Source organism: Hyalella azteca, unplaced genomic scaffold (genome assembly GCF_000764305.2).
Source record: "Hyalella azteca isolate HAZT.00-mixed unplaced genomic scaffold, Hazt_2.0.2 contig6945, whole genome shotgun sequence".
In the NCBI taxonomy this organism is placed as follows: Eukaryota; Metazoa; Arthropoda; class Malacostraca; order Amphipoda; family Hyalellidae; genus Hyalella; species Hyalella azteca.
Window position 1 is genome coordinate 1 of NW_025937084.1, and position 136,327 is coordinate 136,327.

The window sequence follows — 136,327 nt, forward strand, 5'->3', positions numbered from 1 at the left end:
TTTTAGTGATAATATCATATTAAAATTGTTCCATGTCTATCGACTCGAAATCTGGTGCTCGTCCAAAAAACTTCCTTGATACAAATCCGGATTACTTTATTGTCAATCTTCAATATTTTTTAACAAGTTTTTTTCGTTAAACAAAAAAAGATCTTATTGATTTTTTATCTAAGTCATGTGTGAGTTTATATCACATTGTTTTTGATGAGGGTATCAATTTGATAAGTTACTAAAATTCTCAGGACTGGCACGAAGTTGATTCTTCGGAGACAGTAAATACACCGATTAAAAATGCACGAAGAAGTGCAGATTCTGTTCATAAAATTAGGAAAAGTGGCTCCAAGGTCGGCCTCCACAGCGCCGAAGTGCAAAGCGTTGTCAGAGATCAGTCCAACCCTCAGCATTTGCGTAATCAGAAAACTCCGACCTCTTCTTCCCTCCCTGGTCATGGAAGGAACTTGAAGCAAAGTGTCATCAACTATGATACCAAGCCTCGGCACATTACCAGGACTAAGCATCCTCTTCCTGCTCCTAATCCTCTTGATAAATCCTATACCGACCGCAGAAGTCGATCTCAAGGCAGGAAGAAACCTAGCAAGGGCAACTCCTCGGGCGGGTCGCGGTCCGTTGCTGATCTAACTAGTCTCAAAGACGACAACGTGCAGCAGTCAAGCGCTGGTTATCATAAGAAAAGTATGTTATCCACTGTCCGATTGCATCATATTGAACAAATTCCCTATAACAAAACTCAAGATTTGCGAAAACGTCACGAGACTCGCCAAGTACAAGCGAGTAAGTCTGCTCAAACGCCGACTCGTGACAGAAATGTGCACGAGTTGAAAAAGCCACAGAGCGCGGGAAATCGACTGGGTGTGGAAGCTCCAGAAGCTCTTCCAAGTACACGAAGCAAATTATCTGCAGAGAAATCAGCGGTGTTCCGCTTTGGTGACTACCACGATCCTGTTAATGGTGCGGCTGGCAAAGGAGTCTCTAAATGATATTTATCCGTAAAAATATTTTCGGTGCTGTAATGGTTTGTTATTTTTATAAATCGTCACTGAAATGATCCTTGTAAATTGTTCACCAGGACAGACACGTGTGAATTTATTTTTAATCAGCGTGAAAGTGTGATAAATAAGTATAAGCTTGAGGTGCTCGTACTTCATTAAAGTGATGATTTTAATTTACACGGTAAAAGTTGTTGGTTATAATTTGAGAAATTTTTAGTCCCACGTCGTCTAAATATTGCAGACAATGGATAATGTGTGAATCGTAGTAAGCACCGTGTGTCTCAAGTGTATTTCGCAGTGTGTGAAAATTACAAGTCAATATTAAAATTGAGCTTGAAATTTTTTTTTTTCAAGTACCTGTAATTATTTTATTTGTCACTCAATATCCGTTCCCCAGGCTCTTTGGGTTTTTCATCATTTTCTTTATTCATTGGCTTTGCTAACTGTTTCTTTTTACTTCACTTCTAATTTTTCTGTGATATTTGATGTGACTGTCATGTAGACTTTTTGACCTATCCACGTTATGATATATATTTGAATATTGAATTCACGTATTTTCACTTGAATGGAATTATTTGCATAAAAATTAGTCGTGTACAATTTCAAGCAAAATAAGTAATTAGGTTACATAACATATCCGAACTACGAATAAAACAAAAATATTGATTATTTGGGTAGACAATTTCAATATTTACGTATCTTATAGCGACTTCTTATTTTCCAGAAGACGCTGCCAACACTAAGATGAACTGAAAGAAGATTTTGGCTTGTTGCTGTAGAATGTAGATCCTTGCGCCGACCCGGAACCTTATGGCCCGTCATGATGTAAGAAGATGCATCCGTGGCAGACATTCGTACGATGATATCGCAACGTGCGCAAAGACGCTTACTTTAACAGCGTCTTAATGCTAGACTCTCCGCATCGCGGAGGGTTCAGTTACAAATTCCTTCAAGTTACACATTCCTTCAAGATACACTTTCCTTCAAGATACACTTCCCTTCAAGATACACTTTCCTTCAAGATACACTTCCCTTCAAGATACACTTTCCTTCAAGATACACTTTCCTTCAAGATACACATTCCTTCAAGATACACATTCCTTCAAATTACACAGTCCTTCGAAGACGTCCTATTGATGAGCTTGATCTGGGCCGTCACGATGAAGCACCTACTACATTGTGATCTCCTGTAGGATGTTTACAGTGTGGTAGATTTGTATTCTTAATTTATAGTTTTTCATTTACTACTTACAATTTTTATTTTATACTAATTTTCAGGTTTTTGAGATTTATATTCGAATAGAAACATCTAGTACTATTATAACTTAAACTTTAGTCGGGATCTTAATATTACTTAACCTATATTTTGCGTGGTGCTGTAACCCTGTTTAGTAATACGTTTGCACAGAAGATGGGATTACCTTGTTTTGTTATATTTTATGGTGGGTTACGTAAAATTAATTGAAAACGTCAGTAATATTTTTTCCTATGAACGCCGCTTATTAGTATGTCTTGAAAATTTGAATTGCCTAACACACCAGCTTTGGAGATAAGCTTGCACTCTTATTATTTTACCTCGCACGCCACTGTTGAATTAATGCAAAGAGCAACGGCTTGTATACCGTGTGTTCAAACAGTGAAAATCGTGAGCTCAGCCTCATTGCTCCTGTAATGTATTCATGACCTCGTAGAGTCACTGAAGAAACGTCGAGTTTTTGTCCTTTGTTCACGATGTTTTCGTCAGACGCTCCTCACTGGTGGAAACTAACTTCAATTTGGTGCAGTATTAGTTTGTTAAAATTTGTCTATTGTTCAATTTATTACCTAATTTGATTCTGATTTCTATTTCCAAACTCAGTTATGTATTATAAGTACCTACGCTTGGTGACATAATTTTTGTTATTTATAGTTTTCAGTTCGATAGGAGCTTTTTATCTCGTCGATTATTATTGCCCCTATAAGCTGCTGTTGATTATTTTGTGGATAATTGAAATTAGTTATAATATTTCTGTACGTTTAATTTCTATTGCTAGTCATTATACTTTCAATGACCATCCCACCTCTGACTTTATATCGGCATATATGTACAGTTGGCCAGTAACTTTACGTTGTGTGGGCTAACTCTTTGTTGTGTGGGCTAACTCACGACGGATTTCAAATGTGTAGAATAGCATTGTGTTCTGCTGTGCTTGTCGGCTAAATCATGTGGCTTTCTTATGTGGTTTGTTCAGTAGTCATGAATAACCTAAGCATTAGAGGGACCAATGATACCTGATAATTTCTAGTCTTCGTGTGAACTGCGTTCTGCACATTGTAGCCTTGTAATGTTGCATTCTATTAGGTCTTCTAATGCAGATGTAGCATGTAATACTAAGGTTTGGCATCTGCATTCTCCTGTCATGTGACATTACGTGTTTAAAATTCAAGTGGAATACAATAAGTAGAGGCAAGCGCAGCTTGTACTTCAGTGTGTGTTTCTGTGATGATCTTTCTAGTCCGTCCATTGTAGTACCTTATTTATTAGTTCAAAATGAATTTGTAGCCAGTCTGTAGAGTTAAAATTCTAGTGATCTTATAGAATAAATAATTATTAAGTTCAAAGATTTTCTAGAGAACTCTGTGTTACTGAAATTATTCTATTTACTGTGAACTTTATGACTTGATTGCTCTGATCTCTATTGATTCTAGTGTTGGTGGACTACTCGAAGTCGAGTTAACACTATTAAGTCGTTTGTTATGAAATGTGTTTGATTGATCCTCTGGCCATGTTTTGGACACAACAGGCAGTTGACTTGAGATTACAAGACTCTCCGTGATTTTTTTTTAGAATAACTTATACCAATTTTATTACAACACATCTCTTTAACCTCACTTCTTGTTTGTCTGTCTGTCTGTCTGTCTGCTACAAATCTTATAGTCGAAATTTAACACACTCCTACTTATCCTATCGATCTGAAATTTTGCACACTTGCGCAAAGTTGGAGACAATGCATGAATCAAATGACAAAATAAATCATTTTAAAAATAATTTGTTTAATATTAAAAAACTGAAGAAATAATTTTGCCTGCTACAAGTCTTATTATCAATATTTAACACACTTCTAGCTGTCAAATCTAACTGAAATTTTGCGGACTTGCGTAAAGTCGGAGACAATGCATGAATCAATTGACAGAATAAATAATTTTGAAAATTTAATTTCTTTTATGTATTCAAATAATTAAAAAATTAATTTTTTTAATATTCGAAATTAAAATGAGAAATTAATTGTACATGTTTAACATTGGTGACACTGGATTTTTTAGAAGTGTTGTTTTTAAAAATTAATTTGTAAACGTATATTTTAATGGCTCATATTTTATCAGTTTATTATTCTAAACCGAAAATAGCAAGTAAAATGTCACCAGTATCAAATTTGCTTTGCTAAAATCGCTAATTTGAAACCCTCAATATCTTTATAAAATTCTTCCTCGGTGGACTACAAGAGGAGCGCTATAGTTAGGCAGATCCGCTCCATCGCGCCACTAACGCTGTAACATCGTCGATTGCTGGTTGTTTACGTCGTAATAAGTCTTTAATGACGCTGAGTCGACGTCTAATGATAGCTGGGACTCAATTTTAATGAATAATGATTGGCAATGTCGTCCGAAAAAGTACATTTTAACAGCGGCAAAATCAGAAGAACGGAAATACTTCTGCTATAATTTTCCCTTAAAAACTTCACGCTAACATATAATAGGCAGTCAATGGTGATGTTAGTCACTGTTTTTCTGCGTGATTTTATTCCATGAACACTTGACACGTCGATAGTAGATTATTGTCTAACACTATGATTAAAAATATTTGGCTATTTTCTTGTTTCTAACAAATTTTGATACCCACGAATTCCTTCTGCTGGATGTGCACTTCCACGCTTTATATATCGCATAACATGGAAATGGTAAGCTTAAAATATTGACGTCGTTAAAAATTATAAAAAAAAATCATCGATTTTGTGGTGGGAAGTGAGGTGCTATAGACATTTAATTAAATGTAAAATGAGAGTTCAATTCAAATTAATGCCCTTTCAGGGCATTAATTGAAGTTATCGTGACCCAAAATGAAATCAGTGCAAATAAGTCACCCTTTCAGAAATAAAAACAATTTTCAGATTTTTTCAGACCCGTGTAATCAAAGTTAAACTTGTAAGAAAATTAGACTGGGTTACCAGATTTTCCCGGTGCATTTTGCGGCCATTCCAGAGTGACGGATAAATGATCGTTATACGTGTGAGTTTGTATGTGGCGATTGATTGGCGAATAGTTGACTAATAATTTATCGATTGCGGCGAATAATTGATCGTTTGCAGGAGGCGAATAGTCGTATATGGCGAATAACTAATCATGTGCACGTGACGATTAAATGATCACTCGAACATGGCGAATAATTGATCGTATGTGTATAGCGAATCGCTCACACGTGGCGAATAAGTGATCGCTTGCCCATGACGAATAATTAATTGTCTGCGTGTGGCGAACAAGTTATCAGTCGCATGTGGCGAATAAGTGATCGTTTTCTTGTGACGAAAAAATTACCTGTTTGATTGATTTAGCCTGCATGTGACTGATCGTTTGCATCTGGTGAATGTCGTATGTATGTCGTGTATGTGAGGCTTCGCTAATTTTGTTTATAGAGACCCAATCTACATGCGGTGGACGACGTCTGAGTTGCCCATCCTTTGGTATGGAATTAAGATTCGAAGTCACCATCAAAATGAGGGTACCATCACATGAGGGCAAAAAGTGATCTTTTCCTTACATGAATTAAGAACACATTTTAAAAATCAGTATAGCATATCCATCCAATGAGAGTTATACTTGTACGTTTGTATATGGCGAATAATTGATTGATTGGCGAATAATTGATCGATTGCGGCGAATGATTGACCGTTTGCAGGAGGCGAATAGTCGATCGTATATATGTGGCGAATAACTGATCATGTGCAGTTGGCGAATAAACGATCATTCGCACGTGGCGAATAATTGATCGTATATGTATGGCGAATAATTAATCGTGCGCATATGGCGAATAGTTGATCGCTCACACGTGGCGGATAAGTGATCGCTTGCCCGTGGCGAACAATTAATCGCATGTGATGGCGAATAATTAATCGTGTGCATGTGGCGAATAAGTGATCGGTTGCATATGGCGAACAAGTGATCGGTCGCGTGTGGCGAATAAGTGATCGTTTGCATCTGGTGAATGTCGTATGTATGTCGTGTATGTTAGGCTCCGCTAATTTTGTTTATAGAGACCCAATCTACATGCGTGCATATATATTATATTATTATATATATAATATTAATAGACATTTAATATAATATATATTATAATTACAATGTTGTAACACAATAATCTGAAAGACAATAATTTGTCCAGCAATGGCGTGTTCTTTCATCGATGCTCTGCACTAATTACCTTCACGCCTCCAGGGAAGACTGATAATTTCTGTGATGATGTTTATTTGATGTCACTAATGAAGCTCTACAGCGAAAACGTTTTTTCTTAATGTATCTCCCAGGGAAAAAAACTAAGCACATTAGACTTGACAATCAAAACTGTCGTGCAAGTTTGTTAAACTATAAATTAACATTTGACGTTGTCCGTTAACGCTTACATTATGGCTCACACTGTCAAACATATTTCGTTTTGTTGCCTTGAATTACCCGAAGAAATATTTTATTAGATGATTCAGTAATATCTGTTTCAATCAACAACTGTATATGATCGCTTAAAAAAGTGGCAGGTTTCTTAATTGAGGACGTGGTACCATGTTAATCAATTTATTTAATTTTATTCCCAACAGTGATTGAACTTTAATTTTGAAAAGTTAAAAATGTTACATTAAGAAGAGAATGAGACAGAAATATTGCAGAAACGGTCCATCAGTTTACTAGAATTGAATTCCATTTAATTCTTTACAGTACACCCGTTCGTCGGTCGCATTTATATATTTTTGACCTCAACGTTGTTGTACTCGAACGAAATTCATTAAAATTAAAATGTCAAATTATTTTTAACGTAGTTCAAGTGATTAGTTAATTTCTTCTTCAAGATGTCAAAGTGTGCAATATCCAAGAGGTGTCTCTTCTTTGCGAATATTGCGATGGCTCTGCAACACAGTTCCCGAATTTTAACTGGTAAGAACGATCTAAAGAATTGTGTTTAATACTTTTGTATTAAGCGATTAGAGCAGTAGAAGAGCATGAGAAAGAGGGGGAAAATTATTGAACTAAATAAGAAATTTTATTCTTCACAAGATTAAAATAAAGTAAATTTATGGATCTAACACAATGGAAATTTACAATGCACCTAAATAAATAAAGATGTCAATGCTGGAGACGGTATAATAAGGTTGTAGGAATCGACATGCCATTCGTTGTGTAAATTTGATGACCAACTAAAGCGAGAGCGCTAAGATATTGTAATAGTCTTTGAAAGGGTGTAAGAACTGGACTTGTTTATTCGTTATTCTACTTGATAATTAAATGTTTATGCAATGAGAAGAAATAATTATTGTGTTATTTATTTGAATATATAAATACTTTAAAACCATTTAAGGCATGGACAGTGAAGGAATAAATTACTCTCGACTGAATATAAAAGTAAATGAACAGAGCACTACAGTATTAACAAATATTTACAATAAATTATAACATCCTAGAGAAATGGAAAAAAAATTTCGCTAGAAAATCTCACTCGTAAGGACAGTTACAGCAGATGTGATGTTCACGATTCGTAGGTTAAATAAATTGCAGTCAACTTAGTATTCTCGAGCTTCTGAAGGAGCCATTGAAGCAAAATTCAGGTCTTTCTCGAAAGCTTTTAACGTATTCTCATGCAATCTTCATAGTTATGGTGACACTCTGAACGGAAAGTAATTTACCAAAAACATCGTAATACTTATTGGATTTTTTCAGTATTCTTCACAGCTTCATTTTCCCAAGAAAAAACATACAAATTAGTTAGTAGCTCAATGTTTATGGATACGATATCGATGCAGAACTTGAAACCCATTGCATGCGACACCGTAGTCTTTACACCATGCTCACTACTTATCCACATATAAGTTTTAGAGTGCTATTCTATATTATACCGCATACACGAGCAAGTTATTGTCGGTGTGGTCGAACTTTGTGGCATAATTGATGCCGCCGATGCCCTGTTTCAAACACGATAAAATTTTTAAGAGCATCTTTAGCAATAAAACCAGAAATTATAGCCAAGTCTGTTGAGTATAACAGTATAGTGTTATTTTATTTATGGTATAACAGTTTAGTATTATACTGTTATATCAACAGTATAGTATTAAGTGCCAATATGAGGCAGTGGCGATTCTATAAACCTAAACCTTTAATTTTATTTCTTTTATATAACGTGGCCCGTATCATTGTCATCAAGTACTAAGCATTTCAGATCAATAAAAAACTGATACGTCGACAGGTCTATCTTTTATCTCCATCCACCACCAAAAATTAAACTTCAATTTGACCATAAAACTTCTTTCCTTATGTGACCCTTAACACTGAACACACGAGAATCTACTGAAGTTTTCTTCGTACTTTCTATAACTGTGGAGTATGGAATCATTCGATACCATTTACTTACTCATTGACTGTTAATCTAGCATGTTTAGTTGGAGTTTTACACTAACAATAATTTAATTTCTCATTAAAAGCTATCCTTTTTACTTCGAAGCATACGCTATACAACAAATGATATGCAAATCTTAATATAATCTCATCAAACTAAACTTAGCTCTCCTTGTCGCTTCATGGAAAAGAAATCCAGACAATAAAAGGAGAGTGATATAGGAACAATAATTGCGTGAATAACTTAATTTTTAAGAGCCTTTAACCAAAAGCGCACAGAGATATATTTCATACCGATTCTGATAGTAATCTAATCGAAGAATTAAGTAAATAGATTCATGCCCTGATATCTCTATTAATGACGCTAATTTGCTTGACACAAAAAAGCACAAATGAAAATAAAGCGTTTCAAGGAATGTGGTGTATCCCAAATTTGAAATCGTTACTAACAAATAACAATAATTTTAATGGTTGAAGAATTTGCCCTCCCACGAAATGAAGTATTTCACATCTGTAACCATTAACCACGAACACCAATAGACGCGATTCAATAGTACGAACATTTAGCTATCATAACTTCAACAAACACGCGTTAACCCTAATTTTTCTATCCTTGAACGGCGAGATTTTAACAAGAAAACGCTGAAAACGCGTCACAAGGCTTCAATCATCACTTCGAAGCAACATGAACGACATCAACAACAACCGTAACATTTTTCAAAAGAGCTTCATGCACGGCCTTAGCCTTCCATAGGAAAGCCTCAGCAACAACAATAGACAGAAAGACGTAAGATTTAACAGACAATATCATAGGATTCAACTGGAGTTATAATAAACTCTTGCTGTTATTCGTTAAAAAAAAGGTAAGCTCACGGCGGTAACAGTTATGGCTTAGCTATGGTAATTGACCTTAATGTTTGAATACTGTATTCACTTGAATGTTTTCAAGATGCGAATAACCAGATGTTAGCTAATATACCACATGAAGAAAATAATCAGTTAAGGAAACTAATAGGACTGTCTCCAGTCCGGTAAACCTACTTTGAATACAGTAGCACGGTAACTGAATTGTTCGCAGAAATTCTTGTTACATGAAACTCATGGACGGCGCGTATTAACCACTCGCTCTAACGTTACACAAAAAATAATGGAATAATTGGGTTTATTTTGTCCGTGATTAGTTCGTACAACATCTAGCAAACGATCACGAAGATACGAAAACTGTTTTTTATTTCTCTGAAATAAAGGAGTTCGCGAACATTTAAAAATTACATTTGAAAAGATTTTTTTTACTGAATAGCATTTTTAAAATAAGAAAAATGAAATCTTTTTTCCTGATGCTACCCATTATCAGCCAGTTAAATACATATTTTTTTGTATTTACACTTAATTGCATTTAAGATGGAAGATGCCTTGTCTGCAACTATCGTCTACGTTCGGAAAATAAAATAGAAGTATATTATATAACTCACAGCACTGGTAAAGGTATCAACAAACTGACTTGTTCCAAAAAGATATCGACAACATTACTACAACAACGCTACTCAACTATCCAGGGAACAGTCTAAATTTAAATGCAATCGTAACCATCTAAGGGGATAAAATACAGAAGCATGACCAAGGCATATTATGTAATACGGGAGTTCTCCCCGCTAGTCTCAGGCAACGGTTGCCTCATTCAATGTTCATGAACAATATTACCCCTCCACTGAGAGTTGCACGATTATTGATAAGGCTCAATTACTGCTGTCAGAAAGTCTCAATAAGAAGTATGCAATGTCGGAAATATCGATGGGGCGCTGTGCTCAAACATGATTGCTGCTTCAGACGAGTGGCTTTCTGAAGGTTGGAAAATATTCTGTTGAGTTAATACGACTACACTTGGAAGTAAAATAACGATAAAAAATGTTGATAAACATAAGAAAATATTTTCCTGGGATAATTCACTGTAACAAGAATAATTACATACTATACGTTACATAATAGATTAGACCTGAAAGTATTCAGGAAAAGGCACCATGAATCATAAAAATGCATGCAGCGCCCTAAAAGTAACTATTTATCATGGAGGGATCATCTGCAACATAACAATAAACATAAATGTTGTGATATTAAAATACCTACCATAAATATACCTGGGAGAAGTAAATAACATATACAATGTCAAGGAGATCTTAAAACGAAAATTTCAGAAACATGAGGGGCCAGTAGAATCGTGCTTCAATGACCCAAAAATTGTGATTTTATTAGCTGATCTTTACTCTCAAATCCTCATATTAACGTGGAGATGATAAGCTTGAAAGCTAAAGTACATAAATATGATCACCATAATCAGTAGGAACTCAACAGATCACTTGTAGACATAATTTCGGGACCAATTAACCCGTTGTGTACTGACGGGCCATCTCGTTCCCAAGCCATTAGGTACGAATAGCATAGACGGCGTTGAATGCATCCCAAGGTAAAGGGTTAATGTCCGAGTTCTCCTCTCTGATCTTGGGAATTTACGACACAATATCCATGGAGTCTGGCGACAGCGATTCGTGGAGTGAAGACGGGGAGTCGTACGGAGTGGATGGCACTTGAGGGGAAGAGAACAAGGGGTCGCAGCTGTACACTCCTGATACCGGGTCGTCTTCCATCAGGTCCAGTTCGAATGGATGCGCATTGAGGTCTTGCAGCAACTCCTGGTAAAGATAAGTCTTATTAGACCACAACAACTGTAACAGTCTGGAATAAAACATATCGACTTTATGAAACAATTATGTGTACATAGGCAGCAAGCAAAATTAATAAACGACACTTTTAAAATGCTTTGAAAATAAAATCTCCGAATAGAATTGAAAAACTAATTAATATTTACTGCCGGCAATACAGCAAGAATTGTTGGGCATTAACCATTTTAACAGTTTATATCAATTAACAGACATGTTCGCTGTGTTACGCGAGTTTCATTATGCATGACGAGAGGAAAATTTGTATTCGACATTGAGATAGTATACGGAATGCTCGTTTAGTAGAAATTCAACGTTAAATTTTGATATCCAACATATACTGCCGATAATAAGCTCATTAACCAATACATTCTTATCATTGAAAAATCTCACAAAATAAACAGGGTTTGTTTTAACTACAGGCAATCATCCCATAAATATACGAGGAAAACTTATCTTATGAAAAGTGATTAGAGTAAACATATTTTTTTCCTTATGCAATCCCGGAATGCAATCCACTGTTGTAGACTGACATATTACTACACCAAATTAGTTTATTTCAAAACAAATAAAAACCCAGGCCCCCAGAATGATTCTATTATAACTTCTCCAGATGATTGTTTTTGAACCATATTGAGGAAATACCGTTAGTAATACTATCAATGTTTCCAGAAAGATAAATAAATTCATCACAATGGCAGATGCACTCACCACCTGAACTACAGAGAATTCTTAACCATGTGCGCTTCCTCCCTATACCGAAATTTATCAACATTACAAGTTAAGAGAACAATAAATTGGTGCTCAACTGTTTTCCGTACTGAACTTAGTACTACCAGGCTTAGAGGGATGAAGTTACCAGAGGGTCGTATATTTTAGAATGAATTATTTGTCTCATGTTAATAAGGGCAACATTGAAAGCTTCCTGAACGTTGCAGACGAAGGGATGTCGAAATTAACCTGAAAGCACCTGAACACATGCTTGCAGTATATACTTTATGCTGTCAACGAAATGTCAAGACTTAATGATACAATAGAAGAATGGCTCATAATAAAAATAATTGACAGAATTAGTTAAATAATTTTGTACTTAAACCCGACAACTAAGAAACGATCAAATTATCATGCTGACGATCAACGAAAAACTTCATTACACCCTCGTCCAATAAATTAACTACAGTTCCACAGAATATCAGAACAAGAGGGAAATGTGTAATACCGCTGTATTCGGAGTGGATATAAAATAATAAAATGGAATGATACTACATTAAGGAAAGTTTTCGAAAATTGTCGAAAAATCTGAAGTTTAGCACACGCTTTCGTGTAAAATAAGAAATACGTGAAGATGTTACTTCTTAGGCTCACGATCTGCAGGGAGAATATCGCTACCCGAAGCGTAAAGGCAGCCACAGACGCCATAAGCAATAAAGAGTCTGGGCACGGAATTCGTGCAGCCTTACATGCGTTCTAAGTCACGTTGCATGTCTTTCATCGAATAAATATGCCTACTCATAATAAAATCGATCAAATTTTGGGTGATTGGATCTATTCACACGATTAGGATTAGATTTCTCAACCTCATTGTGATTTTTGGCCAAGAACCTGCACTCTATTCAATATTCCGTTGACAAGCTTCGAAACGGATGTCCGTAACTTAAAAATTGTAATCAATAAGAATAATGAGTTGTGAAATGACTGGATCATGAGGTAAAAAGTCACGTAATTATGTAATTATTTACCCGAGGCACCAGGGAATTCAGCGGCAACGGAGATCCATTAACTATGGACGAGAACAAAAATAAACCAAAGCAAAACCCACAAAAATTAAAATACAGTTAACGAAAAAAATAAAAGAATAAACTGAGGGAACAAAACAAACGGGTAAAAATAAAACGTACATTGATAAGACTCATGTCGTCATCGCACTCGGATTCGTAGAGGCAATGGAAAGGTCTCACCTTCCGATTGTCATTGTGAAGACTATCGGAGGATCGATCATTGCACGTATTATCCTCATAGTGACAGGAGGTGTCGTCATAGTGACACGTTGTGTCCTCATAATGAGACTTGGACGAGGCATCGTTGCATTGCGCTCCGAGAAGGTGGTCAGACGCGGGGAACAACGGCGTCAAGTCATCAGGTGTTAAGTCGTCCGAAGAAAGCGCGTCGCGTGTGAGAGCTTCTCTTGTTATGTCGTCGGGTGTAAGAGTTCTTGTGAGCAAATCCGATGAAGGCATTAAGAGATTATGATCAACAATGGTGCTCGAGAACTGATCATCGTGCATGTTAGGACTGTAGTTACTCGTGGGGGTGTTGTGTCCTGAGCACCCTAGGTCCAGGTTGTCCGGGCTATGATCAGGTACCGCGGAATAGTGATCGGGACTTAAGAAATCTCTTCCTATGGGACTGAGATTCGAGGAACTTACTCGAGGACTGCATACTGACGAAGTATGCATTGAGTTTTCTAAGCTAGGATTGAACGTCAGTCCGCTGTTACATAATCCATCCATTGCATCTAAATTAATCGTACTAAAATCTGAATCAGGATCAGAATTATAATTGCAATCATTCTCTTTAGAGGTAACCGAGTTATTACAAGTCGAAAGCCCTGCTGTGCTATCGGATTCGAAGGGAAAATTATTACTCTGACTCGTGGAACAGTTATTGTCCATTTGAGTAATATTGCTATTATTATCATTAAACATGCAGGAATTTTGTTTTGGACTACTGGCGCTACTAATATTAACGTTAAAATGGCAAGAAAACATAGTGTTAGAGGTGTCGTTTGAGTTAAAGTTTTGATTGCTCAAGGTGTTCGCACAGCTCACATTAAGAGCGTTGTTATTGGTTGAAGCATTGTTGGTGCAGAGGTTACTTCTGGGAGTAATGCTATTTTTGACATTCTCGGTTTTTAGCATCTGTTGAGACTGCGGCTGACAGTCTGCACTGATAAGAGAAGGTATCAGACTTGGACACAGGGTTGTTTCTTCAACATTGATGCCGCTTTGACGGAGTCGGGCCTCCAGTTCCTGAGGGGAAAATTTCATGTTATACTGCTCAGTCCATCGGTTTCTAATATTATAGGGGAAATATACAGCTTGAAATTAAATAATAAACAAATCGAGAACATTTTCAGGACAGTAACGTTTGCATTTGCTCAAATCGTTCATCAAAATTCCTAATTAATCAAGATGATTGAGATTCAAATCAGTTTCTCGTCGGAAAAATACATTCAAGTAGGTTGGGGTGTACTAAATGAAGACAAACTATAGAGCTTGATTCCTCCACAGGCAAATTAAACGAATTTTCAAAAATATTAACGCGATATTAATACAGAAGTTAACATACTTTTTTCCGTGATGAAAAATTATAAATAAAAATTGCCTGAATTTATTGTGCAACCATATGACTCACGGTAAATGAATATATGCTCACTACAGAATAAATTATACCCACTGACCTGTATTTTGAGGTGCAATTGTCTATTTTGTTGCTCCAAGGCACGACGCTTGGCATCCGATTCTTTGCTGGCGTCCAGGTCAGACTTCATGCGGCGGATGTAGTCTACGGACGCTTTCAATATCTCGCCTTTGTTGTGTCTCAGGTCCCGTACAAGGTCAAAATATCTGTAAAATAACGTTCATTTGATTACCCTAGTTTTGCTCATCCAACGCTAAAAAAAGCTACGAAAAGGCTTTAAAACAGAATCGAATAAAGTTAACTTTGTTTCGCAGTTATGTTTAGATATTTTCCAAGTTGGACAGTCTTTGCAAATTCTCAAATCGACTAAATAAACAGAGCTTATTACAGGTTCAATACAATTAAATATGAACATAGCGTTATTATTTAATGAGAATTGAACAGGAAACTTCAAAATTAACTCGTTTAAAATTATTTCACTATAAAAATTTCATGGAGTCTCAACTAATCAGTGCCAAGGTGGCTTTTCCTAGGGACGGTGAGGCGGCTTGTCCTACGGACAGCTCGTTGAGCTTGTCAAGAAACGCAACGTTTAACCTAGCAGATTTTGGCGTAAAAAGCCATGTTGTAATTCTGAAAATGATGCTAATACTAGTCCATGAATGAGTAGAAAGGAGCCAACTCATGGGGTAATCGTGTGTTATCTCTGGAGACATCGAGAGGCATTTTTATCTACCAAGTATATCGGAGGCATGTAATGACTACGGTGATATGCGCGATTGTCACGTCATTTCGAAATTGTCTAATTACGAATTACACTCAGTGCAGTGTGAAGGCTGCTGTCACCGTGCTTTGCCATAATGAATTACCTGACATAAAGTAATAGCGACATTATTCTTTCTTCAAATAAATTCACACTTCATAGTTCTTCTATAGGCATCTGGTGGAAAAAATAATCGGGTATATCTTGACGAATGAAAAGGCTGGTGACAACAATTACGCTTGGATCTATTACGTACTTTTGAAAGTTTACTTATGGCATGTGTGTTTGCGTGTTTGAAGCCAGGCAGTGTGAGTGTTTAGAATATTAGAGTGTTCACCCACTATAGCAGTCAGGCTATATTGGGTGCACGGATATGAATTTCGCTTATAATGCTGGACTCACGAAACTACGCAAAAAATATGGGGAAAGTTTGGATAAAGATAAAAATGAAATTTAATTTAACTTGATTTACAGATATAAAAATTGCAGGAAGTTCAAATTCTTCCCATTTGAGAAAAGAAGAAAAATCAAACGTATATTTTAAGTGTGTTTGGACTGGTTTCATTTGAATTAAAACTAATTAAAAAATTATTATTCACTGGATTTGGGATTTTATAAGCTTGTGAATTATCAATCCCAGGAAACCTTATGCTGCAACAAGTATAGGTAGTACGAGATTAATGAAAGAAAAATTGTTAAGAAAAATGTTTGTAATTAATTTGAGAAACGTTAATGATCCGAGCATGAATGACTGTGTTGTGCGAGAGAACCTGAAAATCCGGAGTATATGGACGGACAAAAGAAATGAAATAGACCCGGAACTGAACATGCATTTAATTATGTTATTGCGTCAGGCAATAACAACAACTAACATCAGCTTGCTGACCAGAGAAAACAAATCAAGGCCACGCTGGAGTAGGGCGACAAGCAAGAGAAACTCTCATGAGGATAACACGCAAGTAATGCTGCAGCGTCACTCGATCAGTAAGAATTACACAATCGTGTATTTCAGGATGACACAAGTCGTCATCCAATGTATCTGTGATTGAACCTGTCCGATTTTAACGATAGTTACACCTATAGAATAAGCAACCAAGTCAATTAAACCTTCATAATTAATTAAGATATAGTTATAATCTTGAAGTTGTTCACTAATAACAGCTGTACGATTTTGAAGCTAAGAGTTAACACTAAATTTACCCAGTTAATAAAAACTTTGCAATTTTCAAGTTTGAAGTTACGACCTTTAAGCTACTCAGTTTATCAAACCTGAAGATTTTTGAAGTTTCAACTTACAAACTTAGAATTATGCCAGTTAAGTAAGCTTTCAAAATTTTGAACTACAACGTGACTTAGTAAATTATAACCTATGTATTTCAAATAAACTAGCCGAAAGTAAATCAATAAGGTAGCAAGCTGAATCACAAAGAAACCTTGTCAGCCACGGAAAATTCCGCACGTTAAATGATAACAATGACAGAATCTTAATTCAAAGTTACAGCAAAATCCAAAACTAAATCTAAAATTTGAATTTCAGGATAAAATAATGTATTGTCTGTGGAGATGGAAACTTAACACACGTACAGATCGGAGCTGATTGCGGAAACAAGTGCCGTGCAAATCAACAGCGATGGCTCAACAGCCTTGAAAATACCAAAGCAAGGCGGATGACCAAAGCCTTGCGAATCACAATTAAATTCACGTTTAGTTGATACCACAAGGAAAACATGCGTGATGATCAAGGTTGTCTTTTAATCCTGACATTGGCCTTTTATACTAACGATTTAATAACACTAATCATTTGAAAAAGTTTCGTGAAAACTTAGCCCAAAAATAGCATTCAATTGTTTACGACTTTCTCGACCCGTCCGATTGTCAAGAAAATAATATTCAACGTCGAGAAAATTATGTTCAACGAAGAACTAATTCATGCTGCAAAAACAATGTACCCCTTAACTCGTCGGCGTCAAAAAATAATCGTAGCCACGACTTGCCACTTGAAAACATCGGTACACAGTTCAATTTGAGACATAGAAATAAATTTTCTTTCCTAAAATCAAAGCGTGTCTTGACTGTCACGCAATTAAACCAATCTTAAAATTAATTAATTAAGCAAATCCTAAACTTTGATTAAGATTTAATTAAATTAAAACTACTTGCAGAAGGTTTACTCAAGTTATTGCCGGTGTCATTTCATCACTATAACTGCACAATGGTGTGTATACGAGGGTACGTTATGCAATACCGCCTGAAATTTCTGAACGACGGCTAAGAATTGGCTTCAAACTGAGTTGTGTTCTTTAGGCATGCTCAATAATTAGAACTCTCGATTTTCCAACGGATTCTTTCTACGTGATAAACTCCTCAGCAATTAGTGATGGCGAATTTCCTTGAACCAGAAGACAAGTTCAATTCACCCAGCAATTAGATGTATGGTCATGCAATAAATATTCATTGAATACATGGTCCGGGGATACATGGTCATGTAATACATGGTCATGTAATATATGGTTATGAAAGGTTGTGAAATATAAAGCTAGTGGCAGTGGCGCCATTCGTTTTCGAGGAAGTATCTGAAGCGAGCTAAAGACACGAGAATCGTAGTGAAGCGCTAGCGACAATTTTTCCAAAATTCAGGATTTCGGTCGAATGATTAGGAAACGAACGTGTTCTCATTACTTTAGCACTCAGTCCAATTGTTGCTTGGTGTTCCACCAAGAGATATTCTCCCTGTGATTGATAAGTAAACTTTCCACGTGCAATAATACGATAAGATGAAAAAGAACTGATCAAATCAATTATGGATCTTTAAAAATGAATTGTGAGGTAATTGAAACGGCTTTGAGCTGTTTTGAAGTAAGTCATATTGACCTTGAAAAGCTACGCAAAATATGAAGGGTTAAATCGCACAGTTTTAGTTGATATAATCTCGTTTTTGAGGGCTTTTCAGAACTATCTGCTTACACCACAGAAATTTTCTTGAAACTATTTAAACAAAGCGTAAACAAAATCCACATGTTTCGTTTTTCCTACTATTTTTTATAGCATCCCGAGAGGGTATCGTGAAGCTATAAAGACATTTTACACTGTGCCAAACTATTGCATGAGGGACTAAGACTATAATCTTCACCTTTTTAAGATAAGCTACCTTTTCAAAACTGGTACAGCCCGATAAATTAATAGCTTCATGATTATGTAATGCACATCACTTTATTGTAAAAAAGTACAAAAAAGGTTAAGAAATCCACTCGCAATAAATAATGTAGGATAGAACTTTGGCACAGCTCCAGATCAGCATTCGAGAAGAGCCCTCAGAATGCTAAGGCATATGGAGCAATATAGTTACATCATTTCAAATTACGATCATCAATGAAGTTTCAAATATCTAAAAACTTGAAAATTTCGGGCATGATGATCAACCGAAAATTGAGTTAGGTACGAACTAGAAAATAATATTAATGATGTATATAGCAATGACTTTGATGCCCAACTTATTATCTTATTTGCGAATCGTGCAACTAGATCACCATTATTCCTTTCGAATACCGCGCAAGATCGAAAATAAAGCAACTATCTGTAAAAACTTCAAGCTAAACTTTTGCTAAGACGTACCCGAAGATTAATTGTTAGTTGATTTCACAATAGAAATATACTGGAGAATGGTTTAAAGCGGCCGATGAAGAAATGTGTCTTGAATAGCGATGCGTCAAGAATTGCCAGGTCACAGGTAATGTCAAATTAATAGCACGATCATGAGCAAAAAAAATCGTTATGCTCTGCAGTATGTACAAGTAACACTGCAATCAAGTGTAAAGGAGTACGTGGTGACGTAACAGCTGCTATTTGAAGTCCAGCACTGTGCACAATTAAATATATACGGTACGGAGACAAATTACAGTACCTATAGCGTGTAGTAAACTTTCAACATGGATCATACTTCATCAAATAGTATTCAGAGCATTGATGAAAAATAATTTTTAAATTACAAGGCAGTATATGCTACTGCCGAGCTATATCAACTGCAGAAACAATTTACGTTTTTTAACACCAAATATTCAAGAATTTAATATTAAAAATGCAAGTATTTTTGGACAAAAATACCGAGTCAAGAACTTAATAACAAAAATACTGACTGCCAAATGAATTATATGCTGTTCAAACAAAAACTAGGGCAAAATGCCGTACCTATCCCAAGTGTGGACACAATTTCAGTTTACTGAGGTACAGCAAATATCATACAAGGTCAGAACTCGCCCCTCATTCCTCGAGTCATCTTCACGCGACTTTATCTCAATATCTGAATTATCTTCGCAAGATAATAGCTCTACCGATAAACAAACATAATCGGCAATAGAACCAGACTTCGGTGCTAGAGATACGAAATGACACAGGTGGCTTCCTACTCGGATTTGAGTGAAGCACACTTCTGAAACTCGTCAAATTTTCTCGATGCTTTCATTTTATACAAAATACTTGAAGTAACAAGTGAAGAAAAATCACTTGTTTGAGTTATCGCGCACTGACTGAGTATAGGAAAAAACTTTGATTTACTTCGATCATATATGCGAAGCAAACAACTTTTGATTAATAACGCATCATTAATTAAGGAACTTCATTTACATAAAAAAAATTGCTTTATATTTGGCGTTAAAGCTTAGGCAGTAGCATCTAAACTTTGTAATTCCAGAGGAGAATTATTTCCGTAATTTATATGAAACGTAATACTTTCTATCTTACTTATACTCCTCTATAATGACGAAAGTCAAACAATTCATTCTTTTTTTAAAGGCAAAGATTGAGAATGACAAGTGCAGAATTAATTATGTAAGTATTTATTCCACTCTAAGTCAATAATATTGTCTACGGTAAGAAATTGTGCAAAATTAAAACAGTTGCAGATATAAACAGACGAGAACTCAAGACAAAACTAAAATTATGGCTTTCAAGTTTCGTCTAAAAATCAAAATAAAATTGACATAAGTTTTAATGATTACAGTCAACAAGAAATTCAGGAAACAAGAATGTTTTCTAAGAAGAAAAAGAACCTTGGCAGCGATACTCACGGCTCGTGTGTTTTAGGCAAGAGGGTCGCGAGTTCCTTGATGCGGTCGTTGATGTTGAACCGACGGCGTCGCTCAACTGCAACGAATCAATCCTTACATTGAAGATAAGAAAAAAGAAACAGATAATATTATTGTCAGTAGAAGTAATTAGATTAAATAGCTTAGCATAATCGACTACAAAAAAAGCAGCTTGGGATCCTCGAATACCTAAAAAGTAGCAAATTTTGTAATTATTGCTATATAGAAATGCCAAATTTCATTTGTTTGAAAAGTCGATAAGAAAGTCGAGTTTTAATTGCTCTAACGAATAGTAGATTTCTTCGTAATCCCATTGACTTCAGCAACGTATTTTCAAATAAATTCTTCGATCTTGGTCACAAGTTTGCTCGTGATTTTGCTATCAGAATAATATGCGTTTGACAGCCAGATTTGGTTATCTTCAAGTGGTGTTCGACAGCGCATCTTTAATGCTCATCGCATCGCTCACCAAGATAATAATTCCAAAATTTAGGATTTTGATTACCATAAGCAAGTCCTAAAATATAGAAATACAATATTATAATTGAAAAATTTAAAATAAATTGTGAGGCTGTCCATAGATTTCTCAGACTTAGCGATGCGTCAGCAGGCAAGAAATATATTGGCGAAGTGAAGGTGAAAATACTTAAAAAAAAACTGCAAATTGTGACTAAGGTTTTCTGCATTTACCAGAAGCGCATGGATGCGCCAGAGCAAAATCCGCACGTGAAAACTGTACAGTGAATTTAAAACAATGATTATTTTTTATAAACGATATAGCGTTTGTCATAATTATTTTTACAGGTAACAATGTAAGTGGTCGCTGAGCTTGTAAAAGCGTTCGCCGGTGTCACTTGGAACACATGGAAGAAGCCTAATTCAGTAATAATTGAGATTACTCCCTTGCATTCAACCAACGAACGGGCTGATAATTAATCGTTTATATCGCGATAAGGACACATAAGCTTTCTCTGCACTTGAGAACCAAAACACGAAGTCGCTCATTGTTCAAATGTTGATGCATCCAGCATGCTGATCGCCCTATTGCATTGTATGCAGCACTGGTGCCACTTTTGCTGAACACGAAGAAAAACGGATAATTGATTGACTAGAGACATTATAAAAGTAAGTAAATTGAATTCTGTTGAGTATTTTAACGAGTAATAGAGATAATGGGTACAATATTTAGTAAGTGAGTGCACGAGGAAATCGAGGCTATTCGTGTCATTAACGTTCCTCACATGTAAAAAATCGCGTAAGCACAAAAGGAAGTTTCATTTAATACATGACAAAATCGAGTCCATTAACTTTACCATTATATACCTAAGTACATCTAGTATGGTACTCTAAATTTGTAACAAGAATCGGACAAATGACCATATCGAGATAGTTTGTGTATTCTTCACTAGTAAAAGTAGGAAAATACTGCATGGAAATAAAGAGAGTGCATTCAAACTAATGAGAATTCGAGTCCGCTCCGTCATACTTCACGTCTTCGAGAACAGAACAGCGAAAGCTATAGAAAATGAGAAATACATAAAATTTAGCCAATAAAAGTGAGTTGAGACTTCATTGCCATCTACACAGCGACGTGTTACCTCAACGAGCCTCATATTCAGCGTATCATTTTGTGCGAGATATTTAAAAAAATCATTTAGTTGATGTTTTTTATTAGAAATCTGGAGTGAAAACTAGCAAGAAATTTGATAAATATAAGCATAATGGACTTTGAATACACTTTCATAAGAACAAGATATCCGTAATGGGAACGCGAAGAACCCGCAACCGCTCACTCACTCATGCCATGGTTCTTCTGGCTAACATAAAACAATTCTAAAGATTTTTTGCATAATGAACGTTATATACCATTTGTTGGGAATAAGATATCCGTAATGAGAACGTGAGGAACCCACAACTGATCGCTTACTCATGTTATGGTTGTTTTTCTTCTGGCTAACATAAAACAATTCTAAACTTTTTTTGCATAATAAACGTTATATAGTACTCTTTAATAGGAATAGGATATTTGTAAAGATAACGTGAGAAACCCACAACTGATCGCTCACTCATGTTATGGTTGTCTTTCTTCTGGCGCTCTTTGATGATGGCGATCATCTGTCCCTCGGACTCGACGTGAGGCTCCTCCAGCTTAACTCTGGTCAGGTCGCTGCCAGACGTAGAGTCTGGACCCAAGCCAAGCACGTCCTGTAACATACACATTCAACGAGTTAATCATCAGTGGTAAATCACTTAAAAATCGGCCTTTGTCCCAGCAATGGAATTGTATTGCATAGCGATTAATTAACCATGTCTACAAAGAGTTGAGTTATTAGATTTAGAATTACCTTCGCACTGTCAATTGAATTTAAATCTAGGCATTGATCAACCGTAGTAAATGAAGGGTCAAATTGATGACTGAATAAATTTGTTCGCAGAGATGAATTCTTACATGAAATAAACGTTTACCTCACGGAGTAAAAATTTTCTCAATGATTTTAGTGTGCGTTCATAAGACAATTAAAGATAAGAAATGTATTTCCGTTTCGAAATATTCTGCAGACACAAGTAAAATAACAGCGACATAAGAATGAAAAAGTAGTGAGACTAGAGTAAACAAAGAGCAATCCAAATTAAAAATACAGCGATGCTAATGTCAACAGATATTGGAGTAGAACGCAATAAGCACTTAAAAAAGATCGCAAATCTGAATTAAAATGATATGGACACTTGAGTAAAAAAACTGTGACATCGGAGTAAAAATTCAACGATATTGTAGTAGAAAAAAGCGATATGTAAAAAGACGACGAACCAGGCGTTAAACTACATCGAGGCTGGCTGAAGAAAGCAAAATAGCACTAAAGGATATTCATGCACGTTGGAAGATGACAGGTTGCATCGATAATCTATATCATCTACCATCTACCTTTTACTGGTTCATTGTGGACTCTACAGTAGTAATAAACAACATTTGTGGTATTTAGTTAATAATTAAGTTGAACTTATTCCCGTTTTCTTTTTTTCCAAGCTATCGTTCACACTGGTCAAAAGTAGACAAATCAGGTAAATTTTAACATAATTTGGCAAAAAGTGATGATTGAACGAAGGGAAAAACAGGAGTTAAATATCTTCTTCATCGACCAAAATTCTAAGAAACCAACCAAATACGGTATACAAAATATTCAATTATAATCTTTAAATCCTTACATAGTAAAAGATAATACTGGACTTGCATTGTTATGGTATGATGCGGAGTCGACATGCCGGATGCCTTGCGATTCCTCCAGACTGAGGATCTCTTCAATGACTTCATCCACCTGTACATGATATATAGCGTGACCCTTCGTTCAGGTAATCAGTAATGCTCCTATTATTATATACTAGCACTACCTTTATACTTTTTATAACTAATAATTATAAATTATGATAAAATTATAAGCAGCCTTGCAACAAAAACTCATTGTAAACCTTGTTCTCGGAGGGGACGAAAATGCAATATACGATGTCAACATTCAACGATCGTCGGGTCCAGCATGCAAGACCAGCAAATATAATATTTGGTATTCGACCAAGCCTAATAAGAGCACACTGAAAGTTTTTTAGATTGCAGAGCACACTTTAAGAGTGGGTCAAAGAAAGATACGCGTCATAGAAATTCTTCGGCAGTATCGATTTGATTTAAAAATAGACTAAGAGTTTATTAATAAATGTACTAAACTTATAAATCATAACAAATTGTAGAGAAAATCTGGCAATGGGAGAACAGGGAAAATACTATATAGCTCGTAATCAACATAATTACGTCCAATTTTCTTTATAATTTTGAATAATGCATTACAATCGTGCGGTCCAAGATGAATTCGGAATGGATCGTACTCTTTTACGGTCTTGAACAAGGATAACAATCTTCTTGAGAATACGCGATTTTGATCGCGCAAAGAAAATACTTAGATGACGATCGAAGTTGGCTTAGGCAACGACAGTGGAAAATACATGAATTGAATACAGTACAATACAGTCAATGTTCTTTTTTACTTTCAACTTCGTACTTGCTCTTCATTCGAATGCGGTCAATGCAAGACAGAATTGGCAACGCTGAATGAATACAGAATTTTAGTATAGGCCTCAAATTTCAACCTCGATTCTGTTGTGATGACGCAAAGACAAGAACTGATAATCTAATATGAAACAAGTCAATGGACGTCAGAGAGACAGTAAGGTATTCGTCTACATTTTGTAATCGTTTACTGACCGGCAACAGAACACATTATAAAACCAATATGCCGGTCACTTGCGCATAACTTGTCTCGACGATACTTGATACATTAATAACGGGAGCTTTCCCAGACAACGGTCCGGTAAATGATGCAATAGGCTGATTCATATGCTAATCGTAATATTTGGAGTTGGTCAAACCTTATCTATTAATTTTGATCGCGTAACTACAATTTAAATGCACATACATTACACGGTACGTTATGGTACATTTTTACAGCGCTCAAAAAGGTTTCAGTGATAGTGAGTTTCAAATGCCTCGATTCAACGTAACTTAAATATATAAATAAGCGACATTAGGATTGTTCTAAACTTCTAGACATGAAAGACGTACATAAAATCACGAACGGAATAAGCCTGATGTTTGATGATCTTCCGTTAACATTATAAAATGATAAAAACAGATAAATAATAAATAGTCAGATTTTCTACGAAAAGGTCGGCAGTGAACTTGTCTGGACAAAAATACAGACTACCAAGTGCAATTGGTAGTCATCTTCTTAAAACTATCCCACCTTCTTCCCAGTTTCTGATTGTTGACACCGCGATCCCAAATTTACCTGCAAATAAAAAAAAAAAAGAGCAAAATCAGATCAAACAAAAACCAGTTAACCATTTAGTTATGCACGAGAAAAAACTGGATTTTCATCGGCGTTGAGCAGGTGCCTTCATCGCTACGCAGCCGTGGCGAGTATCAATATGTTAGTACAAGAGCTTATTTATTGTCTGAGAAAATACCCACATGTAAATAAAAGCCAAAGACAAATCTTTCGTACTCTCATGATCTCGTTTCATATAGAGTGGAATAAATAAATACATATAAAAATGCAAAACTCTAATAAAAATGATTTATCAATACTTAAAGTTGAACATAAAACATTTGATCGTATTCTTAAAGTTTAAATTCGTCATAAAAATACCGAAGAAAAGAATCGAGAGAAATATTCAATTCGAAGTACATCTCTAACATCAGCATCAGGAAAAAAATTTTTTCTACAAAATTATGAATACAGAAAATAACAATTCAATGTAATCGTTTCCATAGCAATTAATTTGTGCAATCATCTTTATCCTTCGATTATACTATTCTATCTTCATCAGCTGCATACTCTCTCTTATTGGACGTGGCATAGCTGCATTATCTTATTAGACTTGTCAGCAGAAACATAATCTCATAAGACGAGTCATGCATGTTCAATATAAAAAGTCAGCTTTGACATTTCAGCCCACTAACTATTAAGCATATTGAAAACGATACCTAGCTGGTCATCTAATTGTAAAGGACGACGTAAAATAACAATTAAAAAACCTATTTTTGCTCCCGCAATAGGACGTTTCGGAAGATTATCATTTCGTGGATATCGTATATATATCACAATTTCTAGATACTTAATTTAAATTGTTCTCTCGTAACATGCATTTCTTTCAGCTAGATTTCGGCAGACATGGACTGTACAAATATTTTAGCCAAACCGGGTCACAATCTCTATAGTTCGCACAAATGATCAGCAAAATTTGGTGACAATAAAATCTAAATATTACAGTCAGTTCTACTTCACAGTTGCGGGGGAAGATAAAATATTATTTAACAAGCGTGATGCATTCAACAATCGCCAGCGAACCTATCGCAGCCGCCCTCAGCGTATCATCGTAAACAGATTTGCCTGATAAAAAATACAGGGAATTCGCCCCTCTATCAGATCAATCGTCAACGCACTGAGTGAAATGAAAAAAAAAAACTCATGCAATATTCCGGACATAATGGATGCTTCAATTATTCCAAAAATTTATAGGTTATTGTAACGACGTATGGACGGACAATGCAGATATTCAAACTGGTGACATTTTTGCGCAGTTATTCAAAATCAAAGAAAATTTCGGAAAAGTTCTAAATCTTATGCAAAATAGAGGAGAGAAAGATAAGTTGAGGCAATTTATAAGATATCATCACGTCAGCTTGTTGTTCATTTTACATGACAACATGTGCAGAGAACAATGTATCTGTAAGACAAACTTCTTAGTTAAATGCTGAAATCCAGCGCACAAGCTCTATAGTCACCCCACGCAAAAAAAATATATATTACGTATATTGTTTCACGTTTTCGTACATTTTTTTCAGTAATTGTAAATATAATGACTGGGAATCACTAACACCGAGGATTCGAACGCTAACTGCATGTAATGCCAGCAAACCTCAGTGAGAGGTTCACATGCATGGTCAAAAGGTTTCGAACACACACAGGGACAGCGCGTATAGCTACTTCCCTTTAGGCAGGCAGCCTTCACAAAGGGGAGGACAAAAACCATCTCATTAGGCCTATCATTCAATGAGACAACTCCATACGAGTAGCAAATAAGTCAAAGGACGGGGAACTAAAATAAGTGCTCAAATGCCCCGCATGATATGTATGGCGTCCATCAGAGCTTTAATTGCGTAAATGATACCCACACATCTGGCTGGTAACGACGTGCCATAACCTATGATGATTTAATGAGGACGGAAACAAAAAACTATGCGGCGCTTGATATAAACTAAAATTTACGCATGTAAACTTTCACGAGAAAAATTCTGAAGTGAATCAAGACAAGGTTTTCTAATTTGAAGAGGAATAATTTTAGAAAGGTATACGAATCATGGCACACATACTGTACCCAATATGAACGCGTTGGACACAACGATAATGCTGCGAACATGAGTTTCCTACCGTGACAGATAGGGCCGGAGTGGCTGCACACGAAAGATTAGCTAACTAACGATGACTCAGTAGTAATGTCTGCTGGTGTTTTAGCCCCATTTGATCGGCTCGCCAAAAATGACAATTAACAGATAGAACGCAAGGCGGCGAAGGAATAACCGTTTCTGCATTATTACTGGGATTTAATTCAACAGCGCATCGAGAAAATTTTTTTAGAATTTTCTGAACACCATCTTAATAATGAATTGATCGAGAAATATGCATGTGAAAAGGATACAAATTTCGATCAGTATAAAATACATGCTTACGCGATGCCGTACATCCTCAACCACAAGATTCTAAGACCACATGAACTTTCGCCTTAGCAGTCATAATGCCATGATTTGTGGACCTACATCATGCAGTAGCGTCAGCACGACGGAACACATGACTCCATAAGATACGTGATGCGAGCCTTAACAATGGTCACACGCCGAGACAATCGGCGCTAGATCTGCGATGGACGTTGAGCAGTAAAACCTTGCACGCAAAAGTTAGTTAGCCGCTGTATCTGAGCAAGCGAGGCACTGGCGTAATTGCGAGTCGCTGAAACAGCGAAACAAGAGCGGTAGAGTACGCGGCCGGCCATGCTCCCTCGAAACCATGGGATTTGAGATCACGTCTCAGGGCCTATTCGTTGCCATTAACTTACTCGTGGATGTTGAAGAAAAAAATCGGAATTATACTGAAGAAATAGTACAGCTACCAAACCCGAAATCAATAAATTATAAGTTTTTCAGATTACTTCATAAAGGAATTGATTTATTGTTAGAAAATAATTGAAGCACTTATAAAATAAAATTCTTCAAAACAGGTACACTCGCAATTTGGTGACAGGTTCGTGATTCATGTAATAAATGCACGTACTAGCCATCGTCATCTTTCATTCAAATTTCAATAATTCATTATCACTTCAAATTATACTTACAGGAACGAAGCTGCTCTTGCCGATGACATTGATTTTCTGTGATCTTGAAGCATCTGAGGCGATATTCAAAAGTTTACTGTGTTTGTTGTACCTGTTGTAGCAAGCAGCATCCAAGCACGGCCTACTACTGGACTTGCAAGAACCTGTGCTCACACAAAAAGTTCTGATAGGCGCACTCGATACTTCTCCATCGTCAAAATCTTCATCGAAATCTTCCTCATCCCAATCACTCTTGTCATCATTTTTTACATCATTCAACAAACTCACTGAATTTTCCTTGACACTGAGATCTTTCCTGATGAATATGGGCTGTGGTCGGTGTAAATTCAAACTTGGAGGTTTGCTATCCGAAGGCTTGATGGGCGTGAAGGAGGTGGAGGTGATCGTGGGTGAACCAATAGAATTCTTAGTAGTTTTCAGTTTAATTGTATAATGAGGTTGGCTCTCGTGAATAAGCGAATTACTGGACCTTTGAATGGATGAGGTGGTAAAAATAGTGGCAGCTTTAGTGTTATTTTGCGAGGTCACCACATGTGGCGAGATGATGGATTTAACACAGATGCCAGAAGATGAGGTAGTAACAGTTTTTACAGAAGGAAGAATGCAATCTGATTTTGGTTGAATGCTACCCACAGTTATGGCCCCAGTCCTTACAGAAGAATGGCAGTCGGTCTTCGGTTGAATGTTGCCAACAGTGATGGTGGCAGTTCCAGGTGAGGCTGACCAAGCAGTAGACGCGACACACGGAGCCTTCGCAATTGAGTTAATAGAATTCACTGATCTGACTTGATTAACTGGCAGAGGCGGGACCACACAGGAGCTAATAGAGTTCTTTACTTTGGTAGGCTCAATGTTCGTTATACTCGTCACTACGTTGCTGTTAGGAAGATTTTGGATCTGCGAAAGTGTGCGAGGCTGAACGTTAGTCCGATATTTTACAATATTTTTCTGGGGTACCGACGCCAGCTTGGACATGCCGTTGAACTTGATGAGGTCGCTGATCTCTGAGATCACTTGGATCATCCGGTCAGAGTTGGAGGAGCTACTCTTCTGAAGCTGAGACTTGTTTAGACGGATCTTTTTCATAGCATGTCCTCCTGAATGACCATTGCGATCTCCCCGACGAACTTTGATGATAAATGACTGCATGCTTCAATGTTCTCAGACGTTTACAATTTTTCCAAAATTAAGAATGATTCATTTACTTGTGAGAGCATATGAGTAGAAGATGACAAGTGTCATAGGCAGGAGGTTGCCACCCAAGTTCTTCTCTTTATCATGATGTTCTGCCTCACCAGACTCACCATTAAAGTACTAACTCAAAGGAAACTATCCATAAACCTACTGGTTACTTAAGGAAAAACTGTTGATAATAAAATAAACATCGATATAAAAGTGGACCCATAATCATTAAAGCTAACGAATTTTTCGAACCCTGCAAATACACGTCTTGTGAAAATAGAACGCCCAAGGTATACCATACCTTGAACATGTTGAAAATATAAAAAAAATCACATAATGTTATCAACATAATTCAGTGAATGGTATCAAAAGAAAATGAAGTGTTTATTTAGCCAATCAGTACCAAAGAAGTCTAACTGAAGTCTAACTGAATACAGCGGTGTGAATCAATTAAAAAAACTATTAGCGTCGCAGCCACCTAACTGATCTCCGGTTCAGTGTACAGTATAGAAACGCAGGCTATACGTGCAATGTGAAAGGGGAGCCGGCAAATGATGATCTCATATTGTGATTTCGGACACGATCTCGGTAACTTTAACAATAAAATGTTTAGGATAAAGTGCCTGGTAAAGCCGGCCGGTTCACCGGCGACCGACGACTCAGAATCCAAAGTAAGCGAAAGTGCAGCATGTTTACGATGGCACCAAAAAAATGGTCTTGTTCTTATCTTAGGAGCTGGGAAAGACTCATAAGGCTTGATAAGGTATTTATGCCAATTGTATTCCAGTAACAATATATTAGCTTCGGAGATTTTGAATGTGGAGTACATGGGAAAGAAATCCATGATTTTATCATTATATTATACATTACAAGCGTCTCCTCCTAACAGGCTAACAGCAAAAACCGCAAGGTGAAGAAAGAATCGAACTGTCTGACTCCAACAAGACTTGGCAAAATCAAATGGAGAATACTCGAGTAAACACTCATCATTATGAATCTACCAGCTTAATTCATAATAACCTCGAAATGCTCAAGGAGGCACATATAAATCCATCAGTTTTTCTCGGTCAGCGAAAGAACTGTACATCGTTCTGCTAAATTCGTTTCACCTGCAGCACATTTAGCACACCTGAACCAACAATGTACCTGCTAAAAGTTCTACTGCAGCGTCGTGTACAGCAGGCATCAAGAACTGTGCAATATTTGTACATATGTACTATTACGTACTAATTTTGGGTTTGAATATGTCAAATATTTTACCCAACTTCTTCACAAATTGATGGTCACGGCTACTTAGAACATTCGATACAAGTTAAAATTGCCAGTGAAACCAACACAATAAAACGTTGCATGAATATTATATTTTCGCATGTCATTCATGTATACATATTTGCCATATTTGCTCAAGAGTAAGAACATTCGATACAAGTTAAAATTGCCAGTGAAATCAACACAATAAAACGTTGCATGAATATTATATTTTCGCATGTCATTCATGTATACATATTTGCCATATTTGCTCAAGAGTCAAGAAGACATGCGAAAAAATTACGCACAATACTGAGTAATCACAGGTATCGGTACATGAAACAGACGTAGGTTAAAATTTGGCGAACGTTAAGCCTGGGTGCGCTATTTCGGAATCTTATAATCAAATAGTGCGAGTTCTAAAGCTTTGTTTTAGATATCATGTCCTCAATGCTGCTTCAGTTTAACGAGGATAACCAAACTGCTCACGTGGATCAATCGAATTATTTCTCAAATTAAATGGTCAAATACGGTCAAATTTTGGGACACTTAGGGAACACTATAATTCCATCTATTCCATAGTGACATAATTAAGGAATCTAAGAAATCACACACAATCTATGCGTACTATAATCCTGCGCTCCCAAAACAAATAATTATATACAAGCGAACAGTCATACTATATCATAATACAAATTAGAAGTTATTTATCAGTAGAATTTGATTTTTGTCTAGTGAAAAGAAAATGCTGTCGAATGAAAATTGTCTAAATAAATTCCATTTTTCGGTAAATTTGCTTACAATGCCGCACTAATTTACATAACCATTTTAATGAGTACCGGTATTAATAAATAATATTTTCAAATTCTACAATGTTAATTAACAAATTCACCTCAAAAAATGATAATAAAAGCAAAAAAGGTCTCCAAGATTCTCAAAAGAGATAACTTCGTCTGCTCAGTACCAATATCAACAGCTAGCGCGCACTGACTTCCGAGGTATTGAAGCTACACGCGCTATACGCTACACGCGCTATACGCTACACCTGTCTCTTATACACATCTAGATGTGTATAAGAGACAGGCACGATACATCACGTGCAGCACGATACATATCGTGCAGCACGATACATCACGTGCAGCACCATACATATCGTGCAGCACGATATATATCGTGCAGCACGATACATCACGTGCAGCACGATACATCATGTGCAGCACGATACATCATGTGCAGCACGATACATCTCGTGCGGCANCTGTCTCTTATACACATCTAGATGTGTATAAGAGACAGGTGTTACTCGCGTTACTCTACACGCGTGGCGCTACTCGCGTTACTCTACACGCGTGGTGCTACTCGCGTTACTCTACACGCGTGGCGCCACTTAGCTGGTGGCACCGAAAAAAAGATGAACTTCGCCTCAACTAATAGCACTGAATCGATGTCGTTCGCTCTATGAGGGCATCGACTTTATTTATCAAAGTTCAATTCATTCATAAAATTCCGACAAAAAACTACACGAGTGACATAAGCAAGACGGTTGCTGACACCAGAGAAGAATCACAGTCAAGTATAATAAATAGCTTGCTTCTTTACAAGCACACGCCTAACACGAAAGAAACGTTCTACGAAAACGTCGATGCCAAGTAAAGCTAGGACGGAGGTGACACTGTAACCACACGCTCACGCCCAGTGTCCAGGCTCTACTGCAGGAGGTTGCTGCACTCACTGCCTCTCTTAAGGCAGTTCGCACTGACCTCTGGTGGTGATTGGTCATATCTACACTAGTTTAACGTCGGTAGCAAGATAAAGCTGAGCCCTGACGCCCGATGTTAGTTGTTTGTGCGAATAGGCAAAGCCGATATTATTTCGGATGAAAAGGGTTTACTGTACAACCTATTTGTTTAATTAGCGATAAATGAGGCATGTTTAAATCGGTGACATAGTAACTTTATAACTGCATTAAAAGCATATTAATATTGTACCTAAAGTAATCCTAAACTAAAATATAAAAAACTAATCCTAAACTAAAATCTAAAAATACGTTGAGATAATGTTGTAAAAATAAAACATTCTATAGAGGGCAAGCATTACGGTCGTACGTACTCCAGCACATTAAGCACAAAGTGCATGACACAGACCAGGCGCTGAGGGACATAGGATCCGAGGGTATGGGCAGAGCTGCCAATGTGCCCGCATTTCGTCGAGCTCCGATCGAGGGCGGTTTATTCAAAAAAATGCGGGCGCTTCGGAATGCAGAAATTTATGTATGAGGAACAAACCGAATTTCTGGCATTTCATTAATTAAAATTATATCCTCCAACATATCATTCAAGAAAATTATATTCATTACAAAAGTTGTTAAGACTCACAACTATAGGCAAAAAACATTACGTTCCAATTCAATGACTGAAATCTTAGTTCTTCGTCAGAAGAAAAAAACGTTAACGTCTTTTGGTATAATTACAATCAACAAGTGTGCGATCATGGATCAACGTGAATGTAACTGAACATTTTAGAGCAAATAACGCTTGGCTTTCTTCCGGAACATGCAGACGCATAACATGATAATGGATGTTACATTCGCAGGGAGTTTAGGGCTCTAGAGCAAGGCTTCTTTTTTACTATTCAAGATTGGCTAGTGGGAACGAGCGAAAATATGGAAATAAACCTCAATAGAAACCTTATAGTAACAAAAAAAATAATTGAAAATTCACATTAGACGTGATTATTTAAATGAAGAATTTAGGCTTATCTAAATAATCTAAATAATTAAGTAAATAGGATATGACAGTTGTAACAATACTATTTATCGATGATAATAAAGGATCATACAATTTACAACCACACACTGGAAGCTGCAATTAGTGTAATAATTTGAAGGATATTTTGTCATTCACCTCTGATGTAGCTCAGAGTTACATCATAAAACCCAAGACTTGAATTTTACCGATCAAATCGTGTCTCTGGAATGAAAAGTTTAAACGTGGGCCGTGGTTTTCATAAACGAACAGCGTGTCGAGATAAATCCGTGTTTGACATTAATGGAATTACAGTATAAAATGTCTTCTGGAGCGGTAGAGTTGTGATCTAAGAGAAACAAAATTCTCGTTCATTCAAACCAATCTCGTCACAGGGTCTGGTCAATTGTATACCTACGAGGTTAATTTATGCCGCTCTCCAGATCAATTTTTATTTATATTGTAATCTGTCCCCTTTTCATAATTACCTAAAAGATAGTATAATAAAATAACCTTTCAAAATGACAATCATCTCCTAAAAAATCACCAGAAAATGCTCTTAGCAATTTATCGAAGTCACGGTGCGTTCAAAACTAGCCGCAATATAATGACTGTGATCATGAATATCAACTACTTAGTTAAACTAGAATTAAGTAGATAATTTATGCCGCTATCATGAATATTCACCGGATTGATAATGATAATAGGAGACTGTATTGCCCAACTAGAGGAACCCATTTGGGGCGAGAAATGTTCCAGGAACTGATAGAGTATCGACGCTTCTAATCGTGATGGAACGATAAGTAAGAACATAGTTACGTGTGAACATCAATAATTAATAACATCGCAGTTATTCCTATCGACAGCCATCTCCATGCAAACAAGAATATGAGAAATACACATTAACCTTATAAATGAATTTGAATGAAATTCTTTGAATACGGCCTTTAAGCCAGCTATATAATAAATGCCATACAGTGATTATGTTAGATTGTGATGAGCTGATCATAAGTTCGACTGACAAAGATGACCGTGAACATAAAGTAAATTAAGAAATATTTAACCATCTTCGTTATAATGTTACGTAAATATAATATTATCTTAACATGTTCCATTGCTAAGGTTATTAATATCTAAATATGTGATACGATATTATTACTTATGATGGTGAGTAGACCGCTAACTGAATCCCTTCACCTCTCACTTACTGATGATACAAATTTGTACTAAGGAGAGTTGCGAATGGGTTCTAAATGAACGAATAACAAGTTGACTTTTTTTTAAACTGTAAATGGGGGTTAACTGTCAAAGTCTGCAAGGTTAGGGATGAGTGAACTTTCGGATGGATTAGAAAAAAATACTTGAGTCTATGGTAATTTTCACGATATAATTTGAACCCAATTTGACCTGATGGTCAATTCAGCATTCATGATAACACTATTTACGTCGTAATTAAACCTCTAATATTATATCTAATATCTCTATGTTTTCCGATCATCATTCTTTGTTGTCGAAGACTACAAATCAAATACGATTACTGTTTTGGAAACTTGAATTATAGCAAGTGATTACCATTTAGAGAAATTCCTCTTGCGTTCTTTTGGGAATTAAGATAATTACCTATATTAAGCTAATTATGATAGTTACCCACTTGAGAATAAAATCAGTATGAAGGTAAGAAATTCATGTAGCGTGAACAGAAGAGTAATTGGAGGCTGTAATTGACCTATACATATGAATAATGTCCCTTCACTGAGAACACGCTGAACTTTGCAGCGTCGAGGATCCAAATGCCTGCCTACCTGCATTGCATAGAATTAGCAACAGGTCATGCAATGAACCCTGCCATTTGGACCACAAGTGCCAGCCGTCCTTATCCTGGGATACCGTACTTTCTTTTCTTTTTTTCTCGCGCACGCGAGTGAAATATTTTCTACTTCTTTTTTTTTTAGATTCAGGCACGTCGCTCGTTTCCTGTGCAAATCTAGAACGTCCTGTGATTGTTTTTTTCCCTTAGAAATCCCGGGATGCGTTTTCTCCCAATTGGGCGAGGTCATGCATCTACTTGCAAAATTCTCAACATGGAATAGTTATTTTAAATCAAATTTATGTCTATTAGGAAATTAAATGTCTTCTGATACTCATTAAAAAAAAGCTTTCAGCAATTCTTCATATTGGTTTCTTTATGTTTGCTTCTAGACCGAGAACACTTTCCGTAACATAAACTATGTACACAATACCATACATTATACACAATATCTTTTCATTACTCCTTATTGAAGTTATTTTAATAATTGACTTCGCTTTTACTTTCCCAGACTGAAGTAGAAGCTGCTGTATAACATTAGTCTCACAAAGCTATTCAGAGAAGCAGCGCATGAGAGGGGGTCTTTCCAAGAAGGATATTTCTTGGCCCCATTCGAAAAATAATTAAATCCCGCATTGTAACAGGGAAATCACTCACGTCTTTCAAGTTTAGCGAATTGCGTTGGAATTTTTTTTTACCCTTTAGTTGAGATCGCGCTAAACCATCAGTTATGTACGCAATTAATGATCATAATTATAAGGTCCTGACGTCGCTACATTAAATTATACAAAATAAGCATGAAGAAATGATACACAGTGCATTCGATGGATCTCAATCGATAATAACTACACCTTCGTCATCGAATTCATAAAAGAATATCATAAACGATATCATTTTAGTAATCACGAGACTCTCGGAAAAATAGCGATTTCGTGAACTTTGATCGGTTTCCTTGAACATGCATCAACGTATTATAGCACGAGTGTACAGGAAGATAGTGCGTGGTGGTTGTTCGCTATTCAGCATTCAGCGGTGGCAGCTAGAATACTCGCAAAAATACTCTACCCACTCTGCCCAAATATTGTCTTAATATGTAATATTAGAATAAGGATATCGTTTCAATGTATAAAATACATAATATTCCTCATACATCGATCATATGATCGATGCACATCTTTAATTCGGATTTTAGTCGCATCTACTCGTACTTAAATTAGAAAGTGGAAACTATTTCCTTGAAAAGGAGACTGATTCTGAAAAGCAATGCAGTTTAAACATCATGGAGGCGCGCAGAATATGCAGGATTTCGTTTGCAACATCGGCCTTGTATGCGGGTCCGAAAGGAGAAGTGAAAAAGAGCAAAAAGCTGAAGTGCGAGTTTCTTGACCTGCGATCTTTGCAGCGACGGAGCCTACCTCGAGTATCCTTTATCCTTAACATTGCGTCCAGTAACGGGAGGCTGCATTGTGAGTAGATTTATGCTAGAACGTAAGGAATTGAAAAGAGGAAATTCATAGGAAATTTTTTCGATTCGGTAAATAATTGAAAAACTCGAGTGCCATAATTCTAAAAAATTTAGCAACCGAAAATTAAAATTGCGATCCGCACTCGGGCGCAAGTTCAACAATTTGAATTCGATTTGGAGACATTCCATTTTTTTCATGACATTCGATCCAATAAATGCGAGATTCGACAGGAGCTTAAAGGTTCAAGAGAGCTGCTATACAATATTCGTGCTCTAAGTTTAGAAAACATTCATTGAATAGTAAATGTTGAAATTGTACAATTTACCAAAGTATAGCTTCAAAATGCGTTAAGGGAATGAATCTAAATGTAGATGAGTGCGAGGACACGGAATGTACATGAGCGGCTAAATTCTAGATTTAAAACCACCATATAAGAAAACAAGGAAAGGTGCAGTTAGATACGAACAATTACGTTAGAGAAATGAAAGAGATCAACACTGCAAAAATAAGTGGAATTTCACGAATCAGAAAGTATCAGAAATACGAATTTAAAAATGCTCGAAATGACAGAATTAATAAATGCTTTGGCCCATACACTCATCAAGCTAAGAAAAGGGGGCTTCTATCCCCGACATGGGGGAAGAGATGGGGTGGGGGAGCACGGGGAAGAGTAAAGGGAAGAGTAAGGGGAAGAGTAAGGGGAGGAGTGTGGGAGGCTAAAATCGATGCCACTACAGCCTCCTGAACGATCCAGCAGCTCGCTGGTTGGCAACACTGCTTCCTTTACTACACTTCATCGATTCGTCATGTATGAACGGTGAGTGAATGTATGAACGGTAAATATGTATAAACAGTGAGTATTTTTTAACGCTAATTGTGCACCAAGATTAGTTAAATTGACTGAAGATTTGGAGCAGCTTCGATATTCGTTGGGGGTCTCAAAAGTATCAAGAAAACTTGACTCTGCGGTCGAGTGACTTGATTGATGCAGCCATGCAACACGAAATGTCTTGATAGACATATGATTTCATTGTTAAATTGTATTTGCATCTTATGATAGAATTAAAATTTTAATATGACGAAAATATCAATCACTTTACGCGGAAATGTCGCAAAAAGGATAGCTTGTTTTTCGTTCCAAGGTCATTGGAACTCCATTAGCAAAATTAAATAGTCAATATATCCACGTAATTGTACTGCCATATTGTACATATTCAATGGAGCTGAACAGATTAACAGAAACCTAAAACACATAAGGCAGTTTAATATGCGGCTATATGCTAGCTTGCCAACAACATATCAACTCCTCTGCGAGCACATCAACAAATTATCGAATGAAAGTCAAAGAACAATATTTTTATTTTGCGGCCCCAACGGAAGTAAATAAAACTTGTGCTGGTATCGTTCGTAAATAGTGATTATCAAAGCCGCTCTCAGATAAACGAATAAGAAACAGGCATAAATGATAAAAATCAATGATTTACTCCCGATAGTTGTCGATATGACTTCAAAACTGCATATAAACGCAATAAATAAAATTAACTCATAACCCATCATGTAGAATAAAATGTCATTGAATTGCAGACCATTCGAATTCATAAGAACAAACTTAAACGATATTGATAGCAGAGGGACAGTAACGATTTCGGACATGCGAAAAAAAAAGGTTCGAGAAGCATTTAAAAAAAATTCTCAGGAAGTGAATGAATACAATTATTTGTAAATAAAATCTGTAACACCTTTTACGAAGGCACGAACCAAATTCATTCTAGTAAAAATCGCTAAGAATGTGAGGCCGTATTTTTTTCTCAATTTTTTTTTCGCCATTCGCATTTTTTAATATCGCTCGTTTTTAAACGTTTAGTTAAGGAAACTCGCTCAATTTAGAGTCTCTTTGAACAAACAATTCTATTTTAAATCGTATACCCAGCGGCAATAAATTGCACCGGACTAATTATCGATAATTTCCTTCACTTTCTTCTGCAAGAAAGATAATCAGGCTTTTTGAAGCTGAACTTTTACTTCTATAGGTGGAGTTTGTCTTTCAGAATCTATATGGTCTCTCGAATGCTATCAGTTAATTATGTCAGCGTAGTGATCACTGAATGACTGCACTGTGGTGTGGATGACCTAGTAAGTGAACGAGCTAATAGCAGTAACAGAATGATTCTAAAAATTATTGCAACTTTAACGGTGGAAAAGAAAAAGGTTAAAATGACATACGGAAAGTACAGAGTTTTTATGTCAAAGTCTCTGTTATATATCGACGGGTGTCTGGCGACCTCATTGGAAGTATACAAGTATACTCATGGTTTATACAAGGTCCTATACAGATTTCAGGAACCAACACCAGGGGCCACGTCTATAAGCTAAAACAAACTGCGGTGCAATTAATCAATGCGACAACACTTCTGCTCGCTTCGAGTCACCGACATGTGGAACAGCCTTCCTGATTACATCGTTGACGCTCCGAGCATGAACACGTTTAGCAGCAGACTAGACAAGGCTATGCAGGAGCATATGTTCAGTCTTGAAATGCCCAGTACCCTACGGAACAAATGGAAGTCCAGTAACGATTTCAAACCATCAGTTGAAAAGATTTGGTCAATGGGCAAGTTTTTTAGGTCTGTGAATAAGTCACGAAAAGTACAATAATATGCGACAGGCCTAAGCAGGCCTATTCTTCAACGCCGAGGATACTATACTACCGTATGCTAACAGTTTTACTAGCTACTTAACACTACTACTAACTAAATAAAAAATACAAATTCAGCACAGCCTGAGCAAAGAGAATAGAACAGAAAGTATTTGTAGAAATTTAAACTATTACTATACTATAGTATAGTAATAAACTAATATTATTTAAAAAAAACTATATTATTTAAACTATACTTAATTTCGAGAAAAATGAATCAATTGATCAAGCTTTTGTAGTTGGCGCGCAAGTGCCACGACCCAGTGCAGACGTGCAATGTTTGTTCTGATTCTTTCAATGCCGAGCATAAGGCACCAGAGTTTAACACAGCAGATCGTATAACGATAGTTAGTGACACAGTGGTCGTTAATTCGAAATATTATCGTAGATAAACAAGTATCCTGTTTCTTCAAGCAACATGATAAATTACAGTCAAATGACCGTTTGGTAAATATAATCGAGTATCAGACTCGTGGACACTAGCAGACGCCACAAGCCACTACAGACGGTGGAGGTAGAGCAAACACGTGCTGCGCGCACAGCAGCCACCAGGCAACTGAGAGGTCTGAGGGCTGGAGCCTGGAGCTCTACATTCTTTGCTGGTCTCTGGTCACTACAGCAAGTTCGAGGGCATACGCGGCCTGAATAGTTCACAGTCCATTGGATACAGGAAAAGTGAATATTTGGTCGTATGCTTACGGTATTCTGAAATTCAGGATTTTTCACAATAATTGAAGGGTTTCGTTAAACCAGGATTATCAACTTGTGGCCGGACAATTTTTAGCTCGCAATGATATGATTACCCATCTCCAGTTCATATTTAACAGCAAGTAACAGCAAACCAAACTTGAGCAAATGCGAACACTGGCGTTCTGATCAACATTGACGACAGGATTGCCGTTTGAATTGTCGTCAGTGACCTGACTATCGTTCAAAAGCTTCCGGCCAGCGAGAATTTTATTTTCTGCCATAAGCAAGCAAGCGAGAAACGTCAAGTGGACAATAGTCAACAAAATTCAGTTGGTAACTGATGGGATTTACAGCCGTAGCGACACCAGGCGTGTTTGGCGAGCATAGTTAGTTTAGAAACTGACCAACGTTTTTCTTGCGTCTGAAACTTGGAGTGCCACGACCGCCTTTTTGCCCATTTGTTATCGCCCAAATTGTATCATGCGTATTATATAGAGAGCATAAGTGAGGAACTCCTAATGTCCTGCTGAAAGCTGATAACAATTTTGTCAGCACCCAGAATCGAAACTTCGGGAGCCCAATCATACACGATCAGAGCAAATGAAACGGTAAATGTTGGGAAATTTATATAAGGATAAGGGTTTACTGTTTATCTACATTGCTTATCACAGTCAAGAATATCGAGAATTAACTCACAAATATTAATACCGAGAATCTTGTATCAAAAGTAGGCAATCGATTGGAATCAAATTTCACGAAATTGTCATATTTTCAACATTTGTTCATAAAATAATAGCGCACAACAGTGCCCAACACTATGTTATACGATGGATCGAAAGTGACTGAATTAGAATTAACACAAGCCAATTTTTTTACAGTTAATGCTGAGAAAAATCAACGATTTAGCATTAAAAAAAATCGTGAGCCATGAATGTACCTCAACGCTTCACCTTTGATAAAAAAATTTGAAATTTAATGTTGAGTCAATTGAATAAAAGTCAACACTGCCAATAATGTGAGGTGAGTCAATTGTTAAGAATGTCCGCATAGATGAGCGAGAAAAAAACCGCAGGCACAAGAACTGCTTTCAGGTTTCAAACGTTGCACAATAGCTGGGCGAAGTCAGGGGGCACGAGTAATGACTTACTACGCCTGTGACATTATTTATCTCTTCAGGCATGAGAAGAGAAGCAATTGAATGGAAGAAATACACGCGAACAAATTAGGGCATCTTTGAAGTAGCTGAGAGCAGATAAGACCATACAACAGATAGGTTCGTACAGGCTTTTAGACCGTGGATGAGCACCACCTCCAAGAGGCTAGTGCAGATCATAAAGATATCAACCGTAAACTACGTCTCAGCATCAGATCATAATTATTCAAAGCGACCAATCTCAGGGCATCGACTTGCATTACTTCAATTACATAATAGATTAGAAAACATTATGCTAATTACGTAAACCATCTCATCGATGAATAAAAAATTATTAGTATACAGCTAATTTAATAATCAATATTGGCATCAAAATCAATCCCTCCAATACAAACGCCATTGATGCCTCTATAAATTGCGTAATTGATAGAAAAATGGCTTTCAACACCAGGCAGCATGCTTTTTATTTAATGTAACAACGGCCGAGGGTACGCTGAAGAGAGCAGAGCGTCAGAGGTAAAGAGAGGGAAGAGTCGCGACGCAGTCCCCGCACGGTCTAGACAGAGACTTCTCTGCGATTTCTACAACGAACGACCAAGCCAAGCCAAAGCAGATTCCCTCGTATTTTGCTTTACATGTATATACAGCAGGGAAACGGCGGCAAAACTTGCGCTTTTGGAAGAATTTATAAGTTCGGTTTGGTTATAAAACCGTGTAGTCAACGGGACTGTTCGAAAGATCAATTTCATTCTTTGTTCAATCCAGCAGTAATTCGAGTCAAGAAACTGGATCAAAAATCGAAATACCCAAATCATACAATAAGGCTGACGTGTATAAAGAAGATTGTGTTCTAAATAAAGGCTAGTTAGCCAGTCCAGCAAAAAAAAAACAAGAGGAAGACGAATTCTTAATTGCGGCTATTTCAGAACGATTTATAGCTCCCGCAAAGATCACTGTGAAAATTATAGTGCAAGTCTAGTAATTACTACATTATTTTTCCTTCACATGATTAAAAAAAATCAAAGAAAATAAATCCAAAAGAAGTTTTCATGAATTTCCGGAATGAAGATTGTTTACAAACAAAGACGAACGCGAAAAACGCAAACACGAATAATATTACTGGGGAAAATACCGCGGTTTGGGTATCAACTTCCGTTGGTGGCTTATCAGCGCGACGATTTACATGCCCATCTTTGTTATCTAAGTGAAGTGTCACTACGAACATTTCGATCATAGAAATGAAGAGACCATTAAGTAATAAGGCCTCTGCAGCAGCCTTGTCTCTTCAGGGCGCAGATATGCGCATCTTATCAGAAGACAGATGCTACAACGGCCTCACAAAAACATTACCGGAGATCTCCCTAAAAACTATGATGCGCAGAAGCGTGAGAAATATTTCGGTATTATTTGTACACCGATTTTCTGTGCTGCATTTTGACAGGTATTTAGAGTTCGAATTAAAAGAGATACAAATTAATATTTTTTACACGAGATGATGAGGAACAAACAAAAAATATGTACAAAGCCTGTAACGGATGAACATTATTATAATATAAATCATTGCACGCGATTTTAATCGTTCCTGGAATCAGAAGTGTACCTTTTATCTTAGGCCAACGCATTGCGAGATGAAATTCAGAGAATACTGATAATAAAGTATACGAGCCTGGACAGAATAGGACAAGGAAAATAAAACGAAATTAATTTAACCCCAAACATCAGAGCACGAAGCCGTGAGGCCGCGCACCCTGCAGCAGCACCTTTGACATTAGGATGTGCAGGAGCGGCAGCTTTAAAAGCCACGCCGCTCCAGTCAGCAACTAACATTTGTACGTCGCCCTTACGCTGCACTGCTATACTTTTCCTGATTGAATAACGAGTTTTTTCTACAATAGCTTCATTAGGAGGTATTGAATGTTTTAATAAAAAATAAAAAATTGAAACCACCGCAATAAAGTAGCAGAACAGAAATAAATAAACATCAGAATCTTCTGTCGACGAAACACCGTCACTACAATTTGATTTTCCTAAAAAATTTGACTTACTGCAAACACATAACATGATATGAAGTAGGAGCTAGAATAAGATTTATGATATCTGAACTAAGAACATATGAAGGTACTTCACCAAAGACCAATGATATAATTCAGCATCGATACACTAACTTGAAATAACCGCAGTAACGATGAACTTGTTCAAAACGATGAAATTTTTTAAAGCTCACCTCAGAAACATCGGATGTATACGACGCTGGTGCCGACGACAGTCCGGACGAAGCGACGGATGCTACGGCGGGGGCAGAAGCGGCAGGCGACGACAAGCCTCCAAGGGAGCCCGCGCCGTCCATAGCGAACTGTGATGTCCTTTGTGTCAACTGCCCGGAGCCGGCAGCGTTGTTTACATGGTTTGCGGTGCTCTCTCTCGGACGCGGATCTGGATGTTGATGAAAGTTTCTGGAATGATTCGAATTCTGCTCGGTGGCTTGGCAGAATTCCATCGAAATGTTTTGGTGAGAATTGACCGATGGGTTAGGACTGTGGCGTTGATCGTAACCATGCTGTGATCGTCCAGTTGTTTGGGAATTCGGGGCATTTTGCAGCTGTCTTGCTTCACCACAGTGGGACGTTGAGAGGGCAATTTGGCCTTCGGAATAACATGATCGTTGAGAGGGAGGTAGGTTATTTTGCATTGTTGAACCGTTTGTCATTTCATAATTTTTGAATGTGTGAGGAAATTCGTCCGCCATCTCCACGGATTTTGGAGTGCCAAAGAAGTGAGAGGCTGTGGTTAAGCTCTCAGAGGCTTGAGGTACCAGTGAAGGTACTTGGAAAGCAACATTTTGATTGTCCGTGCAGATTTCATTATTCTGGATTGGGCCTGTCGCGCATGCTCGAGCATCTGCAAGAAACATCAACAGGGGTTGGAAATACGTTACGAATTACGTCAACAGAGGTTGGAAATCTCAACAGTGGTTGGAAATACGTTTACCATCCAAGAAAAAAGCTACTACAATAATCAGAAAACGTCAAGTGCAGGCAAAATGCCGCTTATTCAATCATGAAATAAATGCAAACTATTCACAGTGTTTTCACAGCAAACTATTTCACAGTTTAATTAACAGTAGAACTCACTTTCATCTGCGGGCCGATTTCGATGTATATCGGCAGTCATTCCAGGGTCAGACCGAGGCAAGATGACGGAATACCCTTTATGTTTTTGCATCGAAGACGAACAAACGTTCCCCGCGACGAGCGTGCTTTCGATCGCCGACCTGGACAACCCCGAGGGTTGTGGTTGTCCACGATTTGTGTCGAGAAATTGAGCCGCAACTGCAGGATAGTCGCCATTGGACGAGTGAGAGGAAGATGGTGTTTGGTGACGTTCCAAGCGATCACGCGTTTGAAGAACGTGGTACAGCGTTGGGTTTTCCAGGAGAGACTGCACCTGCAAATATGAATTGTTTCCTTGTTGACAAATGAATGTTGACAAAATTGTTTCCAAATATGAATTGTTGTTGACATTTGGGGTTATCGGAAGCATGCTTCAATGTATGGAAGATTGAACAAAAAATCATTTAGAATTGAATATATTCAAATAACATGTAACGCGTTGAAAATAAATTAATCCTATCACAAAAAGAACTTGAAAAAGTAATGTCCCGTTCATTCTTGTATGTATGCTCACAAATACCAGAACATACTAAACTAATATAACGTTCAGGGTAAATTTTAGCAGATTTTCTAACATTTTACGGCGGGCTAGGAAAGTCGCACCAACGTTCTAGTGGAGCCTTTCAAAGCATACAGTAAGGCAACGAACGAGCCCTCAGAGCTGTGACTGTGAGCACAGGCGTTATATAAAGCGTGATCCGACGCGCTAACCAGAGTATCGGCTTGCCGAGGCCTTCTCTAGAGAAATCAAGGAACTGCTCGACAACTGTGGTGCCAGAATAATTGCCGTGTTATTCATTCTGTCTTATTATAAAAGCTTGAAAAATTGTATTGGCACTATTGTGGTTGTTGCAGTGTCTGATGGATAACATTTATGATGTAATAATTCCAGCTGAGTCTGACCAGTATCATTGGCTCTGTTATAGTTATAGTCGCTGCCGAGTCTGAAGGATGTTATATCAACACGAGTCTTCAGGAAGATTTCGTTTCACGGAAGACGCAAAAAAAATATTTATAGGTGAAATCTCAGTTTCTTCTTTGTCAGGTCCACGTAAAGCGACCGATAATGACAACAGTCTGATTGAGGTCTCCGCAAGTATAAGCTAAAAAAACCGTAGTCTAAACTGTATATACCGTAGTCTAAATTTATTGACGCTTATACGAAAAGAATGCGATTCGCGGAGAACACGTGATAACCTTTTTCGGGGAACTATAAAGAATAAGATGGTGTTTGGTGACGTTCCAAGCGATCACGCGTTTGAAGAACGTGGTAGAGCGTTGGGTTCTCCAGAAGAGACTGCACCTGCAAATATGAATTGTTTCCTTGTTGACAAATGAATGTTGACAAAATTGTTTCCAAATATGAATTGTTGTTGACATTTGGGGTTATCGGAAGCATGCTTCAATGTATGGAAGATTGAACAAAAAATCATTTAGAATTGAATATATTCAAATAACATGTAACGCGTTGAAAATAAATTAATCCTATCACAAAAAGAACTTGAAAAAGTAATGTCCCGTTCATTCTTGTATGTATGCTCACAAATACCAGAACATACTAAACTAATATAACGTTCAGGGTAAATTTTAGCAGATTTTCTAACATTTTACGGCGGGCTAGGAAAGTCGCACCAACGTTCTAGTGGAGCCTTTCAAAGCATACAGTAAGGCAACGAACGAGCCCTCAGAGCTGTGACTGTGAGCACAGGCGTTATATAAAGCGTGATCCGACGCGCTAACCAGAGTATCGGCTTGCCGAGGCCTTCTCTAGAGAAATCAAGGAACTGCTCGACAACTGTGGTGCCAGAATAATTGCCGTGTTATTCATTCTGTCTTATTATAAAAGCTTGAAAAATTGTATTGGCACTATTGTGGTTGTTGCAGTGTCTGATGGATAACATTTATGATGTAATAATTCCAGCTGAGTCTGACCAGTATCATTGGCTCTGTTATAGTTATAGTCGCTGCCGAGTCTGAAGGATGTTATATCAACACGAGTCTTCAGGAAGATTTCGTTTCACGGAAGACGCAAAAAAAATATTTATAGGTGAAATCTCAGTTTCTTCTTTGTCAGGTCCACGTAAAGCGACCGATAATGACAACAGTCTGATTGAGGTCTCCGCAAGTATAAGCTAAAAAAACCGTAGTCTAAACCGTATATACCGTAGTCTAAATTTATTGACGCTTATACGAAAAGAATGCGATTCGCGGAGAACACGTGATAACCTTTTTCGGGGAACTATAAAGAATTGACCAGTGCGCAGACTTTAATAAACAATGGGAATAACTCATCATAGTTTGTGGTGAACGAAAGTAAATAACCTCAACATGAGCGAGTACTCTATACTCACAAAACATGAAAGCGTACAAGCGAGAAAATTTTAAGCAGATTTAAAATTACACGAATACGTGTGCATAGAGAACGACATCCTGTTTAGCATAGTAACATCCATTAAAGTTTATACGTACTAAAATAATTTCATCTTTAGTACATGGATTCTTCGCGTTATTCAAGAGCAGATTGAACATGTTAACGCTCGTTTGAGAACACAATTGGATATTAGTGCAATAGCACTTTTTTCTTCGAAATAGGTTGAGGTTTGAAATGCCGATTAGAAAATAAATTCGTCGCAACCTTGAAATAAAAATCTTTTATTAAAAAATTCAGTAAAGGAACGCCCTTCCAAAGTTTCCAACGTTCTATCAAGCGAGATTAGATCACAGCCAAAAAGCTTGCTTGTCATTAGACAGCTGCTCATTTTCGCATGCAATTGGGAGCGACACTGAGAGAACATGTATTGAGATAGCGCAAACGTAACATCCATCCAAGTATCATTGAGTCTTGAAACATACTGTTTAATAGGCAATAATTAATATTGATTATACATTTGTAACAACATCCGAAAATTAAGAGATACAAGGCAACATCGAAGATGTACGATATTTGATTAACTGGCATTTCGACTGCATTACCGATGTAAATTCTATACCTGAACTGAACCCGATGGGCCACCGTCCCCGACCACGCTGTGATGGCCGTTGCCTTGGATCGAGCGAGGATCTATCACCTGTTGGTAATAGATCGGTTGATATGTACGAATTTACAACAATCATTATGAACAAGAAACTTTAATGAAAAATATTTATAGTAGAAGACTAGAAGTAGTTTTTGAGAGTAGTATAAAAAATAGCTGAGATGCTCAAGCTTTGGTTTCGGACATCCAATTTTGTTTAAGAGAATGCAATACATGCCTATGAGAAAATTTGCTGTCAAGGAGACATTATTATAAGTGCGAATAAAGACCATTTTACAAACAGCGAAATCTCGGTTGCTTACATCGATAGCCGAGCTTCGCTGCTGTTGAGGACTGAACTGTTGATATTGCAGTTGCTGTTGCTGCTGTTTAAGCCTGCGTTCTTCTTGCTGTTTGAGTCTTTGTTCTTCCTGTTGCTGTTGTGTCCGCATAAGCTGCTGCTTGAACGAAGTCCTCGAGTTTGTGTGGATTGACCGGACACTCGCGGGAGGACTGCAAGGAGAACGCTTTAATAACACAAACAAATTTTGTGCGTATCAAAATTATAAAAAAAATTAAATATGTTAATCTCTTAAACAAATTGTGTATGAATGAAGATTAAAAAAATATAACTTAGTACTCACTGAAGTGAGTCACAGTGAGCGCATTTTCTCGTCGACGAAAACGTGAAGTCACGAACGGACAGGCAGACAGACGGACATGGCGAGCACAATAGTGCCTTTTTTCCATAAATGAGAAAATGCGTAAAACATGAATTATTGCCAAATCCAGAATTTCCAATTACACGAATTAGTGTATATTGGCCGTTTCTGAAGACAAGCGTTTTAATACAAAAAGTTTATTTATATACAATTCTGACTTCAACCAGAGATTTCCAATATGCCAATGAGCAAAGAACAGGCAAGGAACACTTTTCGAAAAATAAATCTAAGTGAATCTTATTCAAACTCTCATGGTTGGTTCAGAGAAGTGTATTCTCTGTTCGAAGAATGTACGTCTCAAAACAAAGCATTACACTATAAACTTGAAATAATTTTACAACGCTTCATGTCACAGTAATTTCAGTAAGCATGCAACCACTGGAATTAAGACCTAGATCTTATTTAAAAACCTTGACAATACAAAGCATAAGACATGATGAAAAACAGTTCTCATGTTGGCAGGCGATCAACAATGCCGAAGATTGAATAGGTAACACACTCGGATACGTTTTCAGCATGAGGAAGACACCGTGCATAAAAATCATTCAGACAAGCTACGATCCCAAACCACTTTCGGTCTGCCGTAAAAGAAAGTGGCGAGACGAGAAGTTTAGCGAGAAAAGCTTGAACTTAGTCTTTGAATATGTTCAAGTTATTAACGAGTCATAATTGAATACGAAAGGGGTCTCATTTGTGAGGATGCGATTAAAAAAAAGCTATTCGCGCGGACGTCATTTATATTCTATACACACAAACATTTTCTGTCTAAACATTAGAAAAAGTTAAAGATAAGTGGCGTATATCAAACATAACAATAGCGGTAACTGATACAAATAGCGCTAAGGCTACTACGCCAGCGCCGTTCACAAAACTTTTATTATAGAAACAGTGGAGTAATTTTAAAGAATGTAACCGCGTACGTACAACTATAAAACACTTGAAATTATGAATACGAAGCCAAATCTCGACAACTGCGAATGTTTAAAAGTTCTAACAAATTAAACAGCATTTATTCAATTCCCTCTCTTCATTCTCTAAAAGACAACACAGTCGCTGCTAAAGAGTTTCAGCGTGAAGCGAAGTTAAGTTGCCAAGGCGCAACAGGACAACCGTTTATTCGTGGTCTGAAATGGCAGCGTGGCGAAAATGAACACTATTTTGTAGGGTGATTGGGTGCATGGGACAGGAGGTCTGGCACGAGTATATCATAGTAAACTTACGTAACAGTATAATTGTATTTATGCGAGGCAAATTTTCAAAGTCGCTTCAAATGCGTTGCAGAAGTAGCGTAACAGCGCAATTTAATGAGAATATTTTTCTACTGTCGACGATAATCGCCGATTTGAGGTAATGGTGGTAAACGGCTTCAGATTTACTGGCGAAGAAACATTGGAGGAAATATTATGTGAGTGAGTTAGGAGATGGGCCTTGAAAATAAACAGTTGTTATTCAAGCGTGTACCCATTACAGTGATAACGTCAATCGATAAGGAATATTCATGTGGGACTAAGATTTTAGAAGTGAAATGAGGGAAAATTGCAGAACGGGAGGGGGGGGGAGTATTTTGGTTGAAAACTACACTGTTAGAAAAAACGGTGAAAAAACGGTCCCACTGGCGTTCTAGTGGCCGGTCGCCCCGTGAAAATAAACTGTTTTGCTGTTTTTATCAGATATTCTACGGATTTCTAGTGTTAAATTAGAATAAAAACGGCGACACGGTGTTTCTTTTCACGTGCCGACCGGCCACTGAAACGCCGGTAATACCGTTAACGGTAATTTTTCTAACAGTGTAGAATGCTGTTCTTAAGTGGCATACTTTAATTTAACGTTATTTAGAAAAAATACACAAATATCAAAATACACAAATAGCCTTCAAATATGAAGTTAAATGCGTTTTCTTTCTTTTACTTCTGAACGTCTATATATTTCCTGAAAAAATTGTAAATACTGTAGTTCAGAAATAATGACTGGGAAGATAATCTTGTCAATTGATCCCGTAAGAACGAAAAGACACGTGCGAGGTGTTGGCATGCAAGCAGTTTTTTTTTAATGGTAATGNTGGTAATGGTACGTTTCCCGACGAAATGTGATACAGGATTAGTGCCAGTCACTAGAATATTTACGATGACACTTAGCTACCTGCAATATGTCATATTGTAGCGTACACATGTCATTATAGCGACCAGAGCGATGCGCGCGTTGCCAATTCAAGACGGGACAGGCAAGTCGATGCATGCGTGTCTAGAGGAAGGAAGCATTGCGTTATGAAATACAGCTGTCTAAGGGTGAGTTCAGGTAACTTGGAGCAAAAATGTTAGAATTAAAGTCACAAGAACCCTAAATGTAGTTCTTCAAACAAGTAAATATTAAATTATTTAAATTAGTGATTAAAAAGAAACGACCGAATAGTTCAGGATACATGGTACCGGCATGACAAATAAAAATTTTAACAAAAATCATGGAGTAATTTCAAATAAAAATTAGATTCCAATACGGTCGCCAATTAGATTTAGTACAACTTTTACCGACAAATGAAAAATCAGAAAAAGCTAATATCTATTAAAAGCTAATATTTTATATTTAGGGATATTAAAAATTATAGCAATTTTTTAATTTCTCGAGAATAAGATTGGATAAGGTGATGATTGGCATGAATCCCGTCTGAAATTTCTATGAATTATAGCTGGACACGGCAATTCGAGATCATTTTCAAGAGGTACCTATATATTATTTCATAGTTGCATCTCGCAAGACAAGTGTCTCACGATTTCCTCTCGAATGACATATAAATTACGTTTACCTCTCTCAAGGAAGAAATTTCATGCTTACTTCTCACTCTGAAAATATTTATAATCGTTGCAAGCACTGTAAAACATTTACCGGTCGCCGCATTCAAGGTAAATAATAAAAATGCAATTACAAGGCACTGCATTGCACGTCCAGCGATGATCATCAAGCAAATATGCGCGTAATTTTGACATGCGCCCAACTGACATGGGGCGCGACGGTCACCGTTTTAGCGCTGTCGCAATTGACAGGTAGATCGCTGTTACTCTGCCAAACGCTAACACCGAGAACACTGAACGCTGACACTTGAATCTTTCTTGCAGTAAATATGGCTGGCGATCATAAAATGCATACCAGCAAACCGTCTGCATCAACGCTGCACGATATTTTTCATCACGGTTGACATGTGCAAGTGTACCGTATTTGCATCATATTTTGGCTAGCTTAAATACTAACGAGAAAATAAATTCCTGAGATGAATACAAATAATTTATTTTAGTTAATGACTAATGAAGTGCTGGCTTATAATTAATTGCATAAAAGAATTAGTATGGGCACAGCCAAATTCGTACCATGATATATATCTTCGTGATATACTAATTAAATATGTATATGTGAAAGTGTGTCTGTTTTATAATATAATATGTGTTTTATAATATTATAATATGCTTTATAATATAAATATATGTGGGAATACACTTGGGTTTATGAGGCCTACAATTTCGTTTTTAGTCGTTGAATAAGAAATCATCGAAGAGGGGAGTAGCAATAAAAATGTCATTATTTCTTAATTTTAACTCAAATATTGACTGTTAACAGAAATTGAAATTTCTTTCAGACATTTCCACGGAAAATATATAAATGGGAATTCTATGTATATAAATGGAAGGTTTTAATTAATGATTTAATTTTAAAAAGTCACAAAATAATTCTGAATAGTTTTTTCAAATATCATGAGCATCTATCCCATCGGTTTATTTAATCTCACTAAATCTCAGGGATCGTATTAACGCCGAATTAAGCTGCTAGATTCATAAATTTGAACCACGGTGACACCACAACGATGAGAAAATTTACTAACATTCCTTTCCTTTTTTCATTCTATTTAATTAATATTTATGCGTTACCTGACCATTGCTGAAATTCAATGATCAATTCAATTCACATGCAGAATACTCTGGCATTTACTTCCGCTTCAGCAACAAAAGCGCAAAAATCTAAGGAGACCTTGAAACTTTGTTTCATAAGCGTTGTGAAATGAAGGTGATTTATTAACGGAGACAAAGAGCGACAGGTGTGAATGCGTGGGAGGAGGGCAAGAAGACGAAGGTTGTCACGGAAACACCAAAGAAACTTTAGCACGGACACACGGAAAAAATCTCGCTGCGTAGACTTAGTGCCAAGAAACGTGTACAGAACCGCGTCGCTAATGTATATCTTATGGAATTGATGAGTAAGTAACATTAACACAATTTACTTTTATTGGATTTATAATCTGCAGTCTTATATTTTCGAATACTTTAGAAGAAAAAATATGATAGATTGTAAAGCTTTTTAACACGTATCAATTGAATTTTCGCTGTAGAATAATCATATCAGAATTGAGTGTAGCTAAAACTCACGCATTGTAGAGCATAGGCCGAGACCTGGGCTCCCAGGGGGCGGACACGTGAATCCTGCACGGCGAGACCGGCACCTGCTGATGAAGTCTGCTCAATGACGACCTCCGAGACGGAGGATTCGACGGTGGAGGAGTCTCAGGATTGGGAGACGTCAAAGGAGAAGGATAAGGCGAAGGCCTGGGTGAGTTGAGTGGTTGGCGCCCAGGAGAAACATGAACACCTTGTTGAGTTCCATGGTAAGAGGGCGGAAGGCAGGTGGTTGCAGCAGGAAGGCCTAGGTTCCCGTGATCCTTGTTTTCGTATAGTCCGGTATCAGTTGGACAATGAGAGGCGTTAGCGCAGTTTTGAAAAGCTGCCGATAAGCTCATTCTGGAATGTGCAGAATCTGAAAACTTCGCAGCGCCACAGGACGAAATATTGTCCACAGCTTGAGAGTTGGCGAAGTCATTACTCTGGACATCATGCGCTTCGTTGCCGCAGCCGATGTTGTAAGGGTCGTGGGTAACCGGAGTCTCGCGACATCCCGGATAAACTTGTCTCCTATTACAGACTCCTAATTCATTGCAGCCACTAAATCCTAAATCAGTGGCTGCAGCGACTCCTAATTCATTGCAACCACGTTCCACATTGCCGGGGTATGGTGGAGGGCAGCGCGTCATAGTCGCCATCTTACTGATGACTTCCTCGAATTCGTCGAGCTGCTTTTGAGTAGAACTGTAGTAGCCGGGAGGCGCCAACAGTCCCCCAGATCTCCCTCCGTAGGACCAGGGACGCTTTAGTTCTTCGTTGCAGCGCTCCGAGAGTTGCGATCCTTCCCCCCCATAGGACGCAACCAAGTGCTGTTGTTGGGGGTAATGCACGGGACGACTCAGGATATCCGGGGTCCCGTCGCCCTCTTGAGGGCTCTTACAACTTTCGTCCATGTGACCTCACCTTCGGAAATGTGTCCATCACAGATCAAATGGTCAAGGCACTTCTGGTCAATTTGCTGTCCATCAAGCTTCATTCGAAAGTGATTTGTGCTCAAAGTTATGTAAATATATATTTTGTTGATCTCTTGTTACTGAAAAAATTCTCCACCACATCAACTGGTGCATTGAAAGTTCATAACCGCGTTATTTTCAGCTATATTACTTTAGATCAGTAGGGTTTTTTCACATAAAATTCTGCGATAAATACGCATCAAAATTCAAGTTTTTTAGTATGTCACTACAATACATTTTTGTAAGCATTTGATTTGCATTAGCGGCACCAAATTTAGGAAGCCCAAAATTTGTCAATTTTGAATGTTTTTCTTGGTTATCAAGATATTGCACTACGTAAAATCGAAGTTCTACGTAGAGTATTTCAAGCGCTAGAGCAGCTTCCGAAGCATGTGTTTAGTGCACGGAGCTACGTTACGTAAACAAACCCTGCGCATTAACCTTGACAAATACACAGCCTCAACTGACCAAGCTTCTAGCCTACATATATATTCATCAATTAGAATTGTTGGAATTCCAGAAGTAGGGATCTTGCACATATAAATACGCAGAAAAAAAACAATAGTAGGAGAAAAACTTTTAAGTTGACGAATTTTGTCAACCATATCACATATTGATTTCACAGGTGACCACGCCAATGCCATCAAAACTCGTGTAGCCTGGTGTAATGAGAAATAGTTAAGGTCATGGTTTGAAATTGAAGGTCAGAAGAGCTACATCACGCCAAGAGCTTCACCGCACGCACGACGCAGGCACAGATACGGCAGCATGCAACAACGAACTGCTCCTGCATCGCACCAAGTCTACCAACATGCGAAGGTTCTGTTCATACTTGGCACCCGGGACAGCCCTCACGGCCACGCTGCAGTCATTCATCTTCCCAGAACAATTTGTGTGGTTTGGGAAACATGCATGCAAAATAACAATGAGCTTCAATTGCATGCCAACGAAATACAGGCTTTTTAGAACATTTTGGGAAGAAATAGTTTGCATTTGACGCCCAATAGCAGCGTTTCCTGCGTATCAATTCTATAGGAACTAGATTTCTATATATTCTACTTTTTTCCTCACTCCCCTCCAGGGTTATTATAACTACTTCTATGACACACAATTTTTGTTCCACTACACAGCAAAATAAAATGAAAATAGCCTGAGATTTAAAAATATCAATATTTTTATTTATATTCTTTACATCACTCGTGCGATTCGCAACAGAGATTCACGGTTACACAATATAATAGCGGCATTCCTGCATCGATGTACTATACGTAGTCTGCTTTCAAGGGAAATATAGTTGGATAGAAGTCTTTCTTTCCTGCAAGTTTTGTGGGAGACCAGAGAGTAATCCTTAAAAGCCGTTTACTTATTGCATTCAGCAATTTTGCGTATAAGGCGCTTTGTCGAATCTGGAATTACACGAGGTTTCCAATGGATTCTTTATTTATTTGAACGACGATTCCAATAAACATTCATTATCAAGAAAAATAAAATGGTTTTAAACGCTCAATCTTAGATTTTTAAATGACAAAATCATGCAGACAGACGATCATATTCAAGACATAAGAAGGTGACCTCTTGACAACACTGGCAACCATCCCATCCCAGGCGACTATTTTCGCTAGCTCTCATCTTCTATTTATAGTTTTGTTGAAAGGCCACTAGAGGCGTGCAGCATTTGGTAGGAATAACATGAGCGGTGATGATAATTGAACATTTCTCTTAGTTGACTGACCGTATATACCGTACGTATGCATTGCTGAACCACAAGTTGAGCGAGCAGTGCAAGCTAATCTTCACAAATGCGAGAGGAGTTAATGAAATAAAAATTTTACCACAGAGACTAATACATACGTGTTTAACAGAGGAAAAATCGTTGCAAAAACCAAATGACCCGAGTAAACATTAAAAAGGGTAAACAGAAAAATAAAGGGCAAAAAAGAATTTAGAATATTATTAAAGTGTAGGAGAAATGCCGTATGCGAAAAAATGATAATGACATAGTGACAATATAGTATAATCACAAAACACTTTTGTAAAGAGGAAAAACAATATCCGATACGAGTTTATTATCAACATAATCCAGTTATAACTTATAATGCCACTAGATTGCTTGAATGATGAATCGCCAGATTAACTAAAAATTTAAAAGCGAAGAACACTCCACAAAAATTCAGCATATCTATATTGAAAACGTTTCGGAGACCAGCTCCATCGTCAGTTCGATAAATCTAGAACACAAATACAGTCAGAAAATTAATGAAGTTTGGAGTCAAAAGAAAAAAACACAGAAGTTAAAAACCAAAATTTACAGGCAAAGGGCAGAATAATGAAGTGAATACATATCTATTCACAATTTCTAATGGATAAGAACTATAGGCTGCATTTAAGCTATATATTCCAGTTAAGTAGGAAATTAACGAGTTAAACTAAATGTGAAATTTAGTGACAAATTTCAGTAGTAAAATTTGTAAGGAAGATTTGTTGATATAAAAATACAGAAATTATTACCATTCTTACTTAACTTAATGATGTAAAAAATTATTCAATTAATAGTTAGACATTCATTGTAATTTATGATTAAAATTTAAAGACTTTACTAATTTAGTTGAAACAATGAACCAGAGCCAAGTTTGCTGGAAGATAATTGATGTTCACCAGAAAAGTTTCCGCATTATGTCCAAATCGTAGCCGTTTTCTTTGAACAGTTAGAGAGAAAAACTTTCTCAGGTACTCTATTGTAATTTGTAGATATAATTCAATCAAAATATTTGGACTCAAAAACAATTAAAAAATCACGAGTCACAATAAAATCAGGATTTAAATTGAACTGAATAGGTAATTTTTAATGTTCAAACGGTCTACTGGGATTCCGTTTTACTGATAATCACATTTTTTCTAAGTATGTTACGGTTAAAAAATTCAGATGAAAATTACTTCGGAGGAAAACAATCAGAACATTCCTCAAAATACCGATCACAGTTTGTGCAGTTACGCTGTAGGAGTGTAGGTTGTACCACTTGTACATAGGTTCACTTAAAACTGAAAAGATTCAGCATTGAAAGCTTCTGTTCAGCACGGGACATGTCCACTCAAGATATTGGGGCTAGTTTCAAGAGGCTCATCGGACGTGAGAACTTTTATCCGCTCGCCATATGCATTATGCCCGTCAGAGGGTGCAAACAACAAAGGCTTGTACTTTCTATTTCGTGTATTCTAAAAGAGAAATGAAAAATATCCCAACTATAATTGAGAGTCCCTCATCCAGGAAAGGATCATTTAGATACTTGAAGTAATTTTGTTAGAATGATGGTAAAAAGTGTACATGCCTACGTTTAACGAACAGGCAAACTAAAATATAATCAAGACTAAGCGTGGCCAAGGTCCGTTTCGAACACGGCATTGTTTGAGAAGAAAGAGGTGTTGATCCTGCATTACACTGCACCGACAGGGAAAATTTTGTGAACTTTTTTCGATGCCTCAAATACTGGCACTGCGAGCTGTCGATATACGCTTCACTTCAGCAATCGCTGCTAAATACAAACAAACACTACAGTTCAGCAGGCCGGGTTCAGGGTCTTCAATATATTCTCAAAATACCACCTTCGGTGAACCGAATAATTATTTACACCTGAACAATGCACAAACATTGATCAACCCTGAGATGTTGAATAAACTTCAAATAGCAGCAAAGAAAGAGTTATTTTGCGAAAAATGTTAGAAAAAATTCCCCCTATGTGACATAGAACCTACATAATTTGCAAACTTCTGTACTAGAGATAGAAACCTTTTAAAAGATGAAAGCTAGTCCGTAAATATTCGCTTGGTAACTCGCATTTGCCCTCAACGCATCCGGCAACAAGTAGTCTATGACCTTCTGCACCAGCGATAGCTTTCTTGGAGACGAGTGGCGCCTCGCTCTATAGACGCGTCACAGGTTATTTGTCACTGCTGGATCCTGTTCCACTGATCAAAAAATAGCACAATTCAAGCGAAAAAATCATTACCATCCTTGGTCGGAAGGAAAAGTCCGTAGCAACGGAATAGGTTCCTACCTTGTTAAACTCTTACGGGTTTAACTCGCAGAATCAACTCGCCAACTCGTAGCATTTTAATCGCATTTTCCGGCTTACAAGAACTCAGTGAAGGAGATCTTAGTGTCACAAACAAATAAATATTTACCGTGTTTGCCGAATAATGAAATAATAGGTTTCGATTTGCACATTTTTAACGGGGGAAAAGTATAAAAGTAGGTACTAACTCTATATTAAATCCATATTAATTAAATTCGAATAATTGTACCCCTGGCGATTGTTTTACCAAAACAATTCCGGACGAACGTAATTTCTCATAAACTGGAGTCGAATGTACCCAGACACTCGATCGATCTATAATATGTCTGCTTGCACAGGACGTTAAGAAACATGCTGAGTTAAAAGTTAAAACGAATGTAGTGAGAGACCAGCATCCTGTCCAGTGTACAATTTCCTGACATCTATGCTATAAATTATAATATTATCTCCCAACAGACGTACTGACATCGTACAAGCAGCATGGTTCTCAGAAGTTCAGGAGCATCTCCGCTGCCATACTTAATGGTGTTCTGTACACTACATTATTCTTTCTAATGAAGATCAAATAATTGTCTTGATTGATAAATATTTTCAATTTGCAAGCGAAGCCTGGAGAAATTTCATTAAAAATAAATGATAAATAAATTGTGAAAATGATAATATGATACCATCAAGGACTTCAGTTAATGAATTAATGAGGATTTAGGCACCTGCAGTCCGGCACCGTTGATAAGGAAATGTCAAATTCCTTTCATACCTTCGAATCTGATCAATGAAAAATTAATTTCACGTGTTCAAATTGCCAAACGAATAAAACGATAAAACGATTTATCAAACCGGCCTTGCGTTCGATTTAAAACATGGTGTACGACGACCACTATTTCAAATAATTCAAGCTAAAATTTTTACCTTTGTAGTTATACTTTTTATTGAAGCGATCAATGCAAGAAGCATCAGAACGAAGTTCTAACACATATTGCGTCATGCAACCGCGTGGCATCAAGTGTTGCATCAGCTTCTCGAGGGATGAATGTCTGCACTGCCAAATAACTTTTAAAGAAAAATAAATTCCTCTGAATGTACTGCAGGACGTCGATTTAACGAAAAAACGTTTTTTAAGCCGCCACTGCACTAGCATATGCAATATTTATCATCATGAACGCGTAATACAGTACGACGCATTAGCAGTTTGACTCATACTTGGAGCTCACCAGCATTAACTTTTGGCCAACCTTCTACCTCTGTTTAACATGTACAACAGAAGTTTAGAGCAGCATTAAATTTTACAATACACGTTTGTAATTCCTATCTGCTCAATTGAGTTAATATACATCTTGGTGCAAATATCGGGTGTGGCGGCATGTGGCAACTGCAGGCAGAGCTACCGCGCCATCCGTGCAATGACGTCAACTCAGTCCACTGACTGGCACTGGCGACACGTCATCCTCCGGGGTTCAGGGCGGACGACCTTGTCTCAACCGGAGTGCCTCACTTGCCTGGCAGGTTCAAATCCAGCCTGTAATCCAGGATGCGGGAAAACAGTACGTACCACAAGCGTTCCGCGATCAGCAGAAATCGCAAAATGGAATGAATTACATTTAAGATGAATGTTAGAGCAGGCGGATATAATCAAGTCCCGCTGATATACCTACAAACTAAAAAAGCAACTTTTGTAATACTGGCTGTTAAACCATAATGTGATACGATATTAAACCAGTCAAACGCAAATGCAATGGCAGTTACAAACACGAACACGGCATTTCGCACATGCTAACACACAATCTTAGCTGAGAATCAATATTTTGAAAATTTCACTGGACAAAATTACTATTGAAAAATTAATAAAGTTCGCAACAAGAAGTAGAGCTAAGAGCAACCATCTCTTGCCTCCTTAAGTTTAACACGTTGACTCCGAAGTGGTACATATGCGTACCACAAAATGTATTTCTCCAGGACGTAGTGGTACATAATTCAGGTTGCCTAAAATCGGCCAAATCCGAGAACAAAAAAGGCCGATAACTCAATATATTATATACTAGGTAGTTTATTTGTACGTTCCGCTATAAAAAATTCCATTTATTTTCTTTTTGCAGTACTTAAAATTTAATTCGGAAGTACCACTATCATAAATTTTAGCCGGCCAACGCAATTGTGAAAAACTAAATCACGGAATTTGTCCGGAAAAAATGACAATGAAGCAATCGAGTCAAAGTGTTAAGCGTTTATTGAGCAAGAAATTACGCTCTTATCAAACCGAAATCTAGTAACTCGTCGATCGGTTTGACGTAAATGAGACACAATCTGCCCGAAATGATAACAGCCTGTCACTGCATGCTGGGGCTGGTTGATGTGGCAGCTGTAGATTTTCCAAACCCTCTCGTGCATCCAAGATCGATAATACAATAATATTGCCATGATCATATGCAAGTGATAGTAGAACGTCAAGCTAACACGGAAATAAACCAGAAGGAAAATTGGACATACAACGTGAAGAGAGTTTCTATTGATAATAAATGCCGAGCTGCAGGCAATAAAAAGCAAGCAATAATTAATCTAAATATAAATTTTGAGCTTTTGCTTCCCTAAAATTTCTATAACAAAAATCGACAACGAATACATGTACCAGAAGATCGTTCAGCAATTGGCACGGCGCACGATTCGTTCCGTATGACAAGCGACGTAATCACCGGTAAAACAAAAACAATTATTATTTATATGTATCTCCCACCTGTGACGTTGAATTTGTTACTGAAATGAAACGTATGTGTAGAATCTTACAATGAAGACATGGCTCCTGTCATTGAAAACATTTAAAAGAAGTAGTACACGTAATTGAGAAGTAAAGAGTCGACATGAATCAGCTTTAGATAAGGAATGAGAAGGAAGACTAAAGACTTGCCTCGTGGAGTGAGGCGGGCGGCTCTTGATCCGGTAGAAGCCCTTGATGTCACACTCCTCCTTGAGAAGCTTGTCGAAGTCATCCATTGACAACACCACAGTGTCGTAACTTATGTCTATACCACTCTCACTGCTCGCCATATCGATCTATGTGCCTTTATCGTATTGCAATTAGATAAGATTTTGTATAGACCAAGTCATATTTGAATAATTTGATTGATTATCTCGAAGTAAATTTACAGTTTGAACATGTCAGTTTCATGATAAGGTTCAAGTCAAAGGTTGAAAAGCTACCTACTTGAAAAAAGTTTGTAGCTATTAAGTATTGCTTCAAAAGCGCAGATCATTCTCCTATCAACGAATAAGGAATTTGGGGCAAAAAATTACGGGAACACACAGCAGACACTGAGGAAGGAGATTAATTTTCATCAAGAGAAACGGTCCCAAACTTTCCATAAAATTTACACCACTTCAGAAACGTATACGTTTCATTGTTTACGAAATGACAGACCAGTCAGTTGAACCGATTATTTCCTGCTGAGCCTGGGGCTGGGGTCTCGTCATTGATTCCATAATCATACACTAGCAACGTTTAATTTTTCTAGTGTGAAGTGTACTTTGCTTGAAGAACAAAATTTCATATCACATTTGGTCTGTTTTCAAAGCCTCCGAATGCACTAGGTTCTTATCCAACACCAGTTATTGGTTGTTGAATCTTCTAATAAATTGAACTTGATTAAACGCAATCTTGATTCAATAATTGAAAAGGGCACAGCGCACAGAATCTGTGAAAACAATTAAGCAGCTTGCTGCTTAATGAATAGGCATTTATGAAACAAATAGACCATTTTCACACATAGGTATCACCTAAAGGCTAAAGGTAAGATCTCTCCAGTACAAAAATCGACATTACATAGTTATGGGAGTTAGATATTTGTATCAAATGACGCTGACTGCTGAGGCGACCCTGATTAGCTACCGTGAAACAATTGTATGCGAATCAATAATTTATAATGCTACTTTGTAAATCCAAAAAGCGATGCAGTCATGCAGAACTACAGTAAATACTAGCCAATGCAACTATACGGTAGACCTTCGAAAGTAATTCAGTGCACATATCATTTCTCATACCGGTCGTAGACTCATAGTGCGGTGGCAGCATGAGTCATGCTTTAGTGTGATCATAGTAACAAAACACGTTGAGCTTATGAGCTGTCGACTGTACATGTGTTGTAAATTCACTATCAGATGTTCTTTCGCAACAAGCTACCACGCATTGAAAACGGTATATAATAAATGTAGTAAGAGTCATTTTCGATGCATTGAAACGTGAATAAATGCGGAAAAGTTTGCAATTAGATGCAAGCAACAGGACGTGTGGGATCAAGCCTGCACACCACACCTCACCGAAGCGACGCTCAGCCACTACTGAAGCGAAGCGATGAGGACAGGACAGGAATGATCAGCTGAGGCCTGAACTTCCATGCAGTATCTCGCTCATGATCAGCTGACATCCGTTACTCCTATTCTCATTGAAGATTTTAATTGTTTTAGTAAGTTTTATAATTAATAACTTATTAAGTTCTTTGATTAATTAATATGATGATTATTGCGAGATTATTACGACAGTCGTGTCAACAACATTTTAGTCACCGCTGCATTGCCTGCGTTGTCTTGACAACAATTCTACAAATACTGACTCACCGCGCATGTTCAATAAAAAAATGTTTGCAACTTCAATTCTATATTTTGAATGATGTTCAAAAAGTAAGAACAAATTGGGTGATTACACCGTTCAAGTTTTAATGAAGAAAAAATAATTTCATCATCAATACTAAAGTGATGAATTAAAAGGTTAGAAAATATGCAAAACGCACTATATGATCACACATATTAGCCTGCTTGCTACGTGGGAAAGGGTAATTCAAAGGTTCTTCCTTCGAAACTGAATTCCCGCGTAATGCAACACAAAAGTAACTTATAATACTAAATGGAACATCATGCGATTGATCCGGCATCGACCAATATACGTTAGTGACCATAATTAGAAAAAAATATTGATTCAATTCAATTTAGGCAATCTCCGTCATCTTCAAAAATATGACGTATAATGTTAAAGTAACTCGTTCAATTTCCGCACCAGCGACACGGGTGCGGAAATTGAACGGGTCGCCAGCAAAATCTTTAAATTTGCTCATGTTTCAAAATCAAAATATTTTATTTTGCTGGTTGGTATATGAATACCGTCTATGATTTCTGTTGGATTCAATTCTTAACCAATGCTCAACGTTATTCTTTGTACTTTTGTTTTGCAGTTTGCGTCGGAAATTCGTCCGGCAGCTGTGAAAGAAATGGACGGGCGACCCGCAAGAAAGAAAACAATGTAAATTTGATCAATAATTAGCTTCCACCTGGCCGATCATCCTACAATCTTGTCCGCCTATATCCGCAAGTTGCTTCGGGCTCTCATCTGGTTGTCAGTTTGGGCATGTTTCCATTTCGCTGAATTGCCTCGTTTGAAAAAAAAAGTTCTACATTGATAATGATGTTATCCTACCGGTTGTCTGAAATTCTTTGCTTACCTCCCCATCGCACAAACTAACAAATTTTTTCAAGTCATCTCACTTTATTTTCCGATTCTCCATCTTCGTGTTTATTACTTGGTTCTTGACTATTACTTTGGCTGATTAGAATACGAAAAAAAGTAAATAGTAGTTTCTATCATGTCATATATTTTAAAGTTGGACACTCGAAGTGATTACTCCACCAATTTTACGTTATGTTCAGGTTCAGGATATTCATTACTAATCGTTTTGTCAGGTTGACGCCGAGTGGCGCTTGATAGGCACGTATGAAAAGGTTCTCTTTTGGAAAGGTTACGGCAAAAATAGTAAAAAGAGAAGGTTGTAATGAAACACTGATGCATTTAATATTAAATTTAAAAATTCAAGTTCACATCCTACGTTAACAAAAATCTCTAGTACATAAAAAAGGTAATCTGAACACTATCAAAACTGAGAACCTACCAGTGTACATCACTAAAATCTCTCTATTTACAGAACGTTGATAAATTGCAGTTACGTTGAGCCGTACGTCCGTTGCAAACGACCGTATAATACACGCACACTACGTCCGTAGGCTCGGCGACCGTACCGCATCTGTAGCCGCACGTTTGCAGCCGTATTCCATGTGGTCGTACTGCCGCTGTAGCCGCGCGTCCTCGCGATCGCTGTTCTTCATAACCGTCGTATCTTGCTGATATTGATGCCTCACGGTCAGTCTGGCCGTAGGTTGTTTTACAACGACCGTACTTCAGGATAGATGCGAATAGTGACCGTCTCGTATTGATGACCGTACTGAAAATAATTCCTGGTGTAGAGCTCGGTGCTTGAAAACATATGTCTTCTTATTGCCGACCTTATAATTGTAGAACGTCTCCTGGCCTCTCGCATTGTCTCACGGCCGAGTAGCACCCGTACGGTTGATGTCGATCGTACTTTGTAGATTTTAGGCGTGCTTACAGAAATCGTCGCTGCCTCGATGAGTCAAGGTTTCTTGCAGGGTGCAATGTTCGAAAAACGGCGAAGCCGGCGGCCTCACGGCCGCGGCCGTTGCGAAGTCCGCTGACAGCAGACCGGGCTTGCGTGACGGTCACCTCCGTAGAACAGCCTTTGGCGCGAATTTTAAGGTCCTTATATACGCTAGTGTCGCGCACAGTTAAGCCTATTCCCTCGAAGTGACGCCACATTCTTCGACTGGAATGTCCCTCGCGCTGAGCTCGCCAACGTTCAATGTAAACTAACTTCTTCCCACGGTCTCGAAACAACCGCGCCTTACACACTTGCTATATCGTTTTGACCCGCATTCTTAATACCTACTCATTATTCATGTTCAATATTACCCATGTCCATATTACCTACTTTATTCGTTGCTTCTTGTCTTATTTCTTGATGCAACAATGGCAACACTGATATGGGCGATGAATGTGAAAAATAAACGGAACGTTAATAAATATTATAAAAATACACTGTGATCCGGTTCAATTCATTGGAGAATCTCTTAAATTCTCCACTGACACTACCATTAAACTCTCACCGGTAACTGCAGTGCAGGTAAATGATGGTCACGTTTTCACGGCACCAATTTATGTCGGGATGCGCTGATGCCAGCGCTACAGTAATTCCTGCGCGGCGACCACTCCACAAATACCTATGCTAACGCACAGTTTGGACAGCAAGCGAAATATTATTAAAAAATTACCCGGTATTCTGATCATAAACAACCAGCCCCTTCCCACGTGACTGCTTACATTCAACTAGTTACTCGCTCCGGCGGGCGGCGGTAGTCCGGCCTCCTAATCCAAAAATCCAACCCAATGATAAGTCTTTTTGAGAAAGAACCATTAGCTCAGTTCAGTAGAAGCGTAAATATCCGATGATAATGCATGCTAAGGAAAATACCTACTCAAAATATGCAAGTGCATACTAACATGGTGCGGCGATCATAAGGCTCTAATCTTGATAGTTTGTAAATAGTCTGGAAATTATTGCATACCGTATTATATAAAGCTGGCGTTAACCGCCAGATATTCAACTGACACGTAATTCCACGGCTGCGCTCCCGTAATTTGTCCGAGACCTCTGAAGAAGTGAGTCAATCCGTTTTTTGGTGGTAGGATAAGTACTTCATTCATGTTCTCGTGATTTTGCTTCCATTACCTGCGCCAGTATGAATAAAATATAGAATCAGGGAGGGAAAATACAAACGTTCGCAACAGGTAAAATATTATTTACAAAAACAAGAAACGAACTATCATGAGTTAGCAATCCACTTCGATTGCTACTTGGCCTCTGTATCTTATGGTCTTATTAGACGCAGATATTATAAGACCTGATAAGAAATCAAGGGCCCGCTCCTCTTGAACACATTGTTTATTGGACAACATTTAGTAGGTTTCTTCAGTCGAAAGCTTCAATGTTATGTGGATGTTGGTTTCGTGCTTACCGTATGTAGAACTTGAACGAAGTGAATAGCTTGAAACGGAATAATGCGACACCCGAAAATAGCAAATATTTTTCGTTCTTCTGTTCGTGAGCCAGCCTTCTAAATGTCTTTGATTAGATACATATAACTGATATAAGGAAAAGAGATTTTAAACGATTCTCTTTGGAACAATGGAGGGGAATCGTTTTATCTTTTTTGTTGCATATGTGATTCGTGCAGTTATGGGAGATAATAGTTGGAACCCTAAACTTCTCCAAAAAGTCAATGATGAGCGTAAGTTAATCACCATGATATTTAATTTCTGCCATGCCTCGACGAGGTCTCGATTTTGCGATCTGTTCAAAATAAAACAACAATCTGCTTTCCTCCAAGTTTGAAAGTTTTTTAATATTTAATAATTTTAGTTTCACATTTGTACTTGATTAGGTCGACTGCGATGTTTCACAGGTCACAAGGCATATTATTCAACTAAGAATATTTCATTTGAAATTTGATTCGTATGCTGCCGCAACTAACTGCTGTTCAATATTATTCATACAAACGTACTAAGAGAACTTATGATCAATTATCTTCAATCAATAACTTTCGAAAGTAATAACTAATTCCTCAAAGAAGGTCCTGACTGCCGCCCCCCGTACGGTTGTTTCCCTCTCGCTCCGCCTTGGGTGTCAGCAGACAGACCAGTGGCGCTGCCGCCTCTGCCGACCCATATCGTGGCGCCAAACTTCAGTTTTTATTCGCGGACAATTTCTGAAGGCATGGTGAGGCATAGGGGCAAAACGGGTCTCACTCGGCCGTGTGTGTTCCCATTAAAATTAATTTTTCAAACATCTTCTCTCAAATGATAAAATAAGTTAAATAAATAGAATGACATAAATAACATTGATTAATTCTTTTATTTGTAATTTGCACTATTAGGTTAGATTTTTGGTCATGTTTTATCCAATCTTTCAAGACCATTTAAAATCTTCCTCTAATTTCTCTACACTTTGTGTTTCCCCTATTGGTTTAAGTTTTTAACACCTGTTGGCGTCGTCTTATTGCTGCTCCTCTCGGTGTATGCTATCTCACTCATCGTTCCATGCCTCCGGGTGGCCTTTTTTGAAGTTTTTGTGTCACTTCTCACGACATCGCCCATATAGTGTCGCCACTATTGGTGCCGCCTCTTCTGTTGTCGACCTTTTTTCTGATCCCGTCTAAATTTTACTCGTATCAATGTCTTCATTCATAGAATAGAATAGAAGTGTCGGCGTTGAAGAAATAGGCCCATGGCCTGTTGCCATGATCATCATCATGATGATGCAATATGCATCATGGTGTCGCCCCTCTTAATAAGCATAATTTCATAATAAATAATAATGCATTAGGCGAAAAATGTTCTCGAATTAAGAGCTATTATGGTCGTTGACACCTTCCTTTCCATATATTTTCTATGCTACTATTCACCTCCCTTCACACATTGTTTATGAACTTACTCCCTTGGCTCCTGCAGACCGAAAGACGAACGAAACCACTCAAAGAAGTAGTTCCTGGAACATTTGCTTGATATCATAAAGTATTGATATGATGATTATCTACTATCAATATAGTTATGCTGATAATCTCATCATAAGAGTGTTTTAACCATTTCAAATGTATGGGCGGGCCAAAATAAATTATTTACGAAAATATTTAAGTTAAGGCTAATATAGTACTGGGGGCAGTGTCGCGAGAGAGCGGGCCGGCCGCCGGTAGTTATGATTTTTCGCAGAAAATTGAGTTTTTCATGTTCGGAAACAAAAATTTACGGATAATTTTGCTAGGCTGTTACATGAACGAAATTTGTGGTTTGACGCATTAATGCACTCGAACACAATAATGAAAAACTAACGAACTTACAACATTATGTTAGATGCGATCATGCATATTGCGTAATGCAATATGCATCTTATAATTCCATAGAAACATAAAATTTTGAGTCTAAGCAGTCAATGTTCTTCGTTTTCTATGTTATCGTCTATCCTGTTACAAAAAACTATCAATATTAGGCAAACTGTATCAATCAAAAACTTGAGATCACAAATTTCAGTGAAGCAAATATTATTTCACCCATGTAAAATTAGTTTGTAAATTGACCCAATTGAATGATTTAATTCATCTACAATCGGAATGCAATGAAAATTCACTATATTTTCAGCGCAAACGTTTCGGAGATCAGCTCCATCATCAATCCAAAACTATGAAATCAGCTCCAATCAATTAATAATAGATCGTATATATGAGTATTTTGGTCATTATTCTAATTGTATTTGTATTTTTTGAGCTTTGACATGCCCCTCCTTCTGAAATTAAACCACGTCTTTTTTTTACCACCACATGACAATCGAACCATGAATTTCACGGGACGGCCCGCCAATGGAAACACTCACGGATGAATTAATATATTAATTCACTCATGGAAACACTGGTCTCTGATTTGTTGTTTTTTAGAGCAGTGTACTTTATTGTTAACAGGCGACCGAATAGCCCCTACTTATAGCCAGTGTCAGACCTCGTAGAAAGAAAGACATACGAATCTTCTGATAAGCATAACAAGAGATTAATTACGTTATTGAATTGAACTCGGCTTTCATCTTCGACCGTTATTAATATGGCTTCTAAATTCGGAAATTATAATTTCTATAGAATTCAGTCCCTTTATCACTTGTTAGTGTAACTGTATGGAAATGGTGCATAGTAACCACATATTATTTGTCGATTTAAGATAATTTATTTTTATTTTAGTTAAGCAATGGCAAAACACAAACGGAAACCGTTAATTTTGCTCCGAGTTAATTACTCATTGGCTCAATCGAAAAAACGCATACACATAAAATTTCTAGAGACACTAGAAAAGGAAGTTTAGCGTTTGAATTCTGGGCAACGATTAATTGAGGGAGATGTGATAGTTCTACCGTTTCAAGTTTTTTATTCGAGTTTTAGTTTTTGATTCGTTATAAAACCTGGATTCCGGATATTTGATCCTATTTAATTGAAAAAATATAACTTAGTACTCACTGCTGTGAGTGACAGAGAGCGCATTTTCTCGTCGACGAAAACGTGGTCACGGACGGACAGACGGACGGACAGACAGACGGACATGGCGAGCACAATAGTGCATTTTTTCCATTAATGAGAAAATGCGCTAAAAATGAGATCAGTACCCACTGCAGTGGGTGACAGAGAGCCCATTTTCTCGTGCATAAATCAGTTTTCATTGCGATTAGTGCAGTGCTATTCTTAAATCGACGAAAACGTGAAGTCACGGACGGACGGACATGATGAGCACAATAGCGCTTATTTCCATAAATGCAAAAATGGGCTAAAATAGTTATTTTTTTCTGTCACCCGGCATCTCGGATGAACATTACCAGGGACTCTGGGCCACGATATTTTATGAAAAATGCAGATTAAAATCCGGAATTTATGAAGTGTGAATCGAAACTATAAAAAATTTCTTTGCAAGGTTATAGAACTATATATTTTATCCCACACTAAATCTGATCATTAAAAAAATAAGTTCATGAAAAAAATTAGATCAGCACTCAATGCTCTGCAGTGAGTCACAGGAAACGCATTTTCTCAATGAGAAAATGTGAAGTCACGGACGGACGGACATGACGAGCACAATAGCGCCATTTTTCCATAAATTTGAGAAAATGCGCTTGAAAGAATGTTTGTCATGATTGGCCGACATTACACCAAAATTATCATTAATAAAACTAAATACGGTACGAAATAATGATTTGAATCATTCACATATGTAAAAGGACGAGCTGCAAATTCCATGATGTCTTCAATCTTCTTTACTCCGACATGCACGATCAATGCTCGTTAAATTTAATAATTTAGTACCATTATTTTAAATAATTCTTGCTCGTACAACAAAAACCTGAATTACAGTGAATAATTTTATAATTATGATAAAAATGTTCCTTTTATAATACGAGTTTCTCGCAATTTTGTTTACCACAGGCAATCGATGAGAAGAACCTGACTTGGTTGAATGGCCTTGCGTTGTCGCCACATCTTCAAGTGGTATTCATCGCCCACGGGTAATGGTCGAGCGCACCGTGCATGCACCTCTGCGTGGTCAATATAGTGATGAACGCAGCTCAGTGGCTAGCGCTATTCCGCACTCAACTCTTGCCTCTCAAATAATTCATGATGGCTAAGTTTGATGATGATGGGTGCTTGAAGTTTTGTGCATCGTAAAACCATTAATTATGTATATATATTTATCAGAGGGAAGGCAATGGTCGATAGAATGATAGATCCGGTCATATATGGTAAGATTGAAAGAAGTACACACCATGCATTTTTGATCGGTCGGTGCTCTTTCTTCTTCGATTAATTATAATGACGAAGGTCGGCGACGTGGTTTGGACAGATCGTAGCCGCAGATAGGTCTGATTATATAGAACAATGAGTCTCGCTGCTTCATTTTTCTTCATTCATTATGCCTCATTCAATCAGTCTTCAGTGATAGGTTTGACTATTATTATTGATTGATCTTATAAATAAAATATTTGGATATTGTACTATCAATTCTACATTTTTCTAATATGAAACTATCCAAAAAATCTTAATTTCCACAATCATCTAAAGAACTTCCTTCAAAGCCATTTATTCCTCGCACCAACAAGACACAATCTCTCTGGGATAATCTCATATAGCACTAAAGTTTTTAGGTTCATTGAGTCTGGACTCACACCATGGGTTGGGCTGATGGTGAAGTCCCTGCTGAGAACCCAGCCACTATCTAAAGGACTTCATCGCATAGAAGACAATCCGGAAGAGGAGGAGGCCGTGGTGGTGGTGGTGGTAGACTGGCGTGTGGGTGCCCAGTCACCCTACGCGCAGGCGGTGGCCAACGCGCGACTAGTGGGAGCCATGACTGGCCATCTCATCATGAGAATGCAGGCAATTATTGATTTAAGACAAGTTGATAGTTATTAGGATCAAGCTGGAAATATTTCAACTTCGACGTGAGGAACAAATATGAAGTCAACAGTTTTATTCTAGATCTACATAATTAGAATATTCGTAAGAAAATTTTTGATGTATTTTAAAATTTTTATTACAGGAAGTTCTAAGTCTCAACGGATCTTCATTCCATTTGGTGGGCCACAGCCTCGGTTCTCACCTCATGGGCTATGCAGGCTCGTACACTTCAACGTTCGGAGACAAACCAAGTCTTGTAGGACGCATCACAGCCCTCGATCCTGCAGGACCGTTCTTCCGTAACGTCGACCCTCTTGTCAGGCTGGATCCCAGCGATGCAGAGTATGTGGACGTCATACACACTGACTCAAATGAAATTCTTCCTGGCATCCCTATGAGTACGTACCTAATTTGTTTCGATTCTTATTGTGAATTTGTAATTATTTCACCATGAATTGCTGCTTGTTATCATATAACTTAATTGAAACTTGCAGTTTTTTATTAAAAAAGTGCTATAAGTTTACAAGAATAACCACAGCTCCATGTAGTAACACTAAGCGATCAGTCTGAAATGAAGAAATGATCGTTTCAGATCGGGTAGCTCACATTGCTTTCCCTTCAATACTTTAAAAAGTTCTAAATTCAGTAAATATTCTTAGAATCAAGACATTGCAGAAAAAAATATTCCATTTCTGGTGCAGGCTTGGGGAATCCCGATCCCCTGGGCCATGTGGATTTCTACCCAAACGGGGGCAGCCAGCAGCCCGGATGCTCTTCGTCACTGGGGGAAGAACTTGTCCTCAACCAGAGAGACTTGAAGACCGGCCTCCTCGACTTCATGGGGTGTCATCATCAGAGATCAGTTCACTACTTCCTTGAATCCATTGCCAACGCGTGCGAATATTTCTGTTTCAAGAGAAATTATTTTTCTTATTTTTGCGCTGTAGTTGTTTAATTTAATAAAAAAGTTGCGAGTTCACTTGAGCCAAGCTGATTTATTTTCAAGGAAAGTTTCATGAAACGCAAGTTAAAATGGGATTTTATGTAACTCGGTTAGCATTTGCTACAAATTGATGAAAATTTTCAATCTTTGCAATCGATGACGCAACTTTAAAAATATTTGAGGATTAAATTTTTACGCCAAAAAACGTTAAAAGTTTCTGGCTGAATTTGTAAACCCTTCCATACTAGAAAATTATGTACACTCTTCATTCTTGATTCAGCAATCGTTTGTTTCCAACGTTTCAAGCTGACAACCCTCTTTTATTATTGACATGAATTAGAAACAAATTCTCCTCTAACAATTATTTCTCCTTCTGCACACAGTTGTTCGTTCGTGGCCGTAGAATGTTCGTCTTGGGAGAATTACCAAAACGGATTCTGCTGGGACTGCACGAAAAATTTCTGCGCATACATGGGGTATCACGCAACGCCAGGACGTAAAGTCACCGCTAATTTCCGTCCAACTGAAACTATTAATCATACTTTCAGCTATGAAAGCAAAAATAAAAATATAGAAACAGACGTAAGCATCACTGATTCCATTGAAGCTTTCATCAGCGCAGTGAAAGGAGCCATTTTTGAAACAGAGATACAACTAACGGAAGTTGAACATGACCCGTTTCTTTTCCCGAATGATTATCCGGAGGCAGAAGCTGGTAATTTCAGCGAATATAGATTTACCGACAATTTTCAAGAGTTCATTAACCTGACTGAAGAATTGCGTCGCTTTAGAAGCCGGAGAGACTTGACTATCAATCATGTCGTCGCCTCCGCCGAGAAAAAACTGGCATACAATACATCGCCGAAGACACTGTATCAACAAAGACTTAACTCCCGTGCAACTCGGAGCAAGAAAATGTTCCTTGCCACTCGACACGGATCCCCTTTTTGTGGTAAGAGAAGCTGTGTCAAAATTGTTTCTCTGTCAGGTGAACGAATATCTCATCTAACTCAGGTTACTAATTGATATTGTTTTGAAAATTCCATTAAGCACACTAGCATTGTCTTGCGCTTTGCTATAACGTATTCTTATGTCATCGATGAACATCCTTTTACTGATCCAAAACTTATCATTTCGATCATTGTTGTAGCCGACTAGATAAATCGCACTTGTCTCACACGTCAAGCTCCTCATATATTCATCTGAAAATTTCATGTTCTCACTCATGTTCGTTACGTTGGTGTATCGTTCATCGTAGTTTCAAAACTGCAGGTTAATGGTACGATTCATGGTGTACTACGCTCTGGTTGTTTCTGCTAAATAATTTTATTTATCAATTCATAATAATCCTAATTAAACAGTTTCTTTATACGCTGAAATATTAATTTATTTTCTCAATTTGAGCTAACTGTCTTCGCATTGTTGCTGTCGACGGTCGATTAGTCACTCGACGCTCGCGCGTCGCACTTGATGTGTGACGCCTGTGCTGCGTGTAACGGGTCAAACTGCTTGCTTTTTCCGGGTCAAACTGCTTGCCCCGGGTAACTGCTTGCTTTTTCCGGGTCAAATGGGGTTAAGATGACCCACATGAGGGTGAACTTCAATCGCAATTTGGTCAAAGTCCCATGAATTTCTCTGTGTGCTGCAAAGGTCATCAGGTGCGGGTGACGGTGCGTTCGTCATCGAGCGCTGCGTCGTACCGCCACGGCGGCGAAGTGCTGCGTCTGAACATCATCCTACGAGCCTCCTCCAGCAGCGCCTCCTTCAGTATGCCATCCCACGGGTAGGTGAAAAATAATCTTGAAGATTCAATTATATTTTATATATATCATAAATTTGTAAATTCGTTTTGCATTCTTTCCAAAGCAAAAAAAAAACACGTTAAAAAAATTCGTAAGATAACGACGGAACGATGTATTGTGTTGAAGGACGATGTTTCTGGCGCCCGGGAGCTCTCGTTCCATAGTCACGGCGTTGGACGACATCGGCCGTCTGCAGGCGCTGGTCGTAGAGTTCGCCGCACCCGACGACCTCCTGCAATCCTTCCTCTTGTGGAGGTTCCAGTCGCCCGTCGTACACCTCTCGAGCCTTGTCGTCGAGTTCCTCGCCACTGGCGAGAAGTAAGTTTCTTCATTATTTATTCTGTATGTGTGAAAATAATCATTATAATTTCTTGGGAATCATCGCAGCGCCCGACGACCTCCTGTAATCCTTCCTCCTCTGCGAGGTTTCAGTCGCCCGCCCTACTGCTCTCGTTGAGAGATTATCATCTCGCTGGTATCACGTTGAGATGATCATCTTGCTGGTATCACGTTGAGATGATCATCTTGCTGGTATCACGTTGAGATGATCATCTTGCTGGTATCACGTTGAGATGATCATCTTGCTGGTATCATGATGAGATGATCATCTTGCTGGTATCATGTTGAGATGATCATCTTGCTGGTATCATGTTGAGATGATCATCTTGCTGGTATCATGTTGAGATGATCATCTTGCTGGTATCACGTTGAGATGATCATCTTGCTGGTATCATGTTGAGATGATCATCTTGCTGGTATCATGTTGAGATGATCATCTTGCTGGTATCATGATGTGATGATCGTCTTGCTGGTGTCATGTTTAGACATTCATCTTGCGATTTCATATTGGGAACCTCAAATCCTGTACTTCGTTACCTGAGACGCATGCGCTGATGAATTATAAATGAAACAACTGAGGTTGAATGTATGTTTTAAGTTCGAATTTATGAAAGATCAAGCCTACTACCGGGCATAGCACGGTATAGTATGTGAACCTATAACCATGTCTTGTTCTCAAGCCACCGAAGTCAAAAATGTTGATGTTTTTACAACACTAAAGAAGAGTTAATTGAATTAAAGCAGTCACCTTTGAATAGTTGGCATGATCACAGGTAAGCTATACTGCTAGAGATAAACTAACTCATGAATCAAATATATTATTTCAATAAGGTACGAAATTTATTTCTTACGATTATTGCTACCTACAGGAATAAAAGTTTACTGTCTGACAGGATCGTGTATCCCGTGACGCCGCAGGAGCTGAGGATGGGGGAAGTTCGGTCCCTGCGACCCGAGCGGTGAATGAGTTCAACGAGTTTTTGGAATAGAATCTGCAAAATAATGTTTATAAATTATGCACGATTTTAATTCATTAGTATTGAGGAAATTTTAAGTCTTCATCTACTGCGGTAAGCAAAATCTGGCAAGGTAATATGAAACTGTTCAAAACATTTGGATTACTTATTGCTGCTAAATACATTTAACAGCATATAATTAATACAAAAATTTTGTTATATGGCATTTTAACTAGATGCTCTCCGTGTGTTTTAAGAACATGCTAGTTATATTGTGTATGGATGCCTTTGATAAACCAATGTTTGACTTATATGACTTTTGTAGTTATAAATAACCAAGCAAATTAATCTCAAAAATGCTTGGGTTGGATAATCTCATAGATTGAGAATGATTAATCTCATAGAAATCGTTGATTAATCTCATAGAAATCGTTGGTTTTTATAGATGAACGAACCAATGCCATTCCTATACAAAGTAAATACCTGGTATCAAGAGTTACCGTCAGTAGAATATATGTATCGCAATATTGGTTAAGATCGTTATCGAAGAAAGACATTTGAAATGAATTATGTTACAACAAGTTTTGAACTAAATTTAATTTTTGCTTCAAGTAACTTAAGTTAAACATATAGATAATAATACAATTTTTAAAAACTTTTCGTGATAGAATGTTTTAGAAACAAATAAACATTTGTGTATAACTTTCTATGATGATTGTTTCGTCCAGGGTTGACGCGGTGAATAAAATGCATCTGCTTTGGCATGTGTCATAATTCACACAGATTTAGGTACCATGCAGCGAACCATTATAACCTCTAGTATATAATGGTTCGCTTTGAACCTCTAGTATATACATGAATCTTGGCCGTCTTCATTCTCAACCACACGCAGAGAAATATAATGAGTTATATTTTTCTGCGTTAATTGGGAATTGTCCAAATAACAATATCAGATATTTATCAGATCAGATATTTATCAGATTTTAGTGAGTGCCAAAAGTTACCCCATGTTTACGTACATTAATTTCCAAAAACGTTAAATATTGTGGCTACGGTTCGTAGCCTACCCTTATATTTTCGGCATCTGCCCTCCTCCACACACATACTCTAAAAATATAGAATATATTTGCTACCTTCGATTGAGTGAAGAATATCTTCTTTAAAAACACCGCTTAAACAATCTTTACTTAGCCGCCTTTTGTTTCTGCAGCCCTGGAGGCGAAATCAATGCGCATGCTTCATTCACAAATTTGAGGCTTGCGTGTCGGTAACCTCGCACGGACGGACTGTATCGTTTACTATCAGGGCGAAACAACTAAAATTCGTACCCTATGCGATTCTTGTAAACCGGATTTCTGTGTTTTTAACTATTGCAGTAATATTGGAATTAGCATACAGATTTATTTGCTCCAAGCTTCCTATCCCGAATAGGAAATATTATCAATAAATAGCTATAAAAAATGATTAAGAACTATATGTTAACATTATAGCATCAAATAAATTGTGAAGAACTACAATAAGTTATTTTAAAATGTTTCATTTATATCATGATATTAGATGGGCTAAGTAAAATTCAAAGTTTCTCAAATTGATAATGAAGAATTCAATTTTTATGCATCCACTACGCATGTTAAATACGACTCCCACAAGGCTTGCAGCCGTTATCGCTGAGCCAGGTAATCTCAAATGCACGTGGCGTGACCAGGTTGCTGGAATGGATTCAGTTGCTATCGCGACGCTGAGGTGGCTGTTGGAGATCCATTCACGTAATGGAGCCATGGGACAGAACAGCTGACCTGGTAAATTGTTTGTAATGCAAACAAAGGCTGTACATTCAGACTAGTTCGTAATGCGACCAAAGGCTGTACTCTCAGACTGAAACACAATGTAGCAGCTGTGAGGCTCATTGTAGCGAAGCTAACACTTGTGCTGGAACACTTGGTGCAGGACACCTGAACACTTCGGAAATCATACAATGTTCAACTCAGTCCACCCCGTGAGAGCATCGTGCTATATAGTCCCTTGTTGTTCGTGCGTAAATATTGTCAGTTATATATTGTTTCATATAGGTTTGTCAATGGCTTGTTTTCTCACAAAGTTTTTTAAAAGTTTATTAATTTACTGTATTATATCTGGATCAAATTTTAGTCTATTTCGTTCAAATTCCAAGTTCTTGCCTTATCAAGACACTGCAAATTATCTCTGACGTTGAAATCAAAACCTGAATTATATCGGGCAAAAACTATATAAATTTTTATAGAGTGAATTTACTTTAAATATGGAATGTAACCTCGTAGACTATAAAATGTAAATAAATAATAATAAGTTGACCAATTAATCGCTAGCTTCTCGTAGTAATGGAAGAAATACATTTTGAATGCAAATTTCTTAATTATGTTCTATGTCCTTTGCTGCATAAATCTTTTTCTACCTATTCCATCTCAGTAATTAAACAGCCTCTAATGAAAGCTGGGTAAAAAGTGTTCTCTATTCAGAGCATTTAAATGAAATTAAAATACAGAGTAGATCTTTTTGTCGAGGACGAGGGACTGAATTATTAATCATCTTCGACGCGACTCTTGAGACAATTCACCAGACGTCGGGGACGTGTAGCTTGTAAACACTGTTAAAGTGTACAGTGTTAGTGTACAGTGTTACAGTGTACACCGTTACAGTGTTCAGGGGTGTTACGATGTACATTGTTGCATTGTACAAGGGTGTTACGATGTACATTGTTGCATTGTACAAGGGTGTTACGATGTACAGTGTTACAGTGTACAGGGGTGTTATGGTGTACAGTGTTGCACTGTACAGTGTTACAGTGCACACTGTTGCAGTGTACAGGGGTGTTACAGTGCACACTGTTGCAGTGTACAGGGGTGTTACAATGCACACTGTTGCAGTGCACAGGGTATCCTGGTATTTGGTTACAGTGTACAGTATTAAGGTGTACAGGGGTGTTACAGTGTAGGCCTACGATGTTGCACTGTACCGTGTTACAGTGCACACTGTTGCAGTGTACAGGGCTACTACAATGTACAGTATTAAAGTGTACAGAGGTGTTACAGTGTAGGCCTACAGTGTTGCACTGTACAGTGTTACAGTGCACACTGTTGCACTGTACAGTGTTACAGTGTACACTGATTATATCAGAATTATTAATCATCTTCGACGCGACTCTTGAGACAATTCACCAGACGTCGGGGACGTGTAGCTTGTAAACACTGTTAAAGTGTACAGTGTTAGTGTACAGTGTTACAGTGTACACCGTTACAGTGTACAGGGGTGTTACGATGTACATTGTTGCATTGTACAGGGGTGTTACGATGTACATTGTTGCATTGTACAAGGGTGTTACGATGTACAGTGTTACAGTGTACAGTGTTGTTACAGTGTACAGTGTTGCACTGTACAGTGTTACAGTGCACACTGTTGCAGTGTACACGGGTGTTACAGTGCACACTGTTGCAGTGTACTGGGTATCCTGGTATTTGGTTACAGTGTACAGTATTAAGGTGTACAGGGGTGTTACAGTGTAGGCCTACAGTGTTGCACTGTACAGTGTTATAGTGCACACTGTTGCAGTGTACAGTGTTACAGTGTACACTGATTATATCCGCAGAGATGACGAACCATTGCGTGAGTGAAGCACTAATATATTATAAACTTGTAATGATTCTATTCACATAATTCGCAATTTGAATTCGGTTGGCCTTTGTAACAAAAGAATGAAGTACGTTTAGTGAGGAAAAACTGTTACTTTGAACGTCTAAAGACCGAATTTAATGACAATAAAGTGTACGGTATTTCAAATGTTATAACGTTTTCGCTTAATTAAATGCGGAAAACGGGAAAAGTTCCCAGTAATGCAATTGGGCGTAAAATTTAAATTTCGCTTTTTAATTCGATGTTATTGGAACGAACCAAACTAAAATTATCATGAAGACATTTCTGTAAGAGATTTAATTATAATTCATTGTATATCTATGAGAAGACCGTATAATAGTGAGTATTTCTAATCAGTCTTGCACGCTTGGACGCACGCGAAGCCTTTGTCATGACGTCATTGCAACTTGTTATCGTACGTCGATTGTGTGGGCGTTTGGCGTCCAGAGGTCAACAGAGGATGTCAACATTTCAACATTATGCTTTCTCGTTCGTAGAACTCCATTGTATTTAATTTCATCAATAGTAGTTATATTACAGAGGCTTTTTTATTAATTGTTAGAAAAGTCATTCAAACGGTTGACTTTAAAATAACAATTATCAATAATTTATAATTTGGGTTTGATGGGGAAAAGTTTTAGGTATAACAATCGAAATTAAAATTAATCCTTTTGCGCTTTCGCTTTCGCGGCTCCGTGCACTGACATGTAATGCAATGTAACTAAAATGCGTCGAACTCACGCGGTACATAAACTAATTTACATATCTACGAAATTGAAGGGCATTATTGATTTGTTGGCCTAAAGATCAATATAGGAATAGACAATATCATAGATTAAATAACAAAATAAGACTCGCGTTGTTATCGCAGCTATCTTAGACGACGCGATAAGCAAGCACCGTACCAACGAAGGTGGTTCTCTCATATAGGCAGGACTTGGCGCCATCTTGCAAATCGTAAATCTTAATTATTACGAGGAGATAAATAAAAAGTTCCTTCATTTGGATATTTCTTCGTTGTTAATCTGCCCAAATATACGAGAGAGTCTGCATACGGACAAATATATGCGTTTGAGAATTTGATTTATTCTGAAGAAATTACTAAGACAGATCAAAATAATGTACTAAATCTTTGCCAAAAATGTTGTTTTAATAGCTCGTCAAACCACATTTTATACGCCAATCGCTACGAACATCACAATGAATCAATGTTCCTCCGTATAAAACAGAAGCATCACTTTACGCGAGCGAAAAGCCGTGTAGATATTACAGGAGATTACGGCCAGTGCACCAAGTTCATTAAGCAATGACATATGCCACAATATATACGTGTATATACATATTAAACGTATATATACATATACGTCCTACCTTCATAATGTCGACTTACGCCTTTATGTTTGTCGTCCTCAAGCCCATAACACCACTTCGCGTAAAATTGTTCATGCTAAATCAACACAGGAACAAACAGCTTGGACATTTTTTAATAGACAAATAATATTCTTAAACAATTCCGAACAAACAAATGATATGGAATAGCCTTTATTCGAGCACAGGTATTTTAGTAATTTGTGTAAAATCCCGGAATGAACTTGTTGGGTGCCAATCAAGTAACTCAACTTTAATTTTAGAACTCGCCTTTGGAATGCCTTCAAATATTTTGATGCTATAAATGGCTATACGCACAACTGCAGTAGTATAAGAATTGTGTAAACCGTCATGGATTGAAAAGGATTTCGTTTGGTTCTTCTTCATTGATGAAATATTAGTAATTGATATATTTTAGAATGCTTAACGTTTAATATTTATATCCTTTAATTCGTGATCCTTGACATTTAATTTGACATAATTGCACTCAAGCCAAGACTTCGTTGACATGAGATGCGTTCACATAATGTCATGGGTGAATGATAGACGTTCACAAGAGCAACATGCATGCCCAAATAAACTTGAATGTCATGGCATTGATTTCATAAATTTGGCTCTGGGTGTTTTTAACTTTAAATGAACTTTAATGTCAGGTCACTTATTTTATTCACTTTATTGGGTACAACAGATCTATGAGTTTTTGTTGCCACGCATGTACTTGCAGGCAACATGCTCGTTATTTATTTAACATCCTGTTTCATATGCAAGCAATCGTTCGGCCCGGCGTTGACCAATAGATCCGCTGCCATGTCCAATAACATTCAGCTTCCCTCAAACATGTTTCAAAACTTCGGTGTATTGAAAGAACGCGTTAATATGAAGTAATTGCTTATAAAAACGTGCTCGTACATTTATTTAATTTTTTCGTTAGTTTCGGAAGATATCTTTAATAAAAATAGCCGCTGCGATTGTAATCGAGCGTAGCCAAACGTAAAAGTAAAATGACCAAAATTTCCACATTAGCGCTTTGGTTCGAATCCGGAATAATCGCGTTATATGGAATGTTTCTGAAATGGTATGTTCAATACGAGTTTCAGACTCAACGATGCGGCTTTATAAAATTCATCCTTATTCCTCATTAAGCAGAGTTAAACTTACTCTCGTTTTACTTGCTTAATATGTTCAGCCGCATATGTGTTCTTTGCTGAGGAAGGTCGCTTTCGCTAATCATTCACGATTAAAATTTAAATTATTCAAAGTTATTTGAAGACTGGAATCATATGCCACGGTGGATCATGCAAATCGATAAAATATCAAATGATTGTTTTTTAATATTTTATGAGCATAGAGCGTCGTTTGATATTTAAGCAATTTGTTGGATTGATGAAGAGAAGTAATGTCAAATTTGATTGAGGCCCAGACATTAACGAGCGCATCTTAGAGTGGCATCGATTGTTAAGAGAAGCAAGGCATGGAGAAGGTCGCACTAGGTTGTGCTGCAGACGAGCATATGACGTCGTGGCGAGTAGTGCGTTATTCATGCCGGGATAGTGAATGAGCCAACTCCGTGACTCGTATGCATTGTAATGCACAAGTAAGAAATAACGATACAGTTTGGAAATGTTGAAGAATATTAATATCCAAAAGATGAACGTAAGTTATGTAAGGTTGAAAAACCAAAATACTTTCGGAAATGAATTTGAAATTTAATCCTTGTCACCGTCTTATATATAAAAGGTTGCAGTACCATTTTAAATAGAGTGATATTTCATTTGCAGATATCCCATTGTTGGCGATGAGTTATTGTTCAGGATTAAAACATACGCTAAAGTTGCAGCGAAGTTCGTATGGTCTTAAAAAATACATAAATAGTTAAAAAAATATCCCTTAAAGAATCATTGTTCGGTGTTTCACTCTAATTAATTTCATCTAATCATTCAACCATTCTGTTTATCCATCAAAAGAGTTGAAAGCTCATAACACAGATGACACAAGAGAGAGTCTGAAACGTTTGTGAGAATAATTAAACCAAAAACACTGTTAAGACTAAATTTCAACGATTTTATTATACTTGAAAAAAGTATATAAAATTACCGACCGAAAGTGTATGGATATATCAATTAAGAGAAATTTACAGAACTCAATTAATTGCAAATTTTATTTCAAATTTTGTGTTTTCATACGATTTTGTGAGCTTTCTCTTATGAAGCTATCGACTGAAATAAGTCTTTAAAATTTTTGTAAACTCAACTGATAACGAAAACAATGTTTTTCTTCTAACTCTTAAGCAGCTAAGCTCCACAGCTTCAAAATACTGAAAAAATAATCAAAAAAAATTCGTGAACCAAATATTTAGTGTAATGAATGTATGTTTGAACATCATGTGAACATTTATCAAGGAATTTTCAACATCCTAATGATATATGATTGTTGTTCAGGGAAATGCATCAAAAACATGAGAAAAGTCAATATCAGTAAATACTGCATTGGAATAGCCTGCGTTGACTTAGCGTCGATATCGGCATAAAATCAGCAGACGAAATAATGTGCTCAGTCATAGTGGTATTACTTGAGCCTCGTGAAGGGTCCTACAACACATCGCGGTCTGGGGCTGCGGGACTCCTTATAGGCACGAAGTGGAAAAATGTTCCTTTTTGGAAACTCACGGGATATCTTATTTATGTAGCTAGATATTTCTGGTATTATATTTATGTATTACGTATTTTGTTAGCGATATTGTATTTGTGAGCAAAAAGTGACCATTATTTTTATATCGGCACAATACTCCAATGAATGTTCTGTTTCTTTCTTATCTTGTTCCAAGCAACTTCCAGCTGCTAACAAGGTTCAAATTTATAATTCGGATTTTTCACTTTTATAACGACTACCAGACAAAACGAATAATTGGTTTAAAATGGTTAACAAAATTTATCATTTATGATCAATTTTTGATCGTGTGAATCGATCATAAACGTGCATCGAACCCACATTCTTTATGAATTCTTCGCCGATGATAATAAATTTCAATGGTGCTCATGCATATAACCTAAGAGGCAATAACTCGTCAGAAAATCACCATTCCCGTCTAACTAAAGCAGTGCAGCTCAATGTGATGTAAACTAAACCCTGTGATGACTTCATGACAACAAATTGCAGACATGTTTGCTGATGTGCGATGCACATAAACTGAGGGTTGCTAAAGAACGTCCCCTCATCGATTGTGAGTTACAACTCACTAATGGCAGTTCAATTGTACAAACAAAGTGTCTGCATCACGCTCTTCATGTCTTCTTGTAAAAAAAACAATATGATGTACATCTTATTGAGAAAATTCTTTCACAAACCATAATGCTGCACATCTTATTCAGAAAATTATTTCACGAACCCTAATGTTGTACGTCTTGCTCAAAAATTCCTTCACAAACCCTAATACTGTACATCTTATTGATAAAATTCTTTCACAAACTCTAATGCTGTACATCTTATTCAGAACTTCTTTCACAAAACCTAATGCTGTACATCTTATTGAAAAAATTCTTTCACAAACCCTGATGCTGTACATCTTATTCAGAAACTTCTTTCACAGACCCTGATGCTAAACATATTGTTCAAAAAATTATTTCACGAACCCTAATGCTGTATATCTTATTGAGAAAGTTCCTTCATTCAATACTCTGCACATAAACTATATAGTAACACCTAAGTACCTGCCTTCACGTTCATTCTTTTAATAATGTGCTTTATTCAGGCCCACGTCTAATTTATGGAACCTCTCTAAGCTTTTTTGACATTCATCGCATTCATTCTACTGATATGTTGGAATTCATAACTATAGATCTGAACTATAATAATTTAGCGTGCCTGTCTCACGGGGTATACTCTCACGTGCGCGATGTTCCTTCCAGTTTTTGGTTCCCTGGGCGCAGTAATTTGGAAAATAACTTCCCTTTATTTTATATATGAAATCATGAACGACTAATTTTTGTTAGAAGGCGTGAAGCAAGGCGTACTAAACAATATGTTCCGTAGTGGTGAAGAATTAAATTCTCTCATCGTTCGATGCTATTTGCCTTGACGATAGATGCCACTGAATTTTGGTTGATATCCTGATAATAAAACATTAAACAGAATTTTATTTGCGCTAGTGCAGCTGTTTCAAACCAGAGCAGATGAGAAAGTTGTACTAGTTCGTACGCTGGTTTGAATGAAGGTAAGTAATTTTGAATACTATGGCGGTTTTCGCTCTATTAGGGGTTGAGAAACATATTTACGTCAAGCAAGGACAATCTTTAAAAATAATCATCATTCAGGTATTAAAAGCGCTTTTCTTCTTTTTTGACTTTCACAGGGAGCGCCTGTCAAGCATAATTCTTTCACACACAAATGAAACTATGAATTTATCATGATGAAAAGAGCCTGTGTCGTGTAATGTGCGAATCGAAGTGTTCATTGTGTGCCCGAAGCTGGCCACCGCTGACAAACTGCCCATTGAATGGCGTTCGATGTTCGATGATGCATGCGCAAGCCCAAACATTGGGCGTTCTCCAGCACCTTGAACTTGGTTTCTGATGCAGAACGTCCTTCATCGATTACCCAGCTGTAATTCCAGGAAGCCAGGAAATGTGGTGTGCATGTCCTGTTGCTTATCAGATACAGTGAACAAAGTGAGATATCCAAGGTTATTACAGAGTTCCCGACTTGGTAAGGCATTCCCAGGGTCGAGACACGTGGCTTTAGAAGTGAACTCTGTTGAATAATATGCTTCAAGCAAACCGCATGACCGGGCACCCATTGGCGTCTTAATTAAAATGCGGTTAAATTAATTTTAATTAAGACGCGGTGGCGTCTTAATTAAAATGGCGTCTTATTGTCTTAATGATATTTTTAATTCTTCTTTCGATCTCTTTCTTGGTTCAAGTTTAGGATTATTAAGAAATTAAATGGCTTGCATCATAACAGGTGCAGATTTCTGGGACATAGCAGTGTCGTTACAAATTTTTAGACTTTATTCCCTGCTTTTTACTCTACCGTAAACACGCTACTCACGTAGCCATGAATTTCTATGCATCAAATACATGACTTATGAAAGAAAAGCTCATGTTGATGATAGAACAGCAAGCACATAAATAATTCGCGAAAATATCTGAAATAAGAAAAACGTGGTCCAAATTTGAATCTAGGCAGTTGGTATCGTAAATATAGAACCTTGACTCAGTGATATAACATGAGTCAGGTTCATTCAGCTCGCTTGCTTGGCTATATCCATGCATGCATGCGAGCTGATACGGTGGCTGCGCCTTGCTTATGCAGTGCCTTATTGAGCCCCTGCTCCAGGCTATAGCCTTGCAACTTGCGAGCTTTCGTGTGCTAGGCTAACAATTTTAGATAATCAATTCAATGAATAATTACTTTGTTGATACTCAACTTAACCTAAATTTCCGTAAATAAGTGGCAATGCCAAAGCAGGGTTATTTTAATCTACCAATAATATATTTATCGTGCATTGAACGACGGGTAAGAAACATATATGTCATCATATTAAAACATTTCATGGTAACTATTCTATAATGTTGCTATGCAACTAAAATTTTACTGCAGCTCAGAGGTACAATTTTCCTTCTGAAAATAAATTGCTTGATAAACTTTTCATTTCATGCGGGCATTAAAAAGTGAATGTGATATGCATGACGCATCCTAACAACAGTTTGCACTGATCTGCGTTAAGTTGAATACAGATACAACTTATTGTAAAATGAATAAAAATCACTTGATTTCACATATTTATGACAGTTGATTAGCAGTTATTAATTAATATTCATAATCCTTCCTAGGAGTACCTACAAATAGACAGAGAATAAATATTTTTGAATATATTCTAAAATATATTTTCTAATGGATTTAAAGTATATTTTATTTACGAATGTAGAGATTGCGTTTGAAAATTAATGTTGCAGCAGTAAATAGGTAGCATATTACACTTGGTTTCCTAATATTTATGATAAATAATAGATTATCTGATAGTAATATATTATTAGTAAAATGTTTAAAAAACGGGATACCCAGGAGACCAGAGTGGAGGAGCTGCCAAGGACGTGAGTTGAATTCATATACTTTAGAATTATATTCGCGAAAATAATTATTTTTTCCCGAATGACTTCGATGATTTAATCCGAGAAATACGTGCATGAGAAATATTGCTACCGCAACATTTGCAAAAATTGGCGTTCAATTAATAAAATGAAATAATAACAATTGGATTAATCTAATATATGATGTTTTATTATGATATTATAATGTTACAGTGGAGCACTCAACGTCAAGACGATCGATGGCGGCTACTTGGGTCCCGGCGCTGAAGACGACCCCTTCTCTTACAGGAGCAAAGTAATCATGAGTATCATTAATTTATAGCAGACTTAAATGAGAGTTTCTCGTGACATTTTTTAATATGTAAACATAAGAAACGTTATTCATATTTAGTCATTGCTTAAAATTTATAAAATTTAAAATTTATAAATGGTACGTGGCCATTCAAAGAATGCCAAATCTTCTCAGTCATCGCGGATTTTAGTTTCGTGGTCCCTGGATAAATTTATGTTTTTCTAACATAGCATCCATAAGATTATGTGTTACATATATCTTTTGAAAACATATTGAAGACGATTCTAGAGTTGACAGTTTACATGAAATTTATTTCTGTCACTCAGCCCGTGTTGCGAGGACAAAACTAGAACAAATTATTGATGAAACTATTTGACTATCATCGTCACAGGAATTATATAAAGCAGTTTTTGCGAATAAAATCGTACTTGGCAATGAAAGTCTAATACGAAAATCATTTAACAATGTCGCGCACTTTCATCTTGATGGCAACACTATAAATTCGTTAAAGTAAAATACTAATTTTTCTTCTTGATTCCCTTACATCACCCCAAACTTGATTTCCATGTTTAATTGCACTAATCCATATCCAAAAATCTAATGTCATCTCTGAATTTAAAATTAGATCTTTGGTTTTTCTTCATATTTTCTCTTCAGCGAGACAAGCGACGTCGGTCGTCAACTCTGAGCAACATGAATGCGGGCACGGATGCCTGGGGCGACGACGGAGCCTCAAGCGTCACCTCGGCCGACGACAACGTTAAGAGGGAGAAGTGTTGTAACCCGGACTATGGCATGTCAGTACCGTTCTTATGTCATCTGCTACTTGATTCTGTCAGGAAAATTATTAATTAAAGCTGATTCTTACAAATCATGACCTGCAGAAGTGCTGTAACCCGGATTATGGCATGGCAGTACCGTTCTTATGTCTTCTGCTCCTTGATTATGTCAGGAAAATTATTAATCTAAGCTGATTCTTACAAATCATGACCTGCAGAAGTGCTGTAACCCGGACCATGGCGTGTCAGTACCGTTCTTATGTCATCTGCTCGTTGGTTCTGTCAGGAAAATTATGAATTAACATTGAATATCTAAAGCTGATGTAAATTATCAACTGTTGTTAGTCCTATGGCATGAAACTCTTAAAGTATAATAGCAGAGCTATCAACAGATAAATGGCATTTGTTGTTGAAATAGCTCAACAGTATACACAAGGAATTAATGCATTCAAAACGAAATATGCAGTTTTTAACTCTCAATGGTGTTTAATAAGTGCACACTTGCATTAAACTAAAAAAATATCATTGCCCAAACGCAAAAAAATATTAACACCACGAACATAAAGAGAACAATGAAGCGGGAAATATTACAAGCGTATTTATTCCGTCCCATGCAGATGCGGTGGTTGCTGCTACCCTTTTTCATGCCTCGGCTTCAGCAACAACCAGGGCCTGATCCTGATGGCCATCGGCTTGCTGACCATCTTAGCTGGCCTCATCGTAGGCTTCGTGCTGCTAATGACCAGTGGTAAGATTTATTGAAATAGTTTTGAAATTAAATGAAATTGTTATCATAAACCTGAAAATAATTATTAATTTCGTAACATATTAAACAAAATGCTAAAGGTGTTCGTATTTCAACCAAAACCTCTTATCTTCTTTTTCAAAACGCATTTTGAATCAAATCCAATTACTGCTTTGCTCTCTAACTATAAAGAAATCTGTTTAAAGCATTAGTAAATTTAAATAAAGTTAGTGCTTTAAGTACAATTTTTTTATCATGCGCCTTTATTGCTGTTTTTTCAATGAAACTTTAGCGAATTGATCGATGCTGTGGCGGATACGATGGCAGTCAATAATGTCCAAAAAATAGCAAACACATTTAAAACATTATTAAATTACTCAAGTTTAAAGTTGTACAGGTTAGAAGCAATCCTGCACGTCTAAATTTTTGATCACTTATTAACAAAATCATGGATGATTTCATCCATGATGAGTAATCATAATCCGACGATTTCTTACTTTGCTTACGTGTTCTGTTTGCAGTCTTGAACAACCGCCGGATCTGCTACACACCCGAGTGTGTTGTTGCGGGTAAGTCCTGATAACAAGGATTTTATCACTCATGTTATATATTGTGTGGGTCCACTTTGTTTTGTCATAAGGTTGGAACGCAGCATGAAGAATAAGAGAAGGTCGATTTAAGCGTGACGGACGTGTATTAGCAAGTCGAAAACCTGAGAATATTATTATAAAAACTATAACGAACATTGTAGGCTATTGATCAGGTCATAAATGACAGTGTAATTACAATATAATCAACTGAAAGCCGAAATGAGCGCAGAGTTAACTAGTATGTCCCCTGATTTTTTATTTTGCTTTTCAGCCATTGTCATTTGCCAAATAAAAAATTTCTCCCTTTCTAACACGCAATACCACAAGGATATTTCAAACGTTATTATTACTTATACTGGTGAAATTGTTTAATATTCTCATCGACATGTGTTTATCCTTGTAAACTCACGTACCAATTGTTAATGTCAGCTGGCGAGATGATCACAGCGATGGACCGCAGCGTGGACCCGTGCGACGACTTCTACGAGTTCGCGTGTGGCGGGTGGAAGAGACACAATCCTGTGCCTGCAGGCTCCATGGGGTGGGACTCCTTCTCCATCAACGCTGCCACCACCTACTTCTCCATTAAAGGTTTTATGTGTTAATTATATCGTATTGGAACTGAGGGAATTTTGGAATGATGAAACTATCAGTTCGACGTTGTGGTGCACAGTCCAAATCAACGCTGCCACCACGTACTTCTCCATTAAAGGTTTTACGCGTTAATTTGTCGTTTATGAATTGAGTGAAATTTGGATTCTGCTGTAACCATCATTTCGACGTTGTGGGGCACAGTCCAAATCAACGCTGCTAAAACATACTTCTCTCTTAAAGATTTTTTATGTACATTTGTTTTCTATGAACTGGGTTAATGCAGCAATGATGCTGTAATTATCAGTTTCGTATTGCTGAACTCATTTAAAATTAACTCTGCTGCCGAAAAGTTCTTAAAATTGTTGCAAGTGATGCTGTCGCATAAGTACCGAGAATGGTTAATGAGGCTGTAATGCCTCTTTCCATGCTGTGAAATGTTGTCTCATTAACGAAGCCATACACATCATATACATATGTAAGATTGTACATGAGCTGCACTGTATTTTTTATCTCGGACTACAATGAGCTTCTTGATATTTGTCTCATTTCAAAAGGTCAAATTCAAAAAGGTCATGACAAATAGCGTAATCAAATGCATTTATCATGTAAGCGGTTATTGAACAGTCTTACAGTTTTTATCCATTTGGTTCATAGTTTGTCATGTCTTTGTTGTAATATATGAGCGATAACACAGAAATATGTTATAATGAGTTGATAACAAGACACGGTTTCCAGGGATCCTAACTATTGCCCACAAGCTAACGGTCAAGTAGAAATGACAATTCCATATTTCAAACTATTTTAATTCCATGAAGATTTTATGCTCGTTATTTAGTTTTCCGGAATTATCAGATGGCAGTGTTCTTGGTCTCATTCTTTTTATGTAAACTATTATTAAATTTTAACGAATATTTGATGATCGATGACAAAAAAAACTTTCTGAGCTTAAGTTTCGTGAACTATCTCGTCACTTTCGGTGCCTAATGTATAATTTTGTGTAAAAGTGTTTACAAATTTTGTACCTTAGGGATCAGCAATCAAGTAAAGGCGACGACATCTCAACCGAGCGATGATTGAAATTTCATTTTAAACGGAAAAATTTACCAGATTGCTTTCATTATAGATTCGAGACCGAAGATAAAAATATTTACTTATGAATTAAACTTAGTTTAAAATCATGAAAATAAAATAAATCCTTTTATTACACCTCCGACTTTTGTTCAATGTCTTTGTTTTTACGATAAATTTTATTGAAAAAAAAAAATTTAAAATTTAAAACCTGAGGGATAATCTTTGTTTTAATTTGGGATCAATTTTCGTCGAACAAACCTGATAGATTCCATAAGGAAATATGACGTGTTGTATCGACATCATCATCACATTTATTACAAATAATTCTATAACACCTGCAGGAGACCCTGCCACATTGGTTTAAATTTGAGGAATAATGCAAAGTTTCTTGTTTTGAATTTATGTTTTATTGCTGATTGCTCACCTACAGAACTTTTGGAAGCAGAATCAACGGTAGAAGAACCTGAATTCGTGACTAAAACTAAAAATTTCTACAGAGCTTGCGCCAATGAAAGTAAGTGTATTTTTATTTTATTCTAAACTAATTTTATATTAAACAATGAAAAAGTTAAGTAAAATTCTAAGAAAAGCTTTATGATAATTAATTTCCGATTGAAACTATTTAATAACCAACCTGAAATTAAATCTTTCATGACCAGTTTTAAATGTTTTTTATTGAGCTCGAATCGAATTGATATCAAAACTGCTTGGAATTTTGTTATCATTTGCTTTCATTTCATATTTGAAAAAGTTTAAGATTGCAATTTTGTTAATTTGATATCTATAGCGGCATGGGAGATTACTGGGGTAGAGCCTCTCTTATACGAACTGGGCAAAGCTGGCGGCTTCCCTCTGATCAACTCGTCGTGGTCACCTGACTCGTTCGACTGGCTGGACAGTGTTATTCTTACCAGAGTGTTGTACGCTGCCGACTACATCCTCAGCATTGGGGTGTCGTACGACTCAAAGAACAGCTCCAACAATGTCATTCATGTAATGAATTATTTTTATTATTGATATATTGTTTTGAAGTTTCTTAGTTTCTAATATTCATTGTGGTTAAATTCTAGATAACTTGAGAGTTTATTGTATTTCATAAATGATTCGATAAATGGTTTATTCTGGAAATTTCTTAAATCGAATATAGCAGAAGGTGACGATTATATTTTATATATTCCAATAGAGCCGAAAATATGGCTCCCTTACTTGTGAACTTGGGAGCAACAAAACTGAAGTTTCAGTTGAAAAATTACAGTTAAGATTGATTCTGACTCTTTACATTAATTGTTCACTTGACGCCAATTCGTTTCCTGTTGTCTACGTCAGTTGGGAGAAGGCTACCTACCTTCGCCTCGGGAATATATTTTATCGAACGAGACTCGATACCGAAACATGGAACTACAACGAATATTTTCGTTAGCTAACACATTAGGCAACGCCATGCCTGGCACTGCAGGACTCAACCAGAGTTCCGTGGAGCCGGTGTTACTAAACGTCTCTGATATCAATTCAAATAATTCCACAACAATAACAACGAGCGCTCCTGTTCAGACGGAGCTGCCATTATCAACCGAGCCTGTCACTACCACGTCTCCAAACTCAAGAAAAATGAACCCGCGTGAAATGCAAGACGAGGAAGATGAAGTTCTCAAGCTCTTCCTCGAGACGTCAAAACACAATAAAAAGATGCAAGTGGAGCGCAGTGGAGCCATCATTACTCTGGACGGAATAGCCACTGATATTAGCAGAGTGAAACTGCCACCCGTTGCTAGGGATGAAGAACAAAGTGCGAGTGCAGCTACACAAGCGAGAGCTCAAGAAATGCAGAGTGACAACATTACTGCACTTTATGACTTCATCTACAAACTGGCAAAGGTTAGTCTTCTTGCAGCGATTAACACGCGTTTTGTGTTTTCTTTATTGAGACTATTCGCTTAGTATCATGTTCACTATATTCTTCAAGTGCAAGTAATTTAAATGAGATCGCTAACGATGAGCAACTTCATTCCTAAGAACAAACGTCCCAAACATTGTTTTATGTTGATGCATGTCAGAAATGTAATTAAAATATTTATAAAATTTCAGTTAACCAAAGGAGGAGCGGACCTCAACGATCTGTACGCACAGTACAACCCCATGACCATTGAGGAACTTCAGAGGAAAACTGATGCGATGGGCAACTCAGCTGCCAAGGTAATCTCTTTGAGTTGGGCATTAGGATAATCAATTATGTTCGCTATTTCAGAAATTGAGAAAATATTAAAATTAAAAGTATAACAGTCTATAAGAAGTTGTGTAATAATATATCTATCATCATAATCATATTCTGCTATTAAAAAATTGACTGAGTGAAGTCTTATCTCAATTAACATACTGATAATTATAATAAATATTGTAGCAATGATTCAGCTGATGATCATTAAAAAACATTATAGTTTCATCGAGCACTCAGAAACTCTAAAAAGAAAAGAGGTAACTAAAAAATGGTATCAATTACCGTAGATTTTTTTCATTCTATGCCAGGGGCCACTGCATTTGTATCTCAATGCAATTCTTGATGCCGTAAAGAAAAAATATTTTGCCTAGAATATTGAAGCTTTTGAAATAGCTGAAAATTTTTGACTACGTCAGCCAATCACTGACGGTTTTTCAAGTTAATGCCACCAATCGCAGGCGAGGAATCAAACGCTACGTGTACTTAAATTTCACGTGTCATTAAGCGAGTTATGGAAGTACGGCTCCTGATCGGCTTGTGGGAAGTTAGTGAAGAAATACTTCAACTTTCTCGTAATTTCTTTCAAGGTTAACTGGCTGTCGCTCTTCAATAAGATATTCGGAGTTGCCAACATCACAGTGACCGCCAAGGAGAGGATAATCGTCACTAATCCTGACTACATCTATGGCGTCTTGAAGCTCATAAAAGTGACTCCTAAGCATGTGATCGGTGAGATTATAAAGCATGGGATAAGTGAGAGATTATAATTAAAGCACGGGATTAGTTAGAGATTATAGAGCACGGGATAAGGGAAAGTTTATAATTAAAGCACGGGAATAGATAGAGATTATAAAGCACGGGATAAGGGAAAGTTTATAATTAAAGCACGGGAATAGATAGAGATTATAAATCACGGGATAAGTGAGAGATTATAATTAAAGCACGGGATTAGTTAGAGATTATAAGACAGTGGATGGGAGAGAAAGAATAAAACCCGTGATTAATGACAGTGAATAAAACATGAAATATGTGAGATATTATAAAACGGAAGATGGACGAAATATTATGAAACACGGGAACTTTAGGAGCTTATAAAACACGCCTGGGTGTAAGCGTGTAAATCAAGAAATTAATTTGTATAGGCTAATAACACGCGGATGAGAGAGACAGAGATTATGAAAAATGGTAGAAAAATGAAAAAATGAATAGCAAAAAAAATGAAAAAATGAATAAAAAATGGAAAAAATTAAAAAAATACAGAACACAAAACGAGGGTATGACGAGAGATTGCAAAACGCGTTATAGGAGCAAGAATGTGCAACACAACGGATTGCATGGTGGAAGCTCATACCTAATAAGGTTTGTTGGTTAATTTACTTGATAACTAGTAAAATTAATTATTTTCACTTGGCAAAGTGCAAAAGAAACTAAAAATTTAAGTGGAAAAATCGGTTCCAGTATTCAAGTTTCAATAAGTAAAAAAAGCCTCCATATAGTCACTAAATCTTGACACTACGATAGGCTAGCATTAATTATGTTTTCATTGCATTCTTTTAATCTTACTTACCTGTATTCGCGTGAGCAGGAATTGAAAATGCAACTAAAAAATATATTTACTCGATATCGTTAGAATAGATTGTTCACTGGTTATATTGTAATTAATGTCAAATTGAGACATTAATTACAAACACTTTGGGTAAAACTTTGACCTATAATAAATTTAGTCACTCTATCATATTAAATTGTTTATTAGATTACGCATGAGATTAGATTACCATATCCTCCACAAAGCGCAAAATGAAAATTATGTGCCGTAAATAAATTATTTGAAACAATAATTGATGTAAACCTCCTGTAGGAAAAATGTAATTTTAAATACATCAAATGCGAATCAAAGGCATTCATGACTTTTTTTTAGCTTTTTGTTAACCCTCAGCGAACTTCCTGAGCTACATGCTGGCGCTGAACCTGGGCGAGGAGTCGGACGCTGGCTTCCAGGGAGCAATCCATTCATCCTTCCCAGTGTCTCAGAGGAACTCTAGGACTCGGTGAGACCTAAGACCTTAAATCCTCCTTAACAAAAGTAAGGATAAATTAAGAATAAGCCACTAAATTAAGATAAAGCCACTGACAGAGAGTGTGATAGTAAATAATTTTTCGGTTATTTGTTGATGGACTGACACGGCATGCGGAAACTGTTTTCCAAGCAAAACAATAATGGTGATAATTTTTTATACGAAGATAAATTTATGTTTGGCGGTTGAATGACTTTTTTCTAAATTCATTTGGATGAGTCAAATGTATGTATTCTATGATGCTGCATAATCCAAGTTACACCCTTTGTTCAAATGTCTATAGCAATTAGCATTGTATTTGTTTTATTAAACAATTTAGAATGATTGGCAGGCATAAATATACACATTGAAATTATGTACATGAAATTCGGTGTAGTAACATTATTTCTGAACATCATATTAATATATTTTTCATATTTTTTAAATCTCTGACAAATTGTTTTAATCTTGGGCAGGCATATTGGAAGGCAAGAAATAAGGCCGTAAGTATCAGAAGTTAATATAGTCTTTAATTTCTGATTAAGCTTAATTAAGTGCAAGCATACCTATTTTTCCGCTGTGAAAATTATATAAAAACGCAGTCTTGAACAAAATATCTATTTCTCTAATTTATTTTTTCCCTCCTGCCTATAAAAGAAAATTTTATTAAACATTTGCTCAGATTATTCGACGGTTCCAGACGAGAAGTGAATTCAAGATAGAACGTTTTTGAACTGGGTGGCTTGAGTTATTTTTAAGTACCAATAAATTGATAATATAATTGAAGAAGGTCGGATTGTTTTACAGGTGGTACGACTGCGCCTCTAAAGCCAACTCTCTCATCACAGAGGCCGTCTCATACCTCTACTTGAAGCAATATTTCTTGCCCGCCACGAGAGAAAAGGCGAGACATTATTTCTCTAGTCCAGCAAATTATGATACTTTATCCCTTCTTTATTTCGTAGCTGGAAAGCCCTTGAGATCGTCGTCAAAATTCAATAATGTGATGATGGGGCGATTTTGGGGAATTTTCCCCGATTTATTTCGTTGGATTCGAAATCGTTTATGCATTTGAACTTCCAATTTTTAGATATTTCCTATTTATATTGTGACAAGAGATATTGAAAATTATTTTTCCTACTGTTGAAGATATGTTTTTCTTGAAACCGTGCATAATGAACTTTCGGCAGGCGGCAGAGATGATGTCAGATGTCCACGACGCGTTCAGGTCTTTGCTCAAGGACAACACTTGGATGGATGATGAGACTAAAAAAGACGGACTCCGGAAAGTCGACGATATGGTTCAACTTGTGGGCTCCGGCAAGAACACAACCAACGTCACGGCGCTGATCGAGCTGTACAAAGACGTTAGTATCCCGAGTTATTTCTCCGACAGTGCAAAAAAAAATAAAATACAAAATATCAAAAATAAATAAAAAAAATATCGACCAAATAAATTAGCTGTATGTGAAACACTTTTGCTAATTTTATTTTTAGAAAATTACAGTAGAGACCTGAGTTTTTAACTTCACAGCTTGCATCACGAAGTACACACAATTTAGATTTAAAACTGATACTTTTCAATCTAAAATAATTCTGGTTCTTCCCACAGTTGCCCGACTTCGGAGACAATCACTTCGAGAACATCCTGATGATCGCCCGCTATCTGAGCGTCGGGTCCCTGGCTTACCTCAGGGACAGTCCCAGCAGAGAGGCGTGAGCATGGTTGAATTAATACAATGAATTAATGTAATGTATTAATGTAAAATGTAATACAATGTATTAATTTAACCATGGGCGTCAGTTTCACCGCACATTTAAGTATAATGCCGTAGTAATGAAGGGAAAATTCATACTTATTGAGTCAGGGGATCATATTAATATAATTTTAACTACGAAAATTAGTTTGTTCAGTGAGTTAGTGCAAAAAATTCTGTCAATGATACACCTTGATTTTTCAATTTGCTTTCACTTGCGAAGAGCCTTCGAAATTTGTATTTTGAGGCTAAATTAAATGAAGTGAAATTGACACAAATTTTCAGTTTTACTTTCAATTGCGTTAAATAATTATTTTTACAAACGTGTCAACAGAATTCTCGGTAATTCGTTAATAAATGAATTATTAATTATTCCTTAATAAATTTTACTTGGTGTAGTCAATATCGTTAATTAAAGCCTTACGTGTGTTCTCAGTTTCGGCATGAGTCCTGTAGCCATCAACGCAGCCTACAGTTTTGGCCAGAATGCCATGAGTGAGTAGATTTACTCATGAATAAAATATTTTCTGACGGATAAACCATTTAATCTTTTATTTACGATGCGAGCTTTTCTTGACAACCTCGGAGTCAAATCTTAATTAATCGAGCATGACTGTTTTATTTCGCGAACAAAATTTTTTCAAAGCATAAAATGTGCAAAAAAATCCATACGTTATGTACATGGAAAACGTGGTGCCTGCGTTAAGCTGTTCCATATAGACTTTTTTCGTCGATGTTTGGCAGGAAAGAGTAATTAATTTTAGTTTACTGAGAAATATAAGCTAAATTACTGAGCGAAAATTAACGAAGCAGATTAATATGTAAATCTTTTCCTTAGAATGTCTGCTAAATATTTTTATTTACAAAAAATTCGATTTTATTCCAGTTATCCCTGCCGGAATTCTTCAGCCGCCGTTTTATCGAAGAAATACGTTCACGTAAGCAATGTTTTATAAGTAAATTAATTTTTGATAATCATAATAGTTAACTTGCAATTATAATATAAAATGATCTTGATTATAGATTTTAACGGAACGTGGGGACAATAAAAAATCGAGGTTCATTGAAATGACAACTATATATGATATTTTGTCCATCTCAGAATGTTGCTAAATAACTTCAAACCATATTACGGCAAATTATTAAATTGGAAATCTATTTTCAAAAAATGGTTCATTAATTTTCTTGAATCTAAATAACGGTAGAGCCCTGAACTACGGAGCAATTGGTGTTGTCATCGGGCACGAAGTGTCCCATGGATTCGATAATTCGGGTGAGCTAATATTACAACACTTCTCTTTAACTTCAATTCTTGTTTGTCTGTCTGTCTGTCTGTCTGCTACAAATCTTATAATCAAAATTTAACTCACTTCTACTTATCCTATCTATATGAAATTTTGCACACTTGCATAAAGTTGGAGACAATGCATGAATCAATTGACAGAATAAATAATTTTATAAATTAAAAATTGTTTTCACTATTAAAAAATTGAAATATAATTTCGTCTGCTACAAATCTTATAATCCATATATGACACAATTTGACCTGTCCAATTGATCTGAAATTTTGCACAATTGCATAAAGTCAGAGACAATGCATGAATTAATTGACAGAATAAATAATTTTGAAAATTTACAAAATTTTGATAGCATAAAAAATTTTTGAAAAATAATTGTTTTTAATATTTGAAAATAGAATTAGAAATTCATTGTAAATGTGTAACATCCAAGACACTGGATTGTTCAGAAGTGTTGTCTTTAAAAAGTAATTTTTAAATATATATTATTGTATAATTAATTTAATTAATAATTTAAGAGAGCTTAATATTGTGTGATTAATTAATAATTTATATGAGCCAAGTATTGTGTAGGTAAGTAAATTAATCTAAATGGGTTTATTATCAGGATTAGTGAGTGCGTTACTATCGGGAAGGGAGTTTTTAATTTATGTTTTTATAATAATTTTATTATATTTGCATCTATATTACACTGGCTTACAAAGTGCGTAGAATTCTTTTATGTATGTAATTTTTCATTGTACGGATAATAAATGCAATTTAAAGAGTACATTTTAGAATTGTATCTTATGAGGTGATTCATTTTGGTCAGTAAATAGTGACTCCATCACCAGTACTCTCAAATATTGTTTCTCTAATGTTGATCAAGACAAATAAAGCTTTGTTGTTCTAATACCAGTAATGATTACATTGTAAAATTTTTCTATTAGTTGAATCTTATCTTAGTGTTCAGGTTATCCGTTGATTTATACGATACTTTTCTGATGACGTTCCCCAGGCAAAGAAGTCGATGCTCAAGGCAACCTGCGGCCATGGTGGTCTGAATCTTCGCTCAAAACCTACTCGGCAAAAGCCAAGTGTTTCTCTGATCAGTACAGTCAGTACCCACTGGAAACTGACCTTCAGGGCGAAGAGATTGCTTTGATGGGCTATAAGGTAGACGGCAACGCTACGCTTGGGGAGAATATTGCTGACAACGGGGGTGGGTGTTTGGTTTGAAGAAATATTGTACAATTTATTGTACAAGTCGCAATATTTGGAAATTGTTCAACACATAATATATTGATAGAGTACAATATTAAAATATCCCTAAATCATCCATATATTATCTGTATAAAATTTTCTGTATAAAGCTTGTTGAAGTTAAGTAAACTTTTACAAATAGCAGACGAGTATGTTAAAGGATGTCGTCATAGCTATAAAATCGTTGAATAATTTTTCCGTGAATAATTTATGAGATAAAACAGCGTTCTCCGTCCTAATGCACTGGCGAGTTGGTGACCGAGTGTTAATTGTTATATCCAGGCATCCAGGCCGCATACAAAGCTTACCAGAGGCGCGTTGCCTTGACTCGTGAGTACTACAAACTACCGGGGCTGGAGGAGTACAGCAACGAGCAGCTCTTCTTCATCAGCTTCGGCCAGGTAGAAGATGCGGCACTCAATGATTAATGTGGACATACAGGAGACAGACCAGTGGTCGGGTGGTAGAAGATGCGGCACTCAATGATTAATGTGGACATACAGGAGACAGACCAGGGGTTGGGTGGTAGAAGCTGCGGCACTCGATGATTAATGTGCTTATACAGGAGACAGACCAGGGGCGGGTGGTAGATTGGTTGAAGCTGCGGCACTCGGTGATTAATGTGGACATACAGGAGACAGACCAGGGGTCGCGTAGTAGAAGCTGCGGCACTCGATGATTATTGTACTCGAACAGAAGGAAGAACATGGGTTGCACGATAAATGCTGAAACAATTGTCGCCATTAATGCGATGGTTGTTAACTCTTGTTTCAGTTCTTGGATTGATATAATTTTTAAAAAATTGCAAACTAATAGGATTTGATTGAGGGTAAATATCCAGAATTTTTTATTATCAATTCATCTTCATTATTCAACTAACATTCGTAAATGCTGGATACAGCATATGAAATTAATTAAATTAATGCGTATCATATATGAGCTAGCTATATTGGGTCTAATTTTTAATTTGACATTCAAGATGAAGTAGATCCTCAGTATTTACTAAAAACGAATTTCATATGCTGCTGAGTACAGATGTGGTGCACAAGCTTCACCCTTCAAGGGCTGAAAGGGGCCATCTTGGTAGGACCTCATGCCCCGGGACCCATGAGGGTGAAGGGAACCTTTCACAACACCCAGCAGATGAGGGATGCCTTCAACTGCCCTAGGTAACTCAGGGTTTTTTGTTACTCTTCGATGCTCTAATTAGGATATTTTCTCAAATGTTTGGTCGTATTTTGGAAGAAAACATAGTATAATTCCAATTGCCGTATTTCAAAAAATTATTTCTGCTTTATTTCCATTCAAAACTTGCCTGTTGGTTCTTGATATAAATATCATCCTTTTGTGAAAAACATTGCCCATACTAAGTCGATTTCTCGCGAGGGCTGTGTTACTCACCTCCTCAAAAGTAGCGAATAACTGCGAGATAAAAATTTTTTATTTTTTTTTATTTTAACATTTTTCTACGAGATATTTTCTCTTGTTTCATTCTTATTTTGGATTTTAATTCAACTTGAAATGACTTATTAATTATTTGAATTTATTTCCCCTTTTCAGTAAATCCGAAAATGAAAATCAGCAAACTTGTCGAGTTTGGTGAGAGTGGAAGTTATTTTTGCCAACGATTCTCTTTGTCTCCATGACAACAATAGCAGCTATATGGAAAAGCCTTGAAATGAATTCGCATTCAAGCTCTGAAGCTTCGAAGTTTTTGGACGTCCAATGATAACTGCCTCTGTAAGAGTCGTGAAAAAAGCGCAATCGTCAAGCCAAAATCAAGTAAACATTCAAAAAGTATAACCACGGAATTTAGAGTTGAGCTTTAACATTGCGTTGTCCAATACTTTGATTCACTAAGCGACTAACGTTGAAAAATTGTTTTAACTCGTGTATGGCTTGTATCGACTATAGAGATTTTAAAGGTACAACACATCAGTGATAGATCACATTTATTCTGTGTGCCGGTGGAATCTCAGACGAAGGTGCTTAATTATTCATGTCAAATAACCCTAAATACCAGATGCCTAATTTTATTGAGCATTTTTATTGTACATCGCTATGTACATTAGATTCTCGAGAAAAACTATTTCAGTTACTTTACGTTTGACGTAGAGTAATGGTCATCTATACAAGAAGAATCAACTTCCAAGTTATTATCTCATTAAGTTCTAGTTATTATCTCATTACATCCTAATTATTATCTCATTAGGCGTATAATTATGCCAGTTTAACTGCCCGTTTCTAATGGGTTTTGCTGTAACTCACGGCTAGTTTATTTGGATCGCCGAGAAAGAGTATTTCATTAACTAGAATTCATTCTGTATTAGACGTTGAAAATTTTTTTTTACTATTAAGGGTTAGTTATTGCATTTGATAAGAGATTAAGTATTTATTTAATGCCAAATTAACTCGACGTACCGAAATATTACAGACTTTAATCTTCACATTGACGAGAGATAAGGAATGAATGATCTAATATATTCTTATAACCAGCTTGTGTAAATTATAAATAAATACCTTATTCCGTTTAATTTATTTACCTGCTAACATAAATAGGTACGACAACCGCTCAGAATTGCACCTAATCATTTTATTATCATTAAAAAAATAATTAAAGCTAAAAATGTAATAATGTTTTAGTAGAAATCGATTGGTCGAATGGTGGTCAGAAGAACTAAAGCTATACCGCTGTTGAATTCTTGAATTACGAGGCATTTAGTCAAGAACTTGTCCGTTGGGGCCGATAATTGGATGCATCTGTTGGCAGCAGACACCTCCGTCCAAAACTCCAGCTGGGATGATGCAATCCTGGGCAAAAAAGTTTATCAATACATTGTTAAGCCTTAATTTCCCGATATTAACAAAGTATTCAGATAACAATTAAAGAGAGTGCGAGGGTTTAAAACTTTTCATACCAAAATCATTGTTTTTTTGAAAAAGATTAATTTATAAAATACGTATTAAAGTAGAAAACAAACACATAATTGGTGATTAGTGTAACAATAAGCTGCAGTCTCTTCACCAGCCTTAACGTTAAAAATGTTAAGTAATAAATATCCAACGAAAGCCAGTTACCAGTAATGGAACTTGAGGCGCGTCGGGCCACACTGCTTGCAGTTGGGCAGGGTCCATGATGATGAAGCCGTTGAATGGGTTGCATTGGAACCGAGGAACACAGAAAGTTCCAGCACTGCAGCTTCCGGCGAGGAGAGGAGTCCCTCCCATGCCCATCATCCCAGCCATCATGCCGGCCATGCTAGAATGAAGCACCACACAATGTGAGAAAATCTTTCAGATTTTTTAGTTATTATTAAAGAGTAATTATAATCTCTATAATTCGAAACAAAAAAATAAGCGATGGCTCTGTGGATGGCTCTGAAACTGTTACAATAGAGGTGCGCATAAAATTGCATTAATTACCTTGGGTTCAGCGCACTTCCAGCAGCCGTTAGCTGTCCTCCGCTGGGTTGGTTGTAGCTACCGCTCCCGCCACTCGGAACTCTTCCAGGGAATCCAGAACTTCCTTGTTGTGCAAAGCTACCCGATGATCCAGCGCCTCCAAATGATCCTGGGCTAGCAGGTGATCCTGGACTTCCTGATGAGCTTGGATATCCATAGTTTCCATTAGATCCGGAGCTTCCGGGTGATGATGGAAAACTTCCTCCCGATACGGGGCTTCCGGAAAACCCTGGGGTCCCAAGCGAGCCTGGTTGTGAGTAGCTACCTCCAGGCAAACTTGATCCAGAACTTACAGATGATCCTTTCTGGGCGTGGCTACCTCCTGAAAATCTGTTGCTTCCAGATGAAAGCGAAGAACCGAAGCTGCCAGACAAACCTGGGCTGCTTTGGGAACCTGGCTGTGAGTAGCCTCCTCCAGTTGACCCAGTTGGTCCGAAAGAACCGGAAGATCCTAAACTACTTTGATGAGTTCCTGAGCTTCCTTGTGTTACTGAAGGACCAATGTTTCCAGATGAAGTTGGAGATCCGAAGTTATTTGGTGATACGAAGCTTCCTGATGATCCTTTCCCACCTGAAAAGCCTTGACTTCCATGAGATCCCGACGGCGAGTAGCTGCCGCCGGTTGTTCCCGACGATTGGAAACCACCTGCAGAACTTGGAATTCCGAAGCTTCCTGATGGACTAGGCTTACCAGGTCTGAGTAAACTTGTTCCTGGAGAACTCAAAGAACCGAAACTTCCTGAAGAGCTAATGCCTCCTTGGATGGAACTATCAAACACAGATCCTGGCTTCCCTGCTGTTCCAGTCTGCGAGTATCCTCCACCAACTTGAGAGTCGACTTTTTGATTTCCTACCCCTAGACCTAGATTATTGGCAAAGTGACCGCTTGAAGAAGTTGAGTGGGATCCAACACTATCAACAGGGCGGGATTGTGACCCCACACTCCCGAACGCACCACCTGATGGAGAGACATCTTCGTTAAATATTATAGGCCTTGACTCTTTTACAGCTGACGTTTCTCCAAACTGGGAGTTCAGAGTAGATGTAGAGTGTGTATGAGTGGATGATTGCGAAGAGGCACCCGAATGAGGTCGATTACCTGCTCCAGGGTGAAAAACTTCATTCAGGCTGCCAATCAATGCATCTTGGTCTAACAAATTCGGTTTTGACGGTTTATTTAGTTGCGTTGGTTGGTCTCGCACTGGAGGTAAATATCCTCCTTCCAGAACTGGAATATTCCCTGGGACATTGGTGTTTGTATGTGATGGAGTTACAGCATTTGTGCTAGTTAGTACATTGTTTGATCCTGATAGCTGATCATGAGTGATGCCACTCGGTAACGGTGTGCCGAGAGCAGTGTGTTCAAAATTATCTTGATTTGAGTAAGCCGAATTATTTTGTTCTACTGTCCCTGAATACTGTGACTGAAAACTTGAACTTGCTGTGTTGGTTTCGAATAACGTTGAGGGTTTTGAATCGACTCCTGGAACAATATTACTGACATCATGCGAAGAGTCACCAACGAGCAGAGGTTTAGTTAGGCCGACGGAGCCATGGTGAGCAGCTTTATCTTTGTCATGAATACTCGACCCACTTTGTCCGTGGATGTCTGTTGAAACCGAGTGCGTTTCGGCGTTTGAGGACAGTGGGCTGTTATAGTCAACGGTTGCATCTAATTTCACTCCGGTAGTTTCAAATGGTCGAGATGTGTCAACCAGAGAAGTAGAGCTTGAACCTGAGTGGGATTGTCCATTCTCATGAGACTTCAGTTTTTCATCATGACTAGAACTGATTGGCTCAGGAAATGTTGTCGGAAAGTCGCCTCGCGTGGCTTCGTTTTTATAATGATCTGTGATATCAGTTGAGCTGGCATGTGTGTTGGTGTCCGATGTGAGGGTATGTGTCTGTTCGTATGGGGGTAAATACTCATTGATGCCTTGAGGCAGAGAATGATGCAAAGATGCTCCTAAATCAGAGCTGGAAGCATGAGTGCTTAGTGAAGATTGGATTGGTTTCGATTGGAACCTTGTCTTAGAATTGGATATTTTGCTATCAAATGAGATATGGTCCCCTTCTACGGTTGATGAATGAATGGGGGAAACAGGATTCAACGGGACCTGTAAATTGCCTTCAAATTTTTGAGAAGCTATCGCTGACGATGATAGGTCTGTGCCGAAGGTATCGACTTCAAAATTATCCAGTCCAGCCTCATGGTGAGTTTCATCTGATTTAGTTGGGTGCAAGGAAATACCAGGCTGACTAATATCAAAATTCGACTTGCTAGACTGATCATAAACAGATTCTGCATGCGTAGATGAATGAGACGTAGACGAAGAGAACGAGGAGATGCTACTGTGAGCATCAGGAGCAGAAGTAGATTTCGAATCAAATGAAGCTGAAGCAACATGCCCACCAGTATTCGAAAGGAAAGATCCAGTATTCGAAAAAGAGCTAAGATTAATGACGGAAGAATGATCAGCATTATGCGATGGAACTTGCTTGTTTATAGCAGAATGAGAAGAGGGAAATGCATTCAAAGATGGATTATTTGAACCTTGATTTGACGGTAAGTTCAAATCTTGACCTGTATGGGCTAAATTACTATCAGATACTGAAGAAGAAACACCAGATGAAGCCAAGAAACCATTACCTTTATTTAAAGTTTCGAAATTTTGATGATTTTGACGTTGATTGCTTAACGAGGAGTGAGCATCAGAATTAAGAGAATAGGAGCCTTGAGGTGCAACAATGTTTTCTGCCGCAGAAACAGCTGAAGGTGAAGGAGCATTAGAAGATTTGCTAGGAGACGAGAACTCTTGAGTAGACAGTGAGCCATGATCGGCTGGAGAGGCGACGACTCCAGAGGCAGGCTTCTCAGCATTCAAATGAGATACGCCAGAGTCGCCGCTGCGTAAGAAGTCGGGCGCAACGGCTGATGCGGTATTTACAGCAAGCGAGCCTTGATTTGAGTGCAAGTCAATATCAACGTTAGATTCAGACGAACCGAATTGCTGGGAAGTCAGGGTAGATATTACCCCTGGTACTGTGTAACCTGGCGTTACTCCACAGCACACCATGTCACCCCCACAGCTCTGCAGGTTGTTCTGCAAAGCAAAAAAGTTGTCTATGTTACTGCGATGTGGAGACTGCAATGAACTAAAAATCTAACTCGTAACACCTGCAGAAATAATTTGTCAGTGTATTACTGAATGAGCGTAACTATGCAAGAAGACTCAAAGTACCAAATTTAGTATTGTAAAATTAGGCAGATTTGATTTTCATCCGCGACTCAGCAATGGATATCTAATTCCCCAAAAAATAAATGTAAACTGTATACTAATTTGAGCTCAAAAGAATATACAAAAAAATAAAATATTCCAGAGTAACGATCATTAAATATTTAAGCTCACTTGACCAAAAGGTTTTCGCTTGGTCTTGTCAATGATGCCGGTGCCGTCGATGATGACCTGACCGCCCCTGCAGAGCTGCCAGTGGACACACACGAAGTCTGGAGGACAGATGCCCATCGGCCCGACGATGTCGTTGCTGACGGGCCCTTGACTGACACCAGGGAAGGAGCCAGGGAACTTGGTGCCTGAGGTCGGCCGCCCTCCGACGCTGCCAGAGATCGGTCGGCTCCCGAAGCTGCCTGTTGCAACACTACCGCCACCAGAGGCTTGGCCTCCAACTGACGGGGCTCGGCTGCCGGCCCCAACGAATGGATTGTTACTCTGCCACCAATAGCCACCAGATCCTCCCGCTGAAACTACCTTCTTATTTCCGATGATCGGATTCTTATTTCCGCCAAATCCTGGAAGAACATTTTTTTAAACTTTAATTAACGATATATGCGCACATTCGTGGAAAAGCTAATTAGGAATATATTAGTTTGCGATTTGATTAGAGTATTCACGAAACACCAAGCTAGAAATTAAAATTTTTTGCTGAATCATGAATTTCATTGATGCATAGAAATATAACGGCATTTATAAATATAATTTCATACAATAATTACTTCCACAGAAAGATTTATTAAAAATTCACTTAACCAATAATCTATACTTCGTATCCATACTAAGTTGGACTAAAATATTTTATACGACGATAAATTAACAAACTGCAGCTAATTTCTTGCAATACACTAATTATTTGACTGCAAGACTTAAATAATGTAAGACTGACCGGGAGCAGGGACCCCTCCTGCACACCCCCAGCTGCCAGGGCTGCAGCCCCCCACATTCCTGGCCTGCCCCCCACCCCCGCCGCCCCCGTAGCCCACCGCTGACGTCACCAGCAGCGCTGCCACGCACACGCGCATCTCAAGCGGACAAAAAGAAGCGAACTAAAATCGCGTCACGGGAAAATTAAGTCACGTCGCGACAAACTAAAGTCAAGCCTTGCCATATTTAAGTCACATTTCCGAAAAAAAATTCACGCTTTTACAAAATTATGCCATATTGTCGAAAATTAAATCTCGAAACAACAAACTAAAGTCATGTTGCGGAAATAAATCTGGCCGTGACAAATTATACTATCTGTGAATAAATATCGTTAAACTAAACTAAAGGTACATCCCGGAAATATAAATCACACCGCTACAAACGCCGCAGTTGACTAAGGCTCGGTACTGCGACTGTACGTATTCAGTTCCTAAATGACACCGGCGTAGCTGTGATGCAACGATCGTTTTAATTAAACATAACTTTGAAATGCTTGTTAACTAAATTGACTTGACTACTACACACATACACTAAAGATTTAATAGAAGCTTCATCTCAGCGTTAATTAATATTATAGTCCGAATTAATTTAATATAGTTCTTAGTTGTCATAACAATTGCGCTGCAATGTTGTAGATGGTACGGGATCAAGGGATTGTTGATAGAGGGATTTTAAAATACAGTGATTATTTTTGCTGAACAACTTGGGGTTGACATGCTATTTTACGCTAAAAATGTTTATTAACTGAATTTAGTACTGAAAGGTTTTTAGTTTTTCACTGGCTAAATTGATTTTTCATGTAAGTTGGTCAACACACTCAATGTGACGAGATTCTTTTGAGATTTACTCACCATTTTCACAGCTGTAATTTTTTGCAGTACAATCTGTGAAAACCGCTCTGCCAGCACAACGATTTCTGGAAGGGACGAAAAAGTATTATAATATGGATTAAGTTTATTCAAGTCTACTTGCACAGAAAGATGCCTGTTCTTGTTCTTAAAAGTTAGGCAATTAAAATTTATTGTGACATGGAATGTTCAAATTGGTGTCGAGGTTTAGTCACGTTTAAAACGCTGGTGTTTTGATATCTTGCACAGACCTCTTCGTGGTTGGAGGAAACCAAGATAAATAAATAGACATTTTCTCATTTGTTGCATAAAGTTATGTTATTGCTGGTTCTTAAGTTGTTTATTTTGAGTCTAGTATGATTTATGTTTAAATAATGTTAAGCTTCAGACTATGCGAAGACAATCTCCGAAGCCTCCGTGCCGGGCTCGAGTGGATCACGCTCTTGCCGGCGTTGCAGTCTCTGTAATTTTTCACAACTCTAATTAGTTATGGCTGTACATCGAGTAACTAATCCCAATTTTCATTGGGACTAGTCCATGTCATTTTCTTTAACAGAATTTAAAGAAACAGACCATGATTGTTGTTAGCTTACTTTATTTAGTTCGACGCTGGTGGATGTTCTCCGCAGCGAAAAAATAGAACCTTTTAAATCTTCGATCAAGCGGAGTGCCTACAACCTACAACACCCCAACTTCCACTGACTGAACTTGCATTGCGCATCTCCTTTTATACCTACCCGAGTTCTTGGTGTTGCAAGCGCCGGGCTGAGGCGGTGCCTGAACGCATCAGCTGCAGCAACTGCAGCACAAATCCTCCCGCATCGGCTAAGGATATAGCGGCCCTCTGAACTCTCGGGTCAAGCATCAGCCGACAGGGCAAACAGGATGTCAATGCTAGCATTTCGAGTACAAATTAAAAAACCTTTGTGTTGTTGGACCAGATGGTCTTTGAGGAACTCCATTTAAACATATTTTGCTAAAGGAGCCGGATGTGCACAAAATCTTGCATATACTCGTATTTGTCGAAGCATGTGTGTGAGTTTGAAGCTGGGCATCGCAAATATATAGGAGATATTCGCGAGCGTATTTTTCCATCGGAGAAAAATTAATTAAAATGCAAAGCTATGGCTACTACTGATTCTTTAATATTTATCTTATATTTTGAGTGATGTACATGAAACTTCAATTTATGACTTTTGAGTATTAATTTCAAAATTCCGAGTTTCATGTTTCGATATTCGCATGCGCACCGCAGGGCGGCGCTGGTGCCGGTATCCGGCTGAAGTTTCCCCGAGATGTAATCGCAAATCTGGATGGTTTTTACGCGGGTTTCTCGGAGCAAAGTTTCCAACCTTTGTTTCAAGCTCACGCTTGCAATGTAAGGGTTTTGTGAATAGTTTTGAGCCGATTTATCTTCGCTTTTTCACGTTAATCGTGCAGGGTTTCTTTCTAGTTTTAGGACGGGAATTTAATGAATACGACTTTTTCATTTTACTATATAGTCTATAACGAAACTATTATTGTAATATATATTACATTTTTATGCATAAAATTTTGAATGCATACTTGCAGGAAACATTTTTAAAGCGGTTATAGGAAGGTAAAATGCATGGGGTGAGATCTGATTTACATATTTTCAATTTCATCTTGTCTCTTAGATTATATTTATATGTGATTTATCATTACAATTAAATTTTGCTTAAAACGAATCGCGATTAGAATCCAAAAAATATTTCGATTTACAAACTGGCCTTAAATAATTTTTAAGAAAAGAATTGTTCTGCGATTAAAGACACGAGCCATAAACCTTCATAGATTGCAAAAAGGTTCGTTAGACATTCATTTGAACGTAATTCTTTTAAATTGCACCATCATTGGACAAATCATTACCCAGGTTTATAACACAAGATGTTTCCAAGTTAACTCTAATTTAAACGGCCTATTCGGCTGTTGAATTATTCACAATGAGTTGATAATCATTCCCTTGTTGTCGGCAGAAATATCTAGGACTGGTCGTTTAAAAAGCGTTGGAACAGTTCGCGATGGAAATGGCTGAATATTACCCTTCGTATGACCGTTATTCGGCGCTGGCTTGTTCCTATGATTTAATCTCGTTAAAACGCTGCCCTTACATAGAAGATAATTAGGAGAATTGCTTGGCAAACTCGTACGATCTTTTAGCCAGGTATCTTCTCAAAGGTATGAATGCTCATTGACCATTGATTAAACTGAACACAAGTCGTTATTGCAAGCATTGTAGTCTCTTAACAAGGCCCCTACCTACAGCACTCACGTTAAAACGTGACCGCTTTGTTCGGCGTTCACGTCAAGAATGACAAGCAAATAAATAATGAACGAGTCATAAATAGCCAGTCTGGAAGAGCTCAAAGGATACTGGTTACGTTTAAATTATATGAGCATAATTCATTCTAAATTTGCATAATAAATGATTTTTATTCAAGCTCTATAACCTTATGGAAAATTATTGTACGTGATAGAATGAACTACATAATTCCGAAATGAAAAATACTGAAATTGTATTTCGTCCATTTATTATGTCTGGACTATACGATGTATTCACAGCACATGATTTTTTTCGAAACCCAAAGAGATGGGGAAAATTATTGGGAACACTTGAGTTATTTGTGTGCAATATTTTTGGACACAAATTTCCAACATTGCTGTAAGATGCGGCAGACAGTCAAAAGATCTTTAAATTTTTGGAGGAACATAACAGGATCTCGCACTTCGTTTATCATTGCAAAAAAATTAAAAACACGGAAATATCTCTATTATTCAAGAATTGTCACGCCCACACGGAAACAGATATTTTTCATATTACATTTTCTGTGATATCGCCACTTGTAAATAATAACAGTTAATTTCATAACGTACGCAACGTTCAACCCATAACGCTATCAGTACATAATGACATGCCAAAATTTGTTTGTTCTTTACAAAAGAAAATTCCGAAATTTTGTGATTGGTTTTGGTTTCTGAAGCGTTCACTATGATACGCAAAACAATGTATCGGACCGCATACTTATTTGCATGTGGACGCCTACATGTTCGTCATTGAGTCGTCAAGTTGTGAGGCGTTGTTTTCTGTGTCTGCGCGCGAGTTATGGAGACTCGCCCGTTAGCTCCGCTGTGAGCAAAGATGCCGGGACCTGGCATGGAGTGCCGACACCATGAATCCTTTATTTCAAGTCGTGCAAATATTTAATTCCACAATTATTGAAAAACTTCAATTATATGGCGTGAAATTCTCATAAAAATATACCAGTTGTAACTAAAATATAAAGCCAATATAATAAAAATAAAGACGATGTAAAAACGTGAAAACTGACGTAAGTGAAGCAGTTTGAAAACAACTAAATACACAAACATCAACACTTATGTCAACGTATAAATTTACGTTTATGAACATGCTTTGAGATGATTTCTCATCGTCAGAAACTTGCCCTGACTCAATTATTCCGTCCAGTGCAAATTTCTCGATAAATTTTCTTGCTATCGTTGGGGAATATTTTTTCGTGTAATGCACTTAAGAATTGCTCTTAAGTTCGCTCTCCGCCCTCTGTCAGTCAATAAAATTGCCGTCAATGGTGAAGCTGACATCACTTGTTGAGCTGTGGACGCGCAAGCAGGGGCCCAAGTTATCGTACACCAGTCTCGTCACGGTGCAACGGAGAACAGACACCACCCACAGCTTGGGGCTTCCCTGGGCTGGCTCATCACTTGATCGTGACCGGCACGACGTACGATGCCGGGGAAAAACAAAAATTTCACAGGTCTGCTTTGGGAGCGATACTGAAGAGACAGTTAGATTTTCATTAATTGAACGTATTCTTTGTCAAAAATAATATTTAATGACCCCCTAAAGTAGTTGTTAACATATTGAAACGGAAATTCTGTAACGGAATAAGTTTAATGCAGTACGGAAATGAAAAGCTGCTGTAATTTCAACGATTTGCTTTGTAGTTTGCCACTCGCGAACCTTTTGTTGTAAAATTTTTTTATTTAATAATGATTTGGTATAGTATTATTAGCAGATAATTTCCGATGCGTAAATAGAACAGAAATGCAACAATCCGTAAAAGACCGAGCTGCAGGATAAATTAGATGCCAAAACATTGCACTCACAGGATCATTCCATAAAATAATATCGTGAACTTATTAATCATAATGATCATGAAATTAAATAGGTTTTATTTGTAAGCAGGGCCTGATTCAGAGTTATACAAAAGTATTCTTCTATCCAGATGTTTTTACTTGGTGGATATCCTGTAATGTTATACAAGGACACTCGAGGGCAAATATGTTCTGATGCACTGCATGATATGCATAACTAAACTAGTGTTTTATTGAGATTAAGGCCATCCTAGTCGCGAAGGTTGATACTAACGCCGATGAAATGTCCTGATCGACTTAGCGGTGAGGAGGCTATCGAGTCTAATAAGAGATGATCCCAACAGGGTTCATCAGTTTTCGTACTGACGGAGAATCTTTTCTTGTTGTTGAGTGTCCTGCAGTAAATACTGATGAGTTGCAGCTGACGAAAAGAGAAAAAATACATTACAACATAAAAAACAGACAGGAAATTAAACTATTTGTTGGGAGTATAAACTATAGCATAAAATTCTTGATTAATTTATCTGATTGAAGTGCAGGAATATCGAGAATATTTGTGATTTTTAACTTTCTCACTCATGCTCAAGCCAATATTTTTTATCATTGCTGTCCAGATGTTCTAATTTATTAAAATATAGTAACTATTTATCGTATTTTTTGGGATATAAATAAAGATTGGTAATGTTTAAGAATAATTTTGTTTTATAAACTACTGATTGGCAGCCATTTCATTATAGCATTTTTCATAACACTGCTTCGATATTTTTTAATCTAGAATAATTTTTGCCAAAGTTAGAATTAGGTGAAAAAATCATTCCTGTTGAAAGGCACATAAGTGAAAAAGTGAATATTTATTCAGGCCAATGTGTCGATCATATGAGTAGAAATTTGCCCTATCTCGGTGTCACAGCAAGTCAAATAAGTACTCCTGCGTTTTGAAGAAAATAGAAACAACTTAGAAAACAAAAACCGGATACTTTTGCAGGAGTGCAGTACATGACGACATAAACAAAAATTAAGTAAGTACCCTGCTTAATTGGATAAACAAATGTTCTCAATGCAAGATTTTAGCGAGGAAGCGATATGCCATACTTTTCACAATTTGCATTATCTCTCTGCGGTCAAAGAAGTCACTTACAAGAAAGTTTTTTTTCCCAGCCGCATGGCCTCTGACCCGCCAAAACTTGTTTGTTGATCCACAGTGGACCACAAATCACAACAACGGGACATTCGATAGGGGCATCTCTTAGTACTTCCCGCTGGCATACCCGGAATAATGGCAAGGAATGGGAAAGAAATCCAGGAGAAATTAGAAAGCGGTGTTTACGATCTCTCTACATGCAGGGTGTGGTCGTCTTTGAGGGTCGAGAAAAATAGGACTAGCTATGAGCTCGTACTGTGCCCGGTAACGGTGATACGAGACAGATATATTAACCTACTTTTCCTCACATTCATTCTGGACTTTCTTACAAATTTTACATCACTGGGAAACTTTCTAGCTCCAAATTATCATAACGTGATTAATAATACAATTATATGGCAAACTTTTTTAGTTGACTTTGATCGCCTTGCGTCTCGGGGTCTGCGATATAACAAATTAAATTTTTAAGTACCGGTCGATGCTGCTTAGGTACTGAACCTGCCCAGACTTGCATGGCGGGCATCTGAAGGGTTTTTTGACGCTATTCCGTGGTTAAGTTTGTGTAACGAGTGAGTTTCTACACTTGGGAGGGCTTCCACCAATTGGGTTTGTTACTGTACTTATAGCTTTTGCAGACGATATCATAACAACGATGATATATTTTATTAATCGCCTACGGTTGCACAAATTATTATTTTGGATGCTCATGCTGATTACCAATGTCTGTCTTATTGCTTACTTTTTCGAGCATCTAGTGCATGCGCGTCACTTTGTTCCCGACTCTATTAAGATCACAATGTTGTTCGAAGAAAATAACAATTTCAGACCATAACTCAAAATCGACATCAATTATTTTAATTTCCCACTTATTTTATTGTCAGCTAAAAGTTCTTCGTAATGGAGGATCCCACAAAGCACTTCATTTTAATTTAATTGCCGCTCAATCTTTTCCTGGAGCGTTTTCTCGTCCGAAATAATTGCGGTCCAGTAAGTAATGTGATACTTTTTTGTCATAGAGATGGAGAGCGTGGGAACCTCCCGCCTTGAACAATTAGTGCACTAATCCTTCATTTGTGGGACACCAGTTGTCCGTCCGCAATTAAATAAAGCGAAAATTACGCTAAATAAAATTAGAGTTTTCTGGGAACTCTAGTGAGAAAAATGACGCGGAAGAATTTCAATTCAACCAGAAATCAAGTAAAGTTGCTCTTAACTGTCAAAGAATTTTTTACATGGCAGGATTTATGCTTCAAATAAATGGCGCTTGCCTTGAAGAATCAGAATTTCCTAATGAAAATGTCTACAGGTCTTCATCGCAGTGAATGCTCTACCAAGAAAATGTATAATTCCGGCCTGGGTGATGACGTGCTACGTTTAGACTTACGATGGCTCGCTTGTCTCTCGTTCATGCGATGCTTCCGGCTCCTCTTAAAATATTGCGAGCACGACTTGCATCAGTAACTCGTTCGAGACTCAATAACCTTGAAAGAATTACTCGGATTTTCTGAAGACATTCCGGAGGTACGGCTGAGTCAAGTGCGGTAAATAAGGTTATATTCTCCAAGGACTCCCTTATAAGTGAGGACGACGGAGGAATATCCTAGGCTGGGTGTAATTAATTGATGTCACTGGTTTGCTTAAATAGCAAGTTTACTAAAAATATAAAAACAAAGAAAATATATATATTTTTTAGAATTCATATATTTTATATGAATTCTAGATTCTACGAACTGACGATGGAGCTGGACTCCGAAACGTTTTCTATAAAGTTATGAATTTCTGTGAAATTTTCTTTGCTTTTAAATTTTTGGGTATAATTAGAATTATAATTGACCTTTAATCGTGTTGAATTCAATAATAAATTGCTGGTACATTTTTCCAATCTCCGTACTTTAGTACCAGCTTTTCTGGATTTTATTTTGCCGTGTGTTACCGGTAGTCTAATATGTCTCAGAGCATATAACCTCATGTTCAGTTCCACCTTTTTTAATGTTTCTGCTTATTTTTTGAATGTGAGAGTTGTGTGAAGGCAGTCGCATTGAAGTAGCATTTTCATTAGTTATTATTTATTAATTCTTAGAATCAGAAATGACTGCAAGTTACGATTTGTAATTCTCAATGTAAAAAATCCCGCTAGATGTTCTTTCTGCATTGTAGCTTTTGTGTTATTTTTTTAGTCTATTTAAGTAGTCGAACATTTGCGCTTAAAAGAATGTACGTCGAGTAAATGCTTCTTCAGCAGCCCTGTCATGCACCCCTCAAGGTCGCAGGCGGGAACAAACTTATAATTCATTGATACTTCAACTTTTAAACTTCAATTTAAAATACACGGAAAAGATAAAGCATTTCAACATCGCTTGTGAACTGTTGGCTATCATTTGACACTAAAGAACCATCCATTTCTCGACATTGCTGTGTCGTTTAGTTTTAACACCATTTTAATCTTTAAAGATGGCCATCTATTGATTATAGGGAGATTAATAGCACAGGTGAAACAATGCTGCAAAAATTGATCTAACCAAAAATGAAGAAAAAATAAAGCTAGCTTGGCTGAGCCTCGGCGTTATTGGTATTTCCTGTGCTGTATGTATAGAGCTTCTCTAGAGACAACAGACGTGTTACTGAATCCTAATAGAAGCGATACTCTTGTCCCTCAGGTGAATGAACAACAAACACATTGAAAGCGTTTTTGGTGTCACTCGCGATATCACAACATGAGTGTTCATAGCAGTTACCAATTATCGAAATTCAGTCAGTTATTCGTCAGCAAATAAGTTTTATAAATGAATAGTCACAGTGAAAGTTGCGTACATGGTTTTCTTCCTAATTAAGTAAACCATCCAGAAAAGTGAAGTTCAAATACTATGAATGCACGGTAGGCACCTCTGCAGATGTTCTTAGGCACCATCATAACGAGTTGGCAGAAAGTAAAAAATATTGTGAACAAAGAATTTATATTCCTGATACTACCCGTGCTTAGATTTTGATAAAAAAATTTAAAAGCGCACATCCGTTTGGCGGTCGGGTTGGGTTGAAAATGCTACAATTTATGAGATATCCACGTACCTAATCGCTCACTTGGCGTTGCGCGCTCATCTGTTGGTGGTGCGCTCGGGGCTGTCTGCGGACTTAACTTGTCTGTTAGATTATGGGCTTTTATGGCCGACTGTCGCGATCGGTCAATTTAATTTCAGATAATAATTCGAGATTGGTTCCAAAACTCGTAAAAAAAGTCTATTTATCACAGTACAGTCAGCCCGTGATATGTCCAGAGAATTTATCAGTTAGTAAATCCTTGTTAGTGCGTAAAGGCTTGAGTGATGATTTGGAAACTGCGACTGAACGGTCCACATTAGCTGAAAAAATTTAGTAACATGCTCGTCCATGAAATTTTTTAGTGAGCACAAAAACCGAGAGTATTATTGTCCAATCCTGTAACTTTTTGCCCCTCCAGACCTACAATATTCTCAATTCTAGGGTTGGTGTTCAGCAAGCGGCATCGAAGGAACCCAACTGCAGATATTGCTTGTTCGCCCTACCATCTTCAGCACGCAGCGTAGCTCGCTGCTCCCAAGACATGCTTTGTTCGACGTCTCGGACGAATTTACGGCTGCACCCGCGGCCGGTCTCGCGGCCGGGCTCCAGATTCAGTGTACATCGAATATCTCTCAAAGTACTGAACGTAGCTCGATGAAACTTGGTACACGTATTCATTATGGCCTGACGGTGATGTCAAGCTCGTGACAATTTTTTTCATTTCGCCTTCATTCGTGAGTTATATGACGAACGTAAATTCGTCCGAGACGTCTTTGTTCGAAGCATCCGAGCCATAGTAACCGACATACCGAGTCGGTAACATACCGACTGAGCTTATTCTGTTTTCAATGCAATAGGATTTCAATTAGTTTTTTCCAAATGATTGTATAATTAGTAACCCGAGTTTTATAAAGGAATTACTCGCAGCTCAGTGTCTCCCACCATTATTATTGTGCATGCCGGACATCCCACAACACGATTTTCATTGTAGAAGATCAACAATCCTCAACTTACCAACTGGTTTAAAAATTCTCCATCAATCATTAGTGAATTAGGAAACTAATAAAAATTAGTCTTCCTAGTTGATTGTAATGCAAAATTAAAAATAAAAAATAATTGCCATGAATTTCGTTGAATCAGTCGTTATTACGCATAAACGAGCCATCAAGCCTTCTCATATATAAATCTCTGGCAACGAATGTTCTCGCTAGGAAACAATGCGTCGAAACCTTCATCAAAAAGTACACGATAAAGGAATTAGGAATACTATTAGGTGGCCGTTAGTTGGTATTGTAACCAGCTTCTAGCTCCTGAAGCAGCACGTATCTCACAACACGATGCCATCAGCCCAATAAATAGAGGTGGTTATTCACAGACATCATGGCTGCCACCAGTTGTCCCGTGTACACGCACCTCAAGCTTCACGAGATCGAAGGTCAGGGGCGAGGGAGGGAGTGAAGGTGACTTTGCGCGCCGGCACCGCGCGCTGCCGGTGGCCGCCGCTGCTGCCTTTTAACCTAACTTCTAGGATCGCAGAGTGCATTTAAACAATTTCCATTGTATTCGGGATGCTACAATTCCCGATTATTTATTAGTCCATTAACCTGCACTTCAAACATATATAAATAATTAACGATTACACTTAAATGCGAGGTCAGTTTTGTTAATGTGACAAAGTTCTTCAATCGTCGAGTGAATTGATTGGTTGATTCCAATTTGGAAAAATCTCCTGACTAGTGGATTTATGATGAAAATACCAAGATTATTTGATTGCATCAAACTCAAATTAACCATTACTTTAAAAACGAAAAATAATGCCAGCAGAACAGGTGTCCGGTTGCAGCTCAGGCACTCCATATAAGTACGCTCAGCATACCCTAACTCACGTGAAGCAAATTATCTCAAGATCATCCCAGGCCGTAACCTTCTTGCCAGTCACGCAACAATTTTTAAAACGGTTCTTTAGCACGGACAGGAGTCGGGAATTCGCCACCATAGCGTGCGTTCCTGCATTGCCGATTTGAACGGTAAAGAACGATTTCGAGATGCAGCAGTAAGCCAGACCGGATAACGCAGAATTCTATTGCTCATCCTTCCTCGCATGTTGACTTCTAATAAAAATCAACTAATTTGCAAAGGGCATTAGAAAGCAAGATCTATTGCATTATGTACTGTCATAAATACTAGAAATGTGACTCTTGCGAGCCTGTAGACCATTACTATTGACTATTGCGGACCTACCGAGAGGAAATCGCGACAACACACTAGTACACTTTGATTTAACGCAAATTAATCTTTCTCTATATTGCACTTGCGGAATCATGGACGAAAAATTCCATCAAGGGAGATATTCATTCTGTAACATGGCTCCAAAAAGGAAATATCACACAAAATTTTCAGAATTTCTGTAAAAGCTTAAATAACTCCTAACCACAAATTATGTATTTTCTTGTCATGCGAAGATGGAGACAAAGATATACGCGAGTTCCGAGACGAAGTGGGTAACCTCTGCCTTGGACGAGTCTCCAGAGCTCCCTCAGCTCCAAAAGAAGAAGAAGAAGTGGGTAACCTATTTTGTCCTGTCAAATGAATAGTGAAGCTCTGAACGAAAGAGCACACCGCAAACTGTTTGAAAATTGTACGTGCTACAAGGAAATTCTCACGTCATTTATGTCTTCAGAATTTTATGTTTTAAACGAAGGAAATGCGAGTAGTTGTTTTTTTCGGAGACCAATGACGTCCTTTGAGGAACTGAATTACGGACTGTGTTACCCGAACGGCGCATTAAACGAGATTCAACCCACACCGCACCATCATCAATACTCATCGTCATTAGCAGCTAAAATGCTGACAATATCAAGCCCATGGAATTTACTAATTCTCAAGGTCAATGCGTTACATTTGCCGATCAATGTAAAAAGGCAGGTGCTGGACGACTCGAATAAACAGCATATCGATCCAAAATTTTAGAAGTTTCATCGGTAACTTTACAAGTTGTATCCACATTTTGAGAGCAAAAATGTTAGGAATTTTTACTAATACCACAATTTCCTACCCTCTGGGCTTATCTATTCTTCCTCGAAAATTACAATAAGATTACACTTCAGGTTTCAAAGTTTACTCCAGACAAGAAATTGCAAATCATAAAACCTAGATAAATTGCCAAGCCGAGCTGTACGAATAAAAAAATCAATGAAATTATTTGTCTCCGAAGCAAACACGAGGGTAAAATAAAACCTACCTACTTGAATCAAACCTACTAGACTAGAACAGTCAGTAATGGTTTTATTTTAAAGCGCTTTATACCAACAATGGAACACAGCAGCTTTCATTGCGGCTCAGAGGCACGCATATTCCTTTATCATTAAATATAAATGGCGAGAGCAGAGATTGACCATGTACTACGATTAAATTCTGCGACTCAGCAATTATTCCTGTTCTAATGCATCATAACAATCTATTAATAATGCTTAATCCGTTAAATTGGCACCTAAAATATATCAATATAGATTAAATCGTAATATGAAGAAAGAAATACATAGGACAAAAAAGAATAGGTCGGATGAGCAATATTCAGTTACAAAATTGTGCATTTAGCTTCATATCATATACTTTCCAAGATTAGGAGATTTTCGAAGACGAACGAAAAATTTAAGGCATAATTTTGTTTATTCCATACATTATATCAAGATAAATCTCCCATTTAAAAATCCAAATAATTACACGATGACTTTCAAAAAATATTCAATATTCCGTTTTTTTAAGGCACAGTTGAAAACTTCTTGATGATAGATAGAGCAAAAATAAAAATTTTCAGAAAAATTCAGAATATAATTTCTGTGCAGAGGCAAATCGCATCTTCTTCATGCTCCTAGTGATGCGCATGCAGGGGCTGTAGTCCTTGTGGGTGACGGGCGTGCGCTTAATGCGCTCCTTCAGCAGCGATGATGACAGAACCTTCGTGTCAGAACCTGTACATATTAATAGCATCAAGATAACTTCTCAACTCACACAGGTGCACTTCAGGGTTGAGATACTGTACATACAGACGCAAAATAACATAGTAATACTGACGCTGCAGAATAGGCTAGGTTGGCCTGTCTTCCATTCTTATAAACACATAATTATCTAAACAAATTTTTTGCAAAATTCTAGTTTATGGCCGGTTCACATTATGCAAAACATGGATAATCACAATAGCAATAACAAAATGTATACTATTTGTAATTTTTGTAATTAATTTCATTGTCTATAAATAATAAATTAAACCTGAAAATTTACCTGGCACACAGAGATGACGAGGGGGAGTGGAAAGTGCCGTTTTATTTGGCTTATTAGATTTTGATGGAGTCTGCACCTTTAAAGGAAATGAAGCAAAAATTATAGCCTGACCTACATCAAAAAAAAAAAAAAAAAAGTCTCCAGAATATGAGTAAGCCTATAAAATAAATTTTAACGCATTTGTACTAAAAAATAGTTCCTCTGAATGTTAGTAAGATGATCTTATCTGTAGTTTATATGACCAAGATAAAGGAATCTAATAATTATCTTCAACAGTGAATGGAAAAATAGACACATGTAGGAAAAAAAAGACTTGGAGTCTTCTATGTGCACAAACCTTGAAGAAGCCAGCATCGAAGGTGTTGATTTCTGGGATGAGTAGATCTTTCGACTTTTTCTGACCTGCCATTTTAGTTAACATATTTGGACAGGCATCAGAATTTTCATTATCTGATAAAGTTTGAAGGGCGCCTTTAGAAGTCTTCGGCCCACACAGACTGTCTGACGAATTTTCTGTTTCTGTTTTCTGGAATTCATTCAAACCAATGCTAACTTTCTCTGAAGGAAATAATGATTTTGAGCTTGATTTGACACATGGAATATTTTCTTTATCTTCAGAACTGACTTTGACAGGTGAGCTGTCCTGTATCACAATAGGACCAATTCTGCCACTTTTTTCGCTCTGCACAGGAAAAATATACCGTATAATTAAAAAATCACCCAGCAATAAATAAAAAAACCCTGATGATTTGCAAGACGATATTTTCTAAAGCTGTAGGTCACAACTTATAAACATAATGAGAAATTCATATAACACTACAAGATTTTACATTGAAAATCAACTAGTTCTAATTAGTTGCAGAATATTAACATCAACTTTTTAATTTAACATCAACTACTACTACCACTGTTTGAAAATTTTACTTCAGAATATTTCATATTTCTTAGTTTCTTATATCTCACGTTACAAAGCAGTATCAGCCCTAAAATAGACTCTGCCTCAAACTCAAACAAAACATCACTCATTTATGAAAAACATCCAACAACCAAAATACCAAGTCTTCTATAGCCCACAAGCATAATAACAACAAAATTATCTGTGGTGGGTAATTAGGAAATTAGTCCTAGTTTGCAATGAGACATTACAACCTTTTCTTCAACAGCATCACTGCTGAGCGAGAGCTGGTTCATCCTACTGCGTGCAGCCATGATGTGAGCTTTCAGGGACAATGAAGAAGCAGTGCGTATTTTTCCCGTTGGGGGACGAGATTTGACGAGGTTGTTCTTAGATGGAACTGGCTTCTGAAAATGAATATTTTGATTAACAAATGTTGCAATAACAAACCTTTTTGTGGTATGACAGCTCATAACATTTCAGGTTATGATGTAAATAAATATTCAAAATTAACAAAAAGCAAACAGATGATTTTTATACAGCGATTGTTGGAATTTTTTCAATCTACTACTTTTTCAGTCAATGAAAAATAAAGCTTCTTGATTATAATCAATACAAAAACAGTTTTGGTCAAAATCACGAGTTGAAGAAAGCAGACTAGTGTAAAATTACATGTATGTTCAAAATATAAATCAGAGCTACCGGTATTTCTTAGTGAATCAATAATAAAATATCTCACAGCAACATTTTTGGGAATCTCTATCCATTTGTTTGCTTTCAGCTTCTGTAAAGCTGAAAACTTCTGCAAAATGTCATCAACCTGCACAAAGAAGTTACATATAAATATAAAACATACAATAAAAATAAATCTAACATAAATATCTGTTACACCTACCTAAATGAAAATCAAATTTTAATTTTGAATTTTACCGTTCAATGTGACAGGATTCAACCATTAATAAAAAATTCCTGTGAACATAATGACCCAATAAGTAGCTTGGATATGCACCCAAAGAGCTCCTGAATATTTGCTTGCCAAATCAATCAAACTACAAGTTTTCATCAAACTTCATGTTCTTCAAAGCATAGTTTATTTGCAATAAAAGAAACTGTACAGTCCTGTATTGGACATATATATATGAAATATTCAACTCAATCTCATATATACTGGAAATTATAACTAGACCAAGGATTGGTTTAGCAGTACAATCAACAATGATGCACTAGTCTTGTCGCTATCTCATTCATTGATTTTTATCATCAACAACTTCTACAGGTGTTTCTAAATATAGTAACCTGCTTCATGATGAGTAATTTTTGTAACATAAAACAGAACATTCTGCAAAATTCCAAGAAGAAGCTTAATAACAGACTCATGAATAAGTGTCAGTTTATATCTTCAATGAAATTCCATCTGGCTATAATCACATAATAGAAACCTGAAAGTAAATGATATCCCAGAATCCCTGCAGATCTTGAATGGTGGTTTCTTTCTCACCCCTCTTGAATTCACAAGCATCAATGAGTCCAACAAACTGTTTGAATCGTTCCTTCTTCAATAGTTCAGCTTGGCCTGTACAGATGTGTAAATAAAATGATTTCTTCAGAACTTAAATGTATCAATTCTGAACAAGATATTATGAATTCTACTATAAATGATACAAAACTAATAATTTAATAAAATTGCAAAAAATATTAGAAAGAATTTATCATTCAAAATCCCATATAGGTATACTAATACATAAATGATAATGCTTTATTCAGGTTCATCACTAACCATGGACATCAATGGAGAAAATCAATAAAGAAATTGTAAAGATGATTTGCATGAAATAACTTTGATGAGTTGTAGGAAGTACAGGGAGTTCTAATGGTGCTAGTAGTAGCAAGATAGCTACATATCAAAAAGATTTTCCTATAGAGCATCAATTGGATTAAATGTAGATATCCTACATGAAAATAAATATATTTTTTTTATATTTAAGAGTAGAGATATCATTAGTAGGTATATAATGTACATATATAGAGTGGCATGTTGTAGTAGAATCTTCCACAACAGACAAGGCATTAGGAACAATTGTGATTTACTTTCAACAATTTCAGAGCACCTTTGAGACTGTGGCCAACAATGATGGACAAAGAATTGTATCCACAGATTTTAAATACATTATGGATACAAAAAATTTAAAATTCTGTTCATTTTATAAACATAAGCTTGTATTTTTATTTTTTATAAATGTTTATACTTTTTATACATAAAGAGCAGCAACATTAGTAACTTTGCTCATTGTCAGTAAGTTAGAATCAAACTAGTAACCAACCTATTGCCACATTGATGTCACCTAGAACATCATCAGAGATGAGGTGCACTGTCAGTTTGGCATCACTAGAAATTTCTTGTCTCCATTTTTGGCATAAAGAGGTGAGCTGGTCTGATACTCTCGCAACAATAGTGCGGAAGTCCCCAACACTGGTCAGGTCACTGGTCATTATGATCTGCAACATATAGATACAAATATTTATGAATGATAAAGACATTTCATAACAAAAGCATAACAAAATAATGAAAATTTATATCAACAGAACCAGAATTAATCTATCAAGAAGCATTGGGGGAAAAAGTCTTGTTCTAAGTCAACAAATTGACTATGTATAGAAGTCTCAAAATTTCACAATACCGTAGCTAAAATTCAACTAGTATGTTTGACATTCAAGCTGCAAATTTCAGTGAGAACAAAAAAGAATAGCAACAATATATAACATTTTTAAGTGTTATGATGAGCAAAATTGGCCTACTCTGCCAAGCTCAGCAAGAATGGAATTTTCCTAATAATGAATGAAATTATTAATAACAAATTTTTGTTAGGAAACTTCTAGCCCAATTGCACAGTTTCATTAAATATAAGATAGGAGATCATTCATCTAACAGGGCCCCTCAGGGGGGATTTCTGACGGGTGTCTGTGCTTGTCAGAAGTCCTATGGGATTTCGCGCTCCTAGGGGGATTGTTCCTGAGCGCCCCACCGCTGAGCTCGCGGTGTCTGACTGCAGGACTCAATTGTGGGGTTAAATTATTATGTAGATAGGATTCCTTATATTTCCCTTCTCTGTCTCTCTCGTGCGGGCGGCCGACGTCCCGTGTAAGCAACCTCTTGTTCGAGTGTCTTCGTTTCTGTTGCTTTTCACCTGTCCCTCCTTGTCACTTCGTCTCTTTGAGATGCTAACGCTGCTTCCTTTGAGCCAGCTTCAGCGGGCTGGACATCCGAGACCTTCCGCCCCTTGTGGGTGATGAATAATTGAGACCTTCCACCTCTATGTAATGTTCATCTTGACTTTTGGTGCGAGATAGCTAAATAGCTGAAGCGCTAGTAAACATTTCGCCACTAAACTAACTAACTCATCTAACAGGGATCTTGCAGCTCTGAAAATGGGGGGAAAGCTCTAGTTGTGGCTCAAAATTTGAACCTCAAATGGCAGATATACAACACACCAGAAGCCTAGGGTGAGTGAATATCTCGAGATCTTTTGCAACACATTTCCCTATAAAACCTCTTTCTTGGTATTTTTGACAAGAAAATATTAATACTAAGGTGGGAGGTTTACAGTGGCAAAGGTGAACACTTTTCTTGCCTTTCTTCTATTTCATTTGTGAGTCCTATAGGTATAATGAGACTGGTGAGTGTCATGGATAGCAGCACTTCCACACATAAGAAATTGATCAAATTATTTAGTAGATGAGGAGTAATACTCAGTACAGTATGCCTTTAATTATCTTTCAATAATATATGATTTTTCTTTATACAGAAATTTGGTGAATGAAAAATCTAGAACTTTATTTTAGAAGAAATTTTCTCTAAAGTCATATGGCAACACTGAACACCGTCTGTTTACATTTCGTATGTATAATAGCCGCAGTTTATGATTACCGTACGTTCTGTATCCGACAAGCAGAAGAGTCAGAAGTAACCCGGACATGTCTTACATTTTATTGTCAGTTCGACTCGCGTAGTTGATATAAACTTTGATCTTTGATGACCAACAAAATATAACTTTTTAATAGGGAGACTTCATGTTTATTATACTACAAGTAATGATCTTTATTTAATTAGAGGTTTAGAGCCACGTTGCCACGCGTCCATATTTAAACTATTTTAGCTTTCTAAAGTACGGTGCACGGCGCATTTTTTTACCAGCATAGTACGGCGCACCGCGCAGGTCATTAAATTTAAAATGACAAGATAAATTCCCGCGCACCTGGCACATCTTCCTGACCATGGCAAGAATATAGAGTATTATTTGTTGAGTAACAAAGTATATTTGTTATGAACAAAATATTTTAGATCTAACATTTTGATTTGGCAATATTTCATAAAAAATATGTATGATAATGGTAGTATCCAATATCCATGATACCTACTTTACTGGTAACTGGTCTACTTATAGGACTCAAAATTCAATTTGAGATCTGAGGAATAGTTGAAATAAAGTCTTTTATGATAATGACATTGACACCATCTGTGACCATCACCATGGACCATGGTAGTTAGTATACAATCCTATACAATACAAGTGCCAAGTTTTTAAGAAAATACATATTTTTATAAACAAAACATTATGTAAATACTAACAATAAGCATTCAATTTCAAAGACTCTAAATTTGCCCAGCTCAAGGCTCAAGCCACCGGCACCTCAACCTCAAGTTTGAGAAATTAGGAGAGGAAATAAACAAAACACAGGAATTGGAGTAAAAAAAACTGAAACTGGGCCATTTGTTTATAACATGGCTGATATTTTTTAGATAGAGCAAGTGAGCAACTGAACTGACTCTGAGGCCTGAGTCAGACTCAGGTCAGACACCATGTCATGAGAATGTGAGTCTGAGCTAAGCAGCAGAGCAGGTAGCTCAGAGCCTCAGCCTCACTGCCTCAGTGGGTCAGCATACGAGATACGACGACTACGGACTACCTAGGTAGTGTAGGTGCGAGTACGGTAGGCTACTCGACTAACTCGAGTACTAGTACTGTAGAGACTAGAGTGTACTAGTAACCCTAAAATTCAAACAAGCCTGTCATTTTCACCGTTAAAAATTATAACCATTTTATTAATAAATATTTAAGCTTTTTCAATTTGACTCACGTAGATTTTTTTGGAGCTCGTAGCAGAATACAATTTCGTACACTTTATCTACGGGCTGCGGCACTCGCACAGTCGCACGCACCTGCTGAACAAACATACAGAACTCCCTCCTTATTTTTGAAACGTCTTAGTCTGGGCCTCACTTCGTGTATCTCATGAGAATCTGCAGTGAATAAAATATTCACCGACTCCTATTTTGGCTGCTCTGTTTAATATTACAAATTTTGAATTTAGGGAATTTAGATGAATGGAAAATCACAGTGACAATTTAGACTCAATTCAGGTAGATTTAATTAAATTAAATATTATTGCAATTATTATTTCCATTTAATTTCGAAATTTGTTAAAGAACATGCGAAATAATAAAAGTCTTCCTTTATTACGTCTCGGACGAATTTCAGCCGGACCCGCTTATTATGTTTTACTTGTACACTGAATAACTCTGGCTACTTATCACACCAGGACAAGATAGATGTTAGGCAATATACGGCTTCACAAAGACCACAGTCAGCATTAAAGAATAGGCCTGGATAGGCCTGTCGCCGATTCTTGTACTTTTCTTGACTAGACTGGCCTTACGGACGGTAGATTTAAAATCGCTTCTGATCGGTTTCATTCATATTGAGGGATCTCACCGTTTAGCTCCAAGGGCAGCAACGAATAAAGTTTTTACTTCATTAACGAAATTTCCCAAGATAAAAGCAGGATATTCAAAACACACAATGATGATATAGTCAGATCACAATCTAGATTTCCCCAACTGCAACACTACCACGCGTTGCGAGAACGTAGGCGACTCTTTTACTTAATGATAATAATAGCGGTTTCAGCATTTATTAGGTCTATGGCCTGTCGCCGATTCTTAACTTCGCAGAACATTCACCACATTTTGCGGTCTCGAACTCGCAACTCACTGCTACAATTCTGCTGTGCTTAACCGCCCATTCTGACGCTGTGCTTAACCGCCCGGCCTCCGCGCCGATTCTGACCAGAAACTGGCGCACAGAGCTGGGATCGAACCCGCGCCTCTCTGCTCCAATCTTGTTACTCTCTGAAAGGGTGGCCCAGTTCCCACTGGGCCACCCTGCCCTGTAACCACTGGGCCACACGTCTTGGACGAATTTACGGCCGGACACCGTCAGGTCATAATGAATACGTGTACTAAGTTTCATCGAGCTACGTTCAGTACTTTGGTAGATATTCGATGTACACTGAATCTGGAGCGCGGCCGCGAGACCGGCTGCGAGTCCGGCCGTAAATTATTCGTCCGAGACGTCTGAGCCACTTGGTTGTCATTCCTTGTTCAACCTAAGAGCAGAGAAGCATGGGGGTATTTGATCGGAGCAACTCATCTTGTGGCCTCCCTCTAATGTCCAGCTTAAGAAAGAAAACTGAAATCATCATTGTGTGTTTTGAATATCCTGCTTTTATCTTGGGAAATTTCGTTAATGAAGTAAAAACTTTATTCGTTGCTGACCTTGGAGCTAAACGGTGAGATCCCACAATATAAAACAATAATAAAGGTTGTTGCAAATTTTCGTATGTACATACCTATAAGCATTTATCAAGCACACTGTGAAATAATAAAATATCTTAGTATTTTTATTATTCAATTTCTCGTCATTTTTCGCTTTTTTCTGGGCCGTGCGTTTTTTCAGTTCGAAGTTGCTTTTGAATTTCCATTCGCTTTAAAAATGTCTCCAATGGAGTCACCAAGGTTTCAGCGGCCTCTCGTTTCTCGTGAAACCTTTTTAACATTTTTTTCTGTAACAATTGTTTTCGGTTAGTAAATTTTAAACTTGAATAATAACAAAAACTGCTTTAATTTTAAATTACACATAGTTTATAAACATATATTTCACTGAGATTAAAATGACCATATATTGGATTTTCAGCTGAGAAAGCATGATGCTATATTTCTCACCTGCATTGCTTGTAGTTTTAAAGCATCAATGGCTGAAGTTTTGACGTCGCAGTCAGTACCATGAGAGGAGCCGGGTGGCTTTGTTCTCCTTGATGCGCCTGCAGGAGAACGAACATCCCCGTCGATATATTATCTTAGCTACATCTGTTAACAAATGATACGAAATGTTAAAAATAATACAGTGAAAACCTTAAACCCAGACCTGAAGGTAAGGTTTGTTAATGTCCAGGAAACAAATTACTGTATGTGTTATAATTTAGAAGGATTTGTTTTATTAAAAAGTCGCATATTGGACGTTAAATATCGAGGTGCATTGGAAATACGAGCCAATTNGTAAACTATTTAACAAAGAGCAATTAGTTCCATTTGTTCGCAAATTCTGTTTTCATCTTGAGCACGAGCCTTAGTATGTTTTGTGAAAAGGATTATTGAACAAAGTTGTGATGTATTATTTAATAATAAAGCCGTGCGAGCTTTTCATAAGTGACATGGTATAGCAGAAAATTAGAGATGAATGCTGATATAAGTATGCGATATAGCAAAGATTGCGAATAAAGCTTCAAATGAAATAAACTTTCAAGGGAGGTACTCTGAGTCAAGGTAGATAAGGTGCCAAAGATTAATCATTTTTCACAATTTACCAACATTATAATAACAAATGGAGTGGAAAACTTTGAAAACCGTTCACACTCCTACTATAGCTTCGACGAACAGAATAACTGAGGCGGCATTTCGTGTAAAATACATCTCGCCTGGCCTCGAAAAACAACACAAAAGCCAAATAAATCATACAAGAACCTGAACACTTAAATCCTGTTTATAAATAACATTTTAATTTAACAGAATGTAACGATTTTTTACACTTTTTCAATCCGCAACATTCATCGTTTCTTACTAACAACGTTTTATTAAAGTGCCAGTACGAAACATTTCTATTTAATGTCTGCCACTGACTAACCCGGCCGATGACAGACAGGGATGACTGCGATATGGATTAAACATCGTCTTTATATACTAAATTATCAGGCAACGCAGGATGCGATGAAGGGAGTCCCTCATCAGCAGGAGTTTAATTGCTGCCTCGCGACGCTGACGATGTCGGCGCAGGTATGCAGGAGGGCACGGGACGCCTGCATCAGCTCATCGTGTGCTGATGTAGTCAGCTCGTTTGACGCCTGAAAATAGATCTGCAGTTGAACTCATATAAGGAAAATTGAGAGAAATGATATGAACGCTCCAGCCTAACTTGTAGCGAATGAAAGTCCGAGGTGCTGGTGATGAAGAAAAGAGCTTATTAACTTCCGAAAAGGCAAAACCAATATATGACGATTATCATGATGTTTCAAAAAAATATTCATTATTTTGCTTTTATCTCTGCAGCCAATACATTACATCTTCCAGTTACTTGCGAGCTGACAGACAAATGAGCTCCAGCGTTCTGGGTATCTCTGCTACCAATCTCGACGCCATTTTCCACTGTAGCTACTGCTTCATTCCGATGCGAATGTGCTGCATCGGTCACAGTTAATTCATTCCGGGCAGATTTACTCAAATTCGCGATATGTTTGAATTTTATCTGCTGTTCCTGCGCGGTGGCTTGCAGGGCCGTGACATGCGCGTGCCAGGCGCGCACCACCGGGGCGAGACCGCGAACTCGCGTCGACGCCGCGAGCGCTGCGTGCAGATGTGCCGAAGTTGCGCGTAGCTCACTGAGAAAAATAATTGTGCTTAACTTCCTACGCTGGTTATCTAATATTAATATGTTGATTTTAATTCGTCCCCAGAAACATAATAAATTTATGTGAACTGTGTGAGGTTCCTTGAACTGATGACTAATAATAATACTGATAATAACTTGAACTGATAACTAAGGTGACTGTGTCAGGCGTTATCCGTGGTACACGCGATGATGCCATTTCTTGGAAAACTATTTCGGGGGTCGAATGTGAAGTGCTAATTTCTTATTACAACACTTGTCTTTAACTTTACTTCTTGTTTGTTTGTTTGTTTGTTTGTCTGTCTGTCTGTCTGCTACAAATCTTGTAATCAAAATTTAACACACTTCTACTTATCCCATCAATCTGAAATTTTGCACACTTGTGTAAAGTTGGAGACAATGCATGAATCAAATGTCAAAATAAATAATTTTAAAAATTAAAATTTTTTTTCAATATTAAAAGAATTGAAAAAATAATTTTTGTCAGCTACAAATCTTATAACTGATATTTGACACACTTTTACCTGTCTAATTGATCTGAAATTTTGCACACTTGTGTGAAGTCAGAGGCAATGCATGAATCAATTAATAGAATAAATAATTTTGAAAAACTCAACATTCACTCCTTTTTCAATGCCAGCCGTCAACCTGTCGACACTCGCTGTCAATATTTCTTCCAGTTTTTTGAGTGATGCAATTTCAGCGCAGAGAATATCGGTTTTTGTTTCAGAACTTGGCTCGCCACCAGCTGCGCTTTGTAGCCACGGTCCGTCGTCATCGGTAGCCTGAGACCGGAAATATTAATTGAATGAGAGCGACACCGTAAGCTAGGTTAGCTGGGCTATTATTAGGTGGAGGTTTTTATATATAATAAATGGTATACCGCCCGTATACGTCAATTAGCGACTGTCTATTCATGAACGCGACTTGATATTAAAATGATATATTTGACGAAAATGATGTCACGTAAATTTAGGAATTAAAACTAATTGTTTTAATTCTTGTGACAAAATTCTTTAACTGGACAATCTAATAATGAAACGAGGTCTTAGGCAGTTAGATGATGACATAAATGAATTACGGAATATGTATAAACAGCTATAAAAAAGGCATTTAAAAGCCGAAAAATATGTAACATGACAATAGTTTTTAAAATGTACATATGTTATTAAAAAAAATGGTACTACTAAGATATGAGCATACGCCCGTTTAGTACATACCTGCTGATTCGCTGAAAATGACTTTGTCAAAAAAATACATGCAACTCGCTGCGACAGAGTTTCGAGACACTCGGCGTTCTTTCTGCGAGTTCGTGCTAGCCGCTCCCAAGAAAAAGGTTTGAAACGTTAATTTCGCTCAAAATTGTTGAAATGAATGCCAATACGCTAATTAACAAGTATTTGAGGTGAATGTAAGAGAACTTACGTTGTGGAGATTCATTTCTTCAACAAATTGTCTCAAATTTTCAACAACTTTTTTATCGCCCTCATGAGCCATGGTGTGCCTTATAGCCGCTTCATGCGCAACTACTCAACAAAGTAGGCACTGTCAAGGAGGAAGGGTAACATTTTCTCCTCATTAAACGACACCTTACTAAACCATTATTATAACTATTTAGGGTCTGAATAGCTATTTAATTGCATTCTTTTTTTGCAAATTTTAGTTGGTTAAACTCGTATTTCATTCATGAACTATTCTCGTTTTCGGCTTGTTGCGATATTCTTCAACTTAGAATGTTGATATATGTATATATATGAACTATTTTATTCAAGTTGTTGAAATTCTAAAAATTGTGGGTTATTTACAAATATTTTATGCTAATCGACTATGGAGATTCAAATTTTGGTTCACTTCCATTGTTTCCTTGAATTACGTGAAAACGTTAGTCTCTGACGTCATTGCACTGAACGTTGCTGGAGTGACTCATACATGGCTTGGGTTCGTCGATAACTCAAGCTAGTACGTAAGCATCGTTGTGTCTGTTGAAAATGTTTTGTTAATTTTCACATCTGCTTCAAAATATTATCCTACGTAAGATTTAATTGGGTATTTAATTATAGTAATAAAATAATTAGTATCTAATAATTATTTAACTTATATTTGAAACGTTTGTTTACACATTGATTGGCATCTTTCGGACCGTCGGACAGGACTACGGTAGATCTAATAAAAAACAAACCGACTCTCAGTATCTGTGGCATTCTGTTCTTCTTTAAATTCAGGAGAGAATCCCAGGTATTGATGATACATTATTGATTATATGTAGCTTCTATATTAATGTCATTGAGAACTCAAGAATATAGACTCAGCAGAGTGAGCAGACTGTCAATTGCTGCTAGAGAATGTAGAGATCTTACAGAAGTCGTTTTAGTTAGACCAGACAGACGTAACAGTCGTAACTTCTTTCAAGTTCTTTGTTTCCAATTTCCATAGATTCCTAAATTATCGAGGTGTTAGTGTGTCCCTCTGTCACTGTGCGGTGTGTCGACTAATCTATTGCCATCATCATTATTGCCAGTCGGCCAGGCATGATGCTTCGTAATCAATTAGCTACTATCAGTAATTGACTGTAATTCAGTATCATGGGCCAGAACTCCCAGAAGCACAGGGCCTGGGTCTGGGTGGACAGAGCCAGCCCGGCCACTGGCAGGTGGCCCGTGGGCCGTGGCAGCCAGGCTGCCAGCACTCAGCAGACCAGTTTTAATGCTTTGTTGAATCATTGCTGCTATTAAAGTGATGAAGTCATTTAATGATTTCACTGCATAGTTTGATTGCTTTGTACTATTATTTTCTTAATTAATAATTGTGTTATAAGTGTGTATGTACATGATACATCTTATAAACACCTGAGTTGCATTCTTTTTTTTTTGCAAATTTTAGTTGGTTAAACTCGTATTTCATTCATGAACTATTCTCGTTTTCGGCTTGTTGCGATATTCTTCAACTTAGAATGTTGATATATGTATATATGTGAACTATTTTATTCAAGTTGTTGAAATTCTCTTGTTCCTCTAGTGATGAATATTAAAAAGAAATGCCTTATACAAGGGCTTTAGCCACTCGGTGTTTAGGCTAAACTTATGGCATGTATTATTTAGTTTGAACAGTGAATTCATGACTGTCTAATTACGCTCTGTAATTATGTCGTATTGACTTAATTTATATAGTCCATTTGCGCGCGTTGTTATTAGGCATTGATCGTGTCTATTTCGCCGGCCGGGAGGATGTCGGGAAAGTAGTCCTGACATTGACATACAGGTTCGTACCCTAATCCTAATTGCCGCAACCAGTCAATCACTAGAAGGTGACGATGGCACATCTCACGTGATGTCACCTTTTTTAGTTCTGTGATTCATGTCCGCTCGAATTGTGATCTATGAAAGAATCTTCCTACCTGGGTTGACGTGTTAGCTATCTAGTCAACTCATATCCAACCGGAACACAATGTGGATATACGTTCGTGTGTAAGGTGTGTGATAGCGCTGTCGCGCATCATTATTTACATTATATCAGCCTTTTAGGAGTGCGCGCACGGCGCATTTTTTTACCGGCTTATAGTACGGCACACCGCGCAGGTTGATTAAGTGACAATATAAATTCCCGCGCACCTGGCACATCTTCCTGACCGTGGGCCCAGGGCCTGTTTACGAGTCAATTTGGTTACCCACGGCTGCGCTCCCATTTTGGAGAGGTTACTTTTTATAAACGGTCAGTATCACTTGTCGCACTGATTATTGAACCGGCAGGTTTTATCACGGCGGAGCTCACACGTCCACACACCACAAACTCACGATTGAAACTCCACCGAAACAAGAGATAACGCTTAACAGATGCTGCAGCTCGTCGGCAACTACGAAAAAAAAATTTAGGTCACATAAATTAAACGTCTCAACAAATTTACCGAAGAGATAAATTTTTTTAGAGAAGAAGTAAAAAAACGTTCAATAAAGTAGATAACCTTTACTTATCGACAAGAATGAAAAATATCTCCCTTTATCTTCTCTCGATCGTTGATGTCAGAAATTTCAAATGAATCTCAGACTCAAATATGTCCATTGAAGATTTCATAGCCCGTATGAGTGAGTTTCTGTGGTTTTTAGTGTTCAAGATCATGGCAGTTTCCTGTTTAAGGCTGGTTTCCAGGTTCCGCAATCAGAGAGGTGCAACAGGGTTAATTCTAGGCTTGAGGGGCAAGTCCCATGGAGAAAGATTAAAATTATGAAGCTTCCAAGCCTCTATTATTGACGTCTGCGTGGGGACTTCATTGAAGTATACAAGTATACTCAAGGTTTAGACAATGTCCCAGAAGGATTTCTAGAATGGAAACAAGAACCAACACCAGGGGCCACGACTATACCTAAACTAAAAAACCTGCTTTGCAACTCATCCGCGCGACAACATTTCTTCTCGCTTCGAATCACCGACTTGTGGAACAGCCTTCCCAATTACATCGTTGATGCTCCGAGTATAAACTCGTTCAAAAACAGACTAGGTAAAGCTATGGAAAAATATATATTCAGACATGAAATGCCTAGCACCATATCGAACCCATCGAAATTCTTGTAGCTATTTCCAACTATCGTCATTTAGGAAAAGATCTGGTCGAAGGTCTTATTTTTAGATTTCCGGTGGACAACTCAAGAAAAGTACAAGAATAGGCGACAGGCTACACTGGGCCTATTCTTCAGCGCTGACATCACTATGTTAATTCTGAATAATGGTCAATCACGGTGACGAGTTTGCTGAAGAAATCGCGCATGATATAGTTTAAGTTGAGCAGTAAGCTAAGAAAGATATGAGTCTCCCTTACAATTTCGTATCGCTATCCCTGCTTTTGTCGCGTTCTCGTGCGCATACTGCTGAGTAGTCCTTTTGTCCTTTGAGAAGCTCTTTCTGTAACCTCAAGGGCTTCACTCAATAAATTGTATTTCCATACATGTATTGATCGTAGAACGAAGAAATATAGCTGCCTATCAATTTTAGTCTCGTCGGATGTCTTGTGGGTAAGTGCCAGCAAGATTTGAAATGAAAAGAGACTGGAGCTGGAAATTTATTGCAGTGTAAATTAATAACAAGATAGTATTACTGTAGAGTAAATATGGAGTTGTATAATAATAGTGTAATTAATACCATTGGTCACGTGAGCACCTGTTGAAAAGTAGCCTTAGATCTAATAAATACTTAACGTTTTTAAAAACGATATAATACAAGAATTATAAGTGCTAAAATATAGATAAGAGAATGATAAATGATAGAAAACAGAAATATTGAAATGATAGAATACAGAAATAAAACGCCTCATAATTCAGATAATAGGAAGAAACCTATTAGAGCCAAAACTAACCTGCTGCGGGGATCAGTCGAAAGATAATGACAAACGAGAAAATTGTGGAGGCATCGGAAAGTAAAACATCGACCATGAACTGCGTACGCCGCAACGTGCGCAGCTAGAGAAGATCGCGCAATATCGCTGTCTCGTGATCAAATTTTCGTTTATCATACACGAGTTGTGCGGCAGCGTTCATTACGGATTGCAGTTTTTTAAGTGCCGTGGCCGGAAGTCCGTAGAGAGTGACTTTCGCCAGGCGTTGTCGTAGTCCTGCAGTCTGCTCAGAACGAGCGCCACCAAGAGGGCCATTGTGCCGCGCATGCCAAATGATATTTACGTCAAGTCGACGCAATGAAGTGGCGTGGTCGACAGCGCCGAATGCGGCCGATAGGTCGAGAAAAAGCAGTGCCGTAATGCTGTCGCGGTCTACTCCTCGCAGAATATCTGAAAGCACCTCCAGCACGGAAGTTTCCATCGAGTGGAGATGACGGAACGAAGACTGGAGGCGAGGATGCATGAGACCGGATTGCTGAAGATGGTTATTCAGCTGTCGGACCACAACGAGTTTCAGGATTTTCGACAAAATCGACAAATTAGAAAAGGTCGATATGATTTGGGGTCAAAGCGTAAAGGTCTGTTTTTCTTAATAGCGGAGTAATGTAAGTTGCAGGGTAGCCCAGGTTACAGTTCAGAGTAATTTGAAACAAGAACCAACACCAGGGGCCGCGACTATAAACTAAAAAAACTGCTCTGCAACTTATCCACGTGACATTTCTTCGGGCTTCGAATCACCGACATGTGGAACAGCCTCTGAGTCTGCACGCCGGGGTTTCCTCTGAGTTTCTTCTTGTAATCGACGAGGAAGCCGGGTGGTTAAGTAATGCGAAATAAAAGCAGTGAGATGCGAATTCGAGACCAAAGCGAGCTGCGAATGCTCTGCGTTCGAGAAAAAATTATATAATTACAAGTGAGCAGCGTGTATTTGTTTTCGAGGCGTACTTTTCAAATGGTCGTTCCATTATCGCCTCATTTCCTTGAGTGGTGACCTTCTTTGAGTAGGAGTCAATTCAGTTTTGTCGTAAGAATCGGCTACAAACATACGGCCTGATAAACGCAGAAACTGCATTTATTATTATAACCTCTAATTAAAGTTCTCTGGAACAACCCCGTCAATGAGGCAGCGGTTGAAAAGTTCGACAATAAAAGATGCTAATGCAACAACATTCCCTTCAAGTAACGACGTTGGCACGGATCGCTGGCACACTGCTTGTTGGGCAGCGAGCGCACTTCAGCGGTGACATAATCAGCTGTGGCGCAAGCGAATTCTTGGAGCAAGCAAGCAGGTATTATCCTATTTCAGCTGCAACGAGTGTTTCTCATCACCCTCTAACATCCTTGACTGTCCCAAAATGGAAACCCACACTTGTAACTTAGGGAAAATTCCCTGGGCACCAATCCCTTTTCAGTTTGGCTCAGCCAGCGTCAATCTAGGCAGTGGCCGAAATGAGGATTTCGTGCACCACCAATGCTGCATCGGCTAAAATTCCCCGGATATGTGGCAAGCATTGAAGTCTACATGTCTACTTCTTCGCGGTGGAGTGAAGAGCATCCATCGCTTCGTGGAGCGCTAGATAG

The 136,327-nt window shown here is 37.4% G+C and overlaps 6 protein-coding genes across 13 annotated transcripts; 2 read left to right on the forward strand and 4 right to left on the reverse strand.

Annotated features, from left to right (window-relative positions):
• Positions 1 to 9,917: 9,917 nt before the first annotated feature.
• On the reverse strand, positions 9,918 to 44,433 carry LOC108675066 (myb-like protein Z). 5 transcript variants are annotated; one of them, XM_047881061.1, is made up of 8 exons: positions 43,762 to 44,433; positions 25,405 to 25,449; positions 23,848 to 23,931; positions 22,684 to 22,822; positions 20,600 to 20,675; positions 14,814 to 14,979; positions 13,252 to 14,382; positions 9,918 to 11,326 (listed from the first exon to the last, which is right to left on the reverse strand). In XM_047881061.1, exons 1-8 carry the CDS (start codon positions 44,281 to 44,283, stop codon positions 11,144 to 11,146), a joined length of 2,346 nt encoding a protein of 781 aa, XP_047737017.1. In that variant the 5' UTR covers positions 44,284 to 44,433; the 3' UTR covers positions 9,918 to 11,143. The 5 variants fall into 5 exon arrangements, with proteins under 5 accessions (XP_047737017.1, XP_018018556.1, XP_018018547.1 ...); XM_018163067.2 differs by lacking the exon at positions 43,762 to 44,433 and adding an exon at positions 28,553 to 29,913 and having other exon boundaries at positions 14,182 to 14,382; XM_018163058.2 differs by lacking the exon at positions 43,762 to 44,433 and adding an exon at positions 28,553 to 29,913 and having other exon boundaries at positions 13,312 to 14,382.
• Positions 44,434 to 44,651: 218 nt separating this feature from the next.
• On the reverse strand, positions 44,652 to 53,775 carry LOC125178089 (serine/threonine-protein kinase phg2-like). Its single transcript, XM_047881063.1, has 4 exons — positions 52,853 to 53,775; positions 48,045 to 48,234; positions 47,698 to 47,775; positions 44,652 to 44,981 (listed from the first exon to the last, which is right to left on the reverse strand). The coding sequence occupies exons 1-4, from the start codon at positions 53,773 to 53,775 to the stop codon at positions 44,652 to 44,654; spliced, it is 1,521 nt and encodes a 506-aa protein (XP_047737019.1).
• Positions 53,776 to 65,955: 12,180 nt separating this feature from the next.
• Positions 65,956 to 75,468, forward strand: LOC108675027 (lipase member H). 2 transcript variants are annotated; one of them, XM_047881065.1, is made up of 10 exons: positions 65,956 to 66,080; positions 66,420 to 66,568; positions 69,801 to 69,880; positions 70,517 to 70,748; positions 70,912 to 71,167; positions 71,471 to 71,663; positions 72,096 to 72,664; positions 73,363 to 73,495; positions 73,641 to 73,832; positions 74,747 to 75,468. In XM_047881065.1, exons 1-10 carry the CDS (start codon positions 65,978 to 65,980, stop codon positions 74,814 to 74,816), a joined length of 1,977 nt encoding a protein of 658 aa, XP_047737021.1. In that variant the 5' UTR covers positions 65,956 to 65,977; the 3' UTR covers positions 74,817 to 75,468. The 2 variants fall into 2 exon arrangements, with proteins under 2 accessions (XP_047737021.1, XP_047737022.1); XM_047881066.1 differs by having other exon boundaries at positions 66,423 to 66,568.
• Positions 75,469 to 85,742: 10,274 nt separating this feature from the next.
• LOC108675037 (endothelin-converting enzyme 1) lies at positions 85,743 to 101,096 on the forward strand. The gene is made up of 23 exons (XM_018163025.2): positions 85,743 to 85,935; positions 86,146 to 86,227; positions 86,882 to 87,021; positions 87,621 to 87,751; positions 88,270 to 88,317; positions 88,768 to 88,929; positions 90,434 to 90,517; positions 90,791 to 90,996; positions 91,330 to 91,878; positions 92,089 to 92,196; positions 92,806 to 92,947; positions 94,155 to 94,266; positions 94,749 to 94,775; positions 95,080 to 95,176; positions 95,463 to 95,639; positions 95,885 to 95,988; positions 96,466 to 96,524; positions 96,916 to 96,967; positions 97,235 to 97,302; positions 98,325 to 98,528; positions 98,852 to 98,970; positions 99,605 to 99,738; positions 100,130 to 101,096. The coding sequence occupies exons 1-23, from the start codon at positions 85,883 to 85,885 to the stop codon at positions 100,170 to 100,172; spliced, it is 2,901 nt and encodes a 966-aa protein (XP_018018514.1). The 5' UTR covers positions 85,743 to 85,882; the 3' UTR covers positions 100,173 to 101,096.
• On the reverse strand, positions 100,947 to 107,786 carry LOC108675049 (loricrin). Of its 2 annotated transcripts, none has more exons than XM_047881067.1 (8): positions 107,693 to 107,786; positions 107,103 to 107,167; positions 106,214 to 106,349; positions 105,442 to 105,842; positions 105,036 to 105,135; positions 101,993 to 102,989; positions 101,648 to 101,828; positions 100,947 to 101,380 (listed from the first exon to the last, which is right to left on the reverse strand). In XM_047881067.1, the coding sequence occupies exons 2-8, from the start codon at positions 107,103 to 107,105 to the stop codon at positions 101,288 to 101,290; spliced, it is 1,911 nt and encodes a 636-aa protein (XP_047737023.1). In that variant the 5' UTR covers positions 107,106 to 107,167; positions 107,693 to 107,786; the 3' UTR covers positions 100,947 to 101,287. The 2 variants fall into 2 exon arrangements, with proteins under 2 accessions (XP_047737023.1, XP_018018524.2); XM_018163035.2 differs by having other exon boundaries at positions 104,682 to 105,135.
• Positions 107,787 to 118,512: 10,726 nt separating this feature from the next.
• On the reverse strand, positions 118,513 to 125,820 carry LOC108675088 (disks large-associated protein 5). 2 transcript variants are annotated; one of them, XM_018163084.2, is made up of 8 exons: positions 125,730 to 125,820; positions 122,908 to 123,084; positions 122,026 to 122,159; positions 121,326 to 121,406; positions 120,841 to 120,993; positions 120,029 to 120,373; positions 119,692 to 119,767; positions 118,513 to 119,381 (listed from the first exon to the last, which is right to left on the reverse strand). In XM_018163084.2, the coding sequence occupies exons 2-8, from the start codon at positions 123,074 to 123,076 to the stop codon at positions 119,224 to 119,226; spliced, it is 1,116 nt and encodes a 371-aa protein (XP_018018573.1). In that variant the 5' UTR covers positions 123,077 to 123,084; positions 125,730 to 125,820; the 3' UTR covers positions 118,513 to 119,223. The 2 variants fall into 2 exon arrangements, with proteins under 2 accessions (XP_018018573.1, XP_018018565.1); XM_018163076.2 differs by having other exon boundaries at positions 122,908 to 123,082; positions 125,723 to 125,820.
• Positions 125,821 to 136,327: the final 10,507 nt, after the last annotated feature.

What these genes read in the sequence shown, in the direction of transcription:
- LOC108675066 (XM_018163052.2), bottom strand. Translation starts at nt 29,701, where the DNA reads ATGCAGTCATTTATCATCAAAGTTCGTCGGGGAGATCGCAATGGTCAT. An exon ending in CCGCATCATACCATAACAAT is followed by an intron (nt 22,823 to 23,847) that starts GCAAGTCCAGTA and finishes TGTATGTTACAG; the next exon opens with GACGTGCTTGGCTTGGGTCC. An exon ending in ACGACATGAGTCTTATCAAT is followed by an intron (nt 11,327 to 13,251) that starts GTACGTTTTATT and finishes TATCTTTACCAG; the next exon opens with GAGTTGCTGCAAGACCTCAA.
- LOC125178089 (XM_047881063.1), bottom strand. Translation starts at nt 53,775, where the DNA reads ATGGACGAAAGTTGTAAGAGCCCTCAAGAGGGCGACGGGACCCCGGAT. An exon ending in CGGCCTATGCTCTACAATGC is followed by an intron (nt 48,235 to 52,852) that starts GTGAGTTTTAGC and finishes TTCTCCTTGCAG; the next exon opens with TCCTCCCGCGAGTGTCCGGT. An exon ending in AGCGAAGCTCGGCTATCGAT is followed by an intron (nt 47,776 to 48,044) that starts GTAAGCAACCGA and finishes TATTACCAACAG; the next exon opens with GTGATAGATCCTCGCTCGAT.
- LOC108675027 (XM_047881065.1), top strand. Translation starts at nt 65,978, where the DNA reads ATGGAGGGGAATCGTTTTATCTTTTTTGTTGCATATGTGATTCGTGCA. An exon ending in GTGGTATTCATCGCCCACGG is followed by an intron (nt 69,881 to 70,516) that starts GTAATGGTCGAG and finishes TAAAGTTTTTAG; the next exon opens with GTTCATTGAGTCTGGACTCA. An exon ending in TTCCTCGCCACTGGCGAGAA is followed by an intron (nt 73,833 to 74,746) that starts GTAAGTTTCTTC and finishes ACTGTCTGACAG; the next exon opens with GATCGTGTATCCCGTGACGC.
- LOC108675037 (XM_018163025.2), top strand. Translation starts at nt 85,883, where the DNA reads ATGTTTAAAAAACGGGATACCCAGGAGACCAGAGTGGAGGAGCTGCCA. An exon ending in GACAGTCCCAGCAGAGAGGC is followed by an intron (nt 95,989 to 96,465) that starts GTGAGCATGGTT and finishes GTGTGTTCTCAG; the next exon opens with TTTCGGCATGAGTCCTGTAG. An exon ending in TTTTGGCCAGAATGCCATGA is followed by an intron (nt 96,525 to 96,915) that starts GTGAGTAGATTT and finishes ATTTTATTCCAG; the next exon opens with TTATCCCTGCCGGAATTCTT.
- LOC108675049 (XM_018163035.2), bottom strand. An exon ending in TTTCGAAACTTTAAATAAAG is followed by an intron (nt 102,990 to 104,681) that starts GTAATGGTTTCT and finishes TCTCTCCATCAG; the next exon opens with GTGGTGCGTTCGGGAGTGTG. An exon ending in GGAAGTGCGCTGAACCCAAG is followed by an intron (nt 101,829 to 101,992) that starts GTAATTAATGCA and finishes GCTTCATTCTAG; the next exon opens with CATGGCCGGCATGATGGCTG.
- LOC108675088 (XM_018163084.2), bottom strand. Translation starts at nt 123,076, where the DNA reads ATGACCAGTGACCTGACCAGTGTTGGGGACTTCCGCACTATTGTTGCG. An exon ending in GGGATATCATTTACTTTCAG is followed by an intron (nt 121,407 to 122,025) that starts GTTTCTATTATG and finishes TTCTTTGTGCAG; the next exon opens with GTTGATGACATTTTGCAGAA. An exon ending in GTGATGCTGTTGAAGAAAAG is followed by an intron (nt 120,374 to 120,840) that starts GTTGTAATGTCT and finishes TTTCCTGTGCAG; the next exon opens with AGCGAAAAAAGTGGCAGAAT.